At 46.4% G+C, this 143,380-nt stretch overlaps 1 protein-coding gene across 4 annotated transcripts; it reads left to right on the top strand.

Moving 5' to 3' along the window:
- The first annotated feature begins 77,812 nt into the window (after positions 1 to 77,812).
- On the top strand, positions 77,813 to 143,078 carry Itga6 (integrin subunit alpha 6). 4 transcript variants are annotated; one of them, XM_060390459.1, is made up of 26 exons: positions 77,840 to 78,193; positions 106,245 to 106,369; positions 108,094 to 108,173; positions 109,344 to 109,599; positions 111,660 to 111,791; positions 113,510 to 113,626; positions 114,667 to 114,877; positions 115,475 to 115,668; positions 115,786 to 115,874; positions 116,742 to 116,860; positions 121,373 to 121,471; positions 121,709 to 121,770; positions 125,141 to 125,301; positions 125,455 to 125,598; positions 127,568 to 127,683; positions 127,790 to 127,979; positions 128,078 to 128,161; positions 128,262 to 128,341; positions 128,497 to 128,574; positions 128,669 to 128,771; positions 130,058 to 130,231; positions 131,106 to 131,204; positions 131,300 to 131,410; positions 131,492 to 131,590; positions 134,850 to 134,975; positions 140,521 to 143,078. In XM_060390459.1, exons 1-26 carry the CDS (start codon positions 78,012 to 78,014, stop codon positions 140,680 to 140,682), a joined length of 3,393 nt encoding a protein of 1,130 aa, XP_060246442.1. In that variant the 5' UTR covers positions 77,840 to 78,011; the 3' UTR covers positions 140,683 to 143,078. The 4 variants fall into 4 exon arrangements, with proteins under 4 accessions (XP_021515985.1, XP_060246442.1, XP_021515986.1 ...); XM_021660311.2 differs by lacking the exon at positions 113,510 to 113,626 and adding an exon at positions 138,033 to 138,162 and having other exon boundaries at positions 140,521 to 140,659; XM_021660310.2 differs by lacking the exon at positions 113,510 to 113,626 and having other exon boundaries at positions 77,813 to 78,193.
- The last annotated feature ends 302 nt before the right edge of the window (positions 143,079 to 143,380 follow it).

Below are 143,380 nucleotides of genomic sequence, written 5' to 3'. Positions count from 1 at the left end.
ACAATCAGCATCTTGACTATAGAGGAGTCCAAGCACCGTGACTCTACAGGATTATATTTGGAGAACTCTTGTCCCTTATCCCTTGAGAGTCACAAAATTAGACAGAGCCTGAGACCTCATAACTTCCTAACACCATCTTCGTTTCATGGTGTGAAGACAGATTTGAGAATCTGTGGAAGTTCCCTGTACTCTTCAGCTCCTAGGCTCCTCCAAGGAGAAATGGATCTGGGTCTTGTTGGTCCTGAGCCCCAGAGAACCTTGTGTGCTTAGCTGCCCTGGCTTGTAGTTGCACTCATTTTCTGCCATCTTTCTCTCCAGCATCCTTGCTGGCTGAAGCTTTTAATGGGAGCGGGAAAAGAATGGAGTCACAGGATCTTAAAATTAAATTAATCTTTGTATCCTAATTGCAAAATACCTGAGAGAAACAATTTATAAGAGGAGGACTTACTTGGGGTCACGGCTCAGAATTTTGAGCTCCGTCATGTAAAGGAAGACACAGTGGGGTGGCTTGGTCCATGGCAGTGGGAGCGTGCGGCAAAGGCTGTTCACATGATGCTAGACTAGGAAGTAGAGAGCAAGACTGAAACCGGGGGTCACAGACAACATCAAAGGCTTAGCCTGCTTCTGCCAATTAGGGCCCACCCCTAAGGGTCCCTCATCCTCCCTAAGCAACGTCGCTAGCTAGAGAACCCCTTTTGAAAGGATGAGCCCGTTGGGATTCAAACTACAGCATTCTGTCCCCAATTTCTAAAGGTTCATTGCCATCTCAAAATGGAAAATGCATTTTACTTCAAAAGACTTAGCAGAGTCTTAGCAGTTCCAACACTATTCACAAACCCAATGTGAATCTTGGATCTTCTCTGAGACTTAAGAGACTTAATCTTGAGACCCCAGAAAAATAAGAAAGAGAGGTACGAATTTCCCATGTGCAATAACACAAGTACACAGTCTCATCACAAACAGTTCCATCACAAGGAAAGACTGAACCAAAGCAAGACTGACACTGTTAGTATTTAGGCAGCCTGCTTCTGGGTTGCCTAGCAACTGATGAGGTCATCATGTGTTGCCTGCCAGGTAACCAGGCATGGTTAAATTTCTCCTGAAAAAGATCAGCCCACCACTTTGTCTCTCTCTTGCCCTCTTGCCTCTTGTCCTCTAACCTTCTTGCCCTCTCCTCTTTCTCTGTCAGGGTGTCACCTCCCTTCCCCCATCATGTCTCTCTCTCTCTCTCTCTCCTTCTCTATCTTCATCTCCATCCAACAAACCTCTTTCATATAAAATCTGCTGTGTGCCTCATCATTTCAGTGGTCCTAACAGACACCTAGCAGGACAAACATTAAGCTCTGGAGTTCCAAGCTTGGTATCCTGGATGCATGTTGTTTTGTTTGTTTGTTGTTGTTGTTGTTTAAACAGGGTTTCTCTGTGTAGACTTAGTCACTTTGTAGACCAGACTGACCTCAAATTCACAGAGATCCTCCTGCCTCTGCATCCCCGGGTATTAGGATTACAGGAGTGTACCAGCGTGCCTGGCACTGGACACAAGGTTTTATGCCATAAACTCTAGTTGGCGTAGACAGTGCTTCTCCTGTGGCCCTGCCGCCTGTAGCACACATGGTTTCCCTCTTGGGCCAGTCCCTACTTCATAGTAAGCAGCAGCTTACTATGATACATGCTCCTCATTGTTGGAATTGCCAGCATTTGGGGAAACTCCGCTGTAACTTGGGATTCACCTCCAGATCTTTACATAGCAGGGGTTTTCTGTAAGAAACATGACTTTGCTGTACATTGCTTGGCCTTGCAGGGGTTTGTTGGGGGTTAGTCTGGTGCATTCGATGCTGATTTCTGTGCCTTGAGATCTGGTTACAGTCCAGACATGGTCATTGTCATTTCTATGAAGAATCTATGAAGAGTCGCCCAATGTATCTGATTGGTTAATAAAGAAGCCAAACAGCCAATGACTGGACAGAGGAGATAGGAAGACTGGACTTCTGATCTAGTGAGGGGTTTCAGGTAGGGACCATGAGGTGGATGGCGAAGAAAGAAGAAGAGGTAGAGAAAGAATGTGGCCATGAGGACTGACCTGATGGGGCAGAAGAAGCCCAGGCAGGACCAATATGGCAACTTATTCAGGGTGTTCTGTTGGGAAGTGGTCAACTAGCACAGAGGGTTAGAACAGATCTATATCTGCCGAGCTCTAGTGCGTTAAAACTTGTTGAATAAATCTAATAGGTCTCTGTCTCATTATTTGGGAGCTAGAATGGGTGATTAGAAAAGGCCCACCAAATTATACTTATTTTTACAGGGCTTTCTCTAGAATCTTGGTCCAAGCCTCCAGGGCTACTCGCATTTTGCACGCATGCCCACTGTATCAGTTTGCTTTCTATTACTGTGATAAATACCATGACCAAAAGCACCTTGGGGAAGAAGCAGCTTAAATCTCACAGCTTACAGTCCATCACGACAGGAAGTTGGGGCAGGAACCTGGAGGCAGGAACCAAAGCAAAGACTGTTTACTGGCTTCTTCCACAATCAGATTGCCTTCTTATGCAACCCAGAGTCCCTAGCTCAGTGTGGCAGCACCCACATTTGGCCGGGCCCTCCCTCGTCAATCATTAATTTAAAAAAAAAAAAAAAAGTCCTACAGATTTGCCTTATGGAGGTATTTTCTCAATTAAGAATTCCTTTTCCTGGATCACCCAAGCTTATGTCAAGTTGGAACAAGCAAACAAACAAAACCCTAACCAGCACACCCATAAGACCGCACCATGTGGCAAATCCGGGTTCTGTGGAGCGTAGTTACAGGGGTCTCTGAGTGTCTGTGAAACCTGAGAAAACACTTTTCTTAGAGAGTTTTCTAAGCTGGGAACCCCTGAGGCTCTCTCTTTTTAAGGGAAAGTCTTTCAAGTGAGTTTGCATTTTTAGTCTGGGAGCCCTCTCTAGGCTCTGTTCTATTGTCCCAGGGGGAAGTGTGAGGCTTCCTTTTAACGGGCGCTAAGCTCCTTAACAACTGCTACAGGCTTTGTCTGCACTGGCTTTGTCTTTGGCTTTAAGTTCCCGTGTGCTCTTCAACTGTGGTTTGTTTCGCTTTGTTTTCTCCTTTTAGCTGCCAAGTCTCGCTGTAAACACGTCTCAAGGGAGCCGCACTGTGGCTCTCAGGGTGCTAGATTGTGCTTGCTGCGCAGGCTGCTGGAGGGGCATTGGCACCAAAGGTCTCACTCAAGTGTGTGTCAGACGATCCCATCTGCCAGGCAAGGTGTGCCCTGCTGGGTGGACAATGCCACTGCATCGGGTAACCAGCCATCTTCCGTGTGGATGTGAGGTGCCTCCCAAGGTGGAGTGCCCATCTGGTCCGGAAGACCTCATCCCTGGGGAGGCCGTAGGCCTTAATGGGGGAAACTGTTACTATGATTTTGCTAAGTGGACGTGATGGGCCTGTCAAATTGCCACCTAAATGTCACCGCACAGACTCATAACTGACCCAAGTGTGAAAATACGTAGTTGCTGAATGGTCAGCTCTAAATGGGACACTTACGTCAGCTCTGAAGGCTCAAGGGACGTTGAAGAAGAGAGAGCAGAGAGAATGGAAGAGCCCGAGGGAGGGCTGGGATGCTGTGGAATGCTGTCCTCTAGGCAAGATGTGGCTTTCACAGTCCTGAATTCTTAGCAGATACTGTGACCCACACAAGCCCTGGAACAGATGGCGTCTGTCCCTACTGTGTCATGGAGGGAGAGGGCCTTATCACTCCCTGTGCTCCCTTAAGCAGCTAGTGGTGAATGTTCCCAGGGGTATAGCCACTGACAAGTTGTCCGTGTAAATAGCTTCTTAGCCATACTTCTGCAAGTAACTGTAATTACCCTCATAGGTACACACACACACACACACACACACACACACACAAAGGAAAGAAGGAGAAGAAAATGAGTATCAGTAAAAAAGGAAATACAATATGGCCATGAGATCAATATAATCAAAATACACATGTATGAAAGTGTCACAAGGAAACCCATTATTATGTATAACTAACATATGTCAGTAAAGGGTTAAATAAATAAAGAAACAGGTAAGGGTGGAAGAGAAGGAAGCCAGCAACAGCCATGCTGACTACTGAGCTGCACGGAAGTCTACTCCAGCAAGTAAGTTGGTCACCGTGTTTTAAGCCTACTTCACTCAGATTTCCAAGACGTGGGAGGAATTCAGACAGTTTTTCTCTCAGACGGTGACACTGCTGTCCACTGGTCTAAGTGCCAGCGGGATCCCTGCTTCTGTCCAATCGCTCGTGGGCGCACTCTTTGCTACTCAGATGTCCTGTTGACATCCTAGTCCCCTAAGCTCCCATCCTTCAGCCATGAGGCACCGATTACAGTTTTCCGCGCTTTCTGTATCCCGTCTCTCCAAACTTGTGAATTCTTTCCAAAGGCCTAGGAACCACATGGTGAGCTTTGTAGCTGAGTGACCCTGCTTCTCCGGTATCCGCTAACCATACCTGTTACATTTCTTTTCGTTTTGTTTTGTTTTTACTGTGACAAACAGACCTGACAAAAACAGCTACGGAAGAAAAGACTTATATTTGGCTCATGATTTCAGAGGGTCACAGTCCGGCATAACAGGAAAGGCATGGCAGCAACTGTCCATAGGGTAGGGACGAGGAAGCAGACAGCAGAGCCAAAACCAGGATTCAGGTATGGCCTTCTAAAGCCTGAGCTTAGTGACCCAAACAGGGCCCATCATTGGAAGATTCCACAGCCTCCCCAAACAGAGCTACTTAGCTGAGGATTGAGCTTTCAAAACGTGAGCCTGTGGAGGCATTGCAGATTCAAACCCTAACCCATTCTTTCGCAAATTATAAATGAAACAGATAATTATATCATAAATAAATATAAATTATATTTTATAACTATATTATATTGTGTTTTGTATAATACATTATATTATATAAAATATAAATTAGAATTAGAAACTTTCAAGCCCAATTCCTATGTGTCTAAGCTATAGAGAAAGAAGGCAGGTTTATTTTATTTGTTTGTTTGTTTTGGTTTTTTGAGACAGGGTTTCTCTGTGTAGCTCTGGCTGTCCTGGACTCACTTTGTAGACCAGGCTGGCCTCGAACTCTGTCTCCTTAGTGCTGGGATTAAAGGCATGAGCCACCACACCCCGCAGGAAGTTATTTTTAACTCTACCACTTTTATAAAAATGCACATTTCAGTCCACATACAGGTGTCTGCTGCCTCGAATGTTTAAATTCTAAAATCAAACCCAACACAAAAATTAGGAGTACGGAAAACATGTATCCGTAAGAACTGTCTGAGCGTCTAGAGACAGAAAGGGAGAAGCAGACGGGCAACGTGCAGACAACTGTTTGAGCCGGGTATCGGATGTACAGGTGGTCTTAGTCTCCTTAGTGGTTTTTTTTGTTTGTTTGTTTTTTTTTTTTTGTCATTGCAACTTTTCTGTGAGTTTGACATTTTCCAAATAAAAAAGTTTTCTTTTTTTCTGAAGTCGCCATGGAAGGAAAATGGGCCACAGCTGCGGGGCTGTCAGCGGCTCGTTTACTAGGGGGAAGCGTCTTCTCAGCCATTTCCTTTGTTGTACTCGTGGAGCAAATTTAGGTTTTTCACTCACAGGCCCTTTGAAAATCACTTCCTGGGATAAATCCTTTTGAGGGTTTTAACAATAACAAAAATTGGAGGGGAAAAAAAAATCATGGTTAATGTAATAATTCTCTCCAAATTGATAGCGTCGGGTTCAGCCGATGACATCACGAACACCTTTGTGATTCTGGAACTAATATTTAATATTTCTCCCTAATATTTAAATTGACATTTTCCCCCAAGAGAGAAAAGGAAAGGAGGGGAAGGGGCTTCGAGAAAACTTCGTCTTGGGGCTGGGAGGTGGCTCAGTGGTTAAGAACGTTTGCTGTTGTTGCAGGGAGCCTGAACTTCACTCCCAGCACCCACATCTATCTCATAACCGTCCAACTGTCGATCCAGGGGATCCAGCACCCTCTTCTGGCCTCCGGGCTCACGTGCACACATCACACACACACACACACACACACACACACGCACACACACGCAAGTAAAGCTTCACTCTGATGTCTGTTATCTCACAGGAGAAGAGTCTGGGGAGGGAAGGTGAACCTCAGCTCCCTGCAGCGGCCGGCTCTGGCTCTTGGGTAGGTGTTCACTGCTCACCATCAGCTGGCATTCAGCCTGTCGTTTGGCTTTGCTGTTTTATCCTGTTTCAGTGCTGGGGCTCAGAACTTCATTCTGAGCGATATCCCTTCCCTCTGCCTTTATCTTAATGCACACATGTGATCACAATTAAAGAATACAGGGCTCCAGACAGCTCTGGAAGATGTCATTGCTTCTTAAGAGAAACAGTTACTCATACCATAAACTCATGGTTTATTTTCGCATCCAGATTAATATTATCTCAGTGTTTTTACATTTGAGTTCATGGGTTCGCCTCACATCCCATACTCTTACATCATCTTGCTTCTTGGCCTTATTTAGAAAACAAGGCAATTTTCTGGTCATAAAAACATAATAATTTTTAGGTCAAAACAGTTTGAGTAATTTAAACATCTTTCATGATTATTTTAAAAATAAGGATAGGAGTGGTGAGATGGCACAGTGGTTAAGAGCACTGGCTGCTCTTCCACAGGCCCTAAGTTCAATTCCCAGCAACCACATGGTGGCTCACAACCATCCATTATGAGATCCAATGCCCTCTTCTGGCGTGCAGGTGTATATGCAGTCAGAGCACTCATACATAAAACAAACTAAAAAATATATATTAGAAATAAGATAAAAATATATAGGGGTGTCATCAATTTTCTTGTAGATAATTCTTTCCTTTGCATGAAACCATTCATTTCAAACTGATGTATGCTTTTTAAAAATTGATGTGTTTTCAAGTAGAACCACAAGCACATTACAAGCATTCTTCAGAAGTTCGCATCTGATATCCTAATCAAAACTGTAATGTTTTGTTGGCAGCCTGTCTTTATTAGGCTGGCTTCAGTTTGTGTTTTCCTAAACTTCTGCCCAGTGCAGTAGCACCCGGGAAACCTCAACACCACTTTTAGATTAGCTGACAATTTGCTCTGCACTTGAGCCTCATTTTGTAAAGGCAAATGGTTGACCTTGATCAGAAATGAAAAACAGGTTTTATTTCAAGATCTGACTATGATTAGTGATGGCTGTCTGGATAACTGTGTGACTGGTGATGTCTGCCCAGGGCTGAGAGTAATGACAGCCATATACAACCCAGGCTTCTTTTCCCAGAACATACAGTATTTGGGCTTTATTGGTTCATTAAAAAATAGTTTTATTGAAGCATATGATAGGTGATAACTGCACATATGGAAAATATAATTTGATATGTTTGTCTATCCTTAAAGTCCTCACTATGCTAAAACAATGTGTGTGTCCATCTCCTTCTAAGATTTTCTCCTACCCCTTGGCAATCTCTCTCTTTCTTCTGCCCCAAGGTTTTCCAAATCCTGAACAACCTCTAAGCTATTTTTGTTGTTGTTGTTTTTTGTTTGTTTGCCACCATGAGTAAGTGTTCTTTTTCTATTTTTTCCCCTCTTTTTATGTAAATGGTCTCAGCTATTGAACCCTTTTCGTGTGTTGCCTTTCATTGTGCCTAACTGGAATACATGTATCAATAGCCCCTTCCTTTTTGTTGCTAAATAGCTTTCAGTTACATTGACACATTCCTGCTGAACACAGAATGAGACATAGTTTGTTTACTCATTCAGATGTTGCTGGATATTTGAGTTGTTTCTCGATTTAGGTTATTACGAGTATGTTTCTAATGGACACTTAAGCACAGGCCTCATTTGTAGACAAGCCCTCATTTTTCTTTTGTAAATATCAAGAAGCAGAATGGCAGGATAAAAGGGTTAGAGGGCACAATCAACTTTTTAAGAAGCTGCCAAACTGTCTCTCAAAAGGATTGTGCCATTTGGCATTCGCACCAGCAGAGTACAAGACAGTCAGTGTCTGTGGTTACCCCCCCAGCAGTTGGTCAACCAGTGGAATGCTCAGGATTTTTAATTTTAGACGTTTAAGGTATGTAGTGGTGTTTTGTTGTGGTTTTAACTTGGTTTCTCTAATACCAATTACATTGGTCATATTTTCAGGTGCTTTTATTTTTATTTTATGATAAAAATCTATAGCACGTGATCTACTCCATCACTCTTCAAAGCGTATAATATAGTATTGTTAATTACAGGCACGTGGCTGTGCAGGCTTCATGTGACTTTTTTCTATTTGCTGTAAGGAAGTGTTTGTTCAAATCTTCTGACCACTTTACATTCAGCCTCCTGTTATCTATTATTAAGACAACTGTTTGTTTTTGTTTCTTGAGACAGGGTTTCTCTCTGTAGACCTTGCTGTCCTGGGACTTGTTCTGTAGACCAAGTTGGTCTACAGAAATCTACCTGCCTCTGCCTCCCAAGCACTGGAATTAAAGGCATGTGCCACCACCTCTAACATACATACATATACAGTATTATTATAATATATAATTATATATTAATTTACAATTATAATATAGTTTATATATAAACACATCTCTATATAATATATGTATATTATACATCATATAACTGTATATTTATTCATAATTATAAAATATAAATTTATGTTTATATAAATTATAAATTCTATATTATATATTATAATTATATAATATACTCTATGTTTTATATATATTAGATTCCCTTTGGTTTTAAATTATACTTTTGACAGTATTTATCAGGAATATAAATTGGATCTTAATCAATGTTCCTTTCCTTTCTGTTTCCATTGAGATGGCCATATAGCTTTTTTTTGTTGTTGTTTATTAATACAGTGTTTTCCTGTGTTCTTCATTGTTGTTAACAAAACACTCAATAAGAATAGCCCAAGTAGGGAAAAGCTTATTTTGCCAGACAATTTCAAGGGCAGGCTCCAACTTTGGTGTTTGGTGAGGAGAACCACCATGGCAGCAGAAGCCTGTGACACATCACATGAGGCTCTTCCCTTCATGGTTGCTTGGGAGCGAAGAGAGAAAAGGAGAGGAGGGCCCTGAGCAAGACACGAGACTCCAGAACCCACCCCTCACAACCCAACTCCCCCAACAAGACTCATGTCCAAAGGAGTCAACTCCTTCCCAATGCCATCGGGTTATTAATCCATCTGTGATTAGCCTGTTAGTCAAGTCAGAATCTCCAGGATATCCTCAGCCCTCCATGACTGAATAAGTGTGCTAGGTGGGAGGGAAGCCTTCCCCACATGAATCTTGTGGGAGGAGACTTCATATCCAAACCTAGTATCTGCTCAGTTGTACTGTCAGATTTTTGAATAATGAACATGATTCTTGCATTCCTAGGTCATCCTCCTTAGTCATAACAAACTATTCTTTATATGATTGGATTCAGTTTGCTGAAATTTTGGTGAGAATTCATCCATCTCGTTTGTGAAGAATGTAGGTCTGCAGTTTTGTTTTCCTGTAATGTTTTTGTCTGGCTGTCTGAACTCCCTTTCCGGCGCTGGACTTGGAGACTCAGGGTGGTTAGTGGCAGGGGGTTGGGTTGGCAACCTCAGGACTCATCTCATCTTTTATCCCGTTCTCTCAGGAATCACTAATCTTCACTGCCTGATGTGAAATGTCTGGGGAGCTACTGTTTCATATGTTTTTCCTGGGTTTTCAGTCGCTTTGAGTGAAAGGCTAAATCTAGTGTCTGTTCTTTCATCTTGGTTTGTACTGGCCATCTCCAAGGATAGACAAGTTTTACAAGTTTATTTAACATTGTAAGTCTAGATCTCCAAATGCCTTCTTTGGAGTTATTTAAGATAGTTTAGTTAATTATATTACATTTTTAAGCTTTTCTTTCATACTGTCTTTTTCTTTTGGGCAGGAGGGTCTTTTTTAAAAAAATTATTGTTTTTATGTGTTTGTGTATGCTTGTTGCTCTGGAACGAGGTTTCAGACATTTGTCAGATGCCAGACATGGGCATCGAACTGGGGTCCTCTGGAAAAGCAGCAGGCTTTTAATCATTTAGTCATCTCTCCAGCCACCAGAGAGTCTATATGGTCTAATCTACCCTAGGTTATAGGAAGGCTTTGGAAGAATGAACACAGCTTTAAAGGAATGTCAAGAAGTTCCTTCTCTAGCTAACACCTAAAATTTCAATATTAGCCCAACCCCTTTGGGGGATAGCAGTCCTTTTCTAAGCTTTTCTTCTAGATACAGCTCAGGGAAATGGTGTTGAATCCTTAATGTCCAATGTTACCAAGTTTTTCTGTTTTTCTCTTATAAATGATGGGGGCAGAACACTTGGACCAGTAGTAGAAGTGGGTGATGGCCTGTGAGTCAGCCTTATTTGCAGACCGAATGCCAACAACACTAAAAGGTCCCAAACAGCCTCCACACAATACCTTCATGGAGACTGTGGCTCAGTTCTTGGACCCAAAAAATCAAGCCATTTAAGTCAACTTTTAGAATTCTGCTGTGTTAACTTTCTGTCAGTAAAACAGCTGTGAGGAGTATTTCCTCTCTTGTTTCTGGGTCTGTCATGGTGGAGAATGTGGAAGACCCAAATCTGCTTACTTCATGGCTGCTGAGAAGCAAGAAGCATGAGAGGTGAAAGGTGATGGGGGCCAAGATGCCAATGTCCCCTCAAGTGCATGTCACCAATAACCTCACTTCCTATTACCAAGCCCCGCCTCTTAAAGGGTCCACCAGTCCCAACAGCAGCAGCATCTGGGGACCAAGCCCTTAGCACCTGAATCTCTGGACACTTAGGGTCCAATCCATGGTACTGCAAGAGCCTCATCTTGGACAAATCACATACCCCACTGGCTTCGGAAGGGTCAATGTATGAAACCATGTGACTCTCCACTTCCTTCATGCCAGAGGCTGCACAGAAGGAGTGAGGTTCCAGGCACACTGGCAGGTTCTGCAGAAGCAGACTAAAGATAGAAAGTCAACATTCAGCCGTCTATCAATGGATGAAGAGTCTTCCTAGGCCTGAGAATAAGATCTCAGTTATCTTGGTGTCCTGGATGACATTTGGTTTTCTAGTGGACGATGCCACTTCTTTGCCAGGGAGGTGTTCTTCCTGAATGACAAACGGAAGCAAGTTCCCAGAAGCTGTATGCTGTTTAATTTTCCTAAGTAAGTAAACTGGAGACCTTAGTCACATAAACAACACCACCACACCATAAATCACTCGAGGTTCATATTTTCATTCATGATTTGCCCACGAGGTCCTTGAGGAAGTGAAAAGGAACTAAAACATCATCTCTAAGAATTCATAGCTCGGTTCTGACGATGACATCTCCGAGGTTGCTGTAGGTTTGTCTGTTTGTCTTCTACAGGGATCTCAGAAGAACAGAGCGAAGAATTCATGCCCTGCTGCTAGATATGATCAAGCCGGACTGCGCTGAGTCCGAGAACTTCAGTGCGTGCGTATTGCATTCACCTGGGGCCCTGATAAGCCGATAGAAGCCCTTGCTCGAAGCGATTCTAACTTGGAAAGGTTGAGGTGGGGCTTCAGGCCTGTCTTTTCTTTTTCAACGAGCTAGAATTTTTAAAAATCTGATTTTTTATTAATTCTTTCAGAATTTCATACACGCATAGACTGTATTTTAGAGTATACTCACCCCCATTCCTCTCAGGTCCGTTCCCGGTTCTCCCAACTGTATGTCTCCTTTTCTTATTATTTTTTTTTAATAACCCACTGTCTTAGTTTGAGTTTCTGTTGCTGTGAAGAGACACCATAGGCATGCCATGTTTCCTTACGAAGGATAACGTTTAACTGGGGCTGGCTTTAGGTTCAGAAGGTTAGTCCATTGTCATCTTGGCGGGAAGTATGGTGCACACAGGCAAACATGGTGTTTGAGAGAGCTGAAAGTTCTCCATCTGGATCTGCAAGAAGCAGGAAGAGTGAGTGGGCCACTGGGCGGGGCTTGAACTTCTGAAACTTCAAAGCCCACCCCCTTTGACACACTTCCTCCAACAAGGCCACAGGCCTCCCTATGTGCCTACAGGGCACGATTTCATTCAAACTACCACACCCACTGAGTTCATTTTGTGCTGGCATTATAGACATCCACTCGGACCGTTGGCTAGAGCTTGGTCAGAGACCACACCCTTAAGAAAACTGACTCTCCCCAGCAACTGTCAATAGCTCCTCAGCCAGGGGTCAGAGTTCACGAGCCCCTCCCACCTCCACACCCAGCCTTGTCTTTAACAAGCCCTCAGCATTTCTGATGTGGCCCTCACTTTTGAAACACTGGCCTAGACCTTTTGCAGATGCTGTGACTTCAGTGTCTCTGTTTTCTTTTGTGCCCTAATAAAAGAAAACAGAGAGAATCAACTGCCAGGGAAAGGTGGGGGGGTCATTCCAGAAGGAGAAGCCGGGGCTTCTGGTGAGCATGCTTCTTCTTCCCATGACTCTTTGTGTGTGAGTCTCAAGCATGACAGCTTGGGCTTTATGGAGAACTGTGAAGCCTCCCCGTGTTAGCAGTGGGGTTTGGAACTTGACTGTGCTTATCTACCAGACAAGGCCGGGCCTGTGGCCGGGCGCAAGATGTTACAGTCAGTGCTCTCACAAAGAGAAGTGACAGCAAGGCCAGCCAGGGTGTCGTGGGAGAGGCCCCTGCCTGTGGATGACAAGCCAGCGCTGGGTTCGGGTTTGGCGGCCTCTTCGTTAGACATCATGAGAGCCTGCTGGCAAAGCCTGGCATTCTGGAGCCGAGAGCTTGGCCAGCATGGCCTGCGACACTAGACAGGAGACAAAGAAGCCTGGCCCAGGAGAGGAGCTGGGAGCCATTAGACCAGACGGGAACCATGCTGGACGCTGTGGCTTCGGCTGCAGTGAGAAGGCAGCTCCTCGGGTTCTTGAGACCTTGTTTTATGACTGAATGAAGTCAGGGCAGACCAGGGCTCTGGTGAGGCAGCTGCTGTCCCCCCTCACCCACCTACCCACCCGTGCACTAGCAGGAGTCCTCTGTTACCATGGAATTTAATAGGGGCATGAACATGAGTGTCTGAGTGTGTTTATGTGTTACGTGTACGCATCTGAGTGTGTGTCTGTGTGTATGTATGTGTCTATGAGGACATGTCTATGTGTGGGAGAGTGTGTCTGTGTGGGTGCATGTGTGTGTATGTGGGAGTGTGTCCATGTGAGTGTGTCTGTGTGTGAGTGTATTTGTGCGAGTATGTGTGTCTATCTGTGAGTGTGTGTGCCTGTGTTGGAGTATGTCTGTGAATGTGTGTCTGTGTGTGTAAGTATGACTGTGAACATGTGTCTGTGAGTGTGCATGAGTGTGCCGGAAAGTGTATGTATCTGTGTGCTGTGTGTGAATGTGCTCTCTTACCCAGGCTGCTGCCTTTGTCTTGTGGCTATCAGGGAAGTTTCATCCTCAGAATGATGTGTCAGGAGCATCCCAGGGAGGTGACATCAGCCAGGAGCAGGAGCCTTGGGTCCACGCCCCATCAAGACCAGCGAGCAGAGATGAGCAGAGCAGCGCCTCGGGCACAGAAGGAAGGGGACACGGGACTTGCCTGGCATGCTTCCAGGTCAGGCTGATTTTGAGGGTTTTGTACTGTTTGAACTGTTACAAAATCCAGCAACTTAAGCGTATTAATTTCACAATGCCCCTCTGGACCCATTTCTGAATGACTGTGTGATTTAACACTTTTAGATGTCTTGAAGTGTGTGTGTGTATATACATGTATATATATATATATATATTTTTTTTTTTTTTTGACCAGAAGCACACTTAAGTCATCATTAGGTCACACAGAGTGATTATAGCCAAACCCACCAGCCCATTTGAGAAGCAGGAAATGTCTCATGTGATCCCAGATGGATTCAGGAAGACAGCACTGGCACTGAGGCTCCATGGCAGCTTGGGTCCTCGGCCCATAGGGCCGTCATCTTCTCACACTCTGGTAGCTATTCTCAGGCTCTGGTAGCTAGTCTTGTTTGTCACCCTCCTCTTCCCCCTCCTCTCCCTTCTCTTCTTTAATTTCTCTTCTTCCTTCTTCTTCTTAGATAAGGTGTTTGCTGGCTGGCACAGAACACACTATGTAGCCCAGTCTGGCCCTCAGTTTGAAATCCTCATGCCTCAGGCTCCTAAGTGCTAGGATGGTGGGCATGTACCTCCATGCCTGGATGCTTTCCTTCTCCTTAAGTTTTCTGGGTTGCAGTGCTCTGAGGGGCAGTCCAGCAACCTCCGGAGAGTCTTCAGCTTTGCTCCCGTCAGCTGTGGGTGAAATAGGGGAAAGTTATGGTGTAAATATGCCGCTGGGGGCAATACCCAGGTGAAGAAATCTGGTAAGAGGTAGTTCTCGGAGAAAGCTGATTGCTGTGGCCTGGACCAATGTCCCAGATGAAACTGCTGGTGTGCGTAACTTCCACATCCCTCTTCCTTTCCATCTTAATATCTGTAGAAACCATCTGTCAGCTGGCTTCTCCTGACCTTTGGAAGTTCCCGAAGACCAAGGGCTTGGCCTGCCCAGCTCAGCACATCAGCAGGTGGCTCCAGAAAGTATCCCATGTCTTAGGAGAGCTGCAGAGGCGATGCAAGCAAGGAAACAACATCTTCTCAGACCCATGGTTCGTCAGCATCAGGCACACTTACTTATGATCTGTAACTCAGAATTAATAGAACTTTAAGGGACTTGTGACGGACAGGATGCGACTTAGTCCTGATCAAAGATAAAATAGTATAACAAGAGGGTCCTTTGATGTTAGTCTTGGGGAAAGCGAATAGATACTAGTACTAAGGATTTCTCAAGGGTCTCTCAGTTTCCTGAGCTTCCAGAGATGCTACATGAGGAGAAAGTAAAATGCTGGAAATATTGAGAGACGGTTGCATTTTTTTTAAGAGCAGTTGGCAGAACTGCTACACACATGTGGTCCTTTGTTGAGGCTCCCTGCTCTGGCCTCTGGTCTCTCCCTCTGTAGTTGTTAGTCCAGATAAGACTGTGTTATGTGGTGTTTGAAAGTGACCCTTTGGACCTGCTGACCCTAGCTGTGGGGATCAGGAATTGGGGGAAGAGGGTGAGTGTCAACGGAGCCTACACAGGATCCCGGGAATCAGATTCCAGAGACCAGACTCTAAATAAAGTTAGGTGCATATCTAACTTTATTATCCAGTGTAACAGCCTTTAAATGATTGAAAGGACAACTAGACCATCCCATGCATGCCTCAGGCATCAGTAACAGTCAGGTTGGTGCAACTATAAGGAAATGTGGGAGATGGGGGTTGGGAGGTAAGGTCACCTTAGGAAAGACTTCTGTAAAGAAGAGGGACGCAGTCACCTCCCTAGCCCCAGGTCCATTTTGAATCCACACTTTCACTAGTGTGCTAGGAGTCCCTAGTAGATCAACACTGTGTGCACTGGATCAGGACCTTTGAGGAGTCATAGGAATCGCTGACACTTCACTCGACATTCCCTGTGGGCCTCCAAGAGGCTTACCTCAACACTCCCCACACCTAGCAAACTGTGTGATATTGCTAACTGAACAAAAGCAAGAGGCAACCAGAGCTCCATTTTGAGAGAGCCCACACTTGTTAAACCTGGCTGTTTTCTGTTTGATATTAGCAATGTATTCCTAAGGTTTCCTGAAATTATTTGACCTTGAATATTATATCCATTTAGAGAGTAAGGTTCTGGAAGAGGCAAGCTCCATGCATCTATGAATAGGTTGATGAAGGCATTAAAGGTGTGTGGCGTCCTGGGGAGAGGCAAAAGAACTTCTGTTTACCCTAGATAAAGCACCAATGTCAGGCCAGGGAAACAATTCCACCCAGGTCTAGTTTTAGACAGCCAGGCTGTTTCCTGAGGCTACTTTTCAAGGATATGGGTGAGGAGCAGGAGTAGCATAAAAGCAGCTGCCTCACAAAAGGGGCACCCCGGCATCTGTGCTGATGATAGGGTTGGGAGGAGGCCCTCAGACAGGCTTTATGACAGTAGGGAGCTTATGCCAGCAGGGCAAGGAGCAGTGGTGGGCTGAGTCTGATGGCCCACCTCACGGTCAATTAGATGATCTTAGCTGTAAGAAAGTAACAACAGGGAGCAAAACTCCAAATCCACCAGCTGCTGGGGGGTTGTCTTGTGCACTGCTGGTTTCTGTGCCCTGAGATCTGGCGTTGTCATTTTTATGAAGAATCTCCTACCTCAATGTTGTGTAAATATTGTTCTCCATCATCTCTGATTGGTTGATAAAGAAGCTGGCCAGCCTATGGCTAGGCAGAGAGGGTGGGAGACAGGACTTTTGATCCCACTCAGAAGGGACCAGAGAGAAAGCTGAGGGAGAGAGGAGGAGGTGGCCATGAGAGGTCACCACCAGGACAGATAGATGGAGCAGAAACAGCCAAGATGAGACTAAGATGGCAAGCAACACGGGGTACGTGTCTGAGAAGTAGCCAGGCTGTTCTAGACTCTAATCCGTATAGATGGATTAGAATAGATCAGTATCTGCCCAGATGCAGTGCTTTAAAGCTTATTCATAAATCTAATAGGTCTCTGTGTCTTTGTTTGGGAAATGAAACCGATAATAGAAGAAAGAAAGAAATGTTGTAGGTGGTTATTAATTTTTACTATTGGTTTATCTTCTAGTAAAGCTGCTGTTAATCCTCAGCAGCTGTAGAACCAAATCACCACAGAGACTGGGTTTTTAGTTAACCTAGAACACAATGCTGGGCAATATTTACTCCCTCCTAAACCTCCAAGCCCTCAGTTTCCTAACATTTAGATTTCCCACATTATACTTGCTTTTTGTGAAATCTTGGGTCTGCTTCATGCTCCACGTCCTCCAAGATCTCTCCTCCAGCTCTGCTCTCCTAGCTCTCCTCCCACCTTCTCCTCCCACTCCTTTCCTGCTCTCTAGCTCCTCCCCTTTTTCCTGTCCTCTGGCTCCTCCCATTGCACAACATTGTATCTAGTTGCTTTATTTTGTCCTGTTTACACAAGAGTTGAGACAGGATGCTTATAATGAGTATCACAATGCAGTATCCGGACTGAAACCAGAGAGTTGGGGGTGGGGAAATCAGCATTTGAATTAACAAGGGTAAGGCGTATACATTTTAAAAGAACATTATACCAACAAAGAAAGAAAAAGAAAGAAAGAAGGAAGGAGGGAGGGAGGGAGGGAGGGAGGGAGGGAGGGAGGAAGGAAGGAAGGAAGGAAGGAAGGAAGGAAGGAAGGAAAGAGAGAGAAAGAAACCAAAACATTACTTTACAGCTGTATGGAAATGGACATGAAAAGCCCTGAATCCAATAGGGGCAGAGATCAGATGCATGCCAAAAGGATAATCAAAGTAAGACCTGTTCTACCTATGATTCACACCTATTGGAGCTAGCCATCACAGCAGTAGGACAGCAGCTGGGGGTAGAGGTGATCTGAACAACATCATATGGACAGAAGCTGACAAGAGTTCTGGATGCAAACTGTCCTCTGGCACCTTTTGACAACTGAGTGCCTGCTTTCCTGCCATCGGCAGGATGCAGACCCCTGGCTGGTCTGATTAGGAGTGTTTTTATCTGGCTCAGCTTTCTTCTCCTTATCCAGATTTGGAAGCACTTCCTGGATACATCCCATTTTACACTTCATTTACTTGCCCACACATCCAGCCAATCAGAATCTACCTGACTCTGTGCAGCCAGTTTGTCAGGTTAAAGAGTGTTAGGTCTCAAACTCAGGACAAATGGCTGAGGTATATATTTAACATTTCAAAGCAGACCTGGCTGCCAGGTTCTCCCAGCATCCCTCAGTCCCTACCTGTTACAGGGCCCTCCTCTGGCATAGCCCACACCTACCCTAAACTTCTACAGCCCAGAATGGGCTGCCATTCCCCCTGAAGCTCTTCCCTATATAATTCAGCCATTTGGCTATACTGGCCTGTTGGGGGGGGGGTTGTTCTAATGCTAGCCCTCAAGATCTTGTTAAACCTATTCTTGTTGTGTAAACTTGCCTAAGTCATTATATCTGATTGGTTGATTAAACAGCCTATACCTGGGCAGGGCAGAATGGGGTAGGTGTGGCTAAGGTTCCTGGGCTTCTGGTTCAGGAGAATCATGGCAGAAAAACAGGAAGAGAGGAGGAAGGAGGATGCCACCGTGGGTTAGTATGGAGAAGAAACCATGTTAGCTGGGAGGAAGGACCCCAATAATGGCATGAAAAGGCCCAGAGAAAGAATACAAACAAGGGATTATGGACAGAAGGTAGACCAGGTGTGGAGGATTAAGGCAGATGGCATTGGATGGGGACTGGGAGATGGATACTGAGGTTATTGAGACAGTGTAAGTGAAATATCTGCCCAGCCCAAGGTAAATAAGGCAATTATAAAATCTATTAGGTGTCTGTGTCTTATTATTTATAATAGTGGGTTAGATAATACCTCTGTGATGTCATTATATTTACAACAACACCAGCCCTTCCAGCCTCTTGCCCTTTTGGTCTCCTGTTTCTCTCCTGGCCTCATGGCTCGTGGCTTTCCCATCTTCCATCCCACCTCTCCTCATATGGCTCACTCTGCTGGCCATGTTCACTTTGGACTGTCCCAGAGTCTCTGCCCCAGCCTGTGCTCTCCCTTATGTCTCTAATAAAAACCTCAACCTTGAGGGACAGTCATGGGCCTGCTTGCTTTCTTTCTTTCTTTCTTTCTTTCTTTCTTTCTTTCTTTCTTTCTTTCTTGTTCTTATTTTTCAAGAGAGCAATGGCTGCTCTTCCTGAGGACCTAAGTCTGATTCTCAGCTCCTACATCCTGGGGCACCAGAAGAATAGCCTCTGGCCAGCCCAAGCATGGCAAGCAGGGCTCTGGCAGGCCTTGCCTTTTTTCCATTCCCTCTTCCTTAGATTACATTAATAAAGCTAGCCACCAAGGACTTATTCCCTTATTTGACCACTTCCTCCTTCTGAGGCTGACCACCAAGGTCAGTCTATCAAAGTATTGAAGTCTGGCCATCAAAAGCCTCCTTTTGGCCTACTTAATTGACATGCCTAATTAAAATTAAACTACTCCTCCTCCTAACCTTTTACTTTTGTTAATTTTTATTTATTTGTTTACTCACTTACTTACTCACTAATTTTTGGTTTTTGAGACAGAGTCTCTCTGTGTGTCTCTGGCTGTCCTGGAACTCACTCTGTAGACAAGGCTGGAGTTGAACTCAGAGATCTGCCTGCCTCTGCCTCCCTAGTGCTGGGTTTAAAGGCATGCACCACCACGCTCTGATCCCTTTTACCTTTATAAACTGCCATTTTCCTGTGTGCCATGTCTGTCTCTTCTCTATCCGGAGGCAGTCCTTTGTCCCTCCAGGATTAGTATCTCTTCCCAGAAAAATATCCCTCCCCTCTCTCTCTCTATTAATTGTTTTGAATTCTAATTTGGGGGCTGCGGTCTTATTCAAGAGACTAAGGCTTTTTTCAGCTCTGTGGAAGGAAGATGTAGTGTCAAGTTTGACCTCACTGATAACACTGAGACAGGCTTAGGTCAGATTCATCCTTGAAATGTAACTATTCATAGCACAGGCTGACATCACACCCTGGCTGATAAGGCTGGTGTCTATCCTTTCCTGGACATGGCTCTTGCATCTTTGACTCCCTAGCACACTGTCTTAGCAATCCTGACACCTCTCACCAAATAAGTGACCTTAGAGGTGTCTGATGAACCTGCAGATGACAGTCAGGACAAAAACACCTGTCCTGGTCGGTGGCATGCTGAAGAACCACAAATAGGCCTTTCTAACATTGCAGGGTGACAGAGAAGCATTGCGGGACTATTGTCATCAGCCACAGGTGTCTGATGCTCTCTCCACCCTCAGCCTGTCTGGTCCAGGATTGAGAGTCTTGCACCGCTTCTCAAATTTGCCTCCCCAGATACATCATGGATAACCGCTGTCTTCTTGGAGGCCATTTTAATCAGGTCAAAACCCATTTGGGCTTTCTCTCTTGCCAGGAGACTGTGAGAGAACTGACGTGGTGGGTAGCATGGAGGTCACTCTGCCATTGGCAGAAGTGTGAATGGCATTCAGATTTGTGCCCAGGCAGCGGGAATAGAGACAGTGGCCTGCAGTGGCCTGCCTGACTGCTTCATCTTTCAGATCCCATTATTAACCTCCTGAGGGGCAGTGTTAGAGGTGTCCCAGCCGATGTGTGTCCTCTCTCTCCCATTCCTGTGGTAGAATAACAGTTCCGAGCATGAGAATAGCTCATTCCCTTCCATGGAACGGGAATGATTCTCCACAGGAATGATGGCTGGAGTCTCTTCTGTTAAACTGAAAGTTGCTTGTGTGTCTGGTGGTTGAATGCACGATGCCCTAAGGGATATGGCACAGCTACTGGAGGTGATATTTTTTTTGAACTTGACAATGGTACAAAAGCTAAAATGTCAATAAGAAGAATTAAAGTCAGCTGGGATGGCAGTGCACACCTTTGATCCCAGCACTCAGGAGGCAGAGGCAGGCGGATCGCTATGAGTTCGAGGCCAGCTTGGTCTGCAGAGTGAGTACAGGACCCTGGCACAGCAGCTCCAGGTCAGCCCCTGTCCCACCAGAAGGATGCCAGGCAGAGCCCATTCAGAACAAAATCTGCTATGCCATCTCGCAAATTATCGGAAGTTTCTTTAAGGCCAAGGATGGAGCATGAACCCCAGCTGAGAGAGCAGCCGTGGAGATGGGATACTTGTGAGTCCCAGGTCGTCAGAGGAGGACCAAGATGACTGCAAACCCTAGGCCAGCTGACTTCCCACGGAATGTGTACCAGCAGGCTCCAGCCAGCCCTCCTTAAACCTCCACAGATGGGGTGACGTCAGCTGACATCTGGGCAGCATTCCTTATCAAGGAGTTCTGAGGGAGACACAGGAGGCACGCTCACTGCCTTTGTGGAGATCAAGAAGCTGAAAGAAACAGCCAGCACATAATTACGAACCAGAAAATGTCCGCAGGCTCAAATGCTGCCCTGAATCTCACAGGAAGAAACACTACAGATAAAGGACAAGGCCCACACCTGAGATTAAGAGCAGGCAGCCTGGGGCCAACCTTTTCGGGCTCTATCATGGCTGGGCCTTCCTGAGGACTGAGATGCTCTGCCCTGTACGCCCTGTGAGGCTGTCCCAACCAGAGCGAGCTTGAGCGTGCAGGTGGGAAAGCGCCTGGGTGGCTGTGTGATGTGGGGATTACACAGCTCCTATGGCTGTCGGGCTGGCCAGGACTTCCCGCACCAATGAGCGCTTGGGAGTCCAATCCGCTCTGAGTCTGCAGAAGAGATAGATGCCGAAGTGGGAAGTTAACAATTGCTTGACCTTAAATATCATAACTGTTTAAAGAGCAAGATTCTGGAAGACGCAAGCTCTGTGAATTTAAGCATACATTGCTGTGGGGTATTAATGTGTGGCTCAGTAAGATCCTCTGGGAAGTTTCAAGTCGGTGAACACGGTGTTTTCAGCCTCGTCCAGGAGCTCTTCCGCACACAGCTAGAGATGATAGAAGATCCCACTGGGAAATATCCCTGAATCTCCACCTCCTGCAGCACTCCAGAGTTGAGGCAAGCCGGGCAGGAGTAGCTGCGAACGTGATGAAGAAGAGGACAGGATACAAAAACATGAGGTCACTGTGTTGCTGTGCAAGTCTTGTGTCCCAGCCCTGACAGTACCACAGGCTCCGGGTTTTCCTGTGAGTGCACGGAAGTAAAACCTAGCCTTTACCTTGAGAGAATGGGGGGCGCTAAATATGAATGAGCACGGCCTGAAAGCACGGGTTCAGGTTATCCCAAAAGACGTAGTCCGCCATGGAAACGGTTACAGATAGTTTATTAGTTACAGAACAAAGAAAGTCATCAATCAAAGCATTTATTCAATATGAAGTACATTTGTGGAGACCACAAGTAAGAGCCGACACAGGTTTCTGATGCTCTCTGATGACGGGCGTGGCTTTTGAGATGGGCGGAAGCCAGTGGTCGGCTAAGCACAGGATGTTAGGTCGGACGCACAGCGGTGGGCAAGTGACCGGCTTTCAGGGGAACTAAAAATAGTTGTAGAGAATTTGGTCAGCAACAGCCTTTACTCACTCCATAATCTCAGTCAGCCACTTGGCCTTGTAGAATCTTTACCGTAGGTGTGTGGTTTTTCTCCTTTCAGTTTACAGGAGGGGAGAAGGTGGCCACCTTGCCCCCTGGCGGAATGGGTTCTGGTCTGGCCTGGTGTCCGTGAATCCCTCTGTGTATCTGCTAAAGTATGATGGGTCTGACTCTGTGGATTAGAACTTAATACAGATGAAAAGGCCCCTGCCCTCAACGTTCTCTCTGATAGAGCTGGAAGTCCTGAATGGACAGTGGGCCCTTCGAAGAGACGGAGAGCGGCAGAGTCGTGGGACCTATGTTTGAGACACAGGACAGACAGCATGGACACCTGTTGTGAGTGCACGACTTCCCATCCCTGTGAGAAAGACCCCGTCTTACCTGTGTCTCTGCTTCCAGCTGTTTACGAAGAAGATGAAGCCCTCTTCATGCCTGCTGCCAGAGAGCCACCTCCAACAGCAAGAGAACCAGGAAAACGTGTGAACAGCCTGGCCAGCAAGCAAGTGAAATTTGCAAAGATGGCTTGCCGTGGACCGGCATGGCCGTTCATCAGGCAGAAGCCAAATTGCTATCTGTCTCATGGAGTTCATTGGTGATTCCCATATTTATGTCCATGATTTATGTCTGGATGTCACCATGCACTTTGTCAGACGCGTGAGAGTACCAAATGTGTGATTTGTAGACATCAACACTCGACTGCTTCCCAGTTTAATAATAGCTTAAAGGGCCCCACAACCAGCTCACCTAGGCCAGCAGAAAAGGGTTTGTTTTGAGTTCGAGCAGACTGAGGTGAACACAGAACATTTCGGAAAAGAAGCATTCCCCTTACAGCTGTCTGTTGGACAGGAGTTTACAGCAAGGTGGTAAAAGTTTAACTAAGGGCCTGGCCGCTTTGGCCTAAACAGGTCTTAACCACTTTTCCTCTTGGCTCTGATGCTGTCTTATTTTGGATCACAAAGCAAGAACAGTGTATTTGTTTTTGTCGTTGCCTTTTAAAAGAGCTGTACATACTGTCCTCCCTTTAGATCTGCATCTGTGTGTGTGTCTGTACCACACACACACACACACACACACACACACACACACACACGGGGTTATATACACACCCCTGGTGGCTCTTGCCTTGGTGGATTGAGATGGGACTGACACAATGTTCTTCAGCTTGACAGCTGTGTGTAACTCACATCAGTCGTATTTATGATATGTCTGCTCTTTATTTAAAATCGAGTTGAGGGGCTATGGCTGTGACTCAATGGGAAAGCACTTGCCTACCATGTGTGAGGTCCCATCCTTTCCCTCCCAACGTAAAGGATCTGGGGGCTAGGGGAGCATCTAAGGGCCTTGTAATGGCTTGTATCAGGAAGGGTCTCTGACAGTCTGCCATCGCTTGCTGGACGCTCTCTAGGAGACAAGCAAAGTAGAAAGCCTTAACTTTCCTATTCGATAGGATCCTAGGAAAATTCACTTCAATAACCAGCACAAACCTGTGGATCTTGTCACACTATTTCCTGTAATTCAGTTACATTCCCGGCATTCAGAATCACATAGTGGCTATCGTACAAGATGAATAAAAATTTGAACTACTGCTACTCTGACAGAACAAATAAAGATGACCATTTATTAGGTTAATACATCACAAGCATCAAGGCTGCTTCCTTTGGGGATGGAGAGTCTGGTTCTAGGCAGAGAGCCTGGAGCCTGACTGGCACAGGGCTGAAGAATCTCCAACGGCAGCTTGCACAGAGGTCAGGACCCAGAAAAGGAGCACACCCTTCCCCGAATTCCTGCGCTGGTATTTACCACATCTGGGACCCACCAGTCTTGATGATGTTTTTATAGGGTTGGCTTGAAAGGTAATTATCTCTGTGCGCTTGACTTTCAATATCCAAGCGACTCTTCTAGAACCTATAAAAAGGCCGGTGGGGGTGGGGTATGCTGCACCAACCCCACCTTCCAACTCCCATTTCCTTTCTTCTAATCAGTTAATAGGTCTCAGGAGGCTGTTAGAAGACAGTCTGTTCAGAAGCTCTTAATTTTTTCTTTGTTTGAAACTTCTTTCCTGATTCACAAGCCACTAAAACAGCAAGAATGAGAAGGCAGCTCTGGCCTTCCTTTGAAAAGAAAGAGGAATGAGGTGGGGATGAGGGTGGGGCGGGGAGGCATCAGAGCTTCCTAGTAAGTGAAGACATGTGTGGCGGGAACACTCAGAATCAGGAGGAATGGTCTCAGTCCTGCCCTCGTTCTCCCACCCTGTGCTCCCTCGTCTTTGCCATGGAATAAGTAGGAAAGTGTATCTGAAGTTCCTAAGACTTGTGCCAGGAGAGTCATGTACGTTGGACTTGGTTTGAGTGAGGAGTGCAGGCAGGTGAGGGGGAGCTAGCCCTGGTGGAAAGCTCTGAGCAGCGGCTTGCTCCACGGTGCACTGGCCATGCACAGAGGTGCTCAGGCAAAGACGCCAAGTGCCACCTGTGCAGCAAGGGTTTCCTCGCTCTGTGGACAGCCTTGGAAAGCTGTTGCTTCAGCATTTGTTGACTAGCCAAGGCTGTACAGACCCCAGAGGTCAAACTTATTGACAATAGCTGTCTTTCCTTCTCTCTCTCTCTCTCTCTCTCTCTCTCTTTCTTTCTTTCTTTCTTTCTTTCCTTCCTTCCTTCCTTCCTTCCTTCCTTCCTTCCTTCCTTCTTTCTTTATTTTTCTTTGCTTGTGAGGTCTAACAACCCTCTCACAGGGGTCACCTAAGACCATCAGAAAACAGTAGCAACTTTACAGTTATGAAGTAGCAACAAAATGTATTCTAGGCAGAAAACAAACAAACAAAGAAGGGGAGATTTAGGGGACATCACAGCTTGATGATGCATGGAAAAAAGATCAGTGTGTGCGTGTGGAATGGGGTTCCTAGAGCAGCAGTTCTCAATCTCCCTAATGCTGCAACCCTTTGTGGCGACCCCAACCATAAAATTATTTTCTTTGCTACTTCACAACTGTAATGTTGCTACTGTTGTGAATCATAGCATAAATATCTGTGTTTCCTGATGGTCTCAGGTGACCCCTGTGAAAGGGTCATTAGCCCTCCCAGGGGGTCGAGACCCAAAGATTGAGAACCAGTATCCTGGGGGTTGCTGGAAGGAGAACAGGCATTACTACTATGGGCATAGCACGAATATTCAGGTGACTGAAAGAGCACATGGCTTGTCTGACTGTCCCTCCTAGCCCGGTAGGTCTTTGTGACTTTTATGTTGTCACAGAAAAGAAAGTGGAACTGAGCTGAGCTGATTATGGGCTCCTTTGTACCTTGACTTTTTTTTTTCCTCTTAGGGAATGGTGAGGTGGGCTTGTTCTGTTCCCTGAGTCCCCATCACTGGGACATGGCTTCAGGAAGCCTCTGCACCCCCCCTCAGTTCAAGCTCCCCACCTCTCTTTCTCCCAGCGACATGTACACACTTATTTCTCTCCCGCCTCCCTAGCTTCTTGCTTTCTCGCAGAAACTGACTGAAACCCCAGCAGCAGCCCTGAACCAAAGTTTAGCTCTTGAGCTGCAAAGGTATCTTAATGGAGCCTGTCACATGGGGATTGCTGTTGAAGGGCGATGTCCTCCGTGGCTGGATGGTCAACCCTCAGTTCATTATCCAGGTAGCAGCCCTGTTTCCTGGGAAGTCTGTCAGCATGGGCCATTTCTGTCCTGGACTCCTGTTTCTGCTTGCCCCTCACCTCACGCTAGCTCACAGAAGCTGAAACCCACATTTTATGTGGTTTCCTGGTCTTTATTCCTGTGTTTGTTCCTCACAGGGAGAGCGCTTTACAGAGAGAAGAAATTTATGTGGTGTCAGCAAAACCCACACCCAGATGGCCCAAAGCTGAAAGAATTTGACCAGGCAGGTGCTGCTGCGTGCCTGCTTCACTGAGTGGCTGACAAATCACAGATGTCTCTGCCTTTGCAACCAGAAGCGTGAAGTCCGGAAGTAACCACTCAGATTTCTGAACTCATCTTCCCCGCATTCTTATACAACTGCCCAACCTTCATTTGGTACACTAAAGCCAGCCAAATTAAGCAAATGGGGGAAAAACACAAAAACAAAACTCCTTTTAAGCACGTTACTTTCCACACAAAAGCTCACCCTCTATGTGAATGTTTGGGAAAGCTCCGCCATGACAGAATGTGCCTGTGACTAGGCCAGGAAGCAAAGTGGAGAAGCGGCCTGCCATCCACGCTTTCTAGAAGGGCTTCTGGGGAGAAACACATGGGGCCAGGCTGCCAGCTCCCGACACATGTCTGGACACTACATGTATGAGGATGTTCTCTCGTGTTTCTGGATAGTAGCTGAGCAACCAGAAGAGAATGGGTCAGCTCCTGGGGGGGCTGATGGTGCCGCAAGGGGAACCCCAGACCTTCTCTGTCTTGGGAAATCACTGTCATCCAGCTAAGGGGAGGCCTGAGGTTGCCTCCCTGCCTCTCTGCCTATGAGAGTTGATAAGAGTAGGAGAGGCCCACCACAGAGGCTGGACAGTTTCCCAGATGAAGGGAAAGAATGGAAACTAGCTGAGCCAGTCAGAAGAACCCCCTTGCCATGTGACTATAAGACACTGGCAGAGAGTAAGAGTGTGGTAAATCAAGGGAACTCAAAGGAGAATCAGAGACAACGAGGAGGTGAAATCTACCATCCACAAAGCTGGTGAGCTTCCGTGGCTGATCCGGGCTGGGTGAGCTTCCATCCAGGAACCCGTCTACAAGACAGTGAGAAGAGCAAAGGTTTGGCAGCGCCCTCCATGGCCAGGCACCGTCCTGAGCGCTTCGAGTGTACCATCTCATTTAACACACTTCACATGCTCTCGGCATCATCACAGGGAGGAAGCAACATACAGGGGAAGACATTGACCAGAAGCCACACAACACGTAGGTGGCAGGAGGAGGAGGAAGCCTTCCATTCTGACTCTGTAACAAAGGGGTGTTTGTTTGTTTGTTGGTTTGGTGTGTGTATGAGTGTTTTGCCTGCATGTATGTCTGGGTACTACGTGTATGCGTGGTGCTTGAGGAGGAGCTAAGATCTGAACCCAGGTCCTCTGCAAGAGCAACAAGTGCTCTGAACCATTGAGTCAATTCTCCAGCCTCTTGTTTTGTTTTTCAATAACGTTTCCATTCCTTTATTTTATGTGTGTCAATGTTTTTCCCTGTATGTCATTTTTATGCACCACACCCATGCAGTGCCCACAGAGGCCAGATGAGGGAGTCGGATCACCTGGAATGGGAGTTACTGATGGCTGAGAGAGGCCATATGGGTGCTGGGACCTGAAGCTAGGCCCTCCGGAAGAGCAGCCAATGCTCTTAACTAATGAGTCATTTCTTCACTCCCAATGGGTGCTTTGCATAGGCGTTCATGCGTCTGTGTGTGCAGAGTATGTGGGTGTGTTTGTCTATGTGCGCATGTGGTCGATGCCAGAGGAGGCTGACATCAGGTGTCTTCCTCTGTTGCCTTCTACCTCTTTTTCTTTCTTTATCGTGTTGCATGTACACTCACATGCCGAGGCATATGTCTGGAGCCCAGAGATCAACTTTGTGTAGCAGAGGCCGTAAGGTGTGGGAGCACGGGTGACTGTCACCTGATGGTGGGTGACTGTGAAAATCCCAAGGTCTTCTGTAACATGTCACTGGCCGCTGTAAAAAGGCCTTAGAAAGAATACACGCATCAAAGCGTATTTACATTTCTGATTATGAACGTTTGTGCCAAAAAGAGGGGTTTGAGGCTTCTTGTAATCCTGCAGACATTACCAGGAATCTCTCCCTCATTCCTCAGAACTACCTATGCCCTGGGTGTCCTATTTCCTCCTGCTCATCTTAGCCCTGGGTGGCTCAGCAAGTTACCCCAGAGACTGCATGCCGTGTCTCACAGGGGTAGGCATTTCCATTCTCTTACCCCCGGGGAACATTGCCTTGGGCTGCTCTACGAAGATTAGCTGTAAGACTGTCCAGGAAACGCACAGGACAGGTCTGGTCTTGACTATCTTTTTCATCTTCTTAGTAGGACAAATGAACAGAGACTGCGACATGGCTGGCTGTAGCGTCTGGTCTAGCAAGCGGCTTCTTTGAAAGAAAAAAAACAAAAAACATGAAGTGGAGTAGTAAGCCTACTCTTCTCATGTTCTAGGACAAAACTAAAGCCACAGCTTCAGCCTTCACGCTAGGTAAACACGAATGCAGGTTGAATTTGAAGGGCTGGGAAGTCTGTCAGTGAGCACATTTGTTATACACCATTCTATCCAGGAAGCTCTCTTGTCTTCCTGTGGTGCCAGTGGTTGTGAGAGTGTGTTTGAACACACTGAATAACTGTCTACTAGCTGGGATAATTAGGGATTCATCTAGCCTCGCCATAAGTCCCTTTGCACATGGTGGCTTGAAACCATCTGTCACTCCAGCCGCAGGGAACCCTTCATTTCAGTCTCCTACTGTCTGTCTACCTCTTCTGTGTCAGATCCTGTAGTGTTGCAGCCTAAAAGACCCAGAGCAGCTCATTCACTAGCTCTGGGGAAATGTCTGTCTGGCCCCTCTCGCCTCCAACCTTTAAGTCTGTGGTATTTAAGTACACAACCGTACACATAACACATAAAGGGAAGCCATGTCACTAGAAAGCCTCACAGCTTCCTGTGCCCTCGGGGAGGTAGCTGTGCTGCTAGGCAGGTACAGTGGGTTTCTTTCTTGTCCTCCAGTGGTGTTCCAGTGACGTTTCCATCTTTACATTTTAGAGTCTTCACAGTTTACAGAGTCTGTGTGTGTGTGTGTGTGTGTGTGTGTGTGTGTGTGTGTGTGTGTGGAGAGAGAGAGAGAGAGAGAGAGAGAGAGCTTACACCATGGACTTTGCTTCTTAGAATGTGCAGAAATCCTTACCATGCTTCAGGTAGACTTCCTGGAAGGTAACGCCCAGAATTACTTATTTCAACAAGGTCTGATTAATGCCCAACGGAAGGAACAGTGCCATGGATTAATATTTAACTGCTGGAAGGGGTAGCTGTGTTTGGGTTTAATAGGCCTGTCGTGTACCCTGACACAGTCTCTACCTTGTCAGCACTTACTGGATCACTTCACCTCCTGGACCATGGTTTCCTCTCCTTACCTTCGCTCCCCCTTCCCTTTCCCGCAAAGATTCTGGGAAGAAACATGGAAGCTATGACTTGCTAACCAAAGGCGTGGCTGGGTTTAACTGTAATACTTACTTAGCTGGGAAATGACCTCATTAAGAGACTAGCTCTTGAAATTGAACAGACCCACGTGGAAGGACGGAAATGAATTCTCAAAAAGGGCTTCATTCTGGGGGCCGAGGAGCTTTCTCCCTTCACACAGACGTCTCTGAGCTGGGGTTAGACAGCGTTTCCTTCCAAAACTCAGCAGAGAATGTTCCCTGGCTGGTGGGTTAAATGTTCATGGATGCCTGAATAACTTCCAGAATAATAGCTGACTGTGTAGAACCCTTAACCACAGACAGCAATTAAAGAATGACTGAATACCTGGAGTAGAAGGACTGTTTTGGTGGAGGGAGGCAGCTTAGTACCGGAATAAGAGAAGGAATCAAATGCCCTAGGCCAAATATTGGTGGTACTACTGTTTCCTGTAGGACCCTTGGGTGTGACTCAAAAATGTAAGTCTTCCCTCCCTTGTGGGTAAATTGCGTTAATGGTGTCTTTCTCATGACATTCTGGAGAGAATTACACACAATAATTGATATAAAATGAGTAAAACTTCGTAATCTCTGCTGTCCTCTCTTGCCTTTCATATAATCATCCATTTGGAAATATGCCTTTTGCCTAAAATGCACCCAGTAACGTGCAAAATAGTAGTACTAAGTCATTGTGTTGTTCCCAAGGAGGCAATTCAGAGGGGGAGCAATGGTACAGACAAGTTCTAAGGCTCCAGCACCTGCTGGGTAGCTCCTTGCATGGAGAGTTCGGGGACAACCTCCTGGTGTCAGTTAAGGAGGGTCTTTATGGAAGCTTTGAACTTTTTCACACAGCAAATACAGAAAGAAATTTCGAAAGAAGGGACAGCTCCATAGCCAGGCATGGTGGCACACACCTTTAATTCCAGAAAAACCAGGACTACACAGAGAAACCCTGTCTTGGAACATAATAGTAATAATAACAACAACAACAATATAAACCTAGATTCACTGCTATAAACTTGAGTACTGTAGGGACAAACCATCTTCTTTGAGTAATTCTCCAAAGAGACTGCCCATTTTCTACATGTTATGGCCCATCTATGCTGTGGGGAAGAGGCAGCCATGATGGAAACATCTCATAACTTGCAGCTGGATGTAATGCTGCTTGCACTAAGCTGTTAGAAATTCTTGAATTCATAACCTAATTTGTAAGCCTAAGTTGGGTGTTTATTCTGGATTTCATGACCAGGTTTTGTTCTACCTAGCAGGCATTCTGATTTGCTCTGGAATTCTTTTCTAGCTGAAGGAAAGGGCTCTATCATTCATGCTTTCCTTGACCTGGAGATACGCATATGTCAATGAATTATTTGTGCATTTGTGTGTTTGCGCGCACACACACACACACTCACATTATATCAATATGTTGGCTCTGCTTCTCGAGTGCTGATATTAAGATTACAAGTTAGCAGTTAATCACAAGTTATTATTCTAGAGATTTGTTTCTTTTTATTTTATGCATATGGATGTTTTGCCGGCACGTATGTGTGTGCTGCAAGTGCATGACGTCTGTGGATGTCAGAAGCAGACACTAGATCCCCTGGAACTGGAGTCACAGTTGTGAGCTGCCGTGGGAATGATGGGAACTGAACCTGAGTCTTCTGAAAGAGCATCAGGTACTCTTAACTATAGAAGGAATCAATTATATATTTTGCAAAAATTAATACTGGAAATTAATACGGCAACAGTTTTCTTTAACTAGCTAGTTCCCCAATGATTGACACAGAGAGACTATGATTAATTAATTATTAAGCTGTAGATACTATGCTGGGAAGAGTCTGTCCTCATGGAGTGCTTCCCTTGACCTTCTGCTCCTAATCCATCTTGTCTGAGTTTCTTCCTCCTCTCCTGCTACATCCTCCCTCCCTCCCTTCTGGTCCCTCAGAAACTCCAAGCCTGGGAACCTAAGCTCTGCCTACCGCTCTCCTGCCCAGTCACAGCCTTCAGCATCTTTATTAACTAGCCAGGGATAATTAGGGAACAATCCTTACGTCACAAGGATACAGGACATGGTCCAACATTCATAGCAATGAGATGGCACAGTATAGCCAGATCTCAGGACACTAAAGTCAGCATCTGGAAACACAAGACCCTTCTCCAACATTTAACCAAAGAACCCGTGGCTCCAGATCCTAAACATGGTTATTATTAACATTTATATAAACGGCAAATAAACTGTGTTAACAGCAAATACAATAAATTGCCAAAATTCAGCCAGGCGATGGTGGCACACGCCTTTAATCCCAGCACTGGGGAGGCAGAGGCAGGTGAATTTCTATGGGTTCCAGGCCAGCCTGGTCTACAGATTGAGTTCCAGGACAGCCAAAGCTACACAGAGAAACACAGAGAAACCCTGTCTCTAAAACAAACAAACAAACAAACAACAAAAAAAAACCCCATAAATTACCAAAATTTATTCTTTCATAATAATTTACATCTATGAGATCTGTGTTATGGGAATCTGTATAATCCTGCTATGACTACACAGCTCTCCCCAGCTCTGAATTCAGTCAGTCTATGCTGGTAGTTTAAAGCTGATCGTAGGAGTATTTACCTCACAGGAATTGGCAAGCACTACGTCAAGGCCTTTTATCCCACAGCTTCAGTTGTTAAAGATGTACCGTCATACCACTGAACACACATCCATGCACGCACAGGCCCCAGTGTGGACCTCTTGGATATTTGTGAACACAGATGGCTCTATAGCGCAGCACAACATATCAGAGAAAATTTAGTCATTCATCCAAACACCATATTATTCAAATCATTCACAATTACAGCCTCCTTCCAAGATATGTATCTGCCTGCCTTTTGTGGTAAGCAAAATATCGTCACTAGATGTCACGGCACTTAGATTTTTGCTTGCACTCTCTTTTAGGGAATTCCATATTGCTAGACTAATTCATGGCGGTGTGCTATTCTCTCCCTTATTTCAGCTCCCCATGGAAGAACACTGCTGGCTCAGAACCAGAAAACTTGACAATTTCCCAAGTCCTTGAAGGAGTAATTGCTCAGTAGCCAAGGATAATTTACACTGGTTGACTCTTTCGGCCTTTCTTGCTAACAGAAATGTAGTTATGAATTCAGTGGCTGTCGCTGTAATATTATTCCCTTGCTGAGTACAATTAAGCCAAGTATAAGCTCAGAATAGAACCAAATCCTGAATAAATACTGTTTTAAGGCTGATGTAATTTCTCGCTTTTTGCAAACTGCAATTGAACATGCAGCTCTAAGGGACCAGCTGTACAGGAGGCCAGCCAGTATGTTAAGACTTTTAATCTGCTTAATGGGATAAAGGTTGGGCATAATTAAATATCTCTGAGCTGGAATCTTTCACTGCAATAAGTAAATGACTTTGAATTACATCCATTCAGGGGATAAAACAAAAGCACTTATTAAGGTATGAATTTTGAAAGACTAACTAACTCTCCGTCTAGTTAAGGTACTTGGACCAAATGCCTGAAAATTATCTACCTACTTAGTAGGAAGCTGGGTTCCTCCATCCCAGGCTTTCCCTTTGGTGTTTGGTTTCCATATTGTCCCATGAATGTGCTGGAAGGATGTTGGCAATCCAAAGGTCACAGGCAAATGCCTGGGAAGGAAAGGTCAGCCTTTGGAACTTAGGCACCCTGGAGAGTTTCCCATGCGTGACTGCAAGGCAGCAACCCCCAAGCAGAGCTTCCCTGAGGGAGTTAGTCCTTTGCTAGAATAAAGTGCCCGTCTCCGGAGGTGAGGAAAGGGTCCCTGGAGTCGCTGGAGCAAAATTCCCCTGAAGAGCTCACAAGCATGGCATCCTGCTGCCTCAGGAGCTGCCGGGAACCCCGTTCTGAGACCTGAGTCTTCTCTCTGCTACTTTGCCTGTAACAGCTGTGGTCAGGGAAAGAATTCACCTGTCGATTGAGGATTGCAACAAACTAGGCGGACAGGACTCTGCAGATGATTGAGGCAGCTGAGCTACCTTTGTAGGCTGTGGCCAGAGATTGGAAGGGCACCAGGAGACAGTAAGGCTGGATCACTGGGTTCCTGTTTAAAGACAAAGCACATGTGTCCTGTGAAAGCCACATGAATTGCTACTAGTTCCTGTGCTGCCCTGTCTCTCACAGTCCCAGAGATTCACTTATCCCAGGATTTTAAACTTGGCTTTTCTTTGCCTGTCAAAAAATAGGAAATGATCAAGAAGAGTGTGGCAGCCAGAAGAACTTTCCCTACCACGACTCCATCTACATACTCATGCATTTATACACTGATTCACAGACATGCAAAGCTAATGTGTGTGTGTGTGTAAGACCTTATACCCAACCTTGCTTTTGATTACATTTTGGCATTTTTTTTCCTGTTATTACACTATATTGTCTTTTCTAATTGTGACCTATGTTTTGGTGTCATTTACGCTTATTTTGAGCGACTGGATCTTGGCACTAAGTTTCTAATATTCTACATTTTAAATTCCATCTGCACGTTTTCTATGACAGAACTTCTTTGGCGCAGTACCCAAAGATGTTTGTTTATTAGTCAAATGGATTCTGTTTCCACATTGGCTCATTTTAGCCCCCATAAACCAGAGCTCTGGCCTCCCCAGCCACCTGATGACGAACAAAATCATCTTATCTGAACGGGGGAGTATGTGAACAAAGTCAGGCTGGAAAATACAGCATTTAAGCTGTAATGTACGACTCAAGATCTCCCCTCAAACTACACAGGAGAAACGAAGGCATGGAACATTTCCCCACATCCAGAGAGTACAAGTCCATGAAAGACAGACACCTCGGAGGGGCCAGAGTGACTGTTGTTCAGGGGAGCTTATGAAACACTGGCTCCAATGGCCCATCCCAGCCCTGGGCATTTCCTCAGCTGCACTGGAGAGTGGAAGGACTCAGCCTTCCTGAGCATCTTTTGTAGAGCAGCGGAGGCGAAACGAGGAAATGTACGGGGCTGACTTGACATCAGGTGGTCTCCACAGCCATGGCGTCTTTGGTCACCCGCACAGGCCTATAATATTTGAAAAGGTCCCTGTTGGTGGAACCTCAAAGAAACAATCCAAATACCTAAGCTGCTTATAGAAATTCCCTTTCAGGGACGAGTTAGTCAAAATCCGTGAAAGACTGCTCAAACACACCTCTAACCCCAAATCCTTCAGCCTTTAAAAAATTAGCAGATGAAAAGCAGAGAAAGTTCCCCAAATCCCCGAAGCGATTTCCAGGACAGGACTGTGTGCCCCGGACACGCACTGTCAGCGTTTCTATTTAGAGGCAAACCCCAGACGAAGAAATGTTTGCCATTAAACTGTTCCAGCGATGTGACTTTTCTGTCACTGGGGTCACACTGCCACCGGCCTCTCGCTTCCTCTTCCGTCCGCCTGTATCTCAGCAATCCTTTTGAAGCAGAACGGCCAGCCCAGCCATTTCTCACTCAGACTGACAAGGACCACAGTGACCCATCACCTCTTCTTATGATCTGAGTCTTAGAAAGGGTCCCAAACCCTCTGATCCCCCTTGGTCTTCCCAGGTCCTTTCTTTGCTTCTTAGAGGGATGTATCAGGACTCACTCCCACCCACCCCCCAGCCTCCCCACCCCCATGCTGGAGCTTGTAGGTCACTGTGACACCCAGCGGATTCATTAACATAGCAGTCGAGGGAGAGGATAGAGGGCCAGGCTTCCGGTGAATGCTGAGCTTTATTTTAAATCCTCACATAGAATCCAAATAGAACTGGGAGAGAGCAGGGGATTTTGCAAAACCCTGAGGCCACAAGAGTTGGAATGGAGCTTTGCAAACCGCATGGCTGAGGAGCGGTGGGGGTGGGGGTGGAGATAAGGGGTACTTACCAGGGACAACAGCACTGGACACCAGCTTCCTAGGCTGTAGTTTCATTTCATCTCACATTTCCTGTTTCTATTTTTTTTTGAAGATCTCACTAAGTGTTCATGGCTGGCCTGGAACTCATTATATAAACCAGACTGGCCTCACACACACAGAGATTCAACTATCTGCTAGCATCTCACTTATTTATTTACTTACTTATTTACATACTTACTTAGTTTCTAATAAAGTCGGGAAGGAGGACAAACTACAGCCAAGAATTCTTTTTAGTTAGTTAGTGGTTCTTCTTACTAAGTTTCAAACCCGGGACAAACGACTGAAGTGCCTATTTGACATAGCAAAACAGACCTGGCCTCCAGGTTCTCCCAGCATCCCTCAGTCCTTGCCTAATACAGGATATGACTGGCATACCCCACCTTCCAGCCTGAACTCTCCAGCCTAGGAGCCGGTCTGCCCATCTTCCTCACCCCCCGCCAGGCTCTTCTCTATACAATTCAGACATTTTGGTTACCCACTCCTTTTGGACCTTTGGCCTCCTGGCTGCTGGTAGTATTTATTTTAAAATGATGCCACGCACACAACAGATATTATCTGAAAGAGATTTATCGGATGGAGGTGGAGAAATGGAGAGGAAAAGGAAAGAGAGAGACATGGTAGGGGACCCCAAGAAAGAAATCGAGGCGGAGAGAGCAAGAGAGGCGAGGAAGAGAGGAAGGTAAAGAGAGAGAGACAGAGTAGCAGGTTGGTCCTTTTATAGCTTGTGCATGCGCAGCTGAACCGCACCTGCCACACATCTGGTGGGCCACACATGATGACGTTATAGGTTACTAGGCAACCCAGAAGCAGGCTGCCTATACTCTGACACTGCTCCCTTTTTCTATAATTAAAAAAAAAAAAAATAAAATAAATAAATAAATAAATAAAAATAAAACAAAGGATGTGGACTGCTTCTTCTGTAAGGCAAGTTAAAGTATATAAATGTAGGTTCTTTGGAAGCAGCCCTTGCTCCACAAAGGCTGTAGAACCCGTAGGAAATACTTATCTCTTCAGGCACTCTGCCTGACTTTTCTCAGTCACGCAGCCAACTGTTGGCAGAGGGGTGGGTCTGTGAAGGTCAGGATGTGTCCAGGGCAAGAAATGGACTCTTTGTGGTTTTGCCACATGGAAACATCGTGCAGGTCGGCTTATTGCCCCAGTAAAGACTGATAACCAAAGAAGAAGTGAGAGCGTTTTCGAAAGGTGGTGTTTTAAACTGTATATCTTGTCCAGGAGATTTTTCTGCTGGGCCTTTTTCTTCTCACAGGTGTCTCTACTTGGTCCAAGCCCATGTGTGAGATGTCAAATTTGTAGGTTCTCTCAGGCTATGTCATGCATTAGCGGCTGAGCTAAGAAACACATACCATCTCCCCAGAGCCCAGAGTAGAGGGCGTGGGGATCCTTGCGGGAAGTGGATTAGGAAGGAGGACCATCTAAAACTTCTCTGTGGCTTATTTTGTTATTGCCTTTGGCTAGCTGAGCCTTCTCAGCTCTCCCTGTACCCTCCCAGCACCATCTCCCACCAGCAGTGTGTGACAGTCTATCTTGCCTGTCTTTTTATTTCTTTTTATTTTATTTATATATCTATTTATTTACTTTATGTCGGTGACTCCAGCTCAGGGGTACTGGGTGCCTTCTGTTTCCTCACATCTTTGCTTCATCTGGGAACCCTCAGGGCTCCCTGCCAGCCACTGTACCTTATGCAAAACTCTACAAGACACCCTTTTTTGACATGGACAATCCTTAAAATCCATGCAGAATCTCTTTCCAACCTGTAGATCCCCTGCTAGGATGTTTTCCTTAGCAAGGCTTAGGGATAATCTCAGATAACCGTGGGCTGGCATTAGTTGATGGTTCCCTCTAGGACACATGACAAAGTTTAAAAAGCGATAACTCAGCAGGATGTTGTTAATCCCATAGGGTGACACATAAGACCACTACCACAATCTTGAGCCAAATTTGAAGAACGCTTCAATTAAATACTGGCCAGGAGGATGGACTCTGGCCAGGTTCATTCCTGGGTTCCCAGAAATGGCTATTTTTGTCATATTTTGCAGAGGCTTATAAAGGCTAATCTACAAGGCTACACATTTCTCAGCAGGTACAATCGGGGGCAAGCGTATGTCCTGGAGTACTTCTGTCTGAGTGCCTCCCACTCCCATCCAATCAGGGGCAAGTGAACATCCTGACGTACTTCCTGTCTGAGTACATCCACCTGCATGTGATCAAACACATCCAGTGCAGCTGGGTTAAACACGTGGCTTGTTGTCTTACATAAACAGCCTCCAACATTTCAGGAAGTCTCTGTCCTTGGGCAAGGGGCTTACAGATTAGAGGCATTTTTCGTTTATCTCGTAGGCACAGTAGTTAAAATTTAAAACATGACCTTGCCTCTCACAGTGTTTGCCTTGCAGGCGGGAGGATCTGAGTTCGATCCCCTAGGACTCACGTGAGAACGTCGTATGTGGGCCTGTGAGTTTGTAATCTCCACGTTGGGGAAGCAGAGCCAGCCTAGCCTACTTGGCAAGTTCTAGACCAAAAGAGAGACCCTGTCTCAAAAAACAAGGCGGACAGTGCCAGAAAAATGACATCTAAGATTGTATTCTGGCTTTTAAGGGCCTGCATTTACATGTTCACACACATGCCCACTCCCTCCTCAAAAAGTATCTATAAAAAGAGAGAAAACAACATTTTATATTACTCCATAGAAACCTGAAAGAGCCCCCCATATGTGGCATCTTGGGAGCCACCTCTTAGCATGGTCCCTACCACATGGGTAACAGCCACAGGACCTGCAGATGTCTGGCTTGGGAGCGCCAGCTAGCTACCCATGATCTGCCTGCCATTTTTGTTAAAAACAAAAACATAAACACAACCGACCTTTGCACAAGACCGCGAATACCAGAATCTGCTGAAGGAAGTGGTGGGAGCCGCATTATTTGAACTCTTTGAAAATTGCCTGAAAGGAGTGCTTCAGCGGCCCCACAGAGAATAGACTGGAGCTGACCCTCAGGGCATCCATAAGATGACCTCAGAGCTTTTTCTCCCTGCGTCTGTTTTCTATGAAGGAGAAAGGCTGGAGCTGAACCAATGAAACAAAGAAGTAAGCTCATCCCCTCTCCCGCCCCAAGCCCTTTAATCTTAGTGGAGTTCCCAATTCCAGATCATTTCCACCAGAGAGGTTTTTAAAAGCGTCCACATGTAATGTCACCGTAAAATATGATAAGATCATCCTCTGCCTTTAAAGGCAGAACTCATTTCCTAGAGCTTTCCGAGTCACCATTTCTTCTTCCGTAATTACTACCTATGTCATCAGGAATGGACTCTGAATAATTCCCCCAATTCCCTCCCCTGCCTCAAAATGCCCTCCACCTTCGGGCAGTCAAACAGTTCAATGTTTCCTTGCAGGACCCTGCCGCCAGCAGCCCCTGTGATCAAATGAGGGTTGTTTGCTCTTTGGGATCCAAATAATTACCTGTCAGCTTTTCAGGCAACAGGCAGAATCCAGAAAAGTAACAGCACAAGGAAATAGGCATCTTCTGCAAGACGGTGGTTTTGCCTTCCTTCCCTTTTCCATTTATCTTTTCTTTAGAAGGCAGATAAGGAGGTATTATTTATTGAGAAGGAACGTGTGCATTAGCTACCATGGCAACGTCTGTTACTATTGGCACTGTCCAGGCCAATTAAGTTCGTTTCAGATTGCTCCTGTTCTTTCCTTGGTCCGAGAAAGCCACTCAAATCGGAGGCAGATAAGTATCTTCAGAGCACTAAGAGTCAGCCTTGGACTGCCCCTCTACTGACTTTCTGGAAACCTTACTGCTTGGGCGCATTCACACTCCCCTCCCCTACGCTTTTAGGAGGGCCCTGGGCCTCAAACTGTGCCTTGCTCTGGGCAGGGATCAGCCGTGCTACTGTGTGCTTCTGCACCTGCCTCGTACACTCTGCAGTTGGATTCTGAGGCAACCTGTTTGGTTCCTTGAAATTCTCCTCTTCCAAGCTTTTGACGCCAAGGTCTACAGTTCAAGGTCTCCCATCCCTTTATTGCCAAAGCTGCTTGCCTGCGTGACTCTTCACTTACCCTTCTGTCTCTGGTCCACACCGCATGCTGTCTTTGGTTCCCGGGTAATGCCCTTTAGGAATTTACACTTCACAATGACTTATTTTGAAGGGGACATGCTTGCTGTGTGAAGGTAGGAGATCTGTGGGAGTCGGTTTTTTTCCCACTTCTGCCTTTTGGGGGATCAAACTCAGGGTATCAGGCTTGACAAGCAAGCACCTTTATGTCTTGAGCCACTTTGGCAACCCAGGAACAGGTATTTTAATAGATATGGTAGATAAATTTTAAAAGGCCACTGGTTTCATACATGGGGCTTATAAAACTGGCATATGAAACCTTCACATAAAGCATTCCATTCCCATTCCTGGGGTGCAGATCTCCGGGTCCCCCCACTGCTTGGACAGACAGTGAATTTCCCTTAAGGTTATGTGCACAGTTGTCCCTGTGGATCTTAGCTGGGGTGGGTGAACTGCAGACGGGATCCAGCGTTGGGTTTCTCTCCTTTCACCACGGTTTGCTCAAAGCATCTGCTCTTTTACGGTGGGTTCTGGATAGGAATGCTTTTGACGTGCTCCACAATTTAGGAAGACGGTTGCAAGCTTATCAAGGTTTTCCAAGGTACCCAGTAACTACTGTGTTGTTATTTCTGTGAGGCTATCGGGAGGATAGTGAAAGGGCACCTAATCCAGAATTGGGAGTGTAGCATGGTTCTGGAAAGGCTTTCCATAAAAAACTGATCTCTGAGCAAGTATCGGATTCATTGTGTGTCTTCCAGGCAGAGGCCCAAGTGTGTGGAAAGCCCCAGAAGAAAACAAAGAAAATCCAGTTCCTTCAGAGATGTGGCCAGGGCACACAACGGAACTCCCCAAGATGGTGGTTGATTGGTTCTGAGGATGGTCCCTCACAACAGTCCTATACTGTCACATGGCTATATGCTGAGGGAGAACAGTTTGTCCCAAGTTGCTTACTGCCTGAGAGCTGAGCAGAAGGGCAGCTTGAAAAGGTGAGCTGAGGTCACACCGGCCTTCCTGTCCCCTCCCCTTTGTCAGAGTCTCGTCTTTCAAGCACTGGTCTGGGCCTGGGTGGTACCTTGCAAACCCTTGAACTTCAAACCCAGTCCATGGATCACTGCTGAACTTTAACCGTCACCGCTTTCTCAGGTCACAGTTCCCACAAGAGAGACTGGATGTGGAGTCAGGCTGACATTTGCTTTACAGCACTCTGCTCTTTCTCATCAGTTTCCCAGATTCCGAAGCCCCACTTTTCCTATATTAAGAACGGAGCTTCCACCCTCATTGGAAATAATGAAACTCTCCTTCCATTGAGTGCTTTCAGCACTATGATGCTCACAGCGAGGGAAATTGGGGCCCCATCAGAACCAAATAGCTCCGGCCAGGGTCTTTAAGGAGTTACCCCTCTCCAAGGGGAGAAGCCATCACGTCCTATACTGCTTATTATGGCCTTCAAATTGTGGGCTGTGACAAAGCAAGTGTGTACACAGGAAACAACCACTTCCCCTTTGCCTCAGAGGGCCTAAAGTTTTTTGATCTTAGATAAGAAGCCATAAATAATTACATAAACAAATTACTCAGCCTTTGCCTTGTTCCTCTCTTAACCCTGTAATGGGTACTTTGGCAAAAATCATCAACAGCACCCCCGCCTTCCATTTTCCCAGTGAATACAAAATAGGAAGAAAACTTAAATCGTCTAAGCTTTGCTTTTAAGACTTCCCCTCGCCGTGAGAAGACACTGCAGTAGGCTTGTGCTGGCTCCTAACTTCTAACTTGCCTGGGTGGGCAGCTGGGGATGAGCTCCTCTTCCCTGGGAGAGATTATAACCACTTGCCAGTGTGTGACTGGCGTAAGCGACTCTCCTCCGAGCTAAGCAGCCATTATCTTGGGGAGCTCTATTGCGCCCCTTTGCTAAAGCCCTTCCTGGCCGGGCTGGTTGATGGTTTACACCCTAGCCTATGGGCAATAGAGATTTTCTTCTGAGTTTCCAGCTACTCCCTACTGCTTGGCATGAGTCTGGGCAGGCAGGCATTGAGCTCATAGAGGCGGGGGAAGCTTCCATCTGCATGGCTACAGAGAAGCCCTCATGACTATTTCATTCTGCCTGTTGGGGAAGAAAGGCAAGTAACCCCTCACCCAGGCTATGTAAGAAAACCCAATGAAGTCTCCGGAGCGAGCTTTGGTTCTCCGGAGCGAGCTTTGGCAGAATGGTGCCTCAGTTTCCCTTTGGAACTTTGAAGGAGGGGTAGGTGTTGCTCTCCATCTCCCCCAGGGAGAGAATGTTAGTAACAGTGATGGAGCAGAACTTTCCCAACTGGGAGAAGTCTTTGGATTAGGACGTGGTGTCCAATGAAGCCCTAGCTCCAGTTACTTCTTTTTGAATATTTAAACTTCCCCTTCTTCCCAGCCATGCAAACCTGCCCCTGTCTTTTCTGTGTCTTTCCTTATTTTACATTTTACCTGGACAGGGTGGCCAACGTCTCTGATCAGCGCTCAGAAGGCAGAGCAGGCAGGCAGATCTTTGTCCAGGTTCCAGGATAGGAAGGAGTACAGAAGGAGACCTTGTCTCAAAAATTATTTTCCTTTTAAAATATTTTAGGTTTATTGGTTCTATTTTGTGTGTATGAGTATTTGTGTGCATATGTGAGCCTAAATTCCCTGAAGGCCAGTAGAGGATGTTGGTATCCTTGGAACTGGAGGAATTACAGACAGTTGTGAGCTGCCGTATCAGTGCTGGGGACTGAATCCAGGTCCTCTGCAAGACCAATAAGTGCTCTTAGCCACTGGCCCATCTCTCTAGCCTCACACTGTGTAATCTGGTTTGTTTTATGCAGCTTTATGTGGGAAGTAAGGACCAAAACCATGACCTGTCATGGTGAGAGATAAATATTTACCTTGTAAGCAGTGATATATTTAGACAGTGGAGAAAAAGGGGAGTCATTTCATTATAGAGAATAATAGAGATTACCATTAAAAGAAAAGAAATTTCTGGATTCAAATAACTCAGTAGAGTTGTTTCAATATTTGGCATCATTATGACATACATTGATATTTATAGTCACAGAAATACATACTTGTAATTTGAATGTTACGACTCTCTCAACGGTAGTAAAGCTTATTCTCCAAATGTGTCAAGGTATAAGGCTCAATCCTGGAGAGGCCCTGTGACAATGCCCTTCGTTTGGCTAGGTTTAGACGCCTCATAAGAGTAAACTTGGCAGCATAAGCCCCATCTCTGGGATTGAGCTCCTACGAGGCACTATGCCGTTGTATAAGAAACAAGGAGTTAAAGATGAACAGGGCCGGTCTTCACTCCCCAGGAGGAAGAAAATCAGCACAAGGGAAGGTCTGATGGCCCTGACCCAAGTGTGGTCAAGGTGCTGGGGAGGAGCAACAGGGGGAGGAGCTCTATCCTGATTAACAGAAACCTAGGGTCCTTCTAAGAAGTAAGCAGGTGTCATGAAAAGAGTAGTATAGTGAGGGTTGGAAGACTTCCATTTGGCTGTGTCAGGCTACTTAAGAGGTTTCTAATTCTGGGAAATTCACTTCGAACCCTTTCGCCTGTACAAAATAGAAATAATAATAATTCTGGTTATCCAGCTGACAAAATTAGCTAATGAGCTGGTAGAACCATTAAATGCATGATTGTGCACATGTGTGCATGCACACACACACACACACACACACACACACACACACAGATGATGCTCTGTCCCATTTTGCTGTCCCATTTCATGAATAGTGAGTACTCATCATGGCTTCATAATGGGAAAAACGGGGCTAAGGAATTGACTCCTGTGGATAAGAAGGTAAAATGTAAAATAAGACACCTCAGGGCACTTGGGAGGTAGAGGCAGGTGATCTCTGAGATCGAAGTCAGCCTGAAATAGAGTGAGTTCCAGCACAGCCAGGGCTACACAGAGAAACCCTGTCTGGGTGGGGCCCAGAGGAAGACACTTTGGACAACTCATGCAGTGCAATCATATTTAAACCGAAAGAGCAATTAGATTTAAATCTAATGAGCTGGGCAGTGGTGGCACACACCTTTTATCCCAGCACTCAGGAGGCAGAGGCAGGCAGATCTCTGAGTTTAAGGTCAGCCTGGTCTACAGAGTGAGTAGCCATGGCCACACAGAGAGACCCTGTCTTGAAAAAGAAAAAGGAAAACAAACAAACAAACAAAAAATATTAAAAATGAGGGCTGGCAGGATGGTTCAGCAGGTAGGGTGTTTGCAAGCCCAATCTCCAGAGCTTGCATGGTGGGAAGAGAGAACCTTTCCAAAGAGTGTCCTCTGATTTCCATGGAAGTGTTGTGTCCCCCTTTCTCCCCTCCCCCCACAAATAAACATAAAAAATGTCCAATAAGGGAAGTCTCTGGCTGAACCGTGCTCCGTTAGTGTGTGCCATTCTCAGTGTGGCATATACAGAACAGAGCCGAAGTCCAGGGAATAGATGGATGACATTTGGCACGGCTTGAAACCATTCCTTCAGGGGATGACAGAGTCCTGCCAATGACGGTAGAGCACCATTCACCCTCCGGGTGTAACACATGGGAAGGGTATCCCTTGTCTTCTTCAGGCCTTCGCCGTTCCTTGTTCTTTGGTAACCTTGGGTGTTCATGGCATATCTGCATAGGCTGAGGCCCATGAAAGTCATTTGCTTCAGGGGTGACCAAATATACGACTCTGTTCTCATAAACACTTAGATGCTCCATTCTTGGCTTGGCCAACAATTCCATCCTAGTGCTACTCAGAGTGCTATAAGGGCCTAGTGGTGTGACACCAGACTGACCTACACCTGGTAGTTAAAAGTCTTTATGTCAGCAGAGTGTGGCTTAGAGATTCCCGGTACGTGCTTGGCAGGAAACCTGGAACACTGAAACATAAGGATAACACTTGGTTATTTTCCAGACGCTATTAACTGGACAGACCCTTCCAAATGGCCAGATATAGACCTTGAACAAGAAAACAGGGAGTGGCCCTCACAACTGGCCTGACCTGCTGCAGCTGGTCTTGAATGATCCCGAACAGACCCCGAGTATTAAACCTAGCTTCCATTTCCCCAAAGGTATGAGAGTCTACAGTTGAGCGAAGACTTGCTTTGGGCTTGCCAATCTGGCTGTCGGTCCCGCCATTACTGTTGCTTCTGTCCTCCTTTGGCTGTCAGAAGCAGAACCCAGGCCCAGGAAATGTGCTGGCGGACCTTCCGGCTTCCAGTGGTAATATCTGGGTCAGACCCATTCCTGAAATGGCACTGCTGTTTCTTAGATTCACCTCCCATCTGGTGATACCATAGCCTGGAGTTGCACTGCTTTTTCCACCCTTCTTCGCTGGAGTGTCTATGCCTTTGTGTGTAGCCAGCGGGGGACATGGCAGGCGCGGGAGGGCGTTTCTGTTGTAGCTGTCTATTTTTAGTGGCTCATAAACTCAGTATTCCTTGGCCTGAAGCTGCACATGCTTGGTATCAGCCCAAAGGGGAAGTTACTTTGGAAACTTTGAGCAAAATCTTCTCCATGACTGCTTGGGCTGGTGAAGGGACACAGAAATAAGTGGACTTTGGGGAAAACAGGTCTGTAACTTTGGGTCAGGGTGGAAATGGCTTCTGGAATCACACAGAGGACCTTCTACCAGAAGCGCTGGAGGAGAAACCACTGGACCAAGCATGTAAAAGTAGCCCTTTAATTGGCTACCTTCTGATCCCAGGAAAGTGACAGCACAGAGCCCCGACATGACTCTCAACCCCCCTACCCTGTGGTTAGAAAGGATAAAGAACTGGGTCCACACTCAGCTTAGGGTCTAGGCAGATGCTACCTACCTCTCATTAGTTCTGAGGCCTCAGGCAGAGCTGTTCCCTTCCCAGGGGTTCTGTGGGCTTCTTGGTCAAATGAAGCAACACTTGTCTTTAGCTCAAAATCAGATGTCAGAAAATGATAGGAGTGCATTGCTTCTGAAGATGAAAGTACTTGAATGATTAGGGCAAATTACGTTCATGTCTCATAGACATTGCTGAAGACCAAAACACAGGCTCTTCCTGAAGCCCTTATGTGGGAGAACTTAAACGTGGAATTTGAGAGTGCAGATATGTGAAGGGGTTCTTGTTTCTGAAGGGTGGAGGGCACAGGAGCCACCTAAAACAAAAACGATAACTTTCGGCAGCGCGTACTTGTCATTTCCCAGATGCAAAGCTTTGCATCTATCAAAGCAAAGGAAAACCAACTTGGGTCATTTCTTCTGTAAATGAACTAAAAGTCATTTGTTTACTTATTCATCTATTCATTATTTCTTCAACTAGTATTTCTCGACTACTCACACACTGACATGTTTCCTCCTTGGCCTGGAAAAGGAAACACCCGGGAAAGGCAGAGGTGCGGGAAGATCTCCAGCAGGCCTAGAGCATGGAGGAGCAGAGTGGCCCGATGGGCCTCCCGCTCTGCACCGAGACAGCTGGCAGGGTGCCATCCCTCCTACACCAACTTGCTTCCCTGCTCTGTCCTCCATTCCCATGGGAAGCTCAGAGTTCCCACACGTCCTCAGCCAGGAAGGTCAGCGTGGACACATCTGTGGTGGCAGGGTGTGGCTGATAAGCACCAGCTGCAGGTCCCTTCTTGGTCCCAAACACAACCTCTTCCATATCAGCCACAGCAGCAAAGGCCAAAGACTGTCCCAGAACCTGACCGGAGCGAGCACTTGAAAAGGAGTCAAGAGACTCCCTTTTCTTTTGAAAATGATAATTTTTGACACGTATTAGTTCTACAAATGAGTGGGACTTGCTGTCACACACACACATACATACACACTGCACATGGCTCACTGTGACATTTCATGCATGCACATACATGGACCATGCCCTTCCTCCCCCTTTTCCCAGTCTCTGGTAGTCTCTCTTCTACTTTCAGGGGCTTTGTTAATTTGTTTGTTTGGGTTTTTTGTCTGTTTGTTTTTAAGACAGGGTTTCTCTGTGTAGCCAGCCCCCTGGCTGTGCTGGAATCCACCTGCCTCTGCTTCCCTGAGTGCTGGGATTAAAGGCATGCACCACCATTCCCCGCTCTGAGGTCATCTTTTTGAGGGTGGAAGAAATACTCACACTTTTACTAAACAGAGGAAACAACAACAAAACAACATACACATTTATATACCATTTATATATTTATGTATTTATATGTTTACTTATAAATATATATGTACGCATGTATGTATTTATATACATGCATTTATATGTGTATAACCTGCACACACTAGAATTCCCGTTTTTAAGACACTCCAAGGTGCTGCCCAAGCTGCTGGTCTACGAACAATACTTTGAACAACTAGGTTTTACTCCTGTCTCCCCCAGGAAAAGAAAGTTATCATGAAACGAGCTGGATCAAAGATAACACATCACAGGGGAGCAAGGACATGCCCTTAGGGAACAATCGGAGTCTTTTTTTCTGTCCTGCACCTTACCCCCTTTTGAGCAAGAATCCAGACGGAGCAGGTCTATCTTCTCTGCTCACTGAAGCGTGGGTGAGAACCCCCACAATCATTCTGCTCATGGGCTAAGATGCGACAGGTCCATGGGAGAAGAGGATGCGCAGGGCCCTGCTTCTCATGGTCTCTAAAGGCAGCCCTACCCTGCCCTTCTGGTGCTTTCCTTCTTGGGAGAGCAAACGACCCCTCGTTGCTTAAACCAGTGGTTCTCAACCCAGGTCCCATTAGAACCTGAAACCTGTGCCCCTCTGGTGGAGACCTTGATTGGGTCGGCCCAAGGTTGGACTTAGACTTAGGTCACTTTTAAATGTTCCTGGGTGATGCTAATGTGCCGCCAAGATGGACGCCTGCTGACTTAAGCTCATTCACATTAGTGGTCCTTTATGGGGCACTTAGGAGGATCACAGTGGGTTCTCAGGAACCATTCACGTAGGAGAGAGGCAGCCTGAGCAGGAAGGCTGGGCGGAGGAGAGTCTTCAGCAAGCTCTCTGCTCCCAACACTCTGAAATGTGGGTAGTACTCTGTCTTGTTTTCGTTTTTTTTTTTTAATTGTTGCCAAGGGTTGAGCCCTTATTCCAGACTACAGGTTCTTTAATACACAGGGCTGGTTCTGATACCTCTTTCCTTTCTTTAAAGCCCCAGCCGCTGTGCATGCATCTGCCAGCGTCTCCGGGGCACAAGTGATTGATGGACGCCCAAGCGTGTGCCACAGTGGGTCGGCCTCATCTCTCAGATCTGTCGTCCCTCCTTCCTCCCTGTGGGTAAGGAATCTTTAAGGCAGCCCACAGGGTTCTCAGCATGTGTTTTGGAGGAGGGGAGGGGAAGGGCCAGCAACTGCTTATTTCACTGTTGAGACCCACTCCTTAGTCGAGGATGGGAGGAATGTGCCGAGAGTGGGGGATCAAGGGCTTTCCGAACCCTCCTGCCACTTCAGGTTTAACAGCTTGTTCTCATGAAAGAGAAATAACTGCTAGTCAGTTTTTTTTTTTTTTTTTTTTCTTCTTCAAGTTCAGGCCCTTTTCTCAGAAACGCAGTTGCCTGTGGAAAACTGACACTCCCTCACAAGTCCTTAACAGCTGTCAGGCCCAGAGCAATAGTAATTACCCTCGGCTTTCTTTGCCGAATTCCAGTGATAGTCCCTGCCAGGGGCAGGGAACAGATGATGCGCCAGGAGCCTCCCCTAGCTCTCTGGGTGGTATCCTCTCCCTGTCCCTCAGGAGGACAGGCCCTGGGCTGCCTCCAGGCAGACCTTCTGCAGTTGAGTATGTGTGAGGCATCCTGCGGGGAAAGGGGGTGTAGACTGATATAGCCCAAGCAAGGCAAGCCCTGGGGTGGCTTTCCCAGAGCACAGAGAAACTTTAGCACAGCAGGCCTGGGCTGACGGTCAACAGACATTTCCTTTGTTAAGAGAAATACATACCTGGAAGTTCATTAACACACAGAATATCTGCACAGGTATAAACCGCTTTCGTTCTTTGTATGTTTGGGTGGGGTGAGAGCAATGGCTCATAATGGTGGCTGTCTGTGACAAGCAAGGAATTCAGAGTCTGACCGAGGTCTTCACGATCTTATGTCGCCGCTGCGTGTAACCTGGGACAAGTCAGTGGACCTGAGAAACGAAGTCGAGATTCCTCACGACCCGGTACCTACACTCCTCTAACAATATTTTTACAGTCCATCAAGTGACTCATTAGTGAAGGTCGGTAACCCTCGAATAACATTATGTGGGGCGCTAATTACAGTGATTGGAAAGAATGGTAGGGGGCAATTTCCAAGCCACTCGAACCTACCCAGATGCCCATTCTTTTATTTCATGGAGATTTGGCAGGAAGAAAGGGCTAATTGTGAAGAAATCACTGCCGCCTCCGTGTAAGCTTGGTGTATAAAATGACTTTCCCTTTGGCGTGGTGAGATGGAGAATTTATTTCCTAACTCATTGGAGCTTTTCTGGTGTCCTGTGTTCCTACCCGCATTTTTCCCTGGGCACAGTATAACCCAGAGGTCATTCCTCTCAGCATACCTGGAAAGGACACAGGTGTAGGGACAGGGATGGCCAGTCAAGAGCAGAAGGTGTTTAATGCCCCAGCGGAAAGGGCAGTAGATAAGGAGAAGGCAGGCTTGGCGAGGGTGCCCTCCCAGGCTGTTCCAGGGAGGAGGAATCCAGCCACTTCCTCCCAGCTGGCTCTGACGTCTGTTGCCTCAGTGACTGATTCTGCCATCTGACTCCAGTGGCCTCGCATGGCCAGGGTAATAGAGACATCTTTCAAGAGTGTGCTAATCCCGCTTCCTGGAAGGGGTTCCAAACACCCCCCTTCACACTGGTACACTTGACTATAGAGCCTTGAGATGACAGTCTGAAAACACCCGTCAGCGTTATAATAACACGGGCTTCTACACTTTTCTAGAATGTGAAGGCTCTAGAAACGTGGTTCCTACACACCTTGCTTCTATGGCATTGGTATGTGTGCATATCTCTCTGTTGTCATGTACCACTTATATATGTACAGATATGTTTTCTTTTAATATTTGGGATTATAATTACATCCTTTTGCCCTTCTCTTTTCTTCCTCAAAATGCTCTTATAATCCCTCTTGTCTTTCTTTCCAGTTCAAGGCCTCTATTTTATTAATTGTTTTACATACACAGACACACACACACAGCCAAATGGTCAGCCCTGAAAACATACATAAAAGTGACACTATGTAGACTGAACAGGTTTTACTTACGTATATCGTTAGCATTTTTTAAATTATTCTGTTTTTAATTATGTGGGGGGGGATTTGCAGGTGAGTGCAGGTACTTATGGATTCCTTGGGCTGGGGTTACAGGTGGTCCTGAGCCATCTGACATGGGTGAACCAGCTTAGGTCCCATGAAACAGCAGTATGAACCCTTCACTGCCGACTTCTAACTCCTAACTTCTGACCTCCAATGGTTCAACTGCCAATGGTCCTGATCTTCAACTCTAAGACAGTATGAAAGCATACTCACCCACACCATTCTATTTTGACTTTTAATACAGTATTTAATAAATTACACAAAATTTATCACAAAACAGACTTAGTGTCGGATAACTGTCCAACTATACACTAAGTGTTCTGGGGTCATTAAGCTAAGCAAGGCTAAACTATGCTTCTAATAGGTCAAGCATATTGGATGCCATTTTGGCTTAAAGATGGCTCAACTTAGGGAAGATTTTGCTGGCACACAGCCCCATTGTAAGTGGAGGAGCATCTGTTTGTATTGTCTACTTCTCACTTAGTAACTATCAGAAGGGCCAGAACAGCGCCTTTCTTATTCTCATGCACTTGGCAATTAACAGTGTCAAGTTCTTAGCACACTCTTGTCTGAATGGCTGCTTGTGCGGACTATATCATGGGCTTTTAGCCATTTTCCAGGAAAAGTGAGACCACTGAGGGTCACAATATAAAGAACTATAAGGTGTTAAGATAGCAGTAAGGGAAAAAAAAACGTTAGACTCCATCTTCAGAGCCAGGGTTAACTTTGTTGCTGGAATAATAACAGTTGATTAAATTAACCTTGTGTCTTACAATTAAGAATTCAAAGTCTTCCTTGTTGAAGTAATCCTACAATGTTTAAACAACGTAAATCATGTTCACTGTCTACCTATAAATGTATAATAAAAAATAAGTTCCATAGTAGAGCATATATAAATACCTTTTAACTTTTTGAATTGTATTATCTAAAACAAAGCTCTGTCTTTTAATGAGTTAACACACACGTGTATTATATTATGCAGCACACGGATGTTAGCACTTTTATTTTTCCACATAGATAACAAAGTGGCATTCAACATATGTCACAGAAAATGCCAAGAAGCCCTCTGCCTTCTAAATCAAATACAAATAAAAACCAACTTGTGAAAACTTGCTAGTTAAATATACAGAAAAATTTCTTGGCTCTAAAAAACTTTTTATCTGTAGTCCTTTCTTTTAAACTGTTAATGATACTTTAGTCATTTCTGTTTATAATTAAAACCCTGGGAATTCAAAACAGAAGTCCTTGCTTGTGGGCTTTTTGTATACACCAGAAACAGTTTCCACCTTGTCTGCAATATTGTTCCATGATGCTCTGTCTAAACCAATCTTTATAAGCTGGCTGACATCCAAGTTCACAAGGATCCTCTTACCCACAATTTCACGCGGGAAGACCAGATTCTTCAAGGATGGGGTCAGGTTGCACCTCCTGGCATATCTGCCTATTTTTCATATGGCTTTTTCAAGCTGGCTTAGGTAGAAATCCCCTTAGAGTAGTAAGGGCACCAGGCTTCCCAACGCACCTTTCTCCCGTTCCCACACTAGCTGGACTTAGATTGTTCTGGAAAGATTCCAGTTGACACAAAAATTGTGATAACTTTTAGATCACCACCAGCTTCAATTCCCTTGGCTATGGTGATGCTAGGCTTCTGCCAGCTTTGTTTTGTGGCCTTTAAGTAATCCCTCGATAAAGTAGAGCAAGAAATAAGGGCTGGTGAGATGACTCAACATTAAAGATGCTTCCCCAGCCAAGGCCTGTCCCCCAGGCAGGCGAGGGGAACGACGGCCTTCTGAAGATATGAAGGATGAGGTGGTTTGCATTGCCAATAAGATGAACAAGATGAAGCAGAAAAGATTGTGGCTGGCACACTGGACTTGCTGAAAGAGTTTTAAGAATACTTCTATTACCCTGGAATTATTACTGTCTAATGACATGGCAGCTATTTGAATTTTTATTATGGTTTACAATTGTGCTGGATTTGTGAATGTCAGTAAACTAAGATCTTTCTCCCTTTCATCTCAAAGACTAAGAGAAGAAATTGTACTTAAAAACAACAGTATAGGTACCCAGGTAATCTCGACAGAGGCAGACTAGAAAGACATTTATTCTTTTTAAGTTTTGTTTTTGTGGCTGCTTTGCCTACATGTATGTCTGCGCACAGTGTGCCAAAAGAAGGCATCTGACCCCTTGTAACTGGTGCTAACAGATGGTTGGGAATTGCCACGTGAATGCTGGGAGTCGAACCTGGGTCCTCTTCAAAAGCGACAAAGGATCTTAATCACTGAACTATCTCTCTAGCCCCAGAAGTCAACTTCTTAACCAGATCCCTTAATCTGGGAGCTCAGGAAAGCCTTCACAGAGGTGGTCTCCAAAGATACGTAGGTTCTTCCTCAGCATCCAGGACAGGGGAAGTAGCATGAGGAAACAGAGTGGCCCCAGGGTCACGAGAGAGGGTGAGCTGGCCCTGCTCCTCACCTGCTGCAGCACTCAGGAGAGCTGGCCCTGCCCCTCACCTGCGCAGCACACTAAAGCTGACCCTGGCGGTGAGGGCACAGGTGAGCTGGACCTGAGGGCAGGAGAGCTGACCCTGCCCCTTGCTGGCTCGGCATTGGAGGAGCTTGCTGGGGCAGTGCCAGAGAACTTGCCCGGTGGTGTGGGTTTGACCAGAGCTGGCGGCCTGACTGGCTGAGATACCCCTCAGGCCCAGATCCAGGGCTTTGAGTTGGCTCACCCCAACCTCTACCCCATCTATGAACTGCTGGAACACGTGAAGGGGCCGGTCATGCAGATCCAAAACCACAGGATCCCCACGACACAGAGCAACGACAGGAAGTCTGGAAGGAGTCCTGGTGAGGTTCCAGTACTGACAGAGCAGCAGAAGCCAGAGGACTTGAACCAGACCAATGACTCATTTGCAGTGAACATTTGCTAGTAAAGAAATGTGGACAAAAGGGTATACCATGGGACACTGACACACTACAGCTTCCAAAAAGATTTTTCTTCTTTTGTTGGGGAGGTTGCAAGGGTAGAGGACAGGTATGAGGGGTAGGGAGTGGGATTGGGGTGCATGGTATGAAATTCACAAGGAACCAATAAAGTTTTTTTTAAAAAGAAAAGATGCTTCCCACCAGCCCAGACGACCTGACTTCCACCTTGCAGAACGTCTCTTATGAGTTAACACAGAGCAGGGGACAGTGCCTGGCATAGGAATTGCTTTCTGCTGCCCTGGAGTGAGCTTGTGCCTTGAAGCTCTGGGAATCCTTTTCAGCTCAGTTCATATGTGTAACGGCTTGTGGAGTGGCACACCAGTAGGGGTTCTCCCCTGGCTTGGAAGGACTGCTCCTTGGAGCTTCTGCTCTTTCTTGAAGGCATCCATGGGCACCTCCCATGTCCTGGCTCACAGTTTTCTGGAAGTGCATATATCTGTGTCTGTCTCGCTCAGGACCCTGAATTTCTTCATGCAGGGATGTTGCCTTGCTGTTTCTCCCTAGGATAAGCAGGTACCTGGCCTGGACTTGCTCAATAAATGTTTCTGGAATAAAGAACTTGGGCAATGTTTTTTTGGCTCAGATAAAGTATTTCTGGGGGACACTTTTTTTTTGTACAGTGTTTTTGTTAACATGAACTTTGTGCCAGAAATTCCTTAGTAAGACAAAACCGAGTGCCTTCTGTGAAAGCGAACCAGCCCCATCTCACAATGTTGCTATTTGTGAGACTTCAGCGTGTGTGTGTGTGTGTGTGTGTATATATATATATATATAGGCTCTGGCCATATAAGGAAGTCTTTAGTAACCAAGCAGAAGGCCTGGCACTTGAAACCATTATTTTAGTAGCTGAAAGGTTTTGTTGACTTAATCGGGACCTTTGGGACAGCTTTCAAAGCAAAAAAAAAAAAAAAAAAAAAAAAGGAATTTGCTCAAATGACGGGGAAGTCCAGGAGCCCTTCAGTTTTCACAGATGGAGACACCAGTTGTTTGACGGGGCCCACACCCTGCAAGCCAGGGAAAGAAGAGTGCCTCCGTATGGTTCCAAAGGGAGGTCCTGAGGACAACTGATAGGGAGAGTCCAAGCTATGTGCTGTGAACACATCACAGGGCTGAAGGGAAGGGGGGCCTCCAGCAGGCCTGGGTCACCATCCCACAGAGGTGGCACAGAGCAGGTGAAAGTGTCACGGGTACCTGTCCTGCCCATTCTGCCCTTCTTGATGCAGTGAGCTTCAGGGGGAAAGGGGACAGTCACGGTCCCAATTATTATGCTGCCCTGGTCACCCTGGCATTCAGTCTCACTCACCCCTCTCCACACGTCACCCAGGAGAAAAGACTGGGGCAGTTTTGTAGGATGATCTGAGGGGAATCTTTCCTGACGCATTCTTTCTTATTTCTCACCCTCTCTCCTTGGCGCGCTTCTCCTTTTACCGGTCTCTCCCTTTTCATCCTTGGCTCCCTTGTTGGTTTTCATCACTCAGGGTGTATCTTGGGCTCCTGGTTAGTAACAGCGTCACTGTGTGTGTGTGTGTGTGTGTGTGTGTGTGTGTGTGTGTGTGTTATTTTGAGCTATGGCTATTTTCACATTTCACTCCTTCGGGGCCTACTTCTGATAAGGCCCCTGGGGCATGTGACCTGGGTGCTCCCCATGCCCCTGGGATGTGTCTGTGGCTTTCAAATCACTAAGCGTCTTGTTGGGCTGATATCTCTGTCTGAAAGGCCTTTGTCCTGCCAGGTTACCCTTGTCCTCCAGCGTCTAAGCAGGCCTCACTTCCTCCAGGAAGCTCCCTGTCATCCGCACTGGCCTAGAGATAGCACAGCCGTTTAGGGGGTGTTTGAACTGCGGGAGTCCAGTGCAGTTGTGCAGTGGCCAGTCTTGAGTGTCACCTGTGCTTTGAACCTTCACTCTGAGTCCCATTGTACCCGTGTCCATCCGTATTGGCCCTTGCCACATTTTTCTCACATGCCTGTTTGCCTTTTTGCTACCCCGCTTGAAAACAGGGATCTTTTCAGCTCTAATAATGTCTGGAACATAGACCATCTCTAAGAAATGCTTCGAGGATGACCCAACGCCTGTGCTCAGTGTCTCTTTAGCTTATCCTCAGGTCCCTGCTGTCCCCAGAACCCATATCTTTTGGTGCCCCATTGCCATCTGTGGATATGTCTCACTTCCTCTTTACGCTGTGAAGTTCCTGTGGGGACTGACTGTGCCTTTACTAATTTCTGTCACCCGTTACCTAACCCAGGGCCTGGCATATGCAGTGGGTGCTTGCTAAGTGTAGCAAAAGATCTGTAAGCGTGCATCTCTTTAAAAGACTTTTGAATGGAAGATTGTTGCAAGCCCTTTTACTTGTATCTCCAGAAGAGCTTGGCTCTTTTAATATTAATTAAAGCCACATGACTTTTGTCAACACTCAGTTTGGATACTCCTTAAATATCCCTGGGGTCCAGACGATTAAATAGCACAACTAGCCTTCCAGCTCTTAAGGTTAGAAGAACAAATTCGGAGTCAATGAACACAGTCTGGGTGCCCCATGTATTTCAGTCATGCTGTACCCTGAGTTATGTCTTTGCTGGAGAATGGAAGGAGACTTTGAGCCAAAACCTTGGAGTGCTGATACAAGTGAATGGGGCTAGTGTTTGGTCCAAGAATGGGGACACAGTGGCATCAGGCCCTGTAAAAATAATGGACTTTTCTGTGCCCACTCTAGCTCACAAATAATGACATGGAGACCCATTGCATTTATTAATAAACTTCAAAGCACTGTAGCTGGACAGAAACTCACCCATTCTAATGGGACTGTGCTGGTCTGGACTACTTCCCAGCCACATGCCCTATTTCCTGACATCTAGTCTTGCCGTGGCTGCTCCTGCTCCATCTGTATCCTCATGGCGATTGCCCCATGGCGACTTAGGCACCGCCTCATCGACCCTCACCTGCCTTCTCTTTCTACTCTACCTGGGACCCTGTCTGTAGGACCAGAAGTCCCACCGTAACTCTCCTGCCCCGGCTATAGGCTGTTCAGCTCTTTTTGTTGTTGCTGTTCAGCTCTTTATTAACCAATCAGAGAAGATGGAGAACAATTTCTACACAGCCCTGAGACAGGAGCTTCAATAATAATGACAGTGCTCCACCCACATCAAGACTGCAACCGGATTTCTGCATACAGAAAGCAGCATCTGAATACACAGTGCACAAAACCATCCCCCAACAAGGCCCCTCGTGGTAGCGGAGAGTCAGAAGTGGAATCCTAGAAGAGGATCCAGAGGAGAGAAGAAACTGGAGAGTGCCCTGGAGTTCACCTCAGGCAATGGCTGCGGCAAAGGGGCTTGTCGCCGACTCTGCTTCACCGGAGTCTGTGGGAGCAGGGGATCATCTGAGGTACAGTGGCAGGTAGAGGGCACCTCGGACACATTCCCTGCGTCAGAGGACCAATGTAGAGACATCCTTGACTGGCCTTGGCGCTGTTTCTGTAGGACAAGATGGAGGTTGATACTCGCCAGCTTTCCACAGCGGAGACTCCTCGCTTGGAATGAGGCTGAATCCATTTCCGTAAACCTGGCTAAGCATGTCCCATGCAGTGCAGATGAAGGAGCCCAGCCTAAGCTCTAGTCACCTGGCAACGATTCCTGCCCAAGGTGTGGCCAGTTATGGGAAGAACTGGGTTGAACCCAAGTAAGGATGCAATGGGTCCAGGCCTCCACTTACTGAGTCCAGCAGATTTACTAGAAGCTGTAAGTATGGAGAAACCAGACCTAAGCCACCTTCCTCTCGGAAGGGGATGCTTTCCTTGCCAGCCAGCTTACGTCAGCGCAGAAGATGAGGCTTTGAAAAAAAAACAATGTCTTTATTTCCTATGTATATTTCTTTGTTCCAAAAAGAGCACTAATGTGTTTTCATGTCGGGTTCAAAGAAGAGATTGTCCTGGAGAAACCACAGCTCCTTTGGAAGGGCAAGCAGGACGCAAAGCCCTTCCACTGACTCCTCCCTCCGCTAAGCTAAGAGCAGGGCTTCCTGAGCCAGGGCAAGCTCTCTGGCTCAGGCGGTTTTTAATTAAAGCAATTTCTATTCAAGGAATGTGCACACATGCTCAAGCAAAATCAATGAAGTCAAGGGAGGAAACAGAAATGAAAATGTAACTAAGAGGCATTTACATGGAAGAGCAAAGTAATTCTTAAAATTTCTTTATTTATTTTGTTTAAAATATGTCTGTACGCAGTTATCATTTTTTTTTGGCCAACATGTGAACTATGTTGCACACTGTTCATAACATCTGCCTCCCTGATGCGCTTCGCCTGTAGAATAAGGCGTATTTTTCTTGCGTTTAAATAAGTGTGTAGTCTGAGTGCAACCCAGGAGTGCAAAACAGGAATGAAGTATTAATAGGATCGCCTCTCTCCCCCTCCCCACCCCCGCCCTGAACAAGTGCCTTCGCTTGGGCATTTCCACGCAGTTCGCTGGCATATAAATATAACCCCGCATTCTTTTATGAAATACATAGATGCCATAAAATAGTTGCTTTGGTTCTTTTCTGGAGGCAGAAGGAGAAAAAAATGTCAAGCTCTCATTGTTCAGTGTTCCTAACAGGCCCCTTTTGTATGGCTGGTATGACTACTGCTCCCCACCCCACCCCCAAAAAGTTCTTAAGTGCAGATAATAGCCTAAAAGGCTATCTGAACTCATTCTGTTATGTAGATGAAAGAGAGTCTTTAAAATTAATCTATGGCATCTCTGAAGAAAAAAAAAAAAGAGGAGGGCAACCATCCAACTCATTTCCTTGGGCCAAAGCAGTGAGCAAATGGAACAAAAATGCCTGCGTTCCAGTGCTCCAAAAACCCAGAGTTAAACATGGCACCCGCGCAGCCGATTGTTCCTTCTGACCTGCCACTGTTTGGAGATGGGCACTGTCTCCCAGGGTTATCACGGAACAAGAAGTCAATCTTGGCGTCTGACGAAACCACGGCGGTATGAAGCCTGACAGCCAGTTACGCTCCTGTTTTATAGCGCGATGTTATCTTATGTGACACAAATATTTAATTTTAAAATAACTCCTCCTATAAGAAGGAGTTATAAGAAAAATAGAAGAAAAATAGAAGTCTGTTAGAAGACTGTCTAAACCAAGGGGAGCAACTGAGAAACTGCTTGTGTCTACCTAGGATGAATGTGCTGGGAGACGGGCAGGCATGGCACTCCAAGGTGGCAGCTTTACCGCTCCCCGTGTGCCTCCAGATATTCATATTATGACAAACACTTCATTAAACAAGTGAATCTGAGCTGGGTGTGACGGTACATGTCTGTGATCCCAGCACTCAGGGAGGCAGAGCCAGGTGGAGCTCTGTGAGTTCGAGGCCAGTGTGGTCTACAAAAGTCCAGGACAGCCGAGGCTACACTGAGAAACCCTATCTCAAAAACAAACAAAAAAAATTCAATTAAAGTGTTACCAAAATAAGTGAGTTAAAAACTTTCTGTGCAGGGCTGGAGAGGTGGCTCAGCAGTTAAGAGCGCTGGCTGCTGTTCCAGAGAGCCTGAGTTTGATTCTCAGCACCCACATGGCAGCTCACAGCTGTCTGTAACTCCTGTTCCAGGGGATCCGACTCCCTCACACATGAAGGCAAAACGTACATAAGATAAAAATAGACAAATTAAAAAAAAAATACTCTCTGAGCAAATGACATCATTTAAAATGGCTTTGTCCACTAATGATATTCGAGTGAAAAGGACTGTAAGTACTCAGTTATGAGCATGAACAAGCATCTAGAGAGATGAGTTATGCCATAATTATACAAATCAATACTGCTTCTCTATGAAGAAATAAAGTATAATAAAATAAAGCAATAGGATTTCTCTCTCTTTCCATACTTATTTAGTGCTTTGCCCCATTCGATAGAGTTAGATTGTATGCCAGGCCCTGGTGGTTCCAGCCTCATAAAAGGGATTAGTGACCTTAAAAAAGAGACCCCAGAGAAGCTGCTCGCCTTTCAGACAGGGTCTCACTGTATAGCCTTGGCTAACTGGAACTTCCAGTGATCTTGCTTGCCTGCCTCCTGCTGGGATTAAATTGTGTCAGCATGTCCAGTTAAGCTTTGATTTTTTAACACCTTGCTGATAAAAATGCCCACAAGATTTTAGGGAGATCATACCAAAAATGTTCTAGTATGCATCTGAAAAAAAAAAAAATCCCTATCTGAGGAAGTGCTGAGAAAATAGAATAACGGATGCAGGATGTTCCCAGGTTTAAAATGCATCAGAACATTACTTTGTTTTCAACACCTAGTGTCCTCTTCTTTAGTATTTACTTGTTCTTACGTATATGAGTGTTTTGCTTACATGTATGGCTAGGCGTCACATGCATGCTTTGTGCATAGGTTCTCTGGAAGAGTAGCTGTGCTTTTAACTGCTGAGCAGTTTCTCCAGCCTCTCTCAACATGACATTTTTACAGAAGTAGATTAATTGAATGCTACCCCTGACATTTGCACCGTGCCTGGAATGTAAACAGCCAGTACTTAATGTTTAATGAGTAAGTAAAGGAATATATGAAAAAAAAAAAGTGTATTTAAGGGGAAAAAAAACACTAAAACCGAGCGTGGCGGTGTGTGCCTTTAATGCCAGCACTGGGGAGGCAGAGGCAGGTAGATTGATGTGAGTTCTAGGACAGCCTGGTCTACAAAGTGAGTCCAGGACAGCCAAGACTACACAGAGAAACCCTGTCTCAAAAATCTCCCCCTCACCTCCCAAAAAGAAAGAAAAAAGACAGGAAGACAGGAAGAACGCAAGAAAGGAGAAAGAAGAAAGAAGAAAGCAAGAAAAAAAGAAAGAAAGAAAGAAAGAGAGAGAGAAAGAGAGAAAGAGAAAGAAAGAAATCTGATATTAGGAAAATCTACAAGCTTTGAATCTCTACTTAAAAGTCATCAAGGAGACTCATGTTGTATCCCATCTGCAAATCCCTGCTTCTCGTCATTATATGTGTGTATTTATGTGGGTGTAAATGTGAGTGGAGGCCAAGAAACTAGATAGGGGGAAAAAGAGAGAGGGGAGGGGAGAATAACAGAACAGCATGGGATATAGAAATGGAAGAGAAAATGCTGGGGCCCACGGGTGTAGTAAGGGATGGTTGCCAGGGAGATTGGTGGGAATCACCCAAAACACCCGACCACCAAACTAGTTAGCAACTGACCTCACCAGGGAACCTGTCACCATGTTTACTAATTAAAAAGAAACTTCAGATAACTGAGGGGAAGGCTTGGAGGTTAAAGCACGTGGCAAGGGCGAGGGCCAGCGATCAGGTCCCCAGAACCCACGTAAAGCCCTGGGTGGGCTTGGCAGCCTTCTCATAGTCACAGCATCCACGTCAGAGACAATGGATCCCAGAACAAGCTGGCTAGACTATCCATATCCATGCAGGGAGCTCTGGGTTTGGGAGATTTTTGCCTCAGAGAATAAGCTGGAAGAGCAGCCAAGATGATTCCTGGAGTCAGCCTTGGCCTTCCCCACGCATGCACATCCAAATGCACTCAAACTCGTGTGTCCACACACATGCAAAATGCACACACACACACACACACACACAGGCACACACCACATGTACACAAACACACACACACAAGCAGAATAACAAACGTAAATAAAGTTTTTTGAAGGTTTACTGAGTTGTGCCTCTTGTCCAGCTACTTGGGAGGAAAGTTCCTGTAAGAAGTTAACACCTATTAAATAAGACCAAATCCCCAGCTAATGCCTTCAGTCTTTCTCAGACTTGATCCATTTATAGAAAAATCTGTTTCAATGAAAACAAATCCGATTAGCCCATATAGCAATTTAAATTACTCTATGGATGACATTACTTAAAGAGAAACATAAAACTAGTTACATACCTCTTGTTTTGTTTTGTTTTTTTTGACCCTCTAATATAATACCAAAATCTATTTTAAATGTTCATTATTTTAGGATCAGTAGATTCAAATGAGCAGCCCTTAACTGTGACAGGTGGTATTCTGGGAAATCTGTGCTGCCAGTGTGGGTTCGCACTTTGGTTGGTGACTGGATTCTTTTGATGCTGGAGACGGTGGGCCGTTACGGCGCTCTTCCTTGTCAGCGCTCATATTCTGTTTTTATCTACTGGTCTGCTCCATGAGCTGTCCAGTCAGTGAAGCATGTCCTGAATACACTGTGTACAACGAGGCATCAACGGTTTAACACGATTTCCCTTTGAAACACGAATGTGGATAATGAGCCCCAGGCAGCATATGGCCACAAGCTGGTTCTCCTGATGGCCTAGAATGTTCCTGGATTACTTTTCTTAGATCACGGTCCAAACGAAAGCCCCAGGTTTACATTTTTTCATTCAGAATGCATTCATCTCAGTTTGAGAACCGCCACCCTCTCTTATTTGAAGTAGTAATTGTTTGTTGGGTTTTTTTTTTTTTTTTTTTTTTAGTTTAGTTTAGTTTAAATATAGTAGCAGAAACTGGGGAACCTTTTGTAGTTGTTCCAAACGAGACTTTGAGAATTGATCTGCGTTTCAGCACCAATCTTTGGCACTGCTGCTCCTGTCAGGACCGGGACTGCTGACCCTATCCGGCAGGTGCAGACAGCAGCGCTCTGGGGCACAGTGAAAGGTGATGAAATTCAGGTCAGGGGTCAAAGCTGTGTCCAAGACAATGTATTGGGTGTGATAAGGGAAACTACCCAGCCTTTGATTTGCTAACCATCCCTTTGACTTTGCATTTTGGGGGAGAAGGGGGGAGGGCTGGACCAAACTCTGGCATTTCAGGCCACAGTGTGAAGTCATCTGTGCTAAATGCGCGTTCTCTGCACCTCATTCCCATACAGCCTATTCAACTACAGGGCTTTAAATGGAAACTGATAATCGGAGTTGAAGAGAGCCAAGCCCTGAGCTGACAAGGTGTTACTTCTTCTAATTACAGGCCCACAAAGGGGCAAATGCTTACCGTGGAGAGTTTCTGGTCTTCCGCAGGTACAGCTGTCCCTCGGCAACCTGTGGAGCCCTGCAGATAACTAGCACCTGGGGATACATTGCCTCAGCTGTGGCATGTGGAGACACAACCCTTGGGTTTCTGGGTGGGAACTTGTCTTAGTCATAGACTGGAGGGAGAGGTTTGTGTGTGTGTGTTTAGATCACACCAAATTCTAGCCACCTCCCTAAATAGCAAGAAAACATCACCTTGGCCATAGTTACAGTTCTAACCAAAAGAAACCACCAGGGCACCGGAAAGGTGCAGAATCAATTGGTGAGTGTTAAATAAGATAATAATGAGTGCTGAACACACACACAGGCACGCATGGCCAGCTAGTGCTTGAGGCACCCCCGCAACTCAGCAGACAGGAACTGGAAGAACATTCCATGGCTCATATTAGTAACATTACTAAGAGCTGGAATCCGGATTTGGGCTGCCTGTGCGGCTGAGGTGGCTCGCAGAAGCCTCGTCCCTCTTTATCCTGTCCTTACTGAGTGGACTTGGGCTCCCTGAAGTGGGGCTTAATACAGTGTAAGGAAGAAGTTTCACTTACGATTTCTAGCAAGGAGCCTTTTGACATCAAAGTTGGAAAGCCAAATATTTATAAATATGTTCTGACATGCACAAAAGGGAGGCTGTGAACCTAACTGCTCACGAGCCCTATCTCAAGGGAGTGGGACTGGACATGGCAGGAAGAGTCACTTTCTGTTTCATATACCTCTGTTGTCCTAGCATCTTTGTTTAGTAACGAGCTCGTGACTCATACCTTACAAAGCAGCACAGTTTTCCTTTAAGGTAGTTTTAATCACCCATAAAAACATTGAACTGGACTCACACTCATACCATCAGTAAATAAGACTCAAGGCACATTAGAACAAGCTGATTTGAGTTGATGGATATTAGGGGAAACTGAGAATGCAACCCAGGTGCAGCCTCCATCTACAAACGGGAAGGCTGACTTGTGTGTTTCTTCTCCTCTGAGAAGGAGGTAGAATGGTACATTGCCTGGCAAGGAATTCGGCCACTGTGCCCTGGTGAGAGTGGAGAATTCAGCCTCGGTGAGGAGGCCCAGGTGCTGGCCAGGAGTTGCTTCACCTCCATCAAGCATTTGCTCTGCAGCTTCCTGGTTTCTGGGCAGATACCTCCGGAGTGGTGGTGAACAGCAGGACTGGACGGGCTCTAGGGGCTCGGGTTGCCATTGAGAAGCAAGCATGATACTTCCGCCCTGACTGGGCTCTCTCAGGCAGACACTGGCTGAGACGAAGGAGATGAGCTGTTTGGTCCTGATTCTGCTCATCATTCTTTACGGGCCTTAAAGGTTTACGTTAGCTCTATGATCTCTGATAGCATGAAATTTCTCTGACCTCTAGAATCCCTAAAACAAAAAATTTAAGCCATGATACACAGTTCCTTTCCGATCATTAAGAAAACAAAACAAAAACTGATTAAGTACAATAACTCAGGCAGATGGATGCCGACAGGCATCTATCTTCCGTATAACGTGTGTCAAAGTCTATGTTTCTTTACAGGGGTGGAATGGGAGAGCTGAGCGACACGGCACACTTGAGTTTCTCCTCAGGCACGGACTTTGGTGTAGGTGTCTGCTTCCGGCTTCATCTTGGAGCGGCTAAGGCTCTCCTCGCCAGCAATACTTGAGAAATAAGGGTCCGGCCACTCAATTCCTTTCAGATTACACCTTAGCTATATGTGACCTTCAGTACTTCTGAACTGGGGGACTTGTAGGGACTTTCAAGCCTCTGATGCCCTGACATCTCTGCTGTATAAGATGAGACCATTAAGAGTATATAGTGTTATATAAATAAAATAAAAGAGTATATAGTATGCCAGGTGGTGGCACACAGCTGCTGAGCCTAGCTCTCATCGGTCTACAAAGCAAGTCCAGGACAGCCAAGGCAACACAGAGAAACCCTGTCTCCAAAAAAAAAGAAAGAAAGAAACAACAACGACAAAAAAGATGAGCCCATTAAAGGTATATACTTCAGGACACTATGAAGGCTTTAAAAATCTAATTTACAATGTAAAGTTGTTTTGAACAGTATCTGCTGGGCAGAAAATACCCTACAGATGTTAGTGTTTATTGTCATAATCGATTTCAAAACTTTTTTTTTCTTTAGAGATGGGACTCGAACTCAGGGCTGTGTGTGTACTTGGTACACACCGCTGAACGTCAGTCATATTGCTTAAACTGACTCAAGTTGAGATTCTGTGAACTTCAGAACACAGTGCTCTGTGCTGAGAAACTACAAATGGATTTCTTATAACATTAAGAAAGAAATAGGGAGCTGGGCGTGGTGGCGTGCATCCTTCATCCAGCACTTGGGAGGCAGAGGCGGGTAGATCTCTGAGTTCAAGGCCAGCCTGGTCTACGGAGTGAGTTCCAGGACAGCCCAGGGCTACACAGAGAAACCCTGTCTCGAAAAAAAAAACAAAAGAAAAAGAAGGGGGGGCAGAGTGTCTTACTATAAAATCTATTACAAAGTCCAGGCTCAAAGTCTCACTCCTGCTGTCTCAGCCTCCCGGGTGCTGGGTTTGCAAAAACGCACCTCCAAGTCTGCTCTCTTGTGCCGCTTTCCGTGTGTGTGCTCTAGAGCTGTGCACTCGCGTGTGCGCATGTGCGTGTGTACAAAGTACCTATGCATTCCCACGTGTGCGCGTGGAGGTCAACGGCAGGCGTCCTCCTCGACGGTTGCTCGTCCTAAGTTTTGAAACCTGGTCTCTCGCTGGACCTGAAGCCATCCAAGTGGTCAAGAAGAGCTGGCCCGGTGAGCTCCAGGGACCCTCCTGTCTCTGCCTCCCCAGCACGAGGAGGATGACAGGTGCGTCGCGCCACATCCAGGTCCTTATGCGGGTTCTGGGGAACTGAAGTCAGGGCTTCGTGCTTCTGAGGCAATCAAGCCATCTCCCCACCCCTCCCGTGTCACTTCCTGCCAATCTGTGTGGCCCTAATTTTATTCTGAAGAGAAATTAGACGACTACAGTGCCAAGGTCTCCACAGAATTACATTGATATTTTCTGTCAACTTCGTGTGTGTGTGTGTGTGTGTGTGTGTGTGTGTGTGTGTGTGTATAGTAACTTTCCCACTATGAATATTTTCAACTGACTGGGATCAAATTGAGAGCAATTGCATGGTTTTTGTTGTCTTCCAGAGTACTAGAGACTTAATTTAATTTATTCCAGTTAAAATGTCCTTAATTCAATATGAAATGTTTTACAAAGCAAATGTTTTGGATCTTGTAGTGATTTCATTCCTTGTACACACAGACCCATTACTTTTCCATACAGTGACTTGAAGCTGTCAGTTTAGTTTACTGGTGGGAAAGTCTCTGCCAAGATAGATATAGCCTGAATTCTTGGATCCAAGCTTATGAACTGTCGACAGCCTCCTCAGCAGTGAAATGTGGTGCGTCTAGCGGTCATCTTGGGCTTGGCTGCGAAAGTTCTGCTCCCTGGTTTCTGTCACACTAGATGTGTTCGTCTCACAGAGGGCACCACCTCTACTCAAGCAGCCTCTCAGAACTAGTGGTAAACATTTCGATTGGTGAGAAATGTTTTCACATTTGCTTATCTCAAGCACATGTGCTTTCCCCCTTCTCATGGGTAAAAAAAAGGGGGGGTCGACAAGGCAATTATCAGCCCCCCCTTTCAGCTTCAGCTAGTGTGTAAATACAAGATGCACAGGGCCAGAAAATGTCCTAAATTAACACAGCATTTTAAGTGCATTGCCCAGCAGCAGGGAGCCATGGGAAATTAGCATTCCTCATGGAGCTGTGGTGAATATTCATTCATTTCTCCATTTGAAAGCTAGACATGTGCGATTCAAGAGACTGGAAATGCAAGGGACTCTCATATTGCATCCTCCTTAACTCTACAGTCTTGAGAGTAAAATTCATATTCTAAACTCCATGCTTTTGTAGACATATGTAAGGGAGAAACAGAACTGAAAGTAAGTCCACTTTTCCGGGGTAATCTGGGGTATAAAACATTAAAAATAAACAGCTCATCACTTCATGAATATGTAATCCAGGATTATACTTTCTTCACTATTTGGGGGACTGCAGGAATTTGGGTAAGTTCTCTGTTCTTTTCTCCGTAGGATTCGAATTTCAAAAACGGTTTTCTGAGCCTCCTTAGAAATACAGAATGTTGGGGAAATAGAAATTGAGTAACCTAAAGAGGTGCCTTATCATAAATAAAAGGCCGATGTCGGAGCTCGGACAGTAAACCTCTCAGGGACCAACAGCTCATTCCTCTGGTAGGGCTGCTCGCTGGCAGTGAATGCGCTTGGCTTTGTGTCTCCAACTGTTCTGCACAAATGAGCCAAACTGGGGATCAGTTGGAGTCAGTGAAGCTGAACACAACTCCAGCTATTGTCTCCATGGCTCCCACGAAACCCCTGTGCCAAAATGATTAGATTTACAGTTCTCTCGATAAGCTTGTCTGCTCATGGCACAGAAGGCAGCGAAGCCTCTCACAAAATGAAGCTAGAGCCAGAGCGGAAAAAACACACAGTTCATTTAATGAAGAGGGAGGCTTCTGTGGGGGTCATTGAAGCTTCTCTGAAAGGCTGCCTCATGCTGGGATCCTGGGTTTCGGTGCTGAAATGGTACTGAGGGACTTGCTTACCACTAAGTCTGCAATGGCAACTTCATACCTTATAATCATAGGCACGTGCGCGCGCGTGTGCGTGCGTGCGTGTGTGTGCGTGTGTTACATTTATAAGTGTGTGCTGGCACATGTGTGCAAATGCACATGGAGATAAGTGTTGTCCTTTGCCTGGCTGCTCTGGAACTCACTGTGTAGACCAGGCGGGCCTTAAACTCACAGAGATCCACTTGCCTTTGCCGTATGCACCCTGGGATTAAAGGTGTGAGCCACCACTCCCAGCTCGCCCCTCTTACTTGTTGAGACAGGGTTTATCACTGGACCTTGAGTTAGGCTGCCTGGATAGCTGACTTCAGGGATTCACCCGTCTTCAGCCTGCTTTGTCACTGGGATTACACATACATGCCATAATACGTGTTTGATGTGGGTGCTGGGAATTCAGACTCAGGCCTTTGGGCCTGTGTGGCAAGAACTCTGCTGGCTGAGCTATCTTCCCAGCATGTGATCACGGGTGTAGTTGACCTGGGTCCAACAAGGGCAAGAAAGGGCTCTTTAAACAGGAAGTGGGGTGTGTGTCAGTGGAAGCCATCACCAACCACCAACGAGGAGCCCATTCTGTCTCCAGCTCTCTCATCCAGGTAGAGAATGAGGGAAACCGAACAAAACCTAACCCCATCACCACGGGCAGCCATGAATTCACCATCGCCAAACTCTTTCCGGTCACTTTTCACCAGTATAAGCGATGTCACGTCTCAGGAAGCATGGGTGAGCAGCTCAGTGTGCTATAGCCTAGCACTATGGACCTAACCCATCTGTGAAAACAGCAAAGGAAGCAGCCGATGGAGGAGAGGCTGCTGCTGTCCCACAGAGAGGTGCTCCCCGTCGGAACACTCAACTACATCTGCTTTGGTTACCCACGGCTTCATCGCAGACTGCCCTGGGAATGGGTGGCTTGAAGCAATTACTTCATTGATACCTATAATTCTGTGGGTCTGAGATTCATATAGGCTTTGGCTGGCTGATTCTTCTGCTCCATTTGGCATCATCTGTGGTTACTCCATGGTAGCTAGGCATACTTGTAGGGTCCACGATAACTCCACTGCCAGGACCCTAGCATGAACAAATGGTGGGCTGTGCTAGGTGTGGCCTCCCCCTTTCCATATGGTTCATATCTGCTCAACCATGGGAAGTGGGCCCCGTAGATGCTGGTTTAAACTATAAGAATCAGTGTGCCAGGAGTCTCTCGAGTAAGTTTTAAGGCCTTTATGTTATAGCTTTGAAAATCTCTCCCACAAGTCAGGCATTGTGGCACATACCTTTAATCCCAGAACTCGGGAGGTGGAGGCAGGTGGATCTCTGTGTGTTCGAGGCCAGCCTTGTCTACAAAGTGTGTTCCAGGATAGCCAGGGCTACATAGTGAGGCTGTCTTAAAAACAAAAACACAAAAGAAAAAGAAAAGAAAATCTCCTCCATGATGACTCCACAGAGGCCAGTCTAGATTAAAAAAAAAAAAAAAAAAAAAAAAAAAAAAAAAAAAAAAAAAAGTGATAGACGCTCAGACAAAGAATAAAAGAATAAATAAACAAATGTCATCTATGTCCAGCCTGATTGCTACAAATCTCTTCTTGAGGCCTGAGAAAAAGAATTCAGTACTTTTCAAATCTCTTACCCTTTAATGGGAAAAAGATAGAAGGAAACTCTTAAGAATGTTTTACATAGCCCCAAGGGGAAAAGGCATGTTTCTTATTCAGAAGATTCTATACTCTTTGCCAGGCTTGGTTTAAGTTTCTCTGAGAACAAAAGCTCTAAATTTGGCTCCGAGGAGGCCTCTCTCTCGACATCGTGGCTTTTAATCCTGATAAACATTAAGTACTTAATAATATTTAGTAACATTTGCAAGACCCATTAAGGAGAATACATGACTCAGAGTAACCATACAGCTTTCTAGTAGATACGCTTGCTTGGAACTGTTATTGTCCGCCTTGAGTTAACCATCAAGAAAACTGAATCTGGCTTAAACTCTGGGACTAACACATTGCATGTCCTTGTCACTCTTTCCTTCGTGGTCTTCCGTTTTATTTCTGTGACCACACTACTTCATTCCTGGCCTGGGTCCCCAGAATTCTGTGTACACCACAGCCGTGGCTTTGAATGGCCCCTTATCACAACGCGGGTGTGAACTGAAGTCCCTTCCCTTTGGTCTTGTCACGGCGACAGGAAGTCCCCTCTGCAGTGCCCTTCAAGCTCACAGACCTCAGCCACACTGCTCTGAGACTCATGACACTTCTCCCGGGCATCCTTTCCAAGCTTCCTTCCACTCAGGCCTGTGCAGTCGTGATAGGGGAGCGGGCACCGCACAGAGACGTGCCTGGTTGGTTACTGTTGGTTTGGACGATCAGTCAGGGATGTCTAAGGAGCCTATGATCTGAGCCATTTCCTTCGTACGTACGTTGGGTCTCATGTGTTCTCTTTGGATGATGAGGAGAGAATGAGACAGGAACTGGAGGTGAGCACTCTGGGATGGCTGACTCCGAGATTGAAACACGGGCCCTCCCAAGATCCTGCTGTTCAAAGGGCTTCCAGATTTGCAGACATGGCGTCCCTTTTCTAATGCGCCCTCACCCTCTCTGCTCTCCACTCAAACTCTCCAAACTCTGTGCTGAGGATTTCCACTCCAGATACTGAGGTCAGCTTCCGCTTTTTCCTAGGCATCTTTGAACTACTGGCTGGGTGACAGCTTCAGAGGACTGAGTCCCTAATGGTGCCTGGCTAACTGGCTGGCTTGGTGCAGGGGCTTTCCACTTCTTTGGGAATTGCTGACCTGGGAAGGGATGCTATTCCCTTTGGATACAGTGCTTTGTTGGTCGTGTTCCATCTTAAATGTATAATGCAGTGGTGATGCATTTCCTTAGAACAGACAATAACCCCCCCCCCACCACCAACTTCAAAGAACTGTAAGCATAAAAATGATCGGTGAAGACTCTTGAGTACTGGAGTGGCTCATTTTAAAAAGTCTTGTCTGTTTATTCTGTGTACGTGTGCGTGATGTGTGGGGGCACGCTTCTGCCCCAGTGTGTGTGGAAGCCAGAAGATAGCTGTGGGGAGCCAGTTCTGTCCCCATACCTTTCCCGGGGTCCCAGGGAACGAAAACTCAGTCATCAGGCTTTCGCAGCAAGCCCTTCCGCGAGCAGAGCCACCCTACCCTGCCCATCTCACGGTCACACGTTTGCTCCAGCCCAGCATTTGGCACTATGGATACAGAAATGACTTATGTGGTCTGCAGTCTCAAGAAAGTGACTTTTTTTTTTATAGCGTGAAGCCACATAAATAGATAAATCACGCCACTCAGTGGGAGGCATCAGGCAAGGTCTTTGATAACCCGTGTGAGAATGGAGAGTCTGGATAGACAGACGGATGACAGAATGTCTCCTTAGTGAGGATCTTTCTCTTTGAACTTTGTTTTGTTTTGTTTTTCAAGACAGGGTTTCTCTGTGTAGCCCTGGCTGTCCTGGAACTCACTCTATTGACCAGGCTGGCCTTGAACTCACAGAGATCCACCTGCTTCTGCCTCTCCAGTGCTAGGATGAAAGGCATTCATCACCACTGCCTGGCTCTCTCTTAGAATTTTTATCCTAGGTGGAAAATAACTGGAACACACACACCAAATACATACATACACAGTAAAACTGACACTACTTGAATTTTGATATGTATTCAGGAAATAATAATCAACAGTGTTTCCTAAATTTAAAAATATATAGACTGAGCCTGGGCAGGGTGACAACATTCCTGTACTCCTGTAATCCGAGCACTGGGAAGGTTCAGGGAGGTCAGAAGTTTGAGGGCAACCTGGGTTACACAGTGAGACCCTTTCTCAGAAAACTAAAGAAAGCAAACCCAGACTGAAATTGTTTATAACCACAGGAGCTATCCTTAGCTCACCGTAGCCAGCCCTTTCTGAAACTAGGAGAAATACACGGCCTTCTGGCTATTTCAAGTGTAAATAAGGAAATCTGAAAAGCCCTTCAAACTCAAAGAGGCAACTGTCTCTGTCTCCAGTACTTTACCCCCGTTTCAACAGCTGAGTCATTTATCCAACGGCTTCTGCAACCGACAGCCACCAGGGGTGGGGTGGTGACGTGAGGAAGGTAGAGCTCTGGAGCGGTGCGCTGGAGGCTCTCTTTCCTAGGACTGCCCCAGGCTGAAGACGGTCCCTCTGGTTTTAGGATGGAGGCCTGCATGGGCTTCCAAAGCCTATGCCCTTCTCTGAGCAGGGAGATAGATGGAGGAGTGTTGTGTTTATGTACAAACGTCCCAGTCGAACATGTTCCTGGGGGCTTTTTTTTTTTTTTTAAATTCCTGTCAGAGAACATACTGGATCAAGATCACACTTGGGAAGCCGGTACAGTTCCTTGTTTGGAAGCAGGAAATAGGGTCTCAGTGGACAGCTTGCCTGCCAAGGCTGAAGAGGGGGCTGAGGGAGTGGTCTCGATTATGAAATCAGAAGTCAGGAAATCCTGGCTCTTAATTTGGCCGCCTACAGGCAGGCTCTCTTACCAAAAGTTCCAGTTTCAGTGTCTGTACACATAGACTTGAGGACAATGGCTTCTGCCTTGGGGAGATGAACCCACTTCAGGGGTCCTATAGATTTCTGTTCCTTGTTTTGAGACTGTCTCACGTAGCCTGGGTTGCCTTGCTATATGGCCAAAGGATGACCCTGAATTCCTGAGCCCCCTGCCCCCCACCTTCCAAGAGGCAGGATTACAGTCACACACCACCACACCACACCCTGACTTCTACAGATTTTTCAGACTAAAATGTGATATAAACACCCGTGAGCCAAGCTTTCTCCTCTGTCACCAGGGAATGGCCAGAAATGCATCATCTAATATAGAAACGTTTGGCCCTGGCTTTAGGTCATGTGGTCTAGGACAGCAAAGCCATTGTTACAGTACATGCTTAGCTAGTCAGTGGTTCAACTTCATTCTTCTCTCTTTCCTTTGTTACTTGTTCTGTGTACTTCACATTGCGGAATCCACTGAATTGTCTTTGAATGTTTTATTAATGTGCCTAGAGAAGAGATCTGTTATTAAATACCTAACAAGTGCTCAATTATAAGGAAGCGGCTTGCTTTCCACATTCAATTATATCTATGAGACAGGGTCTCTTGTAGCCCAAGTGGCCTCACTCTCTCTACCAAGGCCAGCCTTGAACTCTGTGTCTCCTGTTCCCACCACATGAGTGCTAGGACTTGAGGCCTGTGTCATTAGGCCCAGGTTCAGATTCAAAGGTTTTGAAGAAGTGTTGAGGTCTGGTTTCTCTGCCTGATACCCTGTTCTTCTTGTAGCACAAGCTTCTTCGATATCTGACATAAATCTCCTAAGTAAATAGCGATGATTTTTCAGTTGGCGTTGAACAATGCATCGCATAAATTCTTCCCATGACCGAATAGATTGTGAAAAGAGGAAGATTCAGTCCGTACTTGGAAAAGCCCTTCTGCTTTCACCTCTTTCTCCCACCAGCCCTCCTAGCCAGATGGTCGCCTGAGCTGTTTGTCTCTTCTGCAGCTACGAGGATGCCAAGCTCAGTGTGCCTTGTTGCTTCTCCAAACACTGGCAAGATGGAAACTGGCCAGAATCAGGGAGAAACACAGGCTTGTTGCTACTCAACCTCAGGCTCTGAGAAACTATGATTTGACAAGGGCTGTTTGCAAGCTCTCACCACAACGAATGGTTTCTACTGTCCATTTAGAGAAAGTAAATGTGGGTCTAAGCGATCTCACTTCTACATTCTCTGAGTTTAGTGCCTGCAGTCCGAAGTATCTCGCTCTCTTTTCTGGGGGGGGGTTCTCTTCCTTCCTTGTCACAGCTACTGCCTTATTCTGAGGGTATTCAAGAGTTAGATGTTTACAAGTGAATGTATAAAATTATTTAAAAATAAAAAATATATTAAAAAAAAGAGTTAGATGTTGGGTTACACATCTCCCATACATAGTCTCATTCAATTCTCTCAGTCTGGTGAGGTACGAATCCTGAACATTTCACGGATTCGAATCCTGAGTCTTAGGGGCTGGAGTGATAGGGCCGTGGGTAAGAGCTCTTCCTGCTCTTGTAGAAGACCAGGGGTTTATTCCCCAGCACCCACATCAGACGGCTCACATCTGCCTGTAACTCCAGTTCTGGGAGAGCTGAAATTCTTTCCGGCCGCCACAGACACCCCGACACATGCATGCACTTAGATAAGTGTGAAAGTATAACAGCATCTTCTCAAAACCAAAGACTCCTGGGGCTGGAGGGATGGCTCAGTGGTTAAGAGCACTGGCCGCTCTTCCAGGAGGACCAGAGTTCAATTCCCAGCCCCCACACGACAGCTCCCACCTGTCCCTCACTCCAGTTACAACTCCAGTTCTGACACCCTCACACGGACATACTGGCGGGCAAAATGCCACTGCACGTAACATAAAAGTAAATTAGAAGGAAAAGAAGAAGAAAGAAAACAAAAGCGAGAGCCAGAGAGGTCATCCGTTCCAGGCTCCAAGAGGGACAATGGGTGGAGGTAAGCTGCCTTCCCTGAGCTAACGCACATCACAGAGGCCTGATTCACCATCGACCTGACTTTCGCTTTTTTTTTCTTTTTTCCCTCAGAGCATCTTTCTGCAGGAAGCAAGCTTTGCTCTGGTCTGAGCCCCTCCCTCTGAAGCTCAAAGGCTTGGGCCCCAGCTGCTTCAATCATTGAGTGGTGAAGCGGTCCTGAGGCTGTGGGTTAACCCATTGTTGGATTCAATTTGATGGAGTTACTTGAAGGTGATGGAATCCCGTCCGGGTGGCATCTACTCAGAAGAAGTGGGTCACTGGGGACTTGTGGGTAGGGCTGCTCCTTACGCTAGACCCTTCTCTGCCCCACTTCCGGAAGCTCTGCTTCCCACGCTCTTCCGGCACGATGCTCTGCATCATCCGAGCCCAGAAACAATGACGCCATCAGGCCATGGACCGACACCTCCTAACCGTGAACCAAGAGAGAGCCTTCCTCAAGCTCTTTGCTCAGTTTGTCACAGAGACAAGAAGCTGACTAACGCAGCAAGGAATTCTTCCTTCCTATGAATTAATTTTAAAATAACTCATCCTTAACTTTTTTCAGGACTGCATAACGTGTGACACTAGATACATATGGCTTCGTGCTCCTTTCTAATAAAGTCTGGGCTGGAGAACCGAGTTTGTCCGTGTGAAGGTCTCATCTCAGAGTTGGGAACTCACTGTTACATTGAATGTGATTCATTTAAGGTTTAAATTTGCTTCTGGCTGGCAAAATGTGGCTTCCTAGCTTAAAAAAAGTCTCTGAAAAAAAAAAAAAAACCTCTCCCTAAAATGGTGCTATGAAACACACTTCAGTCTACAACATTTTAGTGACCTCACTGTAAATGAATTAGAAACATTCAAATGCAATTTACTTTAAAATAGATCTGGGTGTTAAAATAAGGGACAGCTGCCAGTGGGATTCTTCTGACTTCAACCAAAGAGATGTCTGCCCCAGTAAGATACATTGTGATTTAGAACAAATAAAACAACTTACAAAAAAAAAAAAAGCATTACAGTTACAGTATGGAAGAAAAAACTTTCTAATACAGAAAGAGAAAAAAAAAGGCATCATGGGAAAACTGTCTTTTTACAGACATCTACCTTTGAGAATAGTCTCATTTGAAACCATTTAATGTCTATTTTTCATTCACAAAGCTATAATACGGGTCAGAATGCCTAGCTCCTGAAAGCTGTCACATGGGAAAGCCTGAGCCTGAGTGGTGGTTGGCTCTAGTGTAACATTCTGGACATGCTATGTCTCATCAACCCTGTTCATTCCTACTACGGCTAGGCTACCATGAGGAAGGTTGCTCCCACTGCGCAGCTGGGAGAATGAAGAGACGAAATGGCCACTTGGTTAGTATGAGGCAGAGGCAGGACGTGAGACAAGAACACAGTCCCATAGACTGTGCTAACCTCCACACACAACCTCTCTTTGAAGGGATCCCAGGAAATGTAAGCCTGGGTTAAAATGTTTCACCTCACAGAAATGCAAGGGTTTCTATGGTGCATAAAAACAGCAAATAGAATATTCTCTGATAGCAAAATGATTCAAGTTCCCAGAAAGCAGAAACTATATTAGATATGCACAGATTCTCCATCCTTCTCTATGGATGACAAGTACTGTAAATGTCCTTGAAAATTTCCCTAGTGCGAGATATTAAATAAATAAAATTCTTATTTGGCAAATATACAGGTAAAACTAAGATACCAGCAGAAGTAAGAATTCCAAAACTCTTGCTTGAGTGAACATCTCTACTTATAGCGTTTACTGCCTTTCCAGGGATGAGTTGTAGTTTGTAAAAGTTTCTCCTGAGATATTATAACTAGAAATATTTCATATTTCTTTTTGTTTTCTAAGCCTTTTCAGGTGAGGAGTGAAACAAGCTTATGCTATGTAGCCCAGGCTTCCCTCCAACTCACAGAAATCCTCCTGAGCCTTCACTTAAGCAAAATAGTTTTTTTTTTTCAGGTAACTAAATTTTCAGAGTTCCTTCTTGCAACGTGCATGTTTTCTGTAGACATGTACGTACGCACGCATGCACGCACGCACACACACACACACTGACCTGGGTGGTTAGCAAGCCTTTGTCACCAGATTTGCATTCTCAGCCCACCACCCCGGTCTATCTCCAGCTGTCTGCCTACCCCTGTCTGTCTCCATCTCTTTTTCTCAGCCAGCTCTCTTCTCTAACTCAGAACTACCTGCCCAGGGGATGGGAACACCACAGTGGCCTGGGCACTTCTCCTCCTGCATCCATTAGTGATCGGTGACAGACCTTCCTGCCTCAACTTCTCTCCCGCTAAAACTGTGTGCTTCCCTCCCTATGTTTTTACCTCATATTGTCAAGGGTCTTAACTTAAAAAATTAAATGAATTAATTTAATTCATTCCTTTGGCCCCAGAGACCTCAATATGCCCAGAGGGAACAGAACAACCTTTTAACCTCTACTTTTGTATACACTTCTGTAAAAATATCCAACTCAGTCTTGGAATGGAAATAATAATTGAGTCTCAAACCTACTAAAAAACTGGGAATAAGCCAAGTGGTGGTGTCACATGCCTTGAATCCCAGCACTTGGGAGGCAGAGGCAGGATCTCTGAGTTTGAGGCCAGCCTGGTCTATAGGCTGACTTCCAGGATAGCCAGGGCTACACAGAGAAACCTTACCTTGGCAAACCAAAATCAAAAAGAAAGAAAGAAAGAAAGGAAAACAAGCTCGAAATAGTGACACACACCTGTAACTGAAGCACTTGGAGGTGGAGTCAGGAGGATGAGAAGTTTAAGGTCACCTTCAACTATCTATGTAGTTTAACTTGTGACTTCCGAGGGAAGTAATGGCAATCATCAGAGAGGTTCTGTTAGGAGTTAGACTCAACAGCAGGCATGTCTGGCCTCCCAGGCAGGACACAGGACACAGGTAGAAGACCGGCACATGGCTGACTGTTTTTCGACCGATACAGGCATATTCAAAAACAAGTCTCTCCTTCTTCTATCATGCCGAGTTTCATCTCTGTATCATTAGATTTTGTAGCACTATGCACTTGTGATATGTGAATTTAATGTAACTTGAATGTCAACTTGAGGAGAATTGGGGTTTGAAATCAAGAAGGTGACAACACTCATCCATGTATCACTTGCCAAACATGTCTAAGGGAGAAATCGGTGAACGCTCCATAGACTGGAGTTAGTATTAGAAGGAGGAGGGATGCTCAGAACGGCCAGTGGCTAGTATGACTTGAGGAAGACCAATCAGAGGGAGCAGTTGCAGTGCCAGGCTTGGAGTGGAAACTGATGGGTCCGGGAAACAGGCGCAGGGTGGGGCTGCTGGGCTCGGGGAGTTTCAGGGCGACAGCTTTCCTCACCAGTTCAGAAGCGTTTCAGCAGCACGGCAGCTACATCCCTGCCTCCTGGCTGGGAACTACCTTGCAGCAAGATTGATTTTGTTCAGCCATCACTAATTGGAACCCCGTCTCGCTCTGGGATAGTGGGTGCTAAGTATGAAAGAAGAGAGAGGCTGTGCCTAACATGCATTAAAAATCACACCAACAGTTTTTCAGCGTCCTCCAGATGAGTTTGTTCAAGCTGTGCGATCTTCAGGATCATCTGCGTTTAGATCCATCACACCCCGCCGTGGGCGAGATTTGACGGAAATTATGGATTGGTGAGAAGTGGGGCATCTGCTGGGACTCAGTCTGGCAGCTGCTGCCACCTGTGAGGACCATGTGATGCTCACACAGCTTTCCCGAGCAGCTCCAGCTGTTCTCTTGGTACAGATGTAGAAGAGTGCCCTGGGTCTCCCCTGGGACTGCACGCTGCTTTCATTTGCAATGCATAGATGGTAGGTTCCAAAGAAAGGTCCCTGTCCGGCTTCAGGAGTGTGCCGCCCACCGTGGGTGTCACCCAGCCCTAGGCAGTTGTGGTCCTGGGTTGTGTAAGGGAGCTGGCTCAACCCAGCCAGAGGGAGCACCTCAGCGAGCAGCTTTTATCCATGGTCTCTGCTCCAGGTTCCTGTCCCAAGTCCCCTTCATGATGGACAATTACCTGGAAACGTGCGATAAAAGAAACCCCTGCGTTGCTTTTTGGCCAGAATATTTTATTATGGCGATAGGAGACAGAGTAGAACAAAGCCCCCTCAGCAAATTACTGAAAACCAAGACCCATGCATAACGTGCATGTTTTTAAAAGAAGAAAACCGATTATATCAAAATATGTCAAAAAGTTAACAATTTTGCTTCCTTATTGGCACACAGCAAGATCTAGCAGAGGGGTTACCTACCAATAACTGTGACTTGAAATATCCACAACCAAATGTCCCGAGGAAAACAGAATTTTCTACTGATACATTTTCTCCTGCCTTTGTGGTTTACTGCCTATGTTCATAAGGGGAAAAAAAGATGCTAAATGTCAGCGGGCAATAAAAACGGGGCACTAAAATGTACATTGTTTTGTTCTCAAATTCTGGCGTCCCCGAAAAAAGTTTTTCTGTTTGGAAATAAGGATGCCTCAAAAGCCAACACCTCCCTGGAAGTCCCACCACGTGCCGGGGAGGCACAAGCCTTCAGGACACCCACAGGGGCCTCTAGCTGTCTCTACTAGGCAGTTCTAACAAGGCCGGGACATTTGGGGTAAGAGAGGGGAGAAGAGTTGAACCTAGGGGTTCTACCCAGCAAGGCTGAGTTTCTTTCTTTCTCTGCTTTTTTTTTTCTTCTTTTTCTTCTTTTTCTCTTCTTCTTCGATTGAATGAAACAGACTACTATATTTTTAACCTGTACAGCATTATCGACGTGCGTGACAGTGCAACGTTTGAGTCTCTGGGGAGCCAGCAAGGATGCAGCATCCATCCATCCCCGAAAGCGGTTAGGCGCGTCTCGAACACCCTGGAGAACAGATAAGCCAAGTCCGTCTTTGCACTTCGGCCGAGAGCTCAGAGAAGTGCGGGCTTCAGACGGCGCGGGCAAGCACTTCGGTGTCAGGTAGGAAGACAACTGCTTAGCATTCCGGAGCTCCGGGGCGCTTCCGGGCAGGTGGAGGGGACGGCGGGAGGGCCGCGGCGGGGCGGGGCCGGCGGGGAAGGTGCCCGTGGTGGGCTGGGCCTCGGGAGGGGCGGGGCGGGGCGGGGCGGGGCGGGGCGGGGCCGGCGCCCTAGTCGCTTGATAAAACGCCCGAGAGTCTCCAGAGAACAACGGGCTCATTGAGCGGCTGCCGGGTCCGGGCGCGGGGGAGCTGCCGGACGAGGGAGAGCGCGAGCCGGCCGGGGGTGGGGCTGCGCGCAGGGGCCGAGCGAGGCCGAGTGGCCGCAGAGGCGCTCCAGGCAGCCCGGCCCCGAGCCCGCGCGCACGGCGGCCGCCGCCGCCGCAGCAGCAGCAGCAGGTCGGGGTCCCCGCCGGTCGCGCGCGCCCATGGCGGTCGCAGGCCAGCTGTGCCTGCTCTACCTGTCCGCCGGGCTCCTGGCCCGGCTGGGCGCAGCCTTCAACCTGGACACCCGCGAGGACAACGTGATCCGGAAATCGGGGGATCCCGGGAGCCTCTTCGGCTTCTCGCTCGCCATGCACTGGCAGCTGCAGCCGGAGGACAAGCGGCTGTGAGTTCCCCCGACTCTTCCCCGTTCCCACCGGGGCTCCGCGCCGCGCCGGGGGCAGCGAGGGCGCGCCCTGCGGCCCGCGTGCACGGAGCCCATCCGCGAGCCAGCCCTGCCCGGCCCGGCCCGGCCCTGCCCAGTCCTGCCCTCTAGCACTTCCCCGGGCCAGGGCTTGGGAGACCCGGGCCGCCGCGCCCTCCACGCCCTTCGCCCGGCGCCTCCCGCCGCTGGACAGACCCCAGGCCCGGTCCCGGGAGACTTTATCCCTTCTCTCCCCGGAGTGCTTTCCGCGGCTCTCCTCTCTGGGCTTATTTTGCAAGGACCCCGGCAGGTGGCACGCTTTGCTGAGCCTCACGTGTGCGCCTGGGGACAGGGGTGGGAGGAAGGGTTGTGGGAAGTCTTCCCGGGAGATCCAGGCCTTTCTCCAGCTCTCCGACCGTCCTGTCCCCTCCCTGGCTCGCGCGCCCCGCGGAAGTTGGAAAGCCACTTTTCCTGGTCCTGTGTGACTCTCCTTGGAGTGCTGGCTCTCCCGCAGGACATACTTTCACATGCTTCTTTAAAAAGCACCTGTTCCTCAGGACTAGCTCAGCCGTGAAAACAGGCTTCCCCGAGTAGTGTGCTAGCTCCCTCTCCCAGCTCCCTGATCGCTCCGCAACACGCAAGAATCCTTGGGCCCCAGGACTGGGGCGGGCGGGCCCCACTGAGGAAAGAAGGTTCGGGAGTGACAGTCATCCCCACAAGCGCTTCTTCCAGGAGCGAGCGACCCGCTCTCCCTTTTAAACAGTGTTGGCGCCCACATGACCCAGTTCTTTTGATTGGGGCAGATTTTCTGGAGCTTAGTCGCCTCCGTCGCAGTGGGGCCGCATTCTTGATCTATGCTCCCGTAGCTCATTCTGAAAACAAAAGGTCCTCCTCCCCCCTGGGCCTTGAGTTGAACCCAGGTCCTTCTAGGACCAACAGACCGGAGAGAACAGAGTGCAGCCAAGGGGAAAGGAGAGGCCGGTATGGTTTTAAGCTGGAGAAAACCCTGATTCCAGCTATTTAGCAACTTAGGTTTTCGTGCATATTGTGGACTTTAGAATCTCAACGTCGGATTTTTCTGATAACACCTGCTGGGGGAAGCAGAGAAATTTACGGTGGGTGGGATGGAAGGGAGGGAGGGGGCTCTGAAGCTGCAGTTCTGAGCAGCCTCTGGTTTCTCTTAGAAATAATTGTCGGCAAGCTGTAAACATGAAATGAAAGTTGGGTTTTTGTTAACTCAACGGATGACATTTCACGCGCCAGACACACATTTGCCCACCCGCATGGAGGACTTGAACTTTTAAGCATAGACGTGATGGTGGGCGGACAAGTGGCATTCCCTCTTCCCCTTGGCATTCTCCCTGTACAGGGAACCACAGAGACTGGCTTCCTGGACAGGCATGTCCAAGCAGACACTGTGATGGCGAATAACTGGGGCAAGAAATGTCCTTGGGATGGAGATTTCAGATTGCGCCTCTAGCCAGGAATCTCTGTTGTCATTAAGCCTTGGGCCTGCTAAAACTTGTCGCTACGGCTGGGCTTCCCTGCTATTACAGCTGCCGCGGGTCCTCCCGGGACAAAGACACCTGGTGCCTTTCTAAAACCTCCACAGAAAAGTGTTTCTCAACCTGTGTGTCATCACTGCCGGGTCAGCCGACCCCCTCACAGGGGTTCCGTATCGGATATCCTGCGTATCAGAGATTTACGTTAGGATTCATGACAGTAGCGAAATCAGTTATGGAGGAGCACGAAATAACTTTATGGTTGGGGTCACCGTAACAGGAGGGACTGTATTAAAGGGTCGCAGCTTTAGGAAGGTTGAGAAGCACTGCCGTAGAGGCTGGTCAGAGGTCCGCAGATCCTGCGTCACCGCCTAGAACCCAGAGGTTCTGTATCCCAGGCGGCTGTGCACCCACGAGCTTGTCATAAAGTACCCCGGGCTCAAGAGAAGCACGATCCTCCCAGGAGAGGCAGCTCACACCGCCTGTGTACACATGGCTTCCTTTTACAGAAAGGTCCCTGGGTGTGAGTGACAGAGCCACTGAGACCGATGGGGCTCAGTTTCCAAACTCAGTGGGAACATCTGAGGGACCTGGGCTGGGGGGAGGGGGCAGAAAGCTGAACCTAGGTTTCTTGGCCATTTAAGCTGCTGTTCATTTGCCTTGAGCTGTGGTTTCCTCAGCTGAACAGTGGAGATGTTTCTGTTTCATTGGGCCATTGTGAATATTAAAAGTAATACTGCTCAGTGTGTGCCCAGCGTGGACACCTGCTGGTTAAATGGAAAAGGTTGATGGTGATGCATTTGGAAGTAGAAACTGTGGCCCTACTATGTTAGGTGCTGGTCACTAACAGGTGTTGTGATCATTTTGTAATCCTGAGACTCCTGCACACTGGAACCGGAGGCTCTGGTTTTAAATCAGTACCCTAGACTCTCAAGTCACATTTATGAACTCCACAACTACTTAGCTTTGCTCAGCCTCAGCTTCGTTGCAGAAGTCAACTTTCTGAACAGCTGGATGACTAGGCAGATACGTGGGCAATATCAGATAAATGCAGTTACAGAAAATCTACCATAAGGCTTCTTTTTTTTTTTTTGTAATTTAAACTTGCTATAGTGCTCTCTCTCTATATTCAGTGATACTTTTAGTTAAGATTTTACAGGAAATGATACTGGATCTGTGAGAGCCCAAAACACACTGGGTATTGCTGAAGTTTTGGGGGCTGTTACATTGGATTAGGTACTTTAAACTCCACCCAGGTTTCCAGGAGCTAAATTATGTTAGACTCCCAGAGATTATTAGGCAGACAGCTGAGTGGCTGAGGTTGGGGATTAAGGTATGAGCACCTTAATCTTCGGTCTCCTGGGGGAGGGGGGTTGAGTCATCTGTAGAGGTGGAAGGTACCTGGTGATGATGGTGGGTAAATCCTGTGACTCACTCAGCTCTTCTGGGAAGGTGTGGATGTGCACATGATCACAGGCAGAACCTAGGAGGAGGCGCATTCATGGAGAGAGGTCTGCTTCACTCCTGGTCTTCATTTTCTTCCTTTGGGTTGTTCCTTTGGTCACTCACTCTCCTCACTGTTTTCCGTGAGCTCCCCGGGGTTACTGTTACTTCTGTTCTCTCCCGCTGCTGGTTGTTGGTTTGACTCCACCTTGTGCTGTGACAAGAGGTCAGCTGGTCCATTTGTCCCCTTTAGAGATGGAGAGACGAAGCCAAAGGCCATGAAAGGTCTAACCCAAAGTCTTAGAGCTACTTGAGCAGAATCTTAGTCAAAATCTGGATCTGAAGGTGGTATTTCTGGCTTGTGTTTATGCTCTTTGTAAGAGGAAACAGCAGAGATGTCCTTCAGATGTGGAGGAACTGGCAAGCTGCTGAGTTCTGGAAGTGTATTATGGTGTGTTGGTTCATGGAACTGCTTCCCATATAGGTCAGGGCTAGCTATTTAAGGATCAGTACATGGCCTCTCTTCCTATTTACCCTTATTCCAACTGGCTATGGCTCAAGCTCCTTCTAGCAGCCAGATGATGTGACTGTCTCTAGCCAGGGGTCAGAGGCTGTACACTTGCATTCATTCCCTCCAGTAGAGTGCCCTGTGGCCCAGGCCAGCTTCTGAGAACTACTGAGTCACCTTGGGTCCCAAAAGTGGGGAGAAGAAACCACACTGGACAAGGAGGCTTAGAGGAAATCTTAGGAACAATACGTTACTGTTTAAGTTTTTACAGTTGGGAAGTACTGGAATTCTCTGGTATGTGGACCTAAGGACCTGGGTTTAACATATTTCCGTGACCAATATGGCAAATGAACTCTGCATTTTAATTAGGAACAGTGGGGCTAAAACAAAAGCTACTATTATTTGCTTAGCAAGTATGTGCGGACTACTGGTTTATGCTGAGTCAGCACATCTTGAAAAACCACCTTCCAATCCCAAGAACTGTCCTACCCTAGAGCAATTTCTTCATTCCTTGAATGTGGGCAGTACAGGTATGGCAGCTCTTGAGGTTTAAGCTTTATTTATCTTGAGGGGTTGATGTAATCTCTAACTGGGTTATAGATTCCGTGAGGGCAGCGACCTTAGGCCTCTCTTTGCCAGAGAGCACCTAGCTATGCCTCCCAGATACAAAAGGCTCAACTCATACACTCAGCTTAACTTGTGAAATCAACTCTACCAGCTAAAGGTAGACAGGTGGAGGAGTCTGCTTTGCCATTCCTCGCCCAGAGCTTGGGGTCTGCAGTCCCTTGGGAAAGGGAAGCTAAAGCTACAGATGTGATTCAAAGAGAGTAAGTCTTGGGGTTGGTGACACTGTCTTCAGACTATGAGATCGGTGGGGAGGACCCCATGATGTGAGAATGTGGAGTTTGTGGCCAGCCCCGTCCTTCCCCCTTGGGTTTGGGTACAGCCCTAGAATGAAATAACTTTAAATCTGGAAGGAACGTAGAGGTTCTTAAATGTCTGGTCTCCTGGGATTGTCCCAGATCAGCAGCCTCGATTTCCGCACGTGTGACCCCAGATTCTACTCTCCCAGAACTATGGGTTTGAGCTAGAGACACTTCCTTTCTTTAGCTGAAGGTGGTTTGTGAGGTAGAGGGAAAGAAGAGAGCCTCGGGCCGGCTGGAATCCTATCCTGTCCTGTCCTTTGCTTTCCAAGGCCTTGTGTTGGATTTTCAGCCTCTGTCCGTTCCTTTCCTGTAATTGCAAGGATCATTTTGGGCGGAGGAAATTTTCGCTTTGTGTTTATTGAATGAACCTGGAAACCCAGGTTGTGAGAGGTGAGCATGGCAGGTCAGGCAGAGTTGGTCTTAATTCCACCTCTTCTGGGGTGAGTGTGCGTCCTTTTTTTGGCTTTGGCTCGGCAGTGCGGCCATGTTTGCTTCCCTTTCCTTCCATGCAGCGGTCACCACGTAGTGGACTGCTCGTCTCAGAAGAGATACCTTGGAGCTGTCAAGTCATGTCCCTGTGCGGTCCCAGGATTCGCAGGAGAAGAATGGGAAGGCATGGAGGGCCCCCACACAGCCAGATGATTGACTGCAGAGAACACCCTTGGAGGGTATTATTGGGCAGCAACAGGGGTGGGCTCATTAAGTAAGGATTGCCAGCTGTTGATGGCCGGGATCGTAAGACCTCTGACTGTGAAAGCCCCCTCCCTGTTTGGGGTGGGGGGCCTGAGCTGTTTACACTCTTCCTTGCCAGAGCTGATTTATGTTTCAAAGTCCTTCATTCATCATTAATGTTTGCTAGGAAGGAACTCCTGCAGAAATTGCATCTAATTGTTGTCAACCCAAGGTTGAAGGAAGCCTCGGTGGGAAGGTGAGGAAGCAGCATTTGCTGAGGCTTGTCAACCTGGCGTTTGGTGTTTGCGAGCAGCGATCTTTTAGAACTAACTGAGAGGCTAATTATGAATGGGCTACCAACTGGGGCAGGTAGATGGACCCGGTATCTGACTCAGTCCCTGTCTGCTGAATTGCAGGATGGGATAGCCTGCATTTCATCCGCTGCTGTGGCTCTTCTGTTTAGATAAATAAGGCAAGATAGACAAAATCAACCTGGTGATCCTGCGCTGAAGTGTTGACTGGACAGTGGGTTTTGTGGGAGCAGACCTGCCCACCTCTCCTTCATGCTGTGTTCTAGTGTTTGAGTCTCTGGTCATGTCGTTAAGTCCTTAACTGACAAAAGCTGTTTCTAAACCTTCACATGGCAAAAAGACTAATGATTAAACTCTCTCTCTCTTTCTTTTTGTTTTTGGTTTGTTTGTTTTTAGAAAACTTCTAAAGGAGTTAAGAAAGAAAACTTCTGAGTTTAAGGGGAGGGGAAGAGTACCATTAAAGGCATGTGCAGAGGGCCCGAGCAGGTGATATGGGACCAGGAGGACTATTTCCATGCTTATTAATCATCCAGGTGGCTATATTTTCATGTCCTACAATCTGAAACTTTAAAAGAAACAAACAACCCCATATCGAATACAATATAAGAAGAGCACTTTAGAGAAATTCAATTTCCAAGCATCAGAGGGTAAAAGGAAAAGCAATCCTTAAGAAATTTGAGAAGGGTACGTGGGTCAGAGACATGGAGACTAGGCACTAAAGGAACTGCAAGGCATTGCCTGTTTGCCAAATCTGCTTGCTTTGCTTGCTCATGCACAGGTCACCATGGTTTCTTCTTGTTGACAAGCCTGTTCATTTGGATTGTCTTGATTATCTGTGTGCCTCGGTGTCAGGCGGACAAGATAAGCACTTCAGACCCGGGGGTGGGGCAGGTAGGATGTCGCTAACCTAAGTCTCCTCAGGCAAGTACCAGCTTCGCCCTTCTCTTCATGACACGCTGTCTTCGATTAAGATCAGTCTTTATGGTTCTTCTAACTCATCATGATAGAACACGAAATAGAAGCCCTCAGTCGCATGAATGACAGGCAGGTGTGTAGAATGAGGGGTGGGGCAGGTCTGAGAACTCTGTTCATCCTTTTTGCTGAGGTGATGCCTCTCTGCTGCTAACAGATCTGCCAGAGGTTGGCCTAACCTACTGCTAATAGGGAGTATGGAGCTTGCTTCTGTAGAATGAAGGTGTTGAAGCAATTCTCCAAAACCTCCAAGAGACTGAAGAGAGGAGAAAGAGATTTGGGCCTTTGGCCCTTTACAATCCAGACTGTACTAGTGGGGCTGATGAAGAGGCCTTCTGTGAGCACGGAAATACAGAGATGGGTCTGAACCCTTCTGAGCCCTTCTAGGGGCTCAGCAGCAGAAGTGTTTCCAGAAATAGATAGTCCAAAGGTCAGCAGAGCACCTCTTGGATAGCTGAAAGGCATCCTGATACCAAGGACATGGTAAGGTCATCTCAGATTCCTGTGAGATAAGGCTGTTTAGAAAGAAAAGCCCTTTCAAATGTTTGTACTGTGTTTAGAAAGGGCCTAGGTGGCTGCTGAAATAGAATTGTGGGATCGGAGAGGTATCCTGCTCCTCAGGATGTTCCCAGGAGGCAAGCAGAAGAGACGTTGGTCCGTCTCCCTCTCTCTCTCTCTCTCTCTCTCACACACACACCCTCACATTGATTCTCATTTGTTTTCTGATTCAGTCTAAAAGACGTAGGGATTTCTAATCCTCCTTTGAACGTGAGGATGGAATATGCTTAGGACCTGTCAGAGAGCTCATAGCCAACCCATGCTGGTTTTCCTGTAGCTGTGGTCCATTGACCATCGTCACTGCACACTGCAGTGTGTTTCCGGCACTGTTCTAGGGGTGGAGTTGCTACAGCAAATAAAATCGACAAGAGTCCCCGTGTATCTTCTGATGGAAAAGACAAACAATAGACAACATAAGTAGTGTTCAGTGGTAGGTGGCAATAAACGATCAAGTGGAGAAAGGGGGTCAGGAGTAGGGATAGGGGAGGGAGTGGTTGGCAGTAGGTCAGCCAGGCCTAACAACTCTGAGAAGCTGATGTTCCAGGAAGACTGTGGGGGTGGGGAGGAGAACAAAGGCAGAGAGGGGCACATGTCTGGCCTGTTTAGAAAAAGCCAGGGGCCACTAGTCTGCTTGGAAGGCCATCTGGGGGCTTTAGGAATCAGTTTACTCTTGTGTGAAGCAGGAAGCCATTTAGTGTTCTGACTGTAGGTTTGAAATGGTAACGCTGGCTGCTGCTACCTTGAGTGTGGTCTAAGTGAAAGTACGAGTAAAGATAGTGATACCGAAGGGTGTAGCTTCATACACCTGTAATCCCAGCTCTCAAGAGTTTGAGGCATGAGCATCTGTGTAGTTCAAGGGGAGCCTGGGCTACATAGAGAGACCCTGATTCAAAACAACAAAAATCAGAAGAAACAATACTAGTTAGGCGGGGTCTGTATTAATACATAAGAAATGACAGTTTGGACCAGGCTAGTAGCGGTGAAGACAGAGGCAGCTGGAGCTGAGTGGGGTGCCACATGCCTGTAATCCTAGCACTCAGCAGGCTGAGGCAGGAGGATTGCGAGTTTGCAACCAGCTTGGGTTCCATAGCAAGGAAAACAAACAAACAAACAACCCAAGTTGTTGAATTCTGGCTGTAAGCTGAAAGTAGAGTCAACAAGATTTCATGTGGATAGTATGTAAGAGACAGAGATCAGAAGAGAATATATCCCAGGTTCATGAGCAGTTTAGAGAGAGGGTGAGGTTGTATAAAGCTGTGGAGAGGATGGTGAGAGGGATGGACCGGAGGGTCGATACGGGAGTTGGTTTTATTAGACATGTTGGGTTTGAGATTTCTAGCCAAGCACATGCAGTTGCGGGAGGCAGTTGAAGGCCAGGTGGAAGGTTTGGATGGTGGCTGGCTAAAGCAGTTGTGAAAGGTGAGGAATGTTTTACCAGTTTGCTGTGCAGGGGAGCAGAGCCCAGTGGCCTCAGGGGCATGGCATCAGAGGATGTTTGTTTGTTTGTTTGTTTGTTTTGTCTTGAAAAATTATAGTGAGCAGGTTTGAGGAGGATTCAGAAGAAAAGCAAAGTTAAACCACAGGAGGGCAGGTTCTGTGATGGCTGCCAGCAGGGCATCAGTGCTCAGTGCTTGGGGGGAGTTGGAACACCAGTGGCTCATTGTAGTAAGGAAGGAAAGGAGAATGAGAGGCACAGGAGCAGGCAGGTGGAGAGGGGTCCTGGTGGAGGGCTTGGGATCTTTCAGCAGATAGTTCGTGAGCCTGGTTACCCAACGCCTACATGGAAGTTTGACTGCTGTGTTGGGTGGTTTTTGTCAACTCGACACGGACCTAGACTTGTCTGGGAAGAACAACCTCAGTTGAGGAGTTGCCTCCATCAGACTGGCCTACAGGCAATTCTGGAGGACATTTTCTGGATTAATGATCGGTGAGGGAGGGTCCAGTTCACTGGACAGAGCTGCCTGTAGCCAGGTGGTCCTGATTTGTAGAAGAAAGCAGGTTGGGCACGCCTTCTTCCCCCGTGGCTTCTGCTTTAGTTCCTGTCTCCAGGTCCCTGCCCTATATTATGGACCACCACCCCAAACCAAAACAAGCCCCTTCCCCACCCAGTTGCTTTCGGCCACAGTCTTTAGCACGGCAGTATCAAAGGCAAATTAGGACACTGATAAGAGTAAGACCACATTGTAGAGGCTGATGGACATGGATTCCCTCCTCGCTCCTTGACCTTCTGTTGGTATCTGTTGACTCGTCCTCATCAATCAATCAATTGTGGTTGTAGCTTGAGCCGCCCTGCCTCTAGGAGTGTGAATACTAGAGCTCATCACACAGTGCCTGTTCTGTCCAGTAAGCAACAAGCAACAGCCTTCTCACAGATATATAGATGTAGTCGGGGGGTCGGGGGGGGGAAGGGCTTGGGGATCGGGTTAAAGGTATGCTGCTCTGTGTAGGACTATGGCTAGAGTCGGGAAGTGTTCACAGACAGATGGAAAGCATCACATTGTCCACATGATGGGAATATAGGACTTGAAAGACAGAGAAAATAGGAACACATTAAGAAGGTTCTCAGGTCTTCATTTCCTCAGGTTGTGTTTGAGCTACACCGGAGCGCAGCTTTTATCGTGCTGAGTTCCTACGGTACTCATCTGAGTCATATCGAGAACTTCCCTGAGTGGTGGTAGCTGCAGCCAGCGTCTGGCACTGTCTGGCCTGTGCACTCTGCCATGGTTCCTTCAAGCTGAGGTAGTACCAAGTGTGCGATGGGGGTCATGTACCATGCGTTGTGGCAGTGAGGACGGTGACCCTGTGTGGCCAGGCCAGGCCTTGCTGCCTGAGCTTCACGACCTGGTTTGTAATTGACTCAGCCCACACTCATCGCTGCCTAGAGTAGTAAAAACCTCCCTGCCCTGGTGTCATGGACTGTGTTTGTGCTCTTGACCTTGCTGAGTTGTCAGAGAGGAGGAAAATGAGGACATACCAGCACTTCTGTCCTACTTTCATTTTCTTTTCTTTTCTTTCTTTCTTTCTTTCTTTCTTTCTTTCTTTCTTTCTTTCTCTCTCTCTCTCTCTCTTTTTTTTTTTCCAAGACAGGGTTTTCCTGTGTAGCCCTGACTGTCCTTGCTCTGTAGATCAGGCTGGCCTCAAACTGAGAGAGCTGCCTGCCTCTGCCTCCTGGATTCTGGGATTAAAGGCATGTGCCACCACTCCCAGGCTCTTTCTGTCATTTTCAGTCTCTTCATTGAAATAAGAGGCATGAGCCTTTAGTGATTCAAAAGGAAATAGTATCTTCACATTACTTGAACATGAATAATCAGGATGTTGGCATCCACTCTCCCGGGTATGACACAGGATGTGGAACAGCTTCCTAAGGTGGCGTGGTGGTTTGTTGCTTTTTACTCTTCACAGCCAGTATCAATACAGCTCAGGATGGAGTAGGTGAATTTTAGCGTGAAACACGAAGCTCTCCATGATATCTCCGAACTTTGGACAGTTACTTTTGGCTGCCGTCCGTACATGTTCACCCGTCCTTGTCATTGGGTCATCGGGTTGAGAAGCTTTGATTAACCTTTTTCTGAAGACAGAAGGCTAAGAACACCCTTCCTCCCCTCCCCCCCCACCCCAGCCTCTGCAAAATCCCCTGAGTAGCATGAGTCCTGCTGTCAGGTGCCTGAGGCCTTGCCCACCTGACCCACTACCATAGCCACCTACCTGCCTGCCTTCAGATGGAAGAGCCAATCTTCAGAATTAATCATGCCTGTAGAGTAGCATCTTAGTTCTTAGAACTTCCCCACATGCTGGCCTAGAACCGATCGCAGACACCCAGGCAGCCCTCCCTATCCCCCGATGATTGGCAGAATTCCGAGTGGCCACTCACTTTCTGCTGAGTCTCGGGATTCCTCAGATTCACACTGGTCCGTCTCTGTTAGTGTGCAGTGTTTGTGCAGAAGAGAACACTGCCCGCCTGTCCTGGCTAAGTCCCTTGTCTGGGAAAAGTACTCTGAAAATGTGTCCTGTGCGGATGTGGTCACCCTTACTCTGTGAGCCTCGAGAAAGCGAGGCCCGTTGTTGACTTTTGGTTCAAGTCTAATAGTATGTCCTCAACTAAGTATTCCTAGGGCCCTTTGCTCTGATTTAATTCCTCATCTACATCTGTGACTCTTAGAAAATAGGAACAGGATGACCAGATCTCTAGAATGATCGTTACGTTCTAGTTAAAATGACAAAATGAACCTTATGGCCAAAAAGTTTTTCACCGTAGCTATTTCTAAGTGTACAGTTTGGTAGCATCGAAAACATATACACTGTTGCATACTTCACGTGTGTGTATGTGCATCCATGGTGTATGTGTATGTGCAGATATGTGTAGAGAACAGACGTTGACATGAGTGTCTTCTGTTCTGCTCCACCTTATGCTTTGGGTCAAGGTCTTACTGAACCCAGAGTTCACTGTTTAATCTAGACCAGCAAGCCACCACCAGGACCTGTCCGTCTCCACTCCGCGCCTCTGCTGGTGTTACGGGAATGCACAGAGCCTGGTTTTTACATGAGTGCTGAGGATTGGGGCTCGGGTCCTCATGATGTACAGCAAGCACTTTACCCACTGAGCCATCTCCCAGCTTCCCCGCCCTGGCACTTCTTGTTCTGTGACATTTATGACAAATGACCATAAGGTATCAGCAAGCTAAACCTTAATTCAGTACAGGGTTTCGGATTGCCCATCATCTGCTACTGTATGTAATGTGTTGGCAGTGCATTTATAGTAGAAGTTGGAATTCAGTCTCATACTTTACAACTTGTGTTTTGCCAAGCTGATTAAAGGTTCTGGTTCAAGTCGCCAGTTGTGTACCTTGGCCCCTTCTGTAGAGGAACCCGGCATCCTCTGACTAATTAGAAGATTTTTATCTTAACAAGTTTTTATCCTGTGAAAGAGAAAATGACATTGATAAAAAGCCTGGCCATCTTAGCTGGTTGCACGTATCTTGCTATTCCGCCTTTCTAGCTCTTGATGGCTTTAAAATGAAACCGAGAGTACCTTTAGCTGCACACTAGATGCAGTTAGGGGTCAAGAGTCGAGGGAAAGTACCTATTTATCCAGGGATTGACAATTGTGCCAACAGCTGCCCCTCAATAAAGCCATCTTTAGATTGTCTAGCAAATGCTTTTCTTACTCACCAGCCCCACCCTGCTTCCTTCAGGCTGTGTTCATTTATTACCTGAAATGAGCTTTCTGTATATTTTTTTTTTTCTTTTTGTCCACCGGTTCTTCAAGGGCTGATTTCTCAGAAGCTGTTTGGAATCTGTCAGGAAAAACATTGAGGGTTCTGAAATTGTGAGGCCTCTGAAGATGGTGGGCTTTTCTGTATTTCCTTAGAGCCTTAACTTGGAACAGGACACTTGTCACTCTTCAGAAATGAAAATGTAGCTTAAGACCCATTGAAGCCCAAGGTACAAGACCCAGGTGACTTCTTGTACATCTTGTACATGAATTTGGGGGAGTTTTGTTACTGTTAAAATTATTTACCTTCTGCACAAGATGTGGGTGAAGTTGGGCCCTTGTTTTATAGATGAAGATGTGGGCACTTAAGATGTCTCGAAGCCATTGATCTTGCTCCCGACAGACAGAACTGCTGCCACAATCCCCTTTACATTCGGTGTTGTCCCTATTGTACTTCCCACTCGGGCTCCTGTCCCCTCCTCCCCCTCGGTCCTGAGCAGGGCTACGCGCAGCCTCTGTCTTTATGAAATGTCACTGTACGTTTAAGCAGATCTGTCCAAGTCCCGATAAACCTCTCTCTCCTCCAGAGTGTGGAGGTGACAGGCAGTTCTTAGGAGGGAGGCTTAGATGTGTCCTGTTGTCCCCACGCCCTCTCTTCCCTTCCTGATTGGGGAACCCTTCCCTCCTCTCCCCTCCCCTCCCCGAATTGCTTTAGATTAGATGAAAGGTGAAGCCTGTGACTCAGGCGCTGACTCACCCCCTGCTTGGTAAACTCAGCTCCTCCAGTGGGGAGTGATGACACAGGCCGCTCAGGCAGTAGCCATAGTTTCCAAAGAAAGCTTTAGAACCCCCACAGAGAAGTACTTGCCAAGCCTTAGCTCCCCAAATTGTCTGACTCTCCTGTAAGGGGGAAGTGGAGGAGGAGGAGCTTGTGTTGAGTGGTCATTTGTCCACAGTTGAGCTGCCCCAACTCAACTGGGGGCCTCAATTTTTCCTGAGTTCTTTTCTTAACCTCGGTACACCATCGGATGTCTGTCTCTCAGAGCACCGGCATTTGTTTTCTCGGTATCTTTCAAACTGTGCTTTACGTGTGCACTTCGTTGTTAGGGCCAGGTTGTCAGTACAGTGCCTGTGCAGAGTAGGTGTGCGTGTTTGTGCTCTTAGTGGGTTGTCATGCCTCTGGGAAGGGCCATAAAAAATTAATCTTTGACTTTCTTGCGTGTAGCTGACGCTACGGAGATAACATGTGTAAGCTTGCCTTATGCAATTACAAGGTTTAGCTCGGTGGCCCGTGCTATCTTCATTGCAAGATTTCCAGCCACTCCTGTGACTGTTGACTGGCAGTGCGTCTTAAATCACATTTTTTAATTTGTTGCAGTTGTACGGTGCAAAGAGTTTGTAAAGTGAAAGTCAGACTCCCGTGCTTGGTGTGTAGGCAGTCACCCTGCTGGTCCTGGAGGTGGCCATTGTTTACCAGTTTCCTGTGTTTAAAAAAAAATGGTTTGGATGTGGCTTGTCCCCATGGGCTCTTGTATTGCAAGTGTGGCCCTCCACAGCGTGATTAGGCATTATCACACGTGATCATTAAGCACCTTCTAAAGCGTTTAGACCATGTCATCCCGTCCTAGCTAACAGAGTCCATGTGCTCCTGGAGCTCCCTTGCTATTTCTGATTATGGTCTTGCTCTACCTGGCTGTTACGGTACAGATGACAAGGTGCAGGGTTTCTGAAAATAGCAGCTATTATAGGCCTGTAGCACATTATCTCCATAATAACAGACCCACGGGCAGCTAACCCAGGACATAGGAGTGAGTGGTTTTAGGTGTGAACATACAAGAGTTCTTCCATTCTGGTAACCGTTGCTCCAGACAGCCTGAGTGTCCCTCTGAAGTGCATGTCCACTCCTTGCATAGTAAACCCCAACTCCTACCAACCAGCAACTAAAGGGGATATATCTAGCCTCTGGGCCAGTTAACTGGTTCCCGAATCACTCTGGCCCCTAAATATTTTGTAAATAGCTAAGTGCAGTAGAGTATTAAATAATGTAAATTGTTTATGTACTTGGTTTGGTTTTCATAGAGTTTAAATGTGTCCATGCTTCTCTTCACAGTATTCTACTTCTATATCTAGGTTTAAGAGAAATAAAAAGGCCCAGCTGTGGAGTAGCATTGTTGTGAAGCATTTGCCTACTGTGAACAGGCCTGATACCCAGTATGGAAAAAAAGGAAAAAACCTAAAAAAAAAAAAAAAAAAAAAAAAACCCTCTTTGGGTTTTGCAATTTTGCTTGGTGCCTTCCTGGCCTACCAGAGCTTGGATATCTGGTTCCTGGTGTTGGGACTCACTATCCAACCATTCCTCCATGGGAGCCTCAGCCTTGTTATCCAAGATGGCAACATGGATGTTCTGGGCAGGGGACGAAAGAAATGAAGAGCAGAGCTATGGGCCCATGTCCACCACACCACCTCTGAAGGAAAGTTCTCAGAAGCAGCCATAGACTCCACATTCAGCAGGAATAGGGGCGGCGTGTCCAGTGGGAAAGGGGGGCCTAGAGAAGTCCTTTGGGCTGTCTAATGCCCAGCTAAAAGGCTTTTAACATGGAAAAGGAGGGAACCTGCCCTTGGCATGGGCCAGAGGCCCCTGGCACAGCTGCTAACCTTACTGCTTCAGTTATCGCAGTTAGAAAACAAGCTATGTGATCCTATTAATTTCCTTTTTAAAACACTGAAAAATTTGGATTTCCTAAGCTTCTAAAAGGTAGTGAAGTGGGTATTGGCACTCAGCTGGGTGTGAGCGTGTTAGATATACTTTATCTCTTCCTGGTTTTTATTAACAACATTTTGCTGAAAAAAAAAAAAGATTAAATGTCGGCATTTTTTCCTTTGCAAGTGAAATATGAGCTATTTGCCAGCATCTACTAAGAAACTTGATTGACACCAATTGTATCGCTCCTACGTATTAGCATATATAAAAATTTTCTGCTTATTACGTACTTGGACATAAAATATTAAAGATGATGAGTAATTATAAAGTAAATATTCCCTTAGCAGAAGTTTGCTAGGCAGCCACCATGCGTCAAGAGTGAAGGTCACAGGTCCAGCATATATAGCTTTCCAGTGTGGTTCCTTGGAAGGAAAATTTAGAGACTGTACTTGTGTAAAGGACAAATGCGATTTGTCAACTGAAAACTCAGACATCCAATCGCTCACAAGTGTAGGACATGACTGAATTCCACATTTGACAAGCTCTGGCAGCCACTTTGTGAATCTCAAATCCCAGCGTTGCCTGGAGACAGTCCTTACAACTGGGAACTTCCCTGCCTCCCTTTTCTGATTCCGGAGGACAGCGTTTTTATTGTAGCCCTTGCTTGGATGGTGTCTTGCCACTCGGTTGCTCTGTCAGCCGGGAACACCTCTCAGCAAATCAGTTTATTTTTCAAATGAGCTGGTTTTCGATTTATACTTCTACTGTTGAGTTTGTGTTGAGTCAAAGTGGAATTCTTGACCGCTTTAAATATGGCCAGCGGATTGTCTGACTGTTTTTTATGTGCAGGGGTAGAAGCAGAACTCTGTACCCAGCCCCTCTTCCATTTTAATTTGACCACTTGTACCAACACTGTGTTTAATTGTGAGTCAGTGGTTGTGGTCTGACGCTCACCCCGGGCCCATTCAGGGTAGAGGTTTCTGAGCTGCAGGAGTCGGGTGTTCTAGTTAATAGAAACGGGTCTGGCCTTGGATGACCCTTTTTTGCCTGAACTCCGTTGCTGTTAGTCAGAGGCGCGCCTGTAGGAACCTGCACGGGTCAGGTAGGAACCAGAACCCGCAGGCGTAGCTGGCACACTCGTTCCCTGGTCACTGGCACCTGGGGCTAGTTCCAGCATGCTTTCTCAGAGAGACAGGGGAAAAGGCTCTTACAAGAATTTTTCAAAAGGCCACAGCCAAATTACTGGTCTTGTAATCTAGTTAAAGACAACAAGTAATTTCTTAGGGCTCCTGGTGAGCATAAAGCACTTAGTAGGCCTTAATGATAATCATCTCCTATAAATAAATATTCTTTAAAAAATGGTTAATTGGGGTTTTTGTGTGATTCTCTCAAACGTAGCCAAAGGTAGACTAGGGATTGAGTGGTTCAGCCCAAGATCTTAGCGCTAGGGAGTACTGGGCACAGCTCCGTGTTGTCACTTACCCAGCCATGTGACCGAGTCCACGTTAGTGAAGCCAGAGGTACTGACAGTGGCCACTGGGTTCAGAGCAGGATGCCGCTTGCGTGGAACGGGGTGGCGTGTATCATTAGTTCAGTGATAGCTTCCTGCCCGGACTTGGAGGATGGGCATGCTGTTCGCGGTGGGAGGTTTCTGGTGTTTTGAACAGAGCTTGTAGTTTAGCTCTGTTATCAGCTTCTCTGTAAATGTGAAAACATGCTCGAGGTAGACAGATTTGCTTCACCACAAGTTTTAGCTCATACTCGCCCAACTGGATCAGCCAGTTAAGCAAGTAAAAAGGACTTTCTTTATTGTTATTATTATTTTAATTGTTGTTTTGGCCCTAGGGGTTATTAAAAACTGGACCCAGATTCCTGCCCTCAAGGAGGTGATAGTTCAGTTGGGGAGGGAGAGATTCTGGCCCAGCAAAGTCCACTTTGAGAAGGTGGAGTGTGGAAGCCAAGCTAACAGGCCAGGCCAGGGGCTGCAGCCTGGGGTGGGGGGGTGGAGAAGGAGCTTTCTCTCTGTTCGTATTAGGGAGTGCTGGATATCAGGAAACAGGCAGAGCTTCGCTCTAGGGTGTGCCGAGGAACTGACAGGAGCAGAGTGCCAGGGGTGGATGGCAAGGTGTGTCCATCATGGAGGGAGGGCTCCCAGTTGTATGGAAAGGAAGTGCCTAGGGCTGGAAGGCCTACCCATGTCCGGAATGTCTAAGTCTTGGGTTCTTTATCTGGAAGATGGCGGTGGATACATAGAGATACTCAGATAAGAGGTATTTGGGGGCTGGAGAGATGGCTCACTGGTCTTCCGAAGGTCCTGAGTTCAGTTCCCACCCAGCACACACATGGCAGCCCACACCTGTCTGATGCTCTCCTCTGGTGTGCAGATGTACATAAAAAGTACATACAAATAAATACATCTTAGAATAAATGCATCTTAGATTGTCAAATGTTTCACACCCGTGGGTAGTTTGTGCATTATTTGGGCTTTCTGACAGCCATACCCAGAAAAATATAGGGATGCTTGAGGAGGATGTACCGGCATTCATCCTGGATGCCAAGGAAGTGCTCAGGAATACAACACCCGAGTAAGTGTTGCATTCGGGGGGCAAGAGTTCCTGCATCACAGAACTGATGGCATTCTAGTAGAGGAAAGATGGCTGGCAGCCTCTCAGCCACTGGGAAGGTTAGAATGATTAATTCAACAGGAAGATGTAGTGTGGGGGCGTGTAGGGGTGGGGAAAGACTGGCCAGAGCCAGGAAGGAGGGATCCTCTGAGGAGGGGTTGCCCTGGGGTACCCAGAGGACACAGTGCAACTCTCAAATCTAAGGCTAGATGTTGTCAGCTGAAGAAGGCTGTTGCAGAGACTGCAGTGCGAAAGAAGATGGAGGAGGTTACATAGGACTAAGGTCTACAGGAAGGAGTGTCCCCCTCAGGCCCATGGGGCTGGAAGTGCAGATAAAGGACCGCGTGCGTACAGCCTTCTTGAAGCCCCTGTGGAAAGCAGTGGTTTTATAGGACTAGGTGTAGGAAGAACAGGGCTTCTCTGTGGGCGCTGAGCTGGGGTAGGGCAGAGGTGGAAGCATAACTGACCCGTTCAAATCAGGCTGCAGCAGCCCAGCTGTGACCTGATGGTGGCTCGGACCCTTGCCCTAGCGGAGCAGCCGCTGAGAGGGGGCCAGATGCTGAGTAAAACGCGGCGTGTACCGACGTGAGGGAAAGTGAGTCAACGCTGACCCCTCGCTGTTGTCCCGAGGCCTGGGTAGATAGTATGCATGCCTTTATCACCCCAGGAACAGCACGTGGAGGACTGGAGCAGCGCAGTTCTGTTGTGGACATATTGTGGGGGTGGGGGAGGGAGAAAAATTAACGTGGCATAGTTAAAACCAAAAATACGGAGCAGGCCTTGGTACTTCTATGTACTGTGTACTCTGTGCTATGTACAATTGCCTGTAGCAGGCCTGCTGTGCCCAGTTCTGAGACAGTGGAGAGCCTCCCCACCCCCACCCCAGCACTTAAACATAGTCACATAACCAGTAATATATGATCTAGACGGAAAGCCGTCCTTGTGAAGGGGAATCCTTTACAGTCTCGTAAAGGTTCCTCAGGGTGTTAGGTCTGGCAGTTATTAAAACTGGACTTTGTCTGAATTGTGTAACTTAGTTGGGTTAGTTTGCTATTCACTGAGTGTACTTTGTATACCAGATATTCAGCTGTGGAGACACAGGAGTGAGGGGCACTCATGGCTTCCGGCCCCGTGGAGGTGGCCTTCCGGTGAGGGAGGAGGAGAGTGGGCAAGAGTTGTCTCTGGTTGTTACAAAGAAGGTAAGGTCAATGAGAACCAAGAGGCAGGCACGGGAATGCGTTCAGCACAGGCCTGGAGGATACAGGAGAGAGGGGAGCCAGTGCGCAGGTCCCGAGCTGCCATAGTAGAGGGCAGTTGGCTGCAGGAGGTGGGCAAGCCCACATAGAGAAGGAAAGGATCAACCTGAAGCCCGCCTGCTGGAAGTACTCAACCCAAAATGCTTTTTCAATCAAGGTCGTTAGCACACTTCAAGTTCGTGGTATCCAGCCAGAACTCAATCTTAATCTGAGAAAGGGGCCATGTTGGACTTCCTGCTGAGGTCCATAGACCGATCCTACTGTGTCTGTACCCTGACTCACCAAAACTGTGAATGTGGACTGTTAAAGACTTTCAGATTGGCTGCCTTCAGTTAGGAAAAGGACCCCGATGGGCTCCGGGATTTCAGAGAAGGTCCTTCAGAGTGGGGGAGAAGTGGGCCAGGCGAAGACAGTGGGCAGCTTAGCAAATAGTGTGTTTCAGGCCACTGCAGTCCCGGTAACTTGCTACAGCCCTGTAGAAAACACACACCCAGCCAACCAGGTGTCTCCGTGAGTCTACAGGGCAGCCTGACCCCGGCCAAGGGCGGCGACAGGGTTAGGTCAGGTCTGTGTGCCGTATCTATCAACAGTGGTCACCATGCTGTAGTTGAGAGCAGCAACGACTTTTCGCTGGAGGAAAAACTCAAGTTTTGCCAATATGTATGCGTTTGGTTCCCGTTTAGTTGTTTTGAAATGATTTCTTAGGACTGATAAAATAGGACAAACTAGATGGAATAATGTTTGCTGAGCATAGCTCTGTGCTGATGGAGATAATCTTCCTGGGGGAGCTGAGTTCACACCTCCAAGTAGTCACCAGAATGGGAGAAATAATGATTTTTGTAGCCCTTTTAAAAATAAGAAATGTGGAATCTAGATTTTTTTTAAAGTGTGTAAATATGTACATGCATATTAATGAACGTATGTATATGAATGCACAATTACATAATATGTGAAAGCAGGAAAGGGACTATTTTTCGGGGAGAGGAGGGACCTAGCAATAGGGATAGGAAATATGACGTGTATGAAAACGTTAATGAAACCAGTTATTAAAGTTAAAAAGAGTTTAACTAAAAGTAAAAGTTTAGTTAAAAGTATGTAGAGTGGCTGGGAAGCCTAATGTGAGGTGTGAGTCCAACAAATGGCGCCGAGCAAGCTTTAGGGTGGTTCCTTCACTTCTCCCTGGGTGAGAAAGGTGGTGGGGGATTCGGGGTAAAGTAATCGTAGAGAGGTGAGTAAAAGCAGAGTCCCCCATTTGTCCGATTAGGCTAATGTATATACTGACGGTGGCCAGGGCTCGGTGAGGAAGGAGGGCCGTTCTTGTTAGCCGCTGGCCTCCTGAAGAGCCCAGCTGTGGGGAAGAGGGTTACTTATAAGGTCCATGGAGCTTTGGTGACTAGACAAATCACCCTAGGGTAGGCCGGTCATGAGGATGGCTGGTCACGGGACTCCCGGGCAAAGCTAGCGCTCCAGTACCTGTGAACCCACAGCCAAGTGCCACCATCACACAGTGTGACACGGGCATGGTGCTCACTGTGGAATAGGTGTTGTGTGGGGCACGTCCCAGCCAGCTTTAAGTCGGAGGCTGTGCTGCCGTCACTAGTCTTCCACCTGGGACTTTTTTATTTTAAGTGGAAAAAAAGTGGGGGCGGGGAGAGAGAGTGGGTTTGGGCTTTTGGGCAACAGGCGTGAGCAAGGCCCATCCTGGTGAAATCTTGGCATATAACCCAGCCATGGTAAGGCCTAGGAGCAGAACTATTGCAGGGGACAGATTGACCTGAAATGATCTCAGCACAGTGTGGCCTATGTGGAGCACTGGCCTATGTGCCCTCTGCCCCACCCTCCTAACATGCTTGTCCATACATGGAGAGCTAATAGGAAGGTCTTGGAAAGTTGTTTTTCTTTTGCCCTTGGATAGCATGCAGAATTTTTATGATGTTATATGTTTATTACATATATTTATTTATATATATTATTTATGCTATTATATATGTTATTTCTCTGCTCCAGGTCCTACAAAATTGTTCTCTTAGGAGAATCTCTCAGGCTGACCTCAAATTCATAATTCAAGATCCTCCTGCCTCAGCTTCCTAAGTGCTGGGATTATTTGTCTGTGTGACACGCTCATCATCCGGATTGCTTTCCTTTGAATTAGGAAGTTCTGTTTGTAATGAATGCATTACCCCAAACACCCCAATCATTTTTAATTGTGATAGTGTAGAAGTTAGCTCTGGTTTTAAAACATTTCATATCAAAACGAATACCTCAGAATGGACTCGAAGGAGTAGGTGGCTGACATTCAGATTTGGCTCATAGTGCAAATTCCCCTAGCTTTGACACCATAATTGTAAGTCTTGAATATAAACGGTTCTAGGAAATTGGACTAGACAGCACTCTCTGAAGTGATGTCCAAGCTCTGAATAGAATTAGCTCATAATATATAAATAAAAGTAATAAAAGTATCCACAAATGAAAAGCATAATAAGGTTTTAAATGTTTATATAAGTTACTGATCCATCAAATGATCTCAATTGACTATTTCATCTGCGTTCATAGGAGCTTCATATAGATGTTGGTTTAAAATACATTCCTTGGTATATTTTTCCATCACTTGCATTCATTTAGATGCTTGATGTGCATTCACTGTGAGAAAGACTTTGACCTTAGGCCTGGAGGAAAGAGTCTGGATGACCCAGTTTCTTACAAAATTAGTGTGTTGCTGGGTGATGGTGATGGCGCACGCCTTTCACCCCAGCCCTCCGGAGGCTGAGGCAGGCGGATTTCTGAGTTTGAAGGCCAGCCTGCTCTACACAAAATGAGCATACTACCTACCACCCGTGGTCTGGGGTAGCAAACTGGTTGTCCAGGTTTGTCCCAGGCTCCCCTAACCCTCCCGAGGCTGCAGAATTACCAAACAGGCAGAAGCACATGGGATCTGGTCCCCGAACAGGGAAGAACCTAGTGAAGTTTGGATCCCCCTCGAGCATGGCCTGGTTCAAGGAAGAGGATGATCTGCTCTGTAACAACCCCTTTCCCCAAACCAGAAATGACAGCATAGGAGAGGGCCTGGGAACGAGGAGCCAGAATTCACGCAGACCAGAAGGCATTATCTTTCCTTCTATGCAAAGTTTAGCTGTTAACAGACCAAAAGCCTCTGTCATTTTGCTTGGAGTGGATGCAGCAGAGAGCTATCTCTTCGTTTATGTCTGATGAAACTGACATCAGACATTAGTGACTGATGGCCAGCGAAACTGTTCTTTCCAAAATGATTTTGTTCATCCTAGAGGAATTGTGACCAATAGCAGAGCGCCATTGCCGGTCAAGAGTGCCTCTAGCTCCTTGACCCGGTGAGCTGGACCTTCTGGGAGAGACTGCACGCAGTGCGAGCTTTGTTTTCTTGTTGTCCCCTCCCCCCCCCCGACCATGAGTGAGCATCAGGATGTGACCCTGGAGTCTTCTTGCACCCCATGGGTGGTCCCTCTAAGTACGACCACACTTGATTTTGATGTGTCGATCTGACTGGTGCCAGATGAACCTCTAGGTTCTCTCTTTGACGGTTTTCAGCTTCAGGGGACTCTGGGGTAGTAGCCATGATACAACGGGAGCTTACAAAAGTATGGTTAGTCAGTGACTGATACTCACTGAGTAGGAGATGGCCATGAAGGGTTCTTACAGAGGTAGGAAAGGCCAAACAACAACAGCCACACGAGCCACACGCCGCGTGCTCTCATGGTGCACACAATGGGAGCTAGCAGCATAAAAAGCAGTGGGAGGGGGCTAAATAGGGTTTATTATATATACTATATATGGTGTCTATTATGGTGCCTATAGTTGTCTACAGTGAGGCTGTATAGAACTTAGGTATTGATAAAGGCTTTTATACAGATTAATGCCTTCCAGGATGCCTGGGGCAGAGTGGGGCGCTGAACAGCCACCCTCAAAGGGAAGCAGATCTGTCTGGATGTCAGCGCTGCTGTCAAGGGTCTTAAGAGATGAATCTGTGCCTTGACTCTAAGAGGAAAGCATGGTCCCCCAGGTCAGACAGAGCATGTCATACCAGTGTAGCAGTGGAGGGGAGTTGACCGTAGAGCAGGCCTAGACATGACAGGTAAGCAGGAAGAGGAGTCTGAACAAGGACAGGGTCCTGACTTAATACAAAGCACGATTGGTCATTTAAGAGGTCAAGACTCCAGTAAAGTTAAATGATGTCAGGAAAAAGAAAGGCAGTGAGAGACATCAAGGGAAACAGAAGTCACAGACTAAGCATGAATCACACCACAGGGAGAGAAGGGGAGGAAAGCAAGTTTGCTTGACCTCAACACTAGCGACAGCTTCCTTTCCTTTGAGGAAACTGACATCTGACATCTGATTCTGGTACTGGTCCTCCATCCATTTATTCAGCACTGAATAAATAACACTTACATACCTGGCCACGTGAAAAAGAGATGAGTGAATTGTGGTCACAGGAGGTAACTTGGCTCTGGTTGTGTGTGAAGAACGGCAGATGGTGGGAGTTGGGAAAGTTAAGAGGAGTGATGGGAGGAAGGGTCAAAAGGCCATTCGCTTCATGTCATTAACTGGAGGAACTGAGATTTTTATCAAATGTTGAAAAGAAAATCGAAGCTCAAGAATTTAAAATGTAGCATAGCAAATAGAACCAGAAGTAGCAAATGGTGCATTAGCTTCCCTTTCTGATGATAGGGCCAACATTAGTTAATCAAGAAATAAACATCGTAGTCTAAATTTAAAGAGATGTGAAATCTAGAATAAAAGTAAAAGAGATTACCCAATATTTGGATCGAGGGATAAGTTTAGAATCTGTTACTTTTACTCCTAAGTTCTTTATTTTTTATTTCTTACCATTGTTGTTATTATTATTATTATTTTTTTTACTAAAAAATTAGATACTGAGTTTGAAGATGGCTTAAATGTCAGAGTGACACAGTTTGCTGGCTAATGAGGTCTCCTGATTCTTCAGGTCTTCATTTAAATGAACCGAGAAGGCTGTGTTTTAAATTAAGCAATAATAGTGCCCTTGTTCTAGTGAAGCAATAGTTCACATTTCTCGAGACAGAGTTGAGTAGCTAGAGGCACAATCTTTAATCCTTAAGGAAATGAATTATTGCCAAAGACAATGAAGCAAAGCTGCTATTGTCTTTAAAGTTTAAAGAGCACCCTAGTGTTTAGAACATTTGATTGAAGTAGTTATAGAAAAGTAGACCAGCTGTTTGGGAGTGAAAATATGAGTGGCAGAGTGGCTTGCATAGAAGAGCTTTTTCAGACCATGGTAGTGGGGCCTGGGTCCTTCGCCTGCAGTCATGGTCTCCTTTGAAGACCTCAGCTTATGTCTTATTGTGAGTTACTGCCATGCTTTTGGGCATTACCTTTTACTATGACAAAGTTAATTTCTTAACACTAAAGACGATGGCTTTGCAGGTTTTCAGATGCTTTTCCATCTGCCTGTGCCTTGTGTGTGTCTGGTGTCTGCGGAGGTGAGAAGAAGGCTTTGGGTCCTTTGGAACTGGAGTTATGGATGGCTGTGAGCCGCCAAACCGGGTCCTCTAGAAGAACAGCCAGTGCTGTTAACCACTGAGCCATGCCTTCAGCCCTGGAGTCTTGTCTTGAAATGTTTTCCAACATGTTGAAATTTTCAGGGAGTTATTCCAGCACAAAGTTAGAACTCGGTGGAAGGTGATCATGGCGGCTCAAGTCTAATCCAGCCCTGGGAGGCCGAGGGAAGAAGATGGTGAATTAGGAAAATCCTGCCTCAAATGTCCTGCACCCCGTCCCGGGAAAATAACTAAACTCGGTAGAAAGTAGCTGTCTGCTGGCCCTGAGGCAGGCAGTTTGAAAAGTGGCTTTTCCTTCTAGCCCTGTATTTGTAGTCTTTCCTTTGGACCTGATACGGAAAAGGTTTTTTGATGCTGTTCTGATAATTTTCACTACTTCCCTCTCTCTCTCTTCAAGGCCTGACTCACTTCCCCACCCCCCACTCCTAGCCTGTCTGTCTCAATGCATAGCTGTTGCTATAGTTCCGGCTCCTGCTTAAGAGTGTGGTGGAGCACGCCTTTAATCCGGGGAGGCAGAAGCAGGTGGATCTCTGAGTTTGAGGCCAGCCTAGTCTACAGAATGAGTTCCAGGACAGCTAGGACTACAGAGAGAAACCCTGTCTGGAAACACAACAAAACAAAAACAAAGCGTGGAGTGAGAGAGGAAGAGAGAAGAGAGACAGTGACAGCCTAGCCTACAGCCCTAGCTAGTCCTTGGAGCTGACCTGGTCATCACAGTGCTGCCTGGAAGAGCAACGGGTTCTCACCGAACCGCCTGGGCAGTCCAGGGCCCAGCCCTTACTGAGAGGGACTGGGAGAAAGCTTGGGGATTTACATAAAACCCAGATTTTGGCACGAGTTGAGAGTTTGCTTGGAACTGGCTATCTGACACTCACAGGCACCTGGCAGCTCAAGAACCGGCGCGTGCTTAGCCTTGACCTACACTGTGACCTGAAATGACTTGGATTAGAAGTAGACGGTTGTCCCCTGGTGTCGCTGTTTGCACACTCGTCTAGTTTTGCTCATTTATTTGTTCTTCACAGACCTACCTAGGCTAATGGACTGTGACCTTCTACGCTTAAGGCCGACTCCAAGTGAGATAAAGAGCCTTTTTGCTAACTTCCGAACCAGACAGGGCGACTGTGAAATTGAAGCTCCCGCGGCTGCGGAGTGTTGGGGTGACCTACTCCTCCATTCCTGGGACCTGCCTTGTACTGGAGGAGCGCAGGGACACCGAGTAGTGCAGCGGGCGCCCTCTGCCGGCGGGCGCTCCTCCTGCAGCCTCCCAGAGATCCACCGAGGGCAGCCCCGTGCGCCTAGCATCCCTCCCGGGATGCATCACGTGAGTGTATGCCTGATGTGTGCAGATGCCGGTGGAGGGCAGAAAACGGCTCTGGATGCCCTGGAGCTGGAGTGACCGGCATTAGACTTTGTGGCAGACCCTGAGCGCTGCTCTTCAAGAACACGTAACGCACTAACTACTGAGCCACCTCTCCAGCCTCTCCATTTTCATGATGCAGGAAGTCTTGGAGTAGGAACCCAGAAAGGCTCAAGAGATGGCTGTATTCTGAGGCTCTGTGGCTCTCATCTGATACTGCTCCCCTGACTCAGAATTCTCACCAGCCTTTCCCTGTCTTCAAACTATGCTGCCACATCCCCAGACTCCACTCTCCTGCAGTGGCTTGCTTCTAGCCCAGCCATCCTCAACCTGCGGGTCATGACCCCCTCCAAGGGTCAAATGACCCTTTCACAAGGGTCGCATTTCAGATATCCCGTACATCAGCCATTTACACTTATGACTCATAAAGGTAGCAAAATTCCCACTTTATGAAGTACTAGTTATGAAGTAGCAAAGACATTTTTATGGTGGTGGTGGTGGGGTCATGTGGAACTGTTTTAAAGGGTCACAGCATGAGGAAGGTTGAGAACCACTACTTTAGCTGCTTCCCTGGAAGCAAAGCCAGCTTTGCTTGTTGGGCTGCTGTCATTTCCTGGTGACACTCCCTCCACAAAGCTCCTGCTTTCTTGATGCCTCTGCCCCCCATGTCCTTTTACAGATCAGGTGCTCTGACACTGTATTTTTAAGAGGTGGAAACCATCTAGGAGGCCATTCCTTAGGCATCCCGAGGACTGCATTTGTTGAACTAGTGTAAGTGGCTGAGGAGGAGTGGGGTCAAACAAGCAGCCTGCCGCGCTCAGCAGCCTCCTTGGGTGTGCGTAAGAGGAAGCGCTTGGAGAGGAGGAGAGCCAGCTCTGAGCTGCCCTTCGGAGCCTCCTCTTGGCTGTGGGTTATCTTTACCCTCAGGCCACAGTTGGGCCTGCGTTCTTTCTCTGCCTGTTGGGAGTCAGTCTTAAATCCGCCAACGCACACAGCAGGGCGTTTCATTTCAGGGTGTCATTGGTTATAATCGGTTGGCTCTTTCCGCCCAGATTTAAACGTGTTAGCTGTTGAGTTTTGTTTCTTGGCTAGCGTTCTGCGGGGACAGAGAGACTGTTTCTGGGTGGTTCTTGTCCTGGCTGGCACCTAGCTGTGAGCCCCAACGGCTTCCTAATTAACCTCTGTCACATCAGTAGGTGTGGCTCCTCAGCTTTCCTTTGTGCCCCTGGCTCAGCCCCCAAATGTGCCAAGCATCTAAAGCACTCAGTGCACAGTCTAGGCCATCTCATCTCTCAGGTATTGGGGCGCTCCTGGGAACGGGGACAGCGACACTCAGATAGGTGCATGGGGGGCCTATGCAGAGCCCGGGGACAACTGCTCCCCTAAGTCTCCACTTGAGTTCTGGGTCTTGGTGGAGGATAGACTTGGAGGTAGAAGCTGGCATGGTAACGGCCTGGGGCTGGGGTGGGGTTTCTGGGAGAAAGGGCAGCCACTTGTCCTCACAGCAGGAAGGCACCACTGTTTCTCCTGGTTGTATGGTTGGTTCACTCCTCCTTTAGTGGAACTGTCCCAGCAAGGAGGAGGTAGCAATGGTCAGATGGTGCTTGTTTCTTTCACACAGAGGGTTGGGTGTTTGTCTTCTGTACTGATTGTTCCTTAGTCAAGCCCACCCCAACCCTCACCCTCACCCTAAGCCGATGGTGAGCTAGCTCCTCTGCCGGTGAAATAACGGAGCTTTGAGGATCCCGAGTTTGCCTTAGGAGCCACTCCTCAGGGGAAATCTGGGGTGGGAGAGGAGAATAGATTTCACCGGAAACTGGCATTGCATCCCATGTGTTTTGTAGGAGATTGAGTGGGACAAGACATCAAACATTGCACTTTAAATAAATACACTTACCCCTTATCAGTTACATCCTCAATAAAGCCGAAGAGGGGGGGGGGGCAAGGGAGACAGGCTGCAGTCTGTGAGAACTGTATTCTGAATCTGTAGGTAAACTGCTGCTAAGAAAGGTGTGGTCCAGTGGGGGCGGGGTTTCCAGTGTTGGAAACTGACATGGGCCCACGAGATGGCTCACAGTGGCTGCTTCCCACCCAGAGTTGGAAGTGCGAATTGTACTGTTGAGTCTCCTGTTTTGTGAGAGTTCTCTGAAGGTACGTACCAGAATTGCTCCCAGCTAGCTACCACTGCCAATTCTGAGAGAGACAGGCTCACTCGTTCTCCCTTTTGCGTGTCCGTCATTCCACCTCAGGGGGAGGCCTGTGCCGTGAGAGCATGGGGGCCTCCACCTTTGCTCTCGCCTGCGGCCTCGGAGGAATAAGAGGGCTGCTTGGCAGAGAGTAACTGGTGCCCGCAGCTCTGGGTCCTGGCTAGGCGGGTAAATACCTCATAGTCAAGTCCTTAAATTCTTTCTGTTCTATCGCCAGGTTGCTTGTGGGGGCGCCTCGGGCAGAAGCACTTCCAATGCAGAGGGCGAACAGAACAGGGGGCCTGTACAGCTGTGACATCACCTCTCGGGGACCTTGCACACGGATTGAATTTGATAACGATGGTGCGTTCTGCCCCCCGCTGTGTATCGGGCCAGCCTGCCTGTACCATGCTTCCCCTGCCACGAGCAAGGGCACGAGATACGGACATTTATTCCTGCAGAGAAGGAACGCTCTTAATTTTGTCAGTCTTGACTTTTTTTTCTTTCTTTTTTGTTTGTCCTAAAAATACTTTCTAAATCACACCGAAGCGGGCCAATTTGCTGCCTCTGTTTAAGCCCAGTTTAACTAAAATGGTGTGTGTATGTTGCCACCTAGTGGCGTGTTGAGACTGTTGCAAAATTGTTGAATGCACCTATCAAGCAGTCAAAACATTACCTGCCGTTAAAATAGTGGGGAGAAACACTCTTTTGTCTACTCTTTATTATTTATTTATATTATTATATACTATTTATTTTATTCAAGTATTCATTGAGTTTGTTCTTGTGATGTCGTTGCCCTGTGCATCCTAATCAAGCGTCACCTCTGGCCGTGGAGAATTTTTAAGCATGAGAATACTCTAAAATGAGAACTGATCAGCATGAATAAACTCTTCCCAAAAGGCTGTGACACATGAATTGATGAGTAAGCGTGGCAGTCAAAACCATTTTCAGGAAACTTCAGGAGGGGCCAGTATTAGAAGTACATACACTTATCAAGTGTAATGTGTCACTGTTCTAACAAAGAGTCTTCTAAACACCAGGCTCGTACCCAGCTAAAGCTGCTGTTTCTCAAAGACAGGCTTATTTCCCATCTGTTTGTTTGTTTGCTTATTCTTGGTTTTTTTGAGACAGGCTTTCTCTGTGTATCCTTGGCTGTCCCGGACTCGATTTGTAGACCAAGCTGGCCTTGAACTCACAGAGATCCACCTGCCTCTGCCTCCTGGAGTGCTGGGATTACAGGCATGAGCCATATATGTCACCAGCTAATTTACATGCTTTCCTGTAGATTGGACAGAGCCATTAGTGTCACAAGAAGCTTGCAAAACACCAGAGTTGTTATTGGCCTAAGTAGATATGCAGGCTCGGACTCACACTCTCATCTGTATCCATACTGATTAGGAAATACTACGGACTTACTGCAGAAAACTTATAAATACACAGATATATAGATATAGAGTCTATATACCTCTATCTATAAATGAAGAATCCCAGTACCTGGAGAGACAGAGGCAGGTGGATCTCTGTGAGTTTGAGGCCAGCTTGGTCTACAAAGTGAGTCCAGGACAGCCAAAGCTACACAGAGAAACCCTGTCTCAAATAAAATAAAGTAAAACAAAGAAAAAAAGGCAGAATGTCACTAATCTTAGTATCTAAACAGCACTTTAATGTTTTGATTCTCATTAAGGAAAGCAAAAATACAGATTTTATAGTAGATTTAAATTGATAATGAATTGAGTACATGGTGATATTTCTGTACTTTCTCTCTCTCTTCCTGTCTCCATCTAGGAAGAGTTCACGTTGTTTCTATACAAACTTGAGGCGTGAACGGAGCAGCTGTTTTTACAATGCTTCGTCAGAGTTACAGCATTTTCAAATGTCTTATGTGTAGAAATTTTATGAAAGATTCACTCAACTCTTTCTCTGTGTCCTTGAGATAAGAAATCAGTGTCCTATATTAACTGAGTTTCCTCAGTATCTGGGCTTGGAGTCCAGGAAGTTTGAAAACAGCTTCTTACGGTTTTGTTAACCTGTTAATTTGTATAGTTTTTCAGTCAATCCTGTACTAACTGGCCATGTTGCCTCTGCAGCTGATCCTATGTCAGAAAGCAAGGAAGACCAGTGGATGGGAGTCACTGTCCAGAGTCAAGGTCCAGGCGGCAAAGTGGTGGTAAGTGTAGAAAGGCGCATCCTCCTCAGTGTTGGCTGATTATGGGCTCACAGCAGTGGACACAAAAGAGGCAACATCCTGCCTCCATTTACCCTTGAGCAACAAACACCATGTTCCAACACATGTCCTGGTGCCAAGAACAAGCCAAAGCCTGATGCCTGATAGACTGTGGATTGGTTGTGAAGCCTGTGTGTCTTTAGAACATCCAGATCCAAAGAACTTAATAAATAAACATTTTCTGAATATCCCTAAAACTAGCTGCTGATCTGTTGCCTGGCCTTTGTAATCATTGCTATTACAGCTGCTCTTCAGACAAAAACAAACAAACAAATGAAAGCAAAGCCAAACTAGACAGTTTCTACCCTAGGAAGTTTTTAATAGACAAAATTATCTTTTGTCTATAAAAAATTAGTTTTATAGACAAAGTTATTGCAAACCACGGGAATGACTGTGGACAAAGACACCAGTTTTACTCTCGTTTACCATGCCTCTTCAGCTAGAAGACAGCTCACTGGGCAGACTGGCCTGGAGGCACTTCAGTTTAGAATATGGCGCTCTTTCTGTCTCTTCCACAATCTGGTTGCTACAATAAAATTTGTGCAGATGCTTGAGAAAAAGGAGGATCTTAGTGAACACTTACACAGTATGTAAAATGGGCCTAGGTGTACTGTCCTCAGGCCCCCAGACTAGGCTACATGGAAGGAGGTCATGAAGACCCTGTAGAAAACGGAGACTATGCTGTCTTTCTTGATAGGGTAATTCTACCTTTTAGTGACAGGGAATAGTCTGAGTGCACTCACTGCAAGAGATGGGACTGGTAGGAAGAAAATGTCTTTGCTTTAGCTGTGTTTGCTTTATCTCCTAAGAAAATATGTCCCTGCTTCTGTCTAGGACATAGTTATTTGCAGCTACTAGAGCCCATTAAATTAAGAAAATGCAGTGAGTTGGTGTTGCCTTTGTCTATGTGACAGGTGAATTTACAGGTGAATTGCCTGTGGAATGGGGCTTTGTCTTGGTGATGGGTGGGGGAGTGGGAGGCTTGGTTTGCTTTGGGATCCTCTCCCAGGATGGAGACACATTTAATCATCCTCTTTAGATGATGGTTAAACCTCTTTATTATTGCTGAGTGCCCCAGTTCTGTGACGTTTTACCACTGCCACTTGTCTGCAGACGTGTGCACACAGATATGAGAAAAGGCAGCACGTTAACACAAAGCAGGAGTCCAGGGACATCTTCGGAAGGTGTTATGTCCTGAGCCAGAATCTCAAGATTGAAGATGATATGGATGGAGGCGACTGGAGTTTCTGTGACGGCCGATTGAGAGGCCACGAAAAATTCGGTTCCTGTCAGCAAGGGGTAGCAGCTACTTTCACTAAAGACTTTCACTACATTGTGTTCGGAGCTCCGGGTACTTACAACTGGAAAGGTACGACCTCTCTGTTTACAAGAACACGTTAGAATGTCAACAAAGTTTCTACAGGATGCCGCAGGCACAGTTTAGTGCCTTTAAATGGGCTGAAAGGTGTTTCTTTGTTAAAGGGAGTGGGATGTTAAAATTTGTACTGTGAATTTTAACAGCAATGCAAATATTTTAGGGTTGAGGCTTTTCCTTCTGCTGGTGTTTTTAATTACTGGAAGTGGTTAATTTTTTTTTCCTCTAAGAATATAATAATTGCCGGATGTGGTGTTGTATTCCTGTCATCCCAGTACTCAGGAGGTAGAAGCAGGCAGATTTTTGTGAGTTCGAGGCCAGCCAGGTCTAGAAAGCAAATCCAGGACAGCCAAGGCTACACAGAGAAACCCTGTCTCGAAAAACCAAAATAATAATAATGATAAATAGGATTTGTTTTTCTGTCTTGTATTTGTTAATTAAAGGTGAAAGTGTTCATTTAATGGGGTGATGTGAACACCGAGTTGAAGTAAAGAGCTCTGCTAACATGGGCGTTCCATTGTGTGTTATTGTGGAAAGGCATCTTCCACCGATAACGCGGTGAGCTGAGAGAGCAGGTGACTGCCAGGTGCGGCATTCTGAGGCAAGAATTGGAGGCAGTCTGAGGGTTGGGTTGGTTAGCAGCGAGATACTGTGCTGAGAAAAGGAGACACTGGGAAGGAGGAAGGAAAATGACCCACATTTTGTGACCAGATGAATCTGGTCAATTTCTTTAATAAACATCAGTTTCTCTGAAACTGTGTATAGGAGGTAGATAGCAAACTGCTATATCGAAATAAAGATAAATTATAATATTTGTACAAGCCAGGATGAGATTACCACGTTGAAGGTTGAGGCATGAAAGCCAAAAGTGCAAGGCTAGCCTCGGTACTTTATAAAGATCTTGTCTCAGACTAAAGCATTGTGCTGGGGGTGGAGGGAGCAGGAGGTGGCCCAGTGCTTGCAGAGAGCCCAGGTGTGGTTTCCGGCTCACAACTGCCTGTAACTCCACCTCCAGGGAATCCAGCACCCTCTCCTGGACTCTGCTGACACTTTGTGTGTGTGTGTGTGTGTGTGTGTGTGTGTGTGCGCATGCATACACACATACACACACACACACACAATTAAAAAAAAACTCTATTAAAACAATGTAATTTTGAAAAGAGCAGGGGTGTAGCCTGGTATATAAGGTTTGCCTCAAATGTGTAAAGTCCTGGCCTTAATCACTCTCCAGTGTCTCACACACACACACACACACACACACATCCCTAGTTTCAACTGTGATTGAAAATGGTTCTTGAGATCCCTGTGGGTCATTCCTTTTGACACTGGGAAGTTATTTCCTTTGCCCACACTTACATCTCTGACAGAACTTCTCATATAACCAAACCCATTTGACCTCGCTGAAAGAACATTTTGTATTTAGAAAGAGTTTTATTTTGGCAGTTGCAGAGGCCATTATATTATAAAACAGAACAGTAAAAACACTCACCAGTCAGGTCCATTTTAATTCATGGAAAATATATCTTGTGACTTACCAACACTGACTTAAAATGTCACTTTTAAAAGGTCATATTGTGATTTGGGTTTCAGTCCGCCGAAGTGTTTTAAAGAATTAGGGAATTTTTGAAAAGATGAAATTTTCATTAAAGCAGTTTGAAGAGATGGATATATTAGTTTCACTTTACAGAAAGAGAAACTTGATAGGGAATTATGGAAAACAGTAATCGTTTATTTCATGTTCATGTCATTCAAATTTAGTTTTCTGTAGATTTTTGTGACTAAACAAACATTCCATTGTCCATCTAACCTTCCAAAGGAGAGTTCATTAGAATTCATGGGTGATTTCTAAGATTCCTAGAACAAATTCTTATCACATAAAAACTCAGAAAACCATGTTGAACAATCTTAAACATCACCTCTCTCATCTCTGTCTCTCCTTCCAAATTTCTTTTCTCTTTCCTTGATACAAGGACGTTTAGAACCATCTGTTTCGTTTTGTTTCATCTTTGTTTTATTTTGTTGTTGTTGTTGTTTTTTCCATTCCATCCCTTCAGGGATCGTCCGTGTAGAGCAAAAGAATAACACTTTTTTTGACATGAACATCTTTGAAGACGGGCCCTATGAGGTTGGCGGAGAGACGGACCATGATGAAAGCCTCGTGCCCGTTCCTGCCAACAGTTATCTAGGTAGGCGCGAGCAGAGATACCGTGCCTGCCTTCTCAGGCACTGTGGGAGGCTCCTCCCGAGGGCCCACAGGCTGAGATAGGCCAGGTGGGAGCCAGGGGCCTCTCAGCATTTGCCTCAGCTTGATACACACGGAGATGTGAAAGCAGGCCGCCTGCAGGCGAACTCCTCTGGCCTGAGCTTCTGCAGAGTGGGGCAGAATCTGCCATTACCCCAAAATCATGCCCCCTCTCGTCAAGGAGCTGTGTCCTGTGAGCTGATGTCAGCCTGCATAGCCTGCAGCGGGCCCTTTGTGAAGCCATGAGGAAGCGTCCGGATGTTCGGAGCGGACCTTCGCCTCCTTCGTTCAGGGCCTCTTTTAGACACTTAAGAGCTCTGCTCACAAAGTTACTTTTAAGTGGTGGGTCGGGACTTTGGGGTCCTTCTTTGGTGATTGCCGCTCTCGAAGGCCTGGCCCTGCGACTGGATCGGGGCTCCATGTCAGAGGGCCCAGTGGGCGGCACAGGGCTCCCCAGACGAGGCCAAGCAGGACCCGCTAACGCAGCTTGGAGAACACCCAGACTGGGTCTAAGTGCCAATTCCTTAACTCCCCAGGCTTGTTTGCATTACTAATGGTGTCCTAAATTATTCCTGCGCATTATGGTAATTACACAAAGGCTTTTAAAAGCTTTAATTCTTGGTGCGAGTTGACATAAAGAATAATTACTGTACATTTCTTGGAAAAAAATGTAAAAAATCTTCTAAACCTACAGAGTAACCTATTTTTAAAAAAACGGTGGGGGTGGGCTGCACACACACACACACTAGAGGTTTCACTGGAACAATGGAAGGTTTAAAAAAAGGTGGGGAAGCAGGTGTGGGTGAGCAAATAGTTCTAAACAGGCTAGAGGAAACGTACGTGTGACTTATTCTAGTTGTGTGAAGATATACATGGACAGTGCTGTTTATTAAAAGAAAAGAAAGAAGCCCTTTTCAATTCAGACGCCATTCCCAAGCCCACACAAGCTTGGTAAGAGCTCGGGGAAGAGAGCATTTATAGCAGCTGCTTATTAAACAGCTGTTGTGCTGTGTGCAGTGCTGTGCGTGCGTCGCCAGCTCTCCCTGCGTGTACCGAGGAAGCTTCACTCGATAGCTCAAGTTCACACTGTTAATAATTCCCCAACCAAGGCATGATGGGTCTGGGCAGAGCCCGGGTGCATGGGGTCTGATAGTATCCTGGCTGGACAAGGCAGGATCTCTGGGCAAGGACCTTCAAGGAAAACAGCAGCAAACCAGTGTTTTCCCTGGGCACATATCAGCTAGCCGAGTCTCTTTTTTTATACTCGCTATTTAGGGGTTATTTTATGATGGGGTTGTGTTTAATATTAACTGTTTGGTCTCTCAGATGCCCCTGGGGTTTATAAATACAGCTGTTGGTAGAACACAGGGAGATGTGAATGTGTTTTCTTTTTTTTTTTTTGCTTTTGTTTGTTTGTTTTTTTCAAACACCTCTGCCAATTTCCAAAAGGGTCTCCTCCAAAGCCCATGTCCCAGAAAGAAGTCAGGTGTGTTGTTACATGCTGCTGGTCAGTGTCCTGAGGCTCTCATTTTAAAAGGTCGGTGGGTGCGGGGTATAATGACCCGCCGAGCCTGTGGGAGCTAGCAAGGGTTGCCGCAGTTCGGCCTCTTACCAAGTGTAATCGCTTTTCTTCCATCTCTCCTGTCCCACGCACGCATCCAGGCCTGCTGTTTTTGACCAGCATTTCCTATACCGATCCCGATCAGTTTGTTTATAAAACACGGCCTCCCAGGGAGCGGCCTGACACGTTCCCCGATGTGATGATGAATAGCTACCTAGGTTTGTGGCCTCTCCAATGACAAATAAATTGCCTTGGTCATGGTCATTTTTAAAAAAAAAAATTTTTTTTTGATCCATACAGAGCATAAATCTTATTTTCTATCTCATTTCAAGTGAAACACATACAAAAAGCATGCCATGGTTGAGCTCAGCTGCCAGACGCTTTTCAGCACTGGGTTCAATTAGATCGCCTTGCTGTAATCTTGGGGCTCATCATATTTTTCAGTTCACCTCACAATTTGAGAACCACAACAGTAGTGCTGACGCTTCTTATAAACAGAACCCCAAAAAAGGGGGAACTCTGCGCCTGCCTCTTTTAGAGAGAGAGAAGTTTAGGCGATGGATACTTTTCTAGCAAATTCTGTCTGTCGCCCAGAGTGCTGCTCCGTGCCTTATAATTGGATGTCCCAATATTGCCCACTCTCTGAGCAGCATGTAGCTGACCCAAGCCTGACAGCTGACTCACCTCTGTTGTTGATGTGAGGTTCTCAAATGGCTGAATCACCACGCATGGTTCTGTTTGCATGTTTGTGTCTGAGAACTGAGTTGGTCCAAAGTGACAAGAGATGCTACCTGGGTTGTGTTAGCAGTGCTGACATTTGTTCTTGCCTGATTGCCTACTAGACTGACAGGAATAGACGCTGTTCGTGTAAACCACGGTCAGCGCCGAGCCCTGTAACTGACACTTGGTGAGCATTCCCAGGGGACGTCAATATCCAGCCCGCTCTTCCTTTTAATATCATATCAGAACAGGATGTGAATTGGTTCTTAAGAAGTGTGACTACTTCGTAATTCAAGTCACACACATGCTAAAAAGCATGAAACTGTTCTGTAAGAAGTCTTGATGTCCATAGAAAGAAGCAAAACAGCCGCCAAGTCCCTTAGCACCGTGACTCCTATGGTAAACGAGAAAGCAGGTGGGAGGGCCGGGAGGAGAGCAGGGTGGGGATGCGGAGGGAAAGGTAATAGTGGAATCTGCCACTTGAGTGTCACCCTCGCAGTTCAGGGTTGATGCGAGAGACTGTATGTTGTTTCTCCAGGCTTTTCGTTGGACTCGGGGAAGGGTATTGTTTCTAAAGATGACATCACTTTTGTATCTGGTGCCCCAAGAGCCAATCACAGCGGGGCTGTGGTTTTGCTCAAAAGAGACATGAAGTCTGCACATCTTCTCCCCGAGTATATATTTGATGGAGAGGGCCTGGCTTCCTCCTTTGGCTATGACGTGGCCGTGGTGGACCTCAACGCAGATGGGTAAGCGCGTTTATGTAGCCACTGTTGCTGCTGACTGGCTTCTGTGGGAATTGAGGCTAGCCGATTAAAAACTATGTTTACCGTCCCATCCCACCCTCGTCCTTCATGACAGCTGAGATTTGTTATCCTCCCAGCGGCACAGGGGTACCTTGAGTTTGGGGATCGTAGTTTCTTGAGAATTTAAATTTGGGGGAAAAAATCACTCAGAAGATGGCATTAGCTACACGACTGTACAGTGGTTTCTTGGTTGGGGGCTGGGTTTTGGGGAACTGTTGGGGCATCCAGGGTGTCTGACATCAAGTGGGACAAGCCCATACCCGGAGGACTCAGCTCTTGGTGCCTGCTAGAAATGGTAACGGAACAGCAGGGCCTTGTTGGAAGTCCTGTACCGTTCTCTGACTCGAGAAACTGCCTTTGAGTTGCCACTTTGGCTGTTTTCCCTGGTTTCTCACTCCTATTGAGTGTTTTCATTGATGAGGTGTAAGTCCTTGGTTTGAGGCCCTGTCTATCGCGTTTGTGTGTTCTGGGAGCCATTTCCCTAAGCCCGTTGGCATCTCAGGCCGCGGTTCCCAGCTCTTCTCTTTGCTCTGTGTTCAGGTGGCAAGACATCGTTATCGGAGCCCCGCAGTATTTTGACAGAGACGGGGAAGTTGGGGGCGCGGTGTACGTCTACATCAACCAGCAAGGCAGATGGCGCAACGTGAAGCCAGTGCGCCTCAACGGGACCAAAGATTCCATGTTCGGGATTGCGGTAAAGAGTATCGGCGACATCAATCAAGATGGCTATCCAGGTGGGTAACAGATTGTGAAACGGTCACCATCCCTAGACCAGCTGGTCAGGTAACTAGTGAGACGCTGGAGTATTTCGTAAATGATAACTTTTTTTTTTTTAAATGTGATGTCAACAGATATCGCTGTTGGAGCTCCCTACGATGATCTGGGGAAGGTTTTCATCTATCACGGATCCCCAACTGGCATAATTACCAAACCAACACAGGTAACCAAACAACCTCTCTACAATAGTGTCAACTGTGTAGGATTAAGTAAATGTTCGCCCATATTTCAGTTTCAAGTATACAACAGTGTTAGTGTTGGTGTGTGTGTGTGTGTGTGTGTGTGTGACCCAGAAGGACAGAAGGACTGGGGAGGCTAGAGGTGTCAGATCCCCTGGAGCTAGAGTTATAGGTGGTTGTGAGCCCACTGTGGCAGATGCTGGAATTAGCACTAGTGTCCTGGGAGAGCAGTCGGAGTTCCTCACCACTGAGCCGTCTCTCAAACTCAGTGTGCATTAAAGACGGCTTTGACACACTTACACAGACGAAGGGACACAGTGTAACCCAGAGTGACCTGGCTATCCCGAGAGAGGGGGAGGGGTGGCCCGTGCTTCATTGCCCTTGCAGCGTGCTCAGTGCGAAAGTGCAAGACTGTAATTGACACAGAGAATTCAGACACTGAAATGTCTAACTGGTTTTGAAAATAAGACTTTTTTTGGGGGGGAGCGGAGGACAGTTAGATTTGGTTTTAAACTACACTGACTGCCTTCATAAATATAAACTAGGCTTCATCCTTTGGAATACAGTGTGAATCAGATGGCTTTCATGAAACAAAATGTACAAAGTACTAGATACTGTGCCTTTATAATGTAACGTAATTTGTTTGTAAGTGAACTGAATCTTTTGCTCAGAATAAACTTTTTCTCTTATTTCCTTTTTCACTGCTTGTGGTGACAGGGATCTCAGCCGCGCTTTGTTTGTGCCGAGGGAGGGCTGTGCCGACCCTTGAGTGCTTTTGTGCTTTTCTGAAAGGGTAGCTAGCCAGCTCCGTTACTGGCCCAGCGTTCATCCTAACAGCCTGTGTGTTCCAGGTCCTTGAGGGTACCTCGCCTTACTTTGGATATTCGATCGCTGGGAACATGGACCTGGATAGGAACTCCTACCCTGACGTTGCTGTCGGCTCCCTCTCAGACTCAGTGACCATTTTCAGGTGTGTGCTGTGTTTCACTTAGAAACAAGCTTCAAAATGATCTTACATTAACTAATGTTTTGGGTTTCTTTTTTTTGGGGGGGGGAAACGCTTGTATGAATTTGAACATTTTTTTTTCTTTTGATGGGGTATAATAATAGATGATGATAATTATATAAAATTTTGCTAATACTGAACTAATTGGCGGTAAAAATGTGTCAGAATTAATGGAAAGTTCTGCTTCCTAGGTACGTCTTCAAAACCTATTTTTGAGAGGCTTGGGGAGATGGCTCAGGGCATCCAGGCACTTGCTTGGCAGTGCTGGGCAGGGGTGGTGGCCCTCCTGTAATTCCAGCCCTGGAAGGGATTCCTGAAGCCAGCCAGCAAGGGAGACCAGCGTTTCCGTGGCTCTGGGTTTACTTGAGAGACTCTGCCTCAATGAATACAGCGGAGGTGGGAGCGTGAGCAAGGAATCTCTGGGTCACTCACAGTCAGTGTTCGTTCTCCACGCACACAGATGCCTACACTAGTACCTACACACAGGCACACATGTATACGAAAAGAAGCGAAGCAGTTTTAAAAAGCAACTTTCCTTCTGATGAAAAAGCAGCACACGGGGCTGAAGAGATGGCTCAGTGGTTAGGAGCACTTGGCTGCTCTTCCAGAGGCCCCGAGTTCCATTCCTGGCAACTACGTGGTGGCTCACAACCATCTATATGGAGATCTGATGCTCTCTTCTGGCATGAAGATAGAGCATTCATATACGTAAAATAAATAAAAATATTAAAAGAAAAAGCAGCCCACATAAAGAAGAAAATCTGTTATTCTTCGTCATACTTTTTCCTTTTGTTTCAATCTGCTTTCCCATCCATTATTAAACTCCAAAAATTGGGTTGTTTTTTTTTTAATGTTTCCTATCTTCTATATCCCATGCGCATACATAAATAGTTCATCATGTACAAATTCATCATGTACATAACCTGCTTTGGTCCATGTGTGGTCTTAGGAGGCTTTGCCCTTCGCACTGAGTATTTTTCTGCGATGAAGGTAACAAGCTGTGGATAAGTGAGTCAGTGTTTTATCCAACCAGCTGCTGTATTGTCGTTGGTAGTCTCAAGGGCCTCCCTTCCCTCCAGCCCACAGTACAGAAAGCAGTGGTAAATTCCCTTGTGTTTGTCACGCTCATGATGACTTCCAGACAGGAAGTTTCCACAGCATGTCTCCCTGATGTGCGTCCCCACAGCCAGCTCCTTACACTGTTTCTGAAAGTGAAGTTGCTGTGCGCCTTTGAAGACTTGGTTCAGCTTCACCCAGAGACCCTCAAAAAGGCTGCAGCCAGGCAAGATGGGCTGCCGATGCCTTGGAGCCTCTTTTGCCATTTCCATCACTCCTGGCAATCACCGTTTTAGAAAGTTTGATTTAAAGGAGAAGAGTCCTGGGGTTTTGTTGTTGTTATTAATGTTAATTCACATTTATAGAAAATCAAGCTCTTAAGTATTCTGGTCTTCCTCAAAATGATGTAATGGGTTTGAGCAGCACTGTTTGTTGTGATTGTTTTTGTTAATTTACATGTATACAGTGTTCTGCCTGCATGTACACCTGCCCGCCAGAAGAGGGCACCAGATCTCATTATAGATGGTCGTGAGGCACCTTGTGGTTGTTGGGAATTGAACTCGGGACCTCTGGAAGAGCAGCCAGTGCTCTTAACCACTGATTATCTCTCTAGCCCTAGCACTGTTATTTTAAGACCAGTAAAAGACCACAGGCCTTGCTGTTCCCTAATCTGGTTTGTAAGAATTTAATGTCTAGCTGGGTGTGCTGCTTATATGCCTGTAACCCCACTACTTGGGAGGTTGAGGCCAGCCTGACTTACATAGTAAATTCCAGGCCAACTAGGGCTACAAGGTTTAAAAATAATATACAAAAATGAGGCCAGCAGGCTGGCTTAGTGGGTCAAGGCAGCTGGCACCGAGCTTGGCAACTTGAGGCCCATCCCTGGGTCCTCTGTGGTGTAGAAGAAGAGAATCAACAGGTACAAGTTGTCCTCTGACCACTACAGGTGTGTCCCAGCATGACTTAATAGTAGCCTGCTGTAAACATGCTGAATTAAATTTTTAAACTGGTGGAAAATATAGGTAGTGTCCAGTTTTTGTTAAAAACAATGTGATAGGGAAGATTGTATATATCCCTATATGATGTTTTTAAAAGAAAAATTAAAGTTCATGGGATATAGGCTAGCAATCACTTGCTTTAATACACATATTTTCAGAAAAGTTGTATCTCTTTATAGTCATTGAGGTTATTTCCTCACAGACTTAACAGTATTAAATACAATGAATCTAATTTTTGTTAGATAAGTGATCTTACCTTTTGATTAATTTGCATTTCTTTGAAGATGAACCATTTGAAAGCCAGGCATGGTACGCATGCCTTTAATCTCGGCACTCAGGAGACAGAGACAACGAGGTCTTTGTGAGTTTGAGGCCAGCCTGGTCTATAGAGTGAGTTCCAGGACAGCCAGGGCTATATAGAGAAACCCTGACTTGAAAGGGAGAGAGAGAGAGAGAGAGAGAGAGAGAGAGAGAGAGAGAGAGAGAGAAAGCGAACCATTTGATTGATTGGGTTTGGGTTTTTTGTTTGCTGTTTTTATTTATTCTGTTTCTAAGACAGGGCCTTGCTCTGTATCCCAGCCTGGCCTGAAACTCAAAACTCTTTCTTCTGCTTCTTCCAAGGTGCTCGCACTAAAGCAGTGTGTCACCACACCCATCTGGTTTTTGTTTCGTTTTGTTTGCTTTTTAAACTAGTTGGCTTTGGAGTCATTTTTAGTTCTTAAAATTACCTTTAGGGAAATGGACAATAAAGTGCAGTGAAACTTCGTGCGGGGGGGCTTGGTGCTACTTTTGCCCTACAGACCTTGGCAAGAGTGCCTGATCAACAGGCAGCTTACGCACCTAAAATATAATCTTCCCCCCAAACCCCCCTGGGAGGAGCCCATCACAGGGCCCTTCTACTGTTGGCGAGACTTGCTGTCACTGTGCTGCTCAGGATGACTTAGAACCCCTTGGCTTAAACAATCCACAGCATGATGGAATTGGAGATCGCTGTGTTAAGTGAAACAAGCCAGGCACAGAAAGACCAAGTGTCACGTGACATCACTCATCCTTGGTATCTAAAAAATCACTGAACTCAACAACAGTTGAGAAATGAATGGTGGTTACCATTGGGGTGGGAGGCTGGGAGGGAGAGGGGGAAGAGAGATAGATTAGTGAGAACTCTTACAGTCAGGAGCTACTGCACAGTACGGTGGGTGATTGGGTCAAGGTGATGTATTGTGTATTTTTAAAAGCTAGGAGGATTTTGAATGTTGCCGCCAGAAAAATGGTTTGTGTTGAAATTAATGTTTATCCTGATTTTGCACATTATACACTGTTTACCAGAGATCACCTGTGTGTGTGTGTGTGTGTGTGTGTGTGTGTGTGTGTGTAAGCAAGCTTTAAGTTTGCCTCATCCTCCAGAGTACCTGGGACTGTGTCACCAAGATGCGATGTTCAATTTATTTTATTTGTATGTTGTTTGAGTCGGGGCCTCACTACGAAGCACTGGCTGGCCCTGAACTTAGATAGTCCAGGAAGTCCTCAGATTTGCAGTCCTCCTGCCTGAGCACCCTCACGTGCTGGAATCACAAACATGTGCCGTTATGCCTGGCTGTTTTGAACGCTTCTGTATATGTATGTTTTGAAAACTTAAGTAAAACAAGGAATATTTGTTCATTCATATAGTGAGGCAGGTTCTTGCTGTATAACCTTAGCTGGCCTGGAACTCCATATGTAGGCCAGACTAGCCTTAGACTTATGGCAGCCCCCCTGCCCCTGCATCCTGAATACAGCAACGCTCTGAACGCACTTGTTCTTTGACTTGGGGGCTCTGCTGCTGGAGATTTGTCTATAAGTAAGCTCTAAGCACAGGTTTCTGTGGGGTTAGTATGACTGTTAGCATGGCTGCTGGTGACCACTGGTTACACAGAGGCCACTACATCATTGTCGTTAGGCTAATTCCTTATCACATACATATGACCCGCCATCTGTATGCGCTAGGAGGACCCCCCCCTCCCCGTGTTAAGGAATGAGACATAGCTCCACAGAGGACAGGTAACACAGAAATCTCATGTTTAGTTGAAACTGCATTTTCACATTTGACAGGAGGCTGTATTTGTAACAGAAACATAGACAGGTAGCGTGTCTGAAAAGAACTCACAAGACTACCTGGGTGTTGGTGCATTATAATGGAGAAAGAGAGTGTTTGCTGGGAGACATGGCATGCATGAAGTCTGCTGTTGTTTAAATACAGTACAGCTTTAAATACTGTATAAGTTAAGTCTGTATTCATTAGTTCTTTGATTTGTCCCCACAGTAGGGCAAGAAGTCACACCTACACATATTCGTTTTCCTGAGCTGCTGCAAATACTATCTACTGTGTGAATGACTCAAAAGATAAGAAAAGGCTTAGCTTGCTCTTCGCTCCTTTTGTCTTCAGATCCCGGCCAGTGATTAACATTCTGAAAACCGTCACGGTGACCCCTAATAGAATTGACCTCCGCCAGAAGTCCATGTGTGGGTCACCTAGTGGGATATGGTGAGTCCCTTTTGTGATCCTGGGGGCTGGCTCCGCTCTCAGTTTGGGGATGACCCACTTTCACCTGATGAGCCTTAAGGAAGGCTCAGGGTGTGCCGGACAGAGGAGTGCTGTTCGGTGGACATATTATCTCCGAATCAGTGGGCAGAGTGGACATTGGAAGGCTGGGGGACAGGGTGGGGATTTTCTACTGCCACAATGCATCTTTTAAGAAATAATGTGTTTGATTTCATGCAGCCTCAAGGTTAAAGCCTGTTTTGAATATACAGCGAAACCCTCTGGTTATAATCCTCCAATATGTAAGTGCCTACCTAGTACAGAAAAAAATCTGTCTGCCAGGTTGAAAGTTCTGTGGTGGCCAACGTGAGCCTGCAAACCCTTGTCTAGGGGATGAAGCTCATCCGTGGTCACTCCTTTCATCGGGAGGGCACAGCAGCGTGAGGGAAGGAAGGCTCTCCATTTGGTCCCCATTTGAACTTTCCAGAGCAGATGGTTTGGGACAGAATGCCTTGGGGAAAGCACTTATCTGCTGTCACAACAGCTTCTTCCCTTTCGGCCTTTGAAAAGTGCTGTGGGAAACTGGTTGCAAGGTTGTGGGGTGGCGGTGGTGGAAAGGCGGCTCCGCTGCTGCTGCTGGCAGGCTCACCAGCTTAGCCAGCCTCACCGCTCTTCCCAGTCATTCCAACCCCGTCACCCAAGCTGTGCCCCCAAGTACAGGACCTTGAGCGCCTAAAGGCTTGTCCAGACGCCCAGGGCCCTGGCTGCTGCTCCCAGCTTCAACGTAGCTCTGGTTGGCCCAAGGACAAGTCCTTGGCCTTTGAGTTTAATTATCTTGTCAGTTAAAGCAGTGCCTCTAAGTCATCATTGTCTGGGGTTATGAAGATGATCAAGGAGAAAACCAGATGGAGGGCTCTTTGCCTTTTAAATTATTCTCCTTCCTTTCTCTGGGACTCAAAACAGGATTTTCGTTCGTTCGTTTGTGTGTGAGTATGTACGCATGCTGTGTAGCTGTGAAAAGTCATCTGCAGGTGTTTTTCTTCCTTGCTGGCTGTAAGTGAAGCTCACGTCTTTAGCCGAGCTGGCTGGCCAGTGAGTCTCAGGGCTGGCCTTGTAAGCACAGACTGCCATGCTTTTCACATGGGTTCTGGGCATCCAAACTCATGTCCTCAGGATTGTACAGGAGACGCTGAGCCATCTCCACCTCCCTGGTGCTGGGATGACAGGCAGCTCATGCCTCTTCAGTTGGAAGAACTCCTTGATTATGCTTACAGAGTAGTAGGATTTTTAGAACCAGATAAAACAGGATGTCCACAAAAATCCCTAAGCGTAGTACATTGAGAACCACCTCCCAGTCTCCCACAAGCGAGCTTATTGTTGGACCGTGAGATCCTCTCTTACCAGGCCTCCCATTCGGTGGTACGTGCCCACAGATATTTATAATTGAGCCTTAATGAGCATTCTTGGCTTGATCCTCCGAAGGTCAGCACAGGTGACCTGCAAGGATTTTAAGATGATGTGAGTTGTCCGGAGGTTACGGAGGGTCAGCATGGGTTTGATAGATAAACGGTTTTAATGTACCTACACCCTCCTTTACTTTTGCCCATGAGGGGCACTCAGCATGGGAGCCTTCGTCTGGTTCATTGTGAAGTTAGCAGGTCACTGATAAAAGGATGATGTCAAGGCTGCAGAAGGCCAAAATGAGCAGCGTTCCATTTGGCGGCTATGACATTTAAGGATATTTCAGACGGACAGAAAAAAATCGCTATCAAAGCCATCAGTGCTTCTAAATTCTGGTGTTTCATGTCTGAATAACCAGCACTTCAGTGCAAAAGTTACATCACACTGTGTGTGCACATACACACTAACACAGTGTGCATACAGTGGCATGGAGCCGATTACTCCAGTCCGTTCGTCTCTGCTGTAGACGGTATTTCTATCAGGTGTCGTGGTAGTTGGTAGGGATGCAGTGAACAAGGGGGAGGCAGCTGCAGTGTGGTAACCTCCAAGGGTTTGGAGAGAGAAGTTTCTCAGTGGCTCACAAGGAGCCGGGACAGGCTTTCTGGATAAAGTGATGTCTGGGTCAAGGTCTGAAGAGGAAATAGGGTTTAGTTAAGCAGATCTGGGCAGGATAGAGAGGAGAAAGAGGGGGGAGGGGCAGCGAGACCTGGCCTCTAAGCCTCTGGATAAAGCAGCCTGCTTCTGTGTTCCAAGCAGAGACTCTGGAGCTCTTGATGCTTCTGTCCCCTGCTGTGTGGTTCTGAAAGTCCTTTTCTGCACTTACAAAGAGGACATTAAAGCGCACAGTCTCACGGCTGGGGGCGTAGGTGGCTGTGTTAGTATACAGGGCTTGCCTAGTCTGCTCAGCGTCCTGGCGTAATCTTGGCACTGTGTGAATTGTAAAGCGCTGGCCCGAGGATAGCCGCATATAAAGCCAGGTGGTGGGGCATGCACGAGATTCCAGCACTCAGGAAGTGCAGGCAGGAGGATCTGTTCAGATCATCTCTAAACTTCATAGCCTACGAAATCAAACAAACAACAAACCCGCAAAAAGATTTCTTTCACCCTAGCATGAATGGTAGAATTGCTTAGTTTTCTACATTTTCTGGAGCAGAGTTTTGTCTGTCCTGGTCCCTGTCCCCCCACCCCACACAGAGGCTGTTTTCTCTGCTCCTCTGCGCCTGCTCACATGCTTTCTTTCCTCCCTGATGGTTTAAGTGAGTGCCTAATGAATGTAAGTAATTAAAGTACTGGCCCATGAAAAGCACAGTTAGCAACCTCACCCAGTGACCCAATGAAGAATGCATTCCAGAGTCCAGAAGTGAGCTCCTGACCGTCCAGATCCTGGCCTGCCTCCAAGCTGCATTAGCAGAGGCAGCTCGGCATTAGTGAGCAGCCAGCCAGCTCTGCCGCAGGCGAGAGGCTTATGGATAAAAGCTGTGTTGGGCTGACCAACTGGCTTCCAGCTGCTGAAAGGATGTCAGCGAAATTCGTCTGTCTGTGTCTGATTATCTGTCTATCATCTATCCGTCTATTATTTGTCATCCATCCATCCATCCATTTATCTCTTATATGTACTATCTATCTGTGTCTCTTGTTTTTCAGACATTCACACTGTAGCCAAAGCTACCTTTGAATTCATAGCAATTCTTCCCTTTGCTCGCAAGAGCTGGAGTTACGCATTTCTCTTGCTCTGCTCTCAAGGACTTCTCTGTCTGTAATGTGTGTGTCTCCTTTACTTATTGGCTCTAAAATGCAAGTGCCAGCTCAGCTTCAGGAGCCTGCTTTCCCAGACACCTTTTCAAATAGCAAAGACCCCAGGTGGGGAGGCACAGGCTAGAAGGGTCCCAAGGCAGGACCATTGGGTACTTACAGTTTTCTCTAGTGTTCTGTGGGTTCCTGAAATCCAGCCAGGAACTGATTGATCTCTAGCTGCTGCCGAAAGCTCTAGCTTGTTCTTGAGCTCCCCCAGGTGGTCCAGTGAGAGTTTAACTTTAAAACAGTAACAGCCTTGAGACGAACAAGTGGATTAAAAAACCTCTCAGGGTAGTAGAAGTTCCCCTACCAGGGAGAAACAAAGGTTATGGGGCAAAGTGCTGTTGTACAGAGTTGTAGCCCAGGGGGCGTGGAGATGCGCTTTAGGTTAACATGATTTTGTTCATTTCAACCTAGCCATTGTGGGCATACTTGAAGCTGAAAAAGAAAGACGGAAGGCTGGGCTGTCATCACGCGTTCAGTTTCGAAACCAAGGTTCTGAGCCAAAGTATACTCAGGAGCTCACCCTGAACAGGCAGAAGCAGCGGGCTTGCATGGAGGACACCCTCTGGCTGCAGGTGAGTGTGCGCCAGCGCCCTCCCCGCGGCGAGGAGAACAGAATGTGGCTGCGTTGGCTGATGCTTAGGTGTCTGCGCAATTGCGCCGTCATCATTTTGGAGGTCCGTCTGCGTTTTTGACCACACTTACCCGTGCCGCCGCATGCCTTGCAGGAGAACATCAGAGACAAGCTGCGGCCCATCCCCATCACTGCCTCGGTGGAGATCCGGGAGCCCAGCACCCGCCGGCGTGTGAACTCGCTTCCCGAAGTTTTTCCCATCCTGAACTCCAATGATGCCAAAACAGTCCAGACAGATGTAAGCTTTCCTGGCTTTTGTTCTGCCAGCGTTTACCATACCTTGATGCTGAACCTAATGTCTCTGAAGGCCACAGAACTAGGGATTTGTTTTATGGGCCACTTCCTTAGGGCCAGGTATGATGGTGTGGTGCACACCTTTAATCCCAGCACTCAGGAGGCAGAGGCAGGAGGATGTCTGTGGAGTTCAAAGCCAGCCTAGTCTACACAGCAAGTTCTCAGTCAACTCGGGTTTAAGGCACAACCCTGTCCAAGGGAAAAAAAAAAAAAGAAAGAAAACAACCAACAAAAATACTACATATTTCTGTATCCATTTTTGGCTTCTGAGAAGTTGGTTCTCAAATTAGCAGCAAAGATAGAAACCTGTGAGATGGAATTTGGGGATCATGTTGAATTTGTCTTCATTATTTTTGTCCCCTAGTCCTTACTGAAACTAAACTTTCATTCTCCTGTTGTTTCTCCTATACTTGACATGTTTTATTTTACCACAGAGACCAACACAGTATGATGACAAATCAAGAAACAGCAAAACTTAGCAAAGCGAAAAAAAAAAATTCACAATGAAATACTTCAGTGTCTAGTGCAGCTTGGGTCTGTGTAGAAAGAAAATGTGTATTCTATGGCCTGCTGGATATGTCCTGTGAACAAGACCTATGTCCTAGGTCAGAGTAGAGATGTTAAATGAGCCCAGAGAAGCATGACATCTTGTTCTGGCATTATTATTATTGTCATCGTTTCTTTTTTCAAGACCGGATTTGTCTCTGTGTATTCCTGGCTGTCCTGGAATTTGCTCTGTAGAATTAGGCTGGCCTTGAACTCACCTGCCTCCTCTGCCTCCTTCTACTGCTGGGATTAAAGGTGTCCCTGCCACAGCCTGGCTGTTAATATTTTGATAACTGTTTTGGTGCTGGGAATTATACCCTGGGCCTCCCAAATGCTTACACGCCTTGATCTGACATTACATACTAGCTGTCAGTGAGTAGGATGTGAATGTGGCCGAGTTGGTGGAGTGCTTGCCTAACATACACAAAACCCTGACTTCATTCCCGAGCACACGTGAAAATGGCCAGGTGGCCATGCCTGTGATGGGAGGCAGAGACAGGATGGTCAGAAGGTCAAGGCCATCTTTGACTCTGTAGCAGCTTTGAGACCAGCCTGAGCTGCCTGACACCCTATCTTCATAAAACCCAAAAAGACAAATCCAGCTGCTGCTGGAGCGGTCACTCTGAGGCTCTGGGCCGGGTGCCACACAAGAGGACTTATCCTGTTGTGGTGGCACATGCCTGTGATCCCAGCACTTGGGAAGCAGAGACAAGTGGATCTCTGTGAGTTCGAGGCCAGCCAGAACAGCCAAGGCTACACAGAGAAACCCTGTCTCAAAAAAGCAAAATGAAAAAAAGAAAAAGGGAAGACTGGCTGTTTTCAGTGTAAGTCTACACTCTGTCCGTTGTCTTAGTCACCAGTTAGACTTAGTCTTGTTCTTTATACTACTTGTTCTGTGATGCTTTACATTTTACTATGTTGCTAATTCTTGTGTACATTCCCAGCTCCTGAGCCAAGTCAAACATGACAGGAAAGGAGATCCTCCTTGTTCCTAGTTGTGCTTTCCTCATGTGTACAACGTGGCTCAGAGTGATAGGGTCTCCTCAGACTGCTGTGAGGAGTTAAAATCTGTAAATCACTTTAGGCAGCATAAGGCCGTTACACAGCTGCCCTGAAGATAAAGCAGTGCTCTCTCCTACGAGACCGTAGCGAAACCTAGCTAAAATGAGAAGTTAAGTGCCCTGTCTAACGCCACACAGCTAAGCAGGCGTCAGAGTCTCCATGGCTTCGGGGACTCATGCTCTGCTGCGCCCCACTGCCTTGACCTGGGTGAAGTCACTCTGGGAGAGCAGGAGGCAGGTGTGTGGCAGGGGCCTGGACTGTGAAGACCCCTAGGAACTGACCTCTCTGCGTTTGGTTCCTTCCAGGTGCACTTCTTAAAGGAGGGATGTGGAGACGACAATGTCTGTAACAGCAACCTGAAGCTAGAGTATAAATTTTGCACCCGAGAAGGAAATCAAGACAAATTCTCTTACCTTCCAATGTAAGAGTCAGAAGCAGAAATCACTGGCACAGGGATTTGGTCACTAAGGGAACAGAACACGCGGTGCTGAGATTCTCTCCCCCAACCCCTTTTTTTTTTCCAATAGTCAAAAAGGCATCCCAGAATTAGTCCTAAAAGATCAGAAAGACATAGCTCTGGAAATAACAGTGACCAACGGCCCCTCTGATCCGAGGAATCCCAGGAAAGATGGCGACGATGCTCATGAAGCCAAACTCGTAGCGACGTTCCCAGACACTCTGACATACTCGGCCTACAGAGAACTCAGGGCTTTCCCCGTGAGTGTCTTTAAGAAGCCAGCGGGAGGGAGAGGCCGAGACCACCCAAGTGAACAAACTGTGACACCAAATCCCTCCCCATGCCTTTTCTACCACAGGAGAAGCAGCTGAGCTGTGTCGCCAACCAGAATGGCTCCCAAGCGGACTGTGAACTCGGAAATCCTTTCAAGAGAAATTCCAGTGTAGGTGATGCCTCTGACCTCGGTCTTACTGTTCTGAATACCAGTGCTGTGTCCAGAGGCCTGGCCCTTGGTAACAGACCGCTCGTGTGTATTTTTTTAGGTTACTTTTTATCTGATTTTAAGTACAACCGAGGTCACCTTTGACACCACAGATCTGGATATTAATCTGAAGTTGGAAACGTAAGAGTTACTTCAACCTTCCCATTCATGCTCGTTCCATGAGAACCCGGGAGTCACTGAATCAGCCCTGATCTAACTCATGAAAGAAATGTAATTGTAAATGAGAAAACTGACTGTTCAAATAAAACCCATTGTTTCCCCCCGTTCATTTTCAGAACAAGCAATCAGGATAATTTGGCTCCAATTACTGCAAAAGCAAAAGTGGTTATTGAATTGCTTTTATCGGTCTCCGGGTAAGTGTTGTGTATGGCATAACAAATCAGCGTTTGAAAGAGCCGTTTATAATTTTCACTAAAACGGGTATTTTTTTTTTTTTTAATTTGACAGAGTTGCTAAACCTTCGCAGGTGTATTTTGGAGGTACAGTTGTTGGTGAACAAGCAATGAAATCTGAAGATGAAGTAGGGAGTTTAATAGAGTATGAATTCAGGGTAAGTCAGAGCAATTGGTCCTAGATCCAGTCTTGATAAGTCAAGGTTTGTGACTGACCATTGGTTAACAAGATGCTGTTAATCAAGTCTTGTTAATCAATGATCAGTCACAAACACCTGAAGGGAATACTCAGTTGAAAATATTTGCTGGTCATTAACAATGGAAACTTTGTCCTCCCAAGTAAAGAAAAACTGTCACTCAGCAGGGACTCTGGTTCCAAGTGGAGTCTTTCTGCCTGCTCTTCTTAGGGAGCTGTACCGTGCATGTATCTGTAGATGCAAAGTGATATTTTTTTCCTCAGAGTCTATAAAACAAAAACTTCTGAGCAGTTTGTTGTTGAACTTAGAATGTGGAGTTCATTTGTTTCTTTGTTAGAAAGCCATCTTTCTGACGCTCTTGGCTGAGAGAATATTCACATTTCCGTCCCTTGCGCAAGCCCCGTTCTGTGATGGTGAAATAGCCTGGGTATGTGCCAGCAGGGGGCAGATAGATGATGGGCTCACAGTGGACAGCACAGTGACTCTAGGTTCAGTTTAACGGACTTGAACCTGGACCGTGATGTTTGCCTATACCTCATATGGAATTGGGTCTGCATTGCAAATTGAGGTCCTGAGATGCTGGTGAGCACTTCTGATGAGGCCTGAAATTCGAGAATGGACTTGGCCCTAACCCAGCACTCTAAAGAGGCTCAGCACTCTAAAGTTCTCTCAAATGCTGGCCAGTCGAGTTCTGTGCAGTCAGATGAGGCTGGAGAGCTGTGCCCCATGGTACAGGGAGGCCACTCTGCCTTCTCTCTCCAGGCCCCCGTTGAACAAGGCTCCCGTGACCCCAGTGCTCACTCGCTCCAAGCTGTGGCTCTCCGGAGTCTTCCCTGTGGATCAATGGCAGAGACAGCCATCACAGTAGGGAGGTTTTCCAGAAGCAGGAAGGATATGGGTGCTGCTGCTGGAGGAAAGGCTTTGTTGCCATCTGCCAGACAGGACGCTCACTGAACAATTCACAGATGCACCCAGGACTCTCTCAGGGCTGCTGTCAGGAACCTGTCATACCTTCACACTCCTGGATTGAACTAGCAGTCCTTTCTCTTTGACCTTTTCCCCCTTCTATTTTTATGAGAAGACTCTTTTAAGTACAGCTGCCTGTTTTGCACACCCCGTTCCTGATCCGTTTGGGGGATTTGTGTTGCTGCTATAGGATTATGCTGAGTATTTAGGCAGTAAGAAGTGCTCCTTAATGTTGCCTTAAAAGGATTATATTGTAGCGATTATCTGTTGTTCCCTGACAGGTGATTAACTTAGGTAAACCTCTTAAAAACCTCGGCACAGCGACCTTGAATATACAGTGGCCCAAGGAAATTAGCAATGGCAAATGGTTGCTTTATCTGGTGAAAGTAGAATCCAAAGGTTTGGAGCAGATCGTCTGTGAGCCACACAGTGAAATAAACTTCCTGAAGCTGAAGGTAGGTTGACGGGTCTCCTGCCCTCCCAGGTGTCATTGCGAGCTGCTCGCCCTTGGAGGGGCAGACTCCGCCCCGCTAGGGAGACTGCACCGAGGCCTTTTGCCTTCTCCTGTGGTTGTGAGGGCTCTCATTCATAACTGAGCGACCCAGTCAGGCTAAGGCGTTTTTTGTTTATGCTGATGAATGACTGTCGTGGATCCTCCACTTGCTGGAATGAAGGACATTCCCTAAAGTGTTGGGACCCGATAAGGCCGGCACGGAAAACTGGGAGATTCCGCTGGGGGATGAACTGCAAGGAGCTTTAGGGAGGCACCGGCATGACGCGGAGCGCGCTCGTTCTTATTAATAGTTCACAGGCTCCCTTACTGTGTCAGGCAGGACTGAGCACTGTGAGTTAGTCTCTGTTATCCCCACAATGGCTGTGCTGAGAATTGGAGCCCCGGTGACCTCAGAATGGCTCCGCTGCGAAGAGATAGGTAGATTCTGCACCTCAGCTCCCACTGATTTCAAAGTCCACACCCTCTCTACTGCAGCACGATTACATGTGTGAAGTCCAGTGTGATGAGTCTCTGCATGGTCCGTGAATGGCTCTATTACTTCTCCTTTAAAGTCTGAGGGTTTTTGCTGTTCTTGTCTGGTCGGGGCTGCCCCGGAACTCACCACACTGGCCTCGCAATCAGAAGTCTGCCTGCCTCTGTCTCCTGAGTGCTGGGGTTAAAGGCGTGAGCCACTGTGCCTGGCTTGGCTGTTTATTTTTTGAGGCAGTTTTCATGGAGCCCAGGGTGATCTTGGTGTAAATTTGGCTTTATTTGGAAGGCTTATGTGGCAGTGGCAAATTTACATGAAGTTCGTCTGTTTCGCGTGTTTCTTTTAGGAGTCTCACAACTCAAGAAAGAAACGGGAGGTTCCTGAGAAACTGATAGACGACAGCAGGAAGTTTTCTCTGTTTTCTGAAAGAAAATACCAGACCCTCGTGAGTATTTTCCTGGGCTGTGGATGTGCTCTGTGGAGATGGGGAGCGGCCTCCCAGAGCAGAGCGGTGGGTTCTGACCTCCAGTCCCCTCACAGAACTGCAGCACCAACGTGAACTGTGTGAACATCCGGTGCCCACTCCGAGGGCTGGACAGCAAGGCCTCCCTCATTCTGCGCTCCAGGCTGTGGAACAGCACATTTCTAGAGGTGTGGCTCTCCCCAGCCCCCCGGAGGAATTTGCTACTGCCAAGGGCATCACTTTCCTAACACGTCTCTTGTCTTCCACAGGAGTATTCCAAACTGAACTACTTGGACATTCTCGTGCGGGCTTCCATCGATGTGACCGCTGCTGCTCAGAACATCAAGCTCCCTCACGCGGGCACTCAGGTGAGGGCTGGTTCCCTCAGACCTCAGAGCTGGCCACTTCTTGACTGGCCGCAACCTGAGGTCACCTTCTTTGGTGCTCATACTCTTCAGGTCGTGTTGTTTCTTAAGGGACGGTTTGAGGTTCTGCTTCATGAAGGTGTGTTTTAATAGAACTGTTGAAAAAAGTAAACTGGAGCTGGGCCTGTGAGTGCAGGCCTGTTGATAGCCTAGCTGCTCAGGAAGCTGCAGCAAGGCTGTCATTAATTCAGTCTGTCTGGACTTCAGAGTGAGTTCAAAGCTGGCCTGGGCAATTTAGTGAGGCCCTATTCCATACGAAAACGTTTAAAAGGCCCTAATAGTAGCACACGCTTTCTGCCACCTCACAAGGCCCTCGGGTCAATCTCGGGTGGTGCACACACATACCTTAAATAAGGAAGCCTGGCATCCTCCATTCAGCAGAGCTTCGGTCCAGAGGAGAACCAGGGAGCCACACAATGGAAGGCTAGCTTACAGGACAGCGGAGAATGAAACCAGCCCGTCCCTGACGCTGCGGCCTTCCCACGATAGCTGTGCCGTGTGTGGCCAATGGTGGTTACCAGAAAAGCTACTTCTCTGCATATCTGGGCTCTAGAAGCCACGCCAAGTACAGCTAGAATCCCAGCACTTCGGGGGGCACAAGCAGGAGGGTTGGTGCAAGTCTGGGGCAACCTGAGCTACGTAGTGAGTCCCAGGTTAAGAGAGAGAACCGTGAGACCCTATGTCAAAAGCCCTGTAAATGAATGGATGAATCAACCATCGACCTAGAATTGACTTTTGTAAAATAACTCCCTGGTGTGTCCTTTGGAGCAAGCCTTGGCCATGTAGCAGCCTTTCCAGTGGCAGAGAGGAGCTGTCCTGTCTCCTTGGACACCTTCAGAAGGAAGGTTATCTCCCTTAACCATCATGTGACTTCTCGGTGGAGCTGAGTCCACAGCTCAGCTCCCAGTTTCTCTTCTTTTCCTGGAAGGTGGTAGAACTCAGGGCCCGAAATACTTCCTCTCTTGGGCATTTTCTCTTATCCAGCCTCCTAGCAGAGATTCTTCTCTGCGTGACCCTGCCACCTTTATTTAATCCTTTTAGATTAGCCAATGATTTCTTCTATCTAGAGCCCATTTCCTTTGAAAATGGAGACGTTTTCTTATCACAAGGCTTCCACTGCCTTCTCTTTTCTGTGGACCTCTGGGCAACGAGAGCTCAGGCCCTATCCTGGCACTCTCCTTGTGTATCTGAGCGTGCAGGTTTTCAGCCTGAACATGGGAGCTTGGTTTGAGCACAGGCCTTCCTTCTTGATCCCTCACTTAGTATGAATTACACTTTCATCTTCATCTCAACTCTCTTTCTTTCTAGTCTGAAGATGATTGGCAATAGAAGCAAAATAGATTCTGTAACTCAGTTTTCTTTTACTCTAATCCTGCTTTAAAAAAACAACAAACAAAAAAAAACAAATGAAAGAAAGAAAACTAAGAAAATTCTGTGTTTATTTATTGCCCAATTTCAAGAGTTTAATGTTTGTCACTCAGTAAGACGCTTTTAAATTTAGACAGTGCCATAACAAGCGAAAACAGAAATCACACAGTTGAGCCAGGTAAGATGATTGTATTTTGACATCAGTTAAATTAAATCCGAATGGCAAATAAGCACCTGTTAAAACACACAGGCGTCGCCCCTGTACTATGGTGCTAGAAGTGAAATTTAATAGAATTTAGTGTCAAGAATTTCAATTTGGGAGCTAGAGAGATGGCTCAGAGGTTGAGAGCTGCTCTTCCAAAGGTTCTGAGTTCAATTCCCAGCACCCACATGGTGGCTCATAACCATCTATAATGAGATCTGGTGCCCTCTTCTGTTGTGCCAGAATTTCAATTTGATTTAAGAGAAAAGGGGGCTGTGTATGTATGCGCACATGTCTCCGTTATATTCCTAAGAACCGGGTAGGTAATATCCAAGTTTCTTGCCTGCTGAAGCTAGAAGAATTGTACTAGGTAGAAGTAAAGCCTCCATTCTTCAGGGCAGTGAGATTTTCTTTCTGGAGGCTTCAGATTCAGAGAACTTGAGATCCGTGTTCTGTTCAAAGATTAGCTTGTCTGTGCAGAACACCCAGAAGTAGGTGGCTGGCGCCTTTGATACCTACGCCAGGTGATTTATGCTGCTGTTCAGTGAGACTGGGCTTTATAACATAGAGTCATTTGGAGCAGGTGTTTTGGCAGTTCTGGTGTGGCCTCTCTACTGGTCACTGGTGATAAAATTGAAAGTACCAGTGGAGCGTGAGCCCTCTCTGCCTTTGACACATGATAAATGAGGGACCCGTGGAAAGCTTCCCCAAGGTAATGCATAAAGTTTAATGAAACCAAGGGGAAAAGTTGTCGGGAATTGTAAAGTCCTATAGACATTTCTACTGAGCTGTTAAAAATTGCTGAGGCAACTTTTTAGGTTTGGGGGTAAACACTTTTTCACGGGTGTTTGCCATCAATCAAGTGCTTAGAATGTAAGCTTCTCGTTTCTATAGATTGAGCGCTAGGCTGCATCCGAAGGGACCTAGTTTGTCCATACATATATATCTACATTTTTTTAAAAGAGCAAATTGTGTTATTGTGAGGGTCTTTAGTTTGATAGCTTAAGGAAAAAAGTCAAATGGCCCCTCTGTTATAAAGCTCACCGGCTATTTCCCTGCATCTTTGGAATCTGAGGTTTATAGAATAATTTGCACCCAAACTGACCGTTTTCTTTCCATTGCTCAAAACTGACTAAAAGAAAGCATGATCATTCTCAAAAGGATGCAGGTTAGAGGTTGGAAGTGGGCTTTGGAGGTAGGGCGTTTACAACGCATGTGCAAGGCTTGACCCCAGCACAACACAGCACAGTTAAAAAACAAACCAACAAAACCAAAACCAAGTAATTGTGAAACACAACTAGCTGCTGATAGTTCCGACTGAAAGGGGAATGATGGGTACTTGGTGACTCATACTTTTCTCTGCTTTTCTTAAAACAAAACAAAATCAAAACCCCTAAGATCTAATAAGAGTTAAATTAGCAAGGAAATACAGCCCAGGCCTTTCCTGGAAAAGCCTGTGGAAGCAGTATTCCGTTATTGAGAGAAAGGGGCTGTCACGGGAAAGTGACTTATGCGTCAGTGCACTTTTCATTCGCAACGTGTTCAGGGGCAGAACTGAGCAGAACTGAAACCATGAGTGCCTGATGTGAATGGCCGCCTGGTTTACAGTGGTCTCTCTCTCGTGCCCTTTAGGTTCGTGTGACGGTGTTTCCCTCAAAGACGGTAGCTCAGTATTCAGGAATAGCTTGGTGGATCATCCTCCTGGCTGTCCTTGCTGGGATTTTGATGCTGGCTCTATTAGTGTTTTTACTGTGGAAGGTAAGTCATGTCTGTCACTTGTGTTTTAGAAGTAAACTCCACATTAAAAAAAAAAATTGAGTATTGAGACTAACACGTGTTTATTTTCTTTTTACATTGTTTTTTTCCCCAACATTTTATCATGAAATATACAGCAACTCTGAGAGAATTTTACAATGAATACCTGTTTATCTACCTAATGATTTATATATATTTAAAGATTCTTTAGTTACATGTAAATAGTTTGATATGTAATTCAGCATGTTTGGCAAATAACAATTTGATTTTTACTACTTTATTTAGCATTTTCCATACCTAAGATCAAACTGTTAAGACTAAGCCAAATTGACAGATAACACTTTAACCTGAATGTAAATTCCTGCTAATTTCTCCTTTTGTAAAGAAGCCTTCCTGACAGCCTCTGGGAATCATTACCCTTATGTCTAGATTAGGAGCAGAAAAACATGATACGATAAATAGTCCATCTGGGGGTTTCTTGGCCTGTAACAAGTGAGATGAACATCCGGGCTCAGTCTGATGGCCCTCATTAGACTTTGATTTTCTGACTCTGCACTTTTATCACTGTGTGATAAGCTTGCCCTGCGTCCTACCTAAGGAGTCTGTCATCAAAAGACCATGTAGGAGATGGTTATGAACTTTGGTCCACCTCTGTAGGTCTGTAGAGAGTACAACCTCTGTAGGTCTTAGGTGAGTCCCAGGGAGTAATGGAGGTCCACCGCCCTTATCTCTGTAACTCCAGATTGCAACACTCTGTGGAAACTGGAAGCTTTGACTGACTGGGTAGAACCTGTGAAGGGGATATTCACAGTCATGCTGTTTTGTCTCATGAGCTGTCCTGCAGAAACACTAGCATTCCTATTACAATGCCGTTGCATATGTAACACTTCCCAAATGCCTCTCTTCCAGAGGGTTTGGGGTGAAGTGAGAAGGTGCTAGGGTCCATTGTGTCCACTGTGTCCTGGAGTGTGGCACACACGAAGGGTGTTCTGACTTTGCAGTTTGGAGTTCATCTCACCCCCGCCCCACCCCCGTCATTCTCCCAAACAACTTCCTTTTGCGAGACTGAGCTGGTACCAGACTTGCTGTCTGTCGATACCAGTGGCCTTCCCGATACGGGGATTTTGGTGTTTACTCAGCTGTGTCTCAAGCATTAGGTTTAGCTGGCAAATACAGCTAATCAGTATTTGGTACAATTGGTACAATTATCCGATACTAATAAGTCCCTTTGGGGTGTTGATACTCGAGCATGATCTTGTACTCTCTGGAAGAGGTCACAAGGTCAGACTTGTCTGAGAGCAGATCTTATTGTCAGTCTTCAGTCCTTGTGTAGTCTTGGCCGTAGATGCAGAGGTAAGATACCTGAGCCATATAGAATGTTAGGCAAATCATTTCATCCCCCTGCGACTCAGTTGTTTAATAGCTGGGTCAGACTAAATGATCTCAGTGGATTCTTTGACGCACTTAACTTCCAGACCCTGAGGTAGATTCTAAAATGATCAGTTATCTTCCTCAACCTCCACGTGAAAGTAGTCAGTCTTGTTACTTTATACTCTTCTTTATAAACACAGTTATTTGTAATTAAAATCATGGAGTTTTAGGACCTGAAAGGGTTCTAGGGTCCAGGGATATAACATGGCAGTAAAGCAGCCTTAGAAGATGGATGGAGCCCTGGACTCCGTTTCTGGCACTGTGGAAGGAAGAAAAGGAGGGAGAGGGGATGGGTGGATTCTAGTTCAGCAGCCTTTAAACTGAGCTGCATCCAGCTACCTCAGTGTCAGAGGTACAATGGAGAGCTCCGCTTTACCAGAGGACTCCTGGCTTTATCTTCTTAAGTTCTGGCTGTTGCACAGGAGTTCTTTTAGAAGTGAAGCACAAAAGTCCTCAGGGATCTTAGGGCTATTCATTTTTTGCTGGCAGTGGTGGCACACACCTTTAATCCCAGGGCTTGGGAGGCAGAGGCAGGCGGATCTCTTGAGTTCAAGGCTGGCCTGGTCTCCAAGACAGCCAGCACCACACAGAGACATTCTGTCTGGAAAAAACAAAAGACTATTTGTTTTTGGTTAATGTTCCTTCCGTTCTCATTTACCACTTCTTATGAGGGCAGCTTGGCTATGCGTGTTCAAGCCAGTGCTTCCCAGTACAGAGTTCTGTAATATGGAAATGTCCTAGAATGGCCCCATCCCATGATAACCAGGAGTCGCCTTTGGCTGGTACAGTGGGAGAGTCGAATTTTCAGTTTAGGTTTATCTAAACTGAGTGGCCGTGTCTGTCAACAGACAGGCAGGCCTTACAACAGGCAGGCCTCCATCTTTTTCCTTCCTGAGTTGCTGGACAACTCACACAACTTGGCCAGGAAATTTATTTGGCTAAGTTTTATTTCAAAAGATAGTCCCCACAGCCTATGAACAGGATGAAAGTAAACAGGAAAAGCTCTCCATTGTTGAATGAAGGACGTAATAGCAGAAGGTGGAATTACATTTTTATACTCATTTAGAGTGACCTAAACTGAGGAACATGGGTTTCTCCCATTCCAGGGTCACATGGTGGTGCGGAATCCAGGAAAAAGGATCACTCCTTCGTTCAGATTGATTGTGGGTGATTCACCCTCCAAGTTGGTCTAGACAGTAGAGAGTATTGTTCTGTAAAAATTTACTGCAAAAGCAGATAAATATCTATATCTATATTTTGTTTTGACTTGTGCTGAATTTTCCAGAATTTACTTTCCATCCTTTGTTTCAGAGGTGAATGTTTTGACCTTTTACAGTGTGTTCTGCAAAGCAAAAAAAAAAAAAAAAAAATCACCTGACGTTCCAATCTAATGTGCATGCATTTATGCATTTTCCTTTTAGGATGGCCTCAAGATTTCTGCTACAAATAGAAAAGTCAGTTAGTCAATGTGTCATCTTTATCTAGAGTCACCAAGTGACAGACGAGGCTAAATGCGGCACAGGGTTACAGGGCAGTGACTGCTCACTTAGGTTCAAATCAGAGGTGTGCTTTTCTTTAGCCTTTAACCACGGAACTGTAAAATTGACTGAATCCCTTGCTTCCTTGTAGTGTGGTTTCTTCAAGAGAAATAAGAAAGATCATTACGATGCCACCTATCACAAGGCTGAGATCCACACTCAGCCGTCTGATAAAGAGAGGCTTACTTCCGATGCATAGTATTGATCTACTTCCGTAATTGGTAATTGATCAGTGTTTTTCATCGCTAGCTGTGGGACCTGCTGTGGTTGTGGTGGCTAACTTAAGAGTGACAGCTTGCTCTGTGTGTCCCATTAACAGCTGTTTCCAAGTGTCCACACTGGCTTGCCTTGCTTGGATTTATCTATTTATTTGTTATTTCCCTTGAAAGCTCAGTTCGTTGTTTTCGTTAATGCACAAACAAATCTTCCATGGCAGGTGAGTTATTCTGTACCTTGTTAAAAACATCACCACAGCAACGAAGACAGTCACGCTGTTTGTCTAATTAGGTTTTTAAGAGCTCCGTAGCAGCCCAGTTGGCCATGTGTTGTCCTGTCGTGTTCCCCCTCGGAATTTCAGAGGTGCATGAGAAATCCGCCCAGATTTCGCGCTCACTTCGGAATTTCCCGGGGAAGCTCTGTCGACTGCCTGCTTAACCTGCTGCACGTGTGACACCTGTGTCTCTGCCGGGAAGAGGGTTCCTTCCATTGGTCGTTATGTAGTTGTCCTTGCTCTTAGAGTGATGGGGGGCAGGCTTGGGGTGCTTTTCACTGTGGCTTGGCCCGGCTTCTACACTAGCTGAGCATGCATCTTCCTCTTCCTTTGTATTCCTCCCTGGCTCAAAGACCATTACAACAAAGAATGATTGTCTGCACATGGGCTTCCTGAATACTTCAGGACATGGTTCCTCTGCCCAAGTAGCTATCAGCATGCAAAAAAATTCTAGTACCAAAGTGTTGTGGTAGTTTATCCTTCAACATGTTGTAATGGAGTTTGGCCGTGTTTCCCATCCACAGCCACTTTCTTCCAACTTGGTTTTTCTCCTACAATTTGTAAACCCGGGGAAACAGGGATTGTTGGTGATTCCTTTTTCTTTTCTGTGGGGAAGAATGGCTGCAGTTACTGCTACAGTTCCTTTCCGTGGTGTGGACAACGTGATCCCAACACAGCCATTTTAATTTTACGTTCCAAACTTCATTTCCATCTGTTTTTAAATGGGGTAGACAGCAGTCTTATTTTATAATAAATGTATTGGCTTTTCCACACAGAATTGTAAATGAGCCCTTAGAGAAATGGCCAAAACAAAAGTCTAGGCCAGTTTGGGCTATTGACTTGTGATTTTTGTCTTGCCTCATGGCATTTTTATAACATGACCTTCATCAATATTAATATTCTATTTCTGTTGCTGACACAAACTAAGGACATTCACTGACCATCCTTCATAGATCTTTTTTATAAACTTCATTTTTAAATTTGAAAAACTGCCTTTCAAAGAAGAAAATCATGTAAATTCTTGTTGATAATTTTTATCTGGTTCACATTTTAGGCCTATTTTTAAAATGTACTTTGGTTCAGATTGGATTTCTTTAAAGTAAATGATCTTTAATAATTTGGCTTTTCCCCTTTTCCCTCCTTTCTTCCCTTTTTGTTTTTGGACAAAGAGAAGTTGGGGAGTGTTCAAACATTGAGTGTGGTGGTACTGTCCTTGAGTCCTATGAGGTTCATGAAGTCACTAAGAAAACAGCTCCATTTGGAAGCACCCCAATGTGTCTAACCAGCGCTCCAGGAGGAGAGAATAGTCTTAAATGGACCCATTAGAACATGGCATACCCAATAGTCTTTGTCAAATTACTTGTGATCTGATTTACAGTTTATTAATGGGAGAGGAATGGAAAGTAATTTTCTCTCTATTCCCTAGAAAAACGCCACTTAAGCTAAGTGTGGTACGCACACACCTGTTATCCAGCACTAGGGAGCGTCAGGCAGAAGGATGTTGAGTTTGAGGCAAGCCTTGGCTACGTATCAAGCTTCTGTTTCTTACACACACACACACACAAGTTGTTTTATAATGATCTAGTAATGTGAAAATTAGATCTTTTACTTACATGGTTTTATTTTATTAAAGCACTGTTTTAAAAAAATGTTTAAATTGTTAGTCAAAAAATAGCTGAAGTTGTAAAATGTCAAGATAAAAACTGACTTTGCCATCTGCAGTCCCACATCCATTCTCTCTGCTCATCCCGTTCTTTTTCTTTTTTCTTTTTTTTTTTTTTTTTCTCAAGACAGGGTTTTTCTGTGTAGCCCTGGCTGTCCTGGACTCAGTCTGTAGACCAGGCTGGCCTGGAAATCACGGAGATCTGCCTGCCTCTGCCTTCTGAGTGCCGTGATTAGAGGTGTGTGCCACCATGCCCGGCTGGCTCTTTCTGTGTTTTGTTTCTTTTGAGAAAACAGTGTCTTCGAAGCCCTCCACAGGTAGACCTAGCCGAGCTGAACGTTTAGATGTTCTGATTTGGCGGCTCTGGTCTTCAGCTTAACTAGCTTCCGTCTTGTTTTTCTGTCCCCCTCCGTCCCCGCTCTCCAGTGTGGATTCTTTAAGCGCTCCAGGTACGACGACAGCGTTCCCCGATACCATGCTGTACGGATCCGGAAAGAAGAGCGAGAGATCAAGGACGAAAAACACAATGACAACCTCGAAAAAAAACAGTGGGTCACAAAGTGGAACGAAAACGAAAGTTACTCCTAGAGGGCACAGGAAGCCTCGCACTCCCCGAAATCCCTCCTGTTTCTTCCAGCACAGATGTTCAGGTGGCTTCAGCCTGCTCAGCCTGGGGACAGAGCACGGGACCTGCAGTATCAGCTGTGGATAGCGCCACACCTAAGGCTCCTGTTTTGCACAGCCAAATTTAAGACTAATAGAGTGGATTTTTTTTTTTTTTTTTTTTTTGTCTTTAACTGCCTTAATTTAACTTTCCGGGTTGCCTTTGGTTTTTGGTGTGGCTGAGTGAACGCCCTGGGACCGTCCCTCCTGACAGCACAGCTGGAGGCAGGCCCCACCACCGCCGGTGCTCACGGAGAGCCCATCCCAGCCTGTCCCCACAAGCACCCCTTCCCGGAAGGTCGGAGAACCTGCAGGTTGACTGCCCCCTGGCTCAGGACCCCGCCACCGGATAGCTGCGTCTCTGTTGAAAGTTCTGTCTTGAATGTGCAATAGAAGGTGATGTTCCCATTTGGCCTCCTCTCTCCATTCCCCGGAAGTGAGGATCCTCGCCGGTGCTAACTGCACCCAGGTTCCTTTCTCCCTCATCACTGAAGCACACGTGCGACAGACTTGAATGCTAGTTACATTTGTTTATATTATGATATTTATTTTTTTTTCCTTCAAGCCATCTTGCTGTTGGCAAATAGGCCAAAGATGCTTCAGGTTGGTTTAGGCAATCAGAATGCGAACCTGGGAAGTCGGTTCTTTTTGTTGTTGTTGTTTTGCTCAGATCTTAATTACTACCACAAAAAGAAAGTTCTTTATAAACATGCAAGGGTCGTTGTGATAACTTGAGCTTCTCTGTAAGTGATATCACCTCCTTCCTGGCAGACCCAGAACGTTTGGCAAAGGAGGCTAGCTATAGGATGTTTCGTCCTCACTCACCCAGAATCGGGTGGATTCATGGTTTTCAGCCCTGTGTGGAACTGTCGAACTGCGTGCTGTAAGCGCAGATCTCTTGGAGGAAGTGAGCTTGCTCACTCACTGAACTCTACAGCCTGTGTGCTCGCCGCTGCCGGCGCTGTGCGTTCAGTGCTGAAGGGAGCACCTCGGTGGATCCAGACCAACCCAGTGCCAGACTACTGAAGCGCATCCGTTGCCAAGAGGGCCACACCAAATGGACAGAGTGCCATGGCACTGAGCTGTTAAGTGTCATCGGAACCAGTCATCCAGAGAGTCCATGTTTGACTTTTTTTTTAATTGTTCACCCCAATCTAAATTCTTCTAAATGATTTGTGACTACTTTGACAAGACCTTTAGGCCTGAAGCAGGAGGGTTAGCTCATTGCTAGAGTGCTCACCTAGCATGCCTGGGCCCACCTTGGTTTTCATTTGTTTGTAAAAATGATAGGAGGGGGAAACCAGTTATTTTTCTATATATTCAACAGAGATTGACTACATTATCAAAGCTGAGCTTTTAACTGTGCTTTAAAATAATTAAGTTATGTGGGGAGCAATAGCAAACAGGTGCTAATTTGGCTGGATATTGTGTAAGCAGTTCTCTGCCTTTTTTTAAAGACTGGGTCTTGAGTAACCCAGGCTGGCCTTGAACTTCTGATCTTCCTGCCTCCCCATTCAGGGCTGGGCTATGATTGTAGGTGTATGCCACCACACTCGGCTTCATTCAGTGCAACTGACACCAGGCTTTGTGCAAGCTAGACCAGCACTGTACCCCAGCCACTACTACATCTTTTAAAACAAGAAAACACTGCTAAATGCGCCACTGTTGCTTTGGAGTTCTCTCTCTCTCTCTCTCTCTCTCTCTCTCTCTCTTTCTCTCTCTTTCTCTCTCTCTCTTTCATAAAATATTATACCTTTAAGATAGCAAAGCCTTTTATTCTGGTTCTACTTTGGCATCTTCACTCAAAAATAATTTTACCAATGATACCTTGTTTACAGAAAGTTCTCTGCCACAGGTCCTAATAGTGTTTAAAGTCTCAGTTTCTTGCTCGGGTAGCTTGGAGCCTCACACATTGGCTTTAGAGGACACAGCAAAGAAGCTGATAGCTTGACAGTGTTTGTAGATCTTTGTTGTAAAAGTGAATGTCCTGGAAAGCACTGGAAGGGAGTTCAACAACAAAGAAACAAGAATGTCATGCTGTTTAAATTTATAATTGTTTAAAATGTCATCTCAAGTCAAGTCACTGGTCTGTTTGCATTTGATAGGTTTTTATACTAACTAGCATTGTAAAAATTATTTCATGATTAGAAAAATACCTGTGGATATTTGTATAAAAGTGTGAAATAAATTTTTTATGAAAACGTTCAAAGCTTGTTAACACAGCATTGTGTACGTGAAAGCAAACTCTAAAAGTATAAATGACAACCTGTGTTGCCTTTCTTTGTACTTCATCAAACCAAAGTAAAGCTTTCAATATTTTTTTTATGTGTCCCATATAATTTCAGAACAGCCAAAGGTGCCCGAGGCGATACACTATAAATGTGGTTGAAGGTTTCAGCGTCATTGATTTTAATGTGTGTGCTTGTCTGTGTGTAAGTACACATGAGGAGGAGAACAGCTTCTGGGAACTGGTTCTGACTGCTGTGTGCCACCCGTAACCACAAACTCGGGCCTTCAGGCTTGGTGGCAAGTACTGGCTGAGCCATTTCACTGGCCTCTAGAGCTGTTGTACTAAATCTTCTTTTGATTCTCTTATTTAGCTGATGGCATGTCTTTTTTTTTT

This window comes from Meriones unguiculatus, chromosome 8 (genome assembly GCF_030254825.1).
Source record: "Meriones unguiculatus strain TT.TT164.6M chromosome 8, Bangor_MerUng_6.1, whole genome shotgun sequence".
Classification (NCBI taxonomy): domain Eukaryota; kingdom Metazoa; phylum Chordata; class Mammalia; order Rodentia; family Muridae; genus Meriones; species Meriones unguiculatus.
Note: the sequence above shows the minus strand (reverse complement) of the source record. Positions and strands in the feature narration are given on the sequence as shown.

Bases quoted from the DNA above. Each gene is read 5' to 3' on its own strand.
- Itga6 (XM_060390459.1), top strand. From the start codon at position 78,012: ATGGCGGTCGCAGGCCAGCTGTGCCTGCTCTACCTGTCCGCCGGGCTC. The intron at 116,861-121,372 runs GTGTGTGCTGTG...TTTTGTCTTCAG, and splicing joins GACTCAGTGACCATTTTCAG to ATCCCGGCCAGTGATTAACA. The intron at 131,205-131,299 runs GTGAGTATTTTC...GTCCCCTCACAG, and splicing joins AAAGAAAATACCAGACCCTC to AACTGCAGCACCAACGTGAA.